General features: G+C 45.1%; 1 protein-coding gene across 1 annotated transcript; it reads right to left on the bottom strand.

Moving 5' to 3' along the window:
* Positions 1 to 47,583: 47,583 nt before the first annotated feature.
* LOC135572795 (voltage-gated potassium channel subunit beta-3-like) lies at positions 47,584 to 140,926 on the bottom strand. The gene is made up of 11 exons (XM_065021215.1): positions 140,847 to 140,926; positions 140,705 to 140,749; positions 139,824 to 139,868; positions 137,230 to 137,273; positions 135,644 to 135,730; positions 133,369 to 133,451; positions 88,089 to 88,209; positions 83,439 to 83,533; positions 82,224 to 82,344; positions 54,915 to 55,003; positions 47,584 to 47,832 (listed from the first exon to the last, which is right to left on the bottom strand). Exons 1-11 carry the CDS (start codon positions 140,924 to 140,926, stop codon positions 47,743 to 47,745), a joined length of 900 nt encoding a protein of 299 aa, XP_064877287.1. The 3' UTR covers positions 47,584 to 47,742.
* Positions 140,927 to 144,179: the final 3,253 nt, after the last annotated feature.

Raw genomic sequence — 144,179 nt, 5'->3', positions numbered from 1 at the left:
CCCTCATCTATAATCCCACTACACTGACCAGTTAACCTGTGTCCCCTCATCTATAATCCCACTAGACTGACCAGTTAACCTGTGTCCCCTCATCTATAATCCCACTACACTGACCAATCTATCTGCCACCCTTGTTGGTAATACTTTGACTAATTATTGGAATGATGTGGCTAATGCAGGTATACTTTATACTGACCACTTTCCAATTGTCCACTTCTCTTTGGCAGCTGGAAATGAATATATGGGAATGATTAGCGGCATTAAAAAGTCATTGTGAGCGCTGTAAGATGTCAATTGATATTTAACGGGAAACTGTTTATAATCAGGCCGATGTGGAGTCTGCTTACCAGACTTTTCTCACATCTTTCAATGCTGTATTTCTGCTCTGCATTAGTTAAACCATGTAAGAGCAGCAGATGGTTCTGGAAACCTCACTTAATAAAAAGTTTCTCACAAATCCCTCTCGCTTGAACTCTGCAAATTACCAAAAGCATAAGAACAATCCACAAAAAAAATATATTTTACAAACAAATTCCAAGAATCCTTAAATAATATAAAGTCAACTTTGAAAATCAACAATCAACTGTTGACTAAGAAAAAGACAACTACAACTATTCCATCTCAATGTCCTGTGGGAACTAAGACCTATAGTGATCCTGATGTTATTCCATCTCAATGTCCTGTGGGAAGACCTATAGTGATCCTGATGTTATTCCATCTCAATGTCCTGTGGGAACTAAGACCTATAGTGATCCTGATGCTATTCCATCTCAATGTCCTGTGGGAAGACCTATAGTGATCCTGATGCTATTCCATCTCAATGTCCTGTGGGAAGACCTACTACCATGTGTTACTACCATGTGTTACTACTGTGTTACTACCATGTGTTACTACCATGTGTTACTACTGTGTTACTACCATGTGTTACTACCATGTGTTACTACTGTGTTACTACCATGTGTTACTACCATGTGTTACTACCATGTGTTACTACTGTGTTACTACCATGTGTTACTACCATGTGTTACTACTGTGTTACTACCATGTGTTACTACTGTGTTTCCATGTTTACTACCATGTGTTACTACCATGTGTTACTACTGTGTTACTACCATGTGTTACTACCATGTGTTACTACCATGTGTTACTGTGTTACTACCATGTGTTACTACCATGTGTTACTACCATGTGTTACTACCATGTGTTACTACTGTGTTACTACCATGTGTTACTACCATGTGTTACTACCATGTGTTACTACCATGTGTTACTACCATGTGTTACTTCTGTGTTACTACCATGTGTTACTACTGTGTTACTACCATGTGTTACTACCATGTGTTACTACCATGTGTTACTACTGTGTTACTACCATATGTTACTACCATGTGTTACTACCATGTGTTACTACTGTGTTACTACCATGTGTTACTACTGTGTTACTACCATGTGTTACTACCATGTGTTACTACCATGTGTTACTACCATGTGTTACTACCATGTGTTACTACCAAGTGTTACTACCAAGTGTTACGACCATGTGTTACTACCATGTGTTACTACCATGTGTTACTACTGTGTTACTACCATGTGTTACTACCATGTGTTACTACTGTGTTACTACTGTGTTACTACCATGTGTTACTACCATGTGTTACTACTGTGTTACTACCATGTGTTACTACCATGTGTTACTACTGTGTTACTACCATGTGTTACTACCAAGTTGGTGTATAAGAGATGTTAAAACCTTTTAATCTATATGAGTACTACCATGTGTTACTACCATGTGTTACTACCATGTGTTACTACTGTGTTACTACTGTGTTACTACCATGTGTTACTACCATGTGTTACTACTGTGTTACTACCATGTGTTACTACCATGTGTTACTGTGTTACTACCATGTGTTACTACCATGTGTTACTACTGTGTTACTACCATGTGTTACTACCATGTGTTACTACCATGTGTTACTACCATGTGTTACTACTGTGTTACTACCATGTGTTACTACCATGTGTTACTACTGTGTTACTACCATGTGTTACTACTGTGTTCCTACCATGTGTTACTACCATGTGTTACTACCATGTGTTACTACTGTGTTACTACCATGTGTTACTACTGTGTTACTACCATGTGTTACTACTGTTTTCCTACCATGTGTTACTACCATGTGTTACTACTGTGTTACTACCATGTGTTACTACCATGTGTTACTACCATGTGTTACTACTGTGTTACTACCATGTGTTACTACCATGTGTTACTACCATGTGTTACTACCATGTGTTACTACTGTGTTACTACCATGTGTTACTACTGTGTTACTACCATGTGTTACTACCATGTGTTACTACCATGTGTTACTACTGTGTTACTACCATATGTTACTACCATGTGTTACTACCATGTGTTACTACTGTGTTACTACCATGTGTTACTACTGTGTTACTACCATGTGTTACTACTGTGTTACTACCATGTGTTACTACCATGTGTTACTACCATGTGTTACTACCAAGTGTTACGACCATGTGTTACTACCATGTGTTACTACCATGTGTTACTACTGTGTTACTACTGTGTTACTACCATGTGTTACTACCATGTGTTACTACTGTGTTACTACCATGTGTTACTACCATGTGTTACTACTGTGTTACTACCATGTGTTACTACCATGTGTTACTACTGTGTTACTACCATGTGTTACTACCATGTGTTACTACTGTGTTACTACCATGTGTTACTACCAAGTTGGTGTATAAGAGATGTTAAAACCTTTTAATCTATATGAGTACTACCATGTGTTACTACCATGTGTTACTACTGTGTTACTACTGTGTTACTACTGTGTTACTACCATGTGTTACTACCATGTGTTACTACTGTGTTACTACCATGTGTTACTACTGTGTTACTACCATGTGTTACTACTGTGTTACTACTGTGTTACTACCATGTGTTACTACTGTGTTACTACTGTGTTACTACCATGTGTTACTACCATGTGTTACTACCAAGTGTTACGACCATGTGTTACTACCATGTGTTACTACCATGTGTTACTACCATGTGTTACTACTGTGTTACTACCATGTGTTACTACCATGTGTTACTACCATGTGTTACTACTATGTGTTACTACCATGTGTTACTACCATGTGTTACTACCATGTGTTACTACTGTGTTACTACCATGTGTTACTACTGTGTTACTACCATGTGTTACTACCATGTGTTACTACCATGTGTTACTACTGTGTTACTACCATGTGTTACTACCATGTGTTACTACTGTGTTACTACTGTGTTACTACCATGTGTTACTACCACGTGTTACTACCATGTGTTACTACTGTGTTACTACTGTGTTACTACCATGTGTTACTACTGTGTTACTACCATGTGTTACTACTGTGTTACTACTGTGTTACGACCATGTGTTACTACTGTGTTACTACCATGTGTTACTACCATGTGTTACTACTGTGTTACTACTGTGTTACTACCATGTGTTACTACTGTGTTACTACTGTGTTACTACTGTATGTTACTACCATATGTTACTACCATGTGTTACTACCATGTGTTACTACCATGTGTTACTACTGTGTTACTACCATGTGTTACTACTGTGTTACTACCATGTGTTACTACCATGTGTTACTACCAAGTGTTACTACCATATGTTACTACTGTGTTCCTACCATATGTTACTACCATGTGTTACTACCATGTGTTACTACCATGTGTTACTACTGTGTTACTACCAAGTGTTACTACCATATGTTACTACCATGTGTTACTACCATGTGTTACTACTGTGTTACTACTGTGTTACTACCATGTGTTACTACCATGTGTTACTACCATGTGTTACTACTGTGTTACTACCATGTGTTACTACCATGTGTTACTACCATATGTTACTACCATGTGTTACTACCATATGTTACTACCATGTGTTACTACCATGTGTTACTACCATGTGTTACTACTGTGTTACTACCATGTGTTACTAATGTGTTACTACCATGTGTTACTACTGTGTTCCTACCATGTGTTACTACTGTGTTACTACCATGTGTTACTACTGTGTTACTACTGTGTTACTACTGTGTTACTACCATGTGTTACTACCATGTGTTACCATGTGTTAGTACCATATGTTACTACCATGTGTTACTACCATGTGTTACTACTGTGTTACTACCATGTGTTACTACCATGTGTTACTACCATGTGTTACTACCACGTGTTACTACTGTGTTACTACCATGTGTTACTACCATGTGTTACTACCATGTGTTACTACCATGTGTTACTACTGTGTTACTACCATGTGTTACTACCATGTGTTACTACCATGTGTTACTACTGTGTTACTACCATATGTTACTACCATGTGTTACTACCATGTGTTACTACTGTGTTACTACCATGTGTTACTACCATGTGTTACTACCATGTGTTACTACCATGTGTTACTACCATGTGTTACTACTGTGTTACTACCATGTGTTACTACTGTGTTACTACCATGTGTTACTACCATGTGTTACTACTGTGTTACTACCATATGTTACTACCATGTGTTACTACCATGTGTTACTACCATGTGTTACTACCATGTGTTACTACTGTGTTACTACCATGTGTTACTACTGTGTTACTACCATGTGTTACTACCATGTGTTACTACCATGTCTTACTACCATGTGTTACTACTGTGTTACTACCATGTGTTACTACCATGTGTTACTACCATGTGTTACTACTGTGTTACTACCATGTGTTACTACCATGTGTTACTACACTGTGTTACTACCATGTGTTACTACCATGTGTTACTACCATGTGTTACTACTGTGTTACTACCATGTGTTACTACCATGTGTTACTACCATGTGTTACTACTGTGTTACTACCATGTGTTACTACCATGTGTTACTACTGTGTTACTACCATGTGTTACTACCATGTGTTACTACCATGTGTTACTACTGTGTTACTACCATGTGTTACTACCATGTGTTACTACTGTGTTACTACCATGTGTTACTACCATGTGTTACTACTGTGTTACTACCATGTGTTACTACCATGTGTTACTACTGTGTTACTACTGTGTTACTACCATGTGTTACTACTGTGTTACTACCATGTGTTACTACTGTGTTACTACTGTGTTACTACCATGTGTTACTACTGTGTTACTACCATGTGTTACTACCATGTGTTACTACTGTGTTACTACCATGTGTTACTACCATGTGTTACTACCATGTGTTACTACTGTGTTACTACCATGTGTTACTACCATGTGTTACTACTGTGTTACTACCATGTGTTACTACTGTGTTACTACCATGTGTTACTACTGTGTTACTACCGTGTGTTACTACCGTGTGTTACTACCATGTGTTACTACCATGTGTTACTACTGTGTTACTACTGTGTGTTACTACCATGTGTTACTACCATGTGTTACTACTGTGTTACTACCATGTGTTACTACCATGTGTTACTACTGTGTTACTACCATGTGTTACTACCATGTGTTACTACTGTGTTACTACCATGTGTTACTACCATGTGTTACTACCATGTGTTACTACTGTGTTACTACCATGTGTTACTACCATGTGTTACTACTGTGTTACTACCATGTGTTACTACCATGTGTTACTACCATGTGTTACTACCATGTGTTACTACTGTGTTACTACCATGTGTTACTACCATGTGTTACTACCATGTGTTACTACTGTGTTACTACCATGTGTTACTACTGTGTTACTACCATGTGTTACTACCATGTGTTACTACCATGTGTTACTACTGTGTTACTACTGTGTTACTACCATGTGTTACTACTGTGTTACTACCATGTGTTACTACCATGTGTTACTACTGTGTTACTACCATGTGTTACTACCAAGTTGGTGTATAAGAGATGTTAAAACCTTTTAATCTATATGAGTACTACCATGTGTTACTACCATGTGTTACTACCAAGTTGGTGTATAAGAGATGTTAAAACCTTTTAATCAACACTGTATTCTACATGAGCACCAATATGGTTTTCACAAAAACTACTCCACAGATATGTCTCTTTTGCAACTTGTAGATCAAATCTTTACAGCCCTTAACAACAATGAATACGCTCTTGGCCTTCTTTTTAGATTTATCCAAAGCTTTTGACACGGTTGGTCATGAAATATTACCTTCTAAATTGCATTATTTACATTTACATTTACATTTAAGTCTATTTAAGTCAACTAACATCAAGGCGGTGGCCCGTTCCTGTAGGTTCATGCTCTACAACATCCGCAGAGTACGACCCTGCCTCACACAGGAAGCGGCGCAGGTCCTAATCCAGGCACTCGTCATCTCCCGTCTGGATTACTGCAACTCGCTGTTGGCTGGGCTCCCTGCCTGTGCCATTAAACCCCTACAACTCATCCAGAACGCCGCAGCCCGTCTGGTGTTCAACCTTCCTGTTCTCTCACGTCACCCCGCTCCTCCGCTCTCTCCACTGGCTTCCAGTTGAAGCTCGCATCCGCTACAAGACCATGGTGCTTGCTTCACGGAGCTGTGAGGGGAACGGCACCTCAGTACCTCCAGGCTCTGATCAGGCCCTACACCCAAACAAGGGCACTGCGTTCATCCACCTCTGGCCTGCTCGCCTCCCTACCACTGAGGAAGTACAGTTCCCGCTCAGCCCAGTCAAAACTGTTGCTGCTCTGGCCCCCAATGGTGGAACAAACTCCCTTGACGACGCCAGGACAGCGGAGTCAATCACCACCTTCCGGAGACACCTGAAACCCCACCTCTTTAAGGAATACCTAGGATAGGATAAAGTAATCCCTCTCACCCCCTTAAAAGATTTAGATGCACTACTGTTCCACTGGATGTCATAAGGTGAATGCACCAATTTGTAAGTCGCTTGATAAGAGCCGTCTGCTAAATGACTTAAATGTAAATGTAAAGTCATTTAGCAGACGCTCTTATTATGTTTTTCATGATTAAACACAATTGGTTATAGTTATGTTTATGATAGAGAACTTTGTTTATACAAATGGCTTGGCATCTACTAGGGCCAAGACAACTGGACCGTTGTTATTCCTAATCTATATCAATAACCTGACTGCTGGGTCTACTACCATACTAATCTATATCAATAACCTTACTGCTGGGTCTTCTACCATACTAATCTATATCAATAACCTGACTGCTGGGTCTTCTACCATACTAATCTATATCAATAACCTGACTGCTGGGTCTTCTACCATACTAATCTATATCAATAACCTGCTGGGTCTTCTACCATACTAATCTATATCAATAACCTGACTGCTGGGTCTTCTACCCTACTAATCTATATCAATAACTTTACTACTGGGTCTTCTATGGATTCTTCCAGGTCCCAGTTTACCTAAACCCTTCAATGGATTCTACCAGGTCCCAGTTTACCTAAACCCATAAATGGATTCTCCCAGGTCCCAGTTTAACTAAACCCTTCAATGGATTCTTCCAGGTCCCAGACAGTTTACCTAAACCCTTTTATGGATTCTACCAGGTCCCAGTTTACCTAAACCCATAAATGGATTCTCCCAGGTCCCAGTTTAACTAAACCCTTCAATGGATTCTTCCAGGTCCCAGACAGTTTACCTAAACCCTTTTATGGATTCTTCCAGGTCCCAGTTTACCTAAACCCTTCAATGGATTCTACCAGGTCCCAGTTTACCTAAACCCATAAATGGATTCTACCAGGTCCCAGACAGTTTACCTAAACCCTTCAATGGATTCTACCAGGTCCCAGACAGTTTACCTAAACCCTTCAATGGATTCTACCAAGTCCCAGACAGTTTACCTAAACCCTCCAATGGATTCTACCAGGTCCCAGTTTACCTAAACCCTTCAATGGATTCTTCCAGGTCCCAGTTTACCTAAACCCTTCAATGGATTCTACCAGGTCCCAGACAGTTTACCTAAACCCTTCAATGGATTCTACCAGGTCCCAGACAGTTTACCTAAACCCTTTAATGGATTCTTCAGGTCCCAGACAGTTTACCTAAACCCCTCAATGGATTCTACCAGGTCCCAGTTTACCTAAACCCTTCAATGGATTCTACCAGGTCCCAGTTTCTAAACCTTCAATGGATTCTACCAGGTCCCAGTTTACCTAAACCCATCAATGGATTCTACCAGGTCCCAGTTTACCTAAACCCTCCAATGGATTCTACCAGGTCCCAGACAGTTTACCTAAACCCTTCAATGGATTCTACCAGGTCCCAGTTTACCTAAACCCCTCAATGGATTCTACCAGGTCCCAGTTTACCTAAACCCTTCAATGGATTCTACCAGGTCCCAGTTCACCTAAACCCTCCAATGGATTCTACCAGGTCCCAGTTTACCTAAACCCTTCAATGGATTCTACCAGGTCCCAGACAGTTTACCTAAACCCTTCAATGGATTCTTCAGGTCCCAGACAGTTTACCTAAACCCTTCAATGGATTCTACCAGGTCCCAGTTTACCTAAACCCTTCAATGGATTCTTCAGGTCCCAGACAGTTTACCTAAACCCTTCAATGGATTCTACCAGGTCCCAGACAGTTTACCTAAACCCCTCAATGGATTCTACCAGGTCCCAGTTTACCTAAACCCTTCAATGGATTCTAACAGGTCCCAGTTTACCTAAACCCTTCAATGGATTCTACCAGGTCCCAGTTTACCTAAACCCTTCAATGGATTCTACCAGGTCCCAGACAGTTTACCTAAACCCTCCAATGGATTCTACCAGGTCCCAGTTTACCTAAACCCTTCAATGGATTCTACCAGGTCCCAGACAGTCCTAAACCCTTCAATGGATTCTACCAGGTCCCAGTTCACCTAAACCCATCAATGGATTCTACCAGGTCCCAGACAGTTTACCTAAACCCTTTAATGGATTCTTCAGGTCCCAGACAGTTTACCTAAACCCATCAATGGATTCTACCAGGTCCCAGTTTACCTAAACCCTTCAATGGATTCTACCAGGTCCCAGTTTACCTAAACCCCTCAATGGATTCTACCAGGTCCCAGTTTACCTAAACCCCTCAATGGATTCTACCAGGTCCCAGTTTACCTAAACCCCTCAATGGATTCTTCCAGGTCCCAGTTTACCTAAACCCTTCAATGGATTCTACCAGGTCCCAGTTTACCTAAACCCATCAATGGATTCTACCAGGTCCCAGTTTACCTAAACCCTTCAATGGATTCTACCAGGTCCCAGTTTACCTAAACCCTTCAATGGATTCTACCAGGTCCCAGTTTACCTAAACCCTTCAATGGATTCTACCAGGTCCCAGTTTACCTAAACCCTTCAATGGATTCTACCAGGTCCCAGTTTACCTAAACCCTTCAATGGATTCTACCAGGTCCCAGTTTACCTAAACCCTTCAATGGATTCTACCAGGTCCCAGTTTACCTAAACCCTTCAATGGATTCTACCAGGTCCCAGTTTACCTAAACCCTTCAATGTATTCTACCAGGTCCCAGTTTACCTAAACCCTCCAATGGATTCTACCAGGTCCCAGTTTACCTAAACCCTTCAATGGATTCTACCAGGTCCCAGTTTACCTAAACCCATCAATGGATTCTACCAGGTCCCAGTTTACCTAAACCCTTCAATGGATTCTACCAGGTCCCAGACAGTTTACCTAAACCCTCCAGTGGATTCTACCAGGTCCCAGTTTACCTAAACCCTTCAATGGATTCTACCAGGTCCCAGACAGTTTACCTAAACCCTCCAGTGGATTCTACCAGGTCCCAGTTTACCTAAACCCTTCAATGGATTCTACCAGGTCCCAGTTTACCTAAACCCTTCAATGGATTCTACCAGGTCCCAGTTTACCTAAACCCTTCAATGGATTCTACCAGGTCCCAGTTTACCTAAACCCTTCAATGGATTCTACCAGGTCCCAGTTTACCTAAACCCTTCAATGGATTCTACCAGGTCCCAGTTTACCTAAACCCATCAATGGATTCTACCAGGTCCCAGTTTACCTAAACCCTTCAATGGATTCTACCAGGTCCCAGTTTACCTAAACCCTTCAATGGATTCTACCAGGTCCCAGTTTACCTAAACCCTTCAATGGATTCTACCAGGTCCCAGTTTACCTAAACCCTTCAATGGATTCTACCAGGTCCCAGTTTACCTAAACCCTTCAATGGATTCTACCAGGTCCCAGTTTACCTAAACCCTTCAATGGATTCTACCAGGTCCCAGTTTACCTAAACCCTTCAATGTATTCTACCAGGTCCCAGTTTACCTAAACCCTCCAATGGATTCTACCAGGTCCCAGTTTACCTAAACCCTTCAATGGATTCTACCAGGTCCCAGTTTACCTAAACCCTTCAATGGATTCTACCAGGTCCCAGACAGTTTACCTAAACCCATCAATGGATTCTACCAGGTCCCAGTTTACCTAAACCCTTCAATGGATTCTACCAGGTCCCAGTTTACCTAAACCCTTCAATGGATTCTACCAGGTCCCAGACAGTTTACCTAAACCCTCCAGTGGATTCTACCAGGTCCCAGTTTACCTAAACCCATAAATGGATTCTCCCAGGTCCCAGTTTAACTAAACCCTTCAATGGATTCTTCCAGGTCCCAGACAGTTTACCTAAACCCTTTTATGGATTCTACCAGGTCCCAGTTTACCTAAACCCATAAATGGATTCTCCCAGGTCCCAGTTTAACTAAACCCTTCAATGGATTCTTCCAGGTCCCAGACAGTTTACCTAAACCCTTTTATGGATTCTTCCAGGTCCCAGTTTACCTAAACCCTTCAATGGATTCTACCAGGTCCCAGTTTACCTAAACCCATAAATGGATTCTACCAGGTCCCAGACAGTTTACCTAAACCCTTCAATGGATTCTACCAGGTCCCAGACAGTTTACCTAAACCCTTCAATGGATTCTACCAAGTCCCAGACAGTTTACCTAAACCTCCAATGGATTCTACCAGGTCCCAGTTTACCTAAACCCTTCAATGGATTCTTCCAGGTCCCAGTTTACCTAAACCCTTCAATGGATTCTACCAGGTCCCAGACAGTTTACCTAAACCCTTCAATGGATTCTACCAGGTCCCAGACAGTTTACCTAAACCCTTTAATGGATTCTTCAGGTCCCAGACAGTTTACCTAAACCCCTCAATGGATTCTACCAGGTCCCAGTTTACCTAAACCCTTCAATGGATTCTACCAGGTCCCAGTTTCCCTAAACCCTTCAATGGATTCTACCAGGTCCCAGTTTACCTAAACCCATCAATGGATTCTACCAGGTCCCAGTTTACCTAAACCCTCCAATGGATTCTACCAGGTCCCAGACAGTTTACCTAAACCCTTCAATGGATTCTACCAGGTCCCAGTTTACCTAAACCCCTCAATGGATTCTACCAGGTCCCAGTTTACCTAAACCCTTCAATGGATTCTACCAGGTCCCAGTTCACCTAAACCCTCCAATGGATTCTACATTTACATTTACATTTAAGTCATTTAGCAGACGCTCTTATCCAGAGCGACTTACAAATTGGTGCATTCACCTTATGACCTCCAGTGGAACAGTAGTGCATCTAAATCTTTTCAGGGGGAGGGGGGGTGAGAGGGATTACTTTATCCTATCCTAGGTATTCCTTAAAGAGGTGGGGTTTCAGGTGTCTCCGGAAGGTGGTGATTGACTCCGCTGTCCTGGGTCCCAGGGAGTTTGTTCCACCATTGGGGGCCAGAGCAGCGAACAGTTTTGACTGGGCTGAGCGGGAACTGTACTTCCTCAGTGGTAGGAGGCGAGCAGGCCAGAGGTGGATGAACGCAGTGCCCTTGTTTGGGTGTAGGGCCTGATCAGAGCCTGGAGGTACTGAGGTGCCGTTCCCCTCACAGCCCGTAGGCAAGCACCATGGTCTTGTAGCGGATGCGAGCTTCAACTGGAAGCCAGTGGAGGGAGCGGAGGAGCGGGGTGACGTGGAGAGAACTTGGGAAGGTTGAACACCAGACGGGCTGCGGCGTTCTGGATGAGTTGTAGGGGTTTAATGGCACAGGCAGGGAGCCCAGCCAACAGCGAGTTGCAGTAATCCAGACGGGAGATGACAAGTGCCTGGATTAGGACCTGCGCCGCTTCCTGTGTGAGGCAGGGTCGTACTCTGCGGATGTTGTAGAGCATGAACCTACAGGAACGGGCCACCGCCTTGATGTTAGTTGAGAACGACAGGGTGTTGTCCAGGATCACGCCAAGGTTCTTAGCGCTCTGGGAGGAGGACACAATGGAGTTGTCAACCGTGATGGCGAGATCATGGAACGGGCAGTCCTTCCCGGGAGGAAGAGCAGTTCTGTCTTGCCGAGGTTCAGCTTGAGGTGGTGATCCGTCATCCACACGGATATGTCTGCCAGACATGCAGAGATTCGATTCGCCACCTGGTCATCAGAAGGGGGAAAGGAGAAGATTAATTGTGTGTCGTCTGCATAGCAATGATAGGAGAGACCATGTGAGGTTATGACAGAGCCAAGTGACTTGGTGTATAGCGAGAATAGGTCCCAGTTTACCTAAACCCTTCAATGGATTCTACCAGGTCCCAGACAGTTTACCTAAACCCTTCAATGGATTCTTCAGGTCCCAGACAGTTTACCTAAACCCTTCAATGGATTCTACCAGGTCCCAGTTTACCTAAACCCTTCAATGGATTCTTCAGGTCCCAGACAGTTTACCTAAACCCTTCAATGGATTCTACCAGGTCCCAGACAGTTTACCTAAACCCCTCAATGGATTCTACCAGGTCCCAGTTTACCTAAACCCTTCAATGGATTCTAACAGGTCCCAGTTTACCTAAACCCTTCAATGGATTCTACCAGGTCCCAGTTTACCTAAACCCTTCAATGGATTCTACCAGGTCCCAGACAGTTTACCTAAACCCTCCAATGGATTCTACCAGGTCCCAGTTTACCTAAACCCTTCAATGGATTCTACCAGGTCCCAGACAGTCCTAAACCCTTCAATGGATTCTACCAGGTCCCAGTTCACCTAAACCCATCAATGGATTCTACCAGGTCCCAGACAGTTTACCTAAACCCTTTAATGGATTCTTCAGGTCCCAGACAGTTTACCTAAACCCATCAATGGATTCTACCAGGTCCCAGTTTACCTAAACCCTTCAATGGATTCTACCAGGTCCCAGTTTACCTAAACCCCTCAATGGATTCTACCAGGTCCCAGTTTACCTAAACCCCTCAATGGATTCTACCAGGTCCCAGTTTACCTAAACCCCTCAATGGATTCTTCCAGGTCCCAGTTTACCTAAACCCTTCAATGGATTCTACCAGGTCCCAGTTTACCTAAACCCATCAATGGATTCTACCAGGTCCCAGTTTACCTAAACCCTTCAATGGATTCTACCAGGTCCCAGTTTACCTAAACCCTTCAATGGATTCTACCAGGTCCCAGTTTACCTAAACCCTTCAATGGATTCTACCAGGTCCCAGTTTACCTAAACCCTTCAATGGATTCTACCAGGTCCCAGTTTACCTAAACCCTTCAATGGATTCTACCAGGTCCCAGTTTACCTAAACCCTTCAATGGATTCTACCAGGTCCCAGTTTACCTAAACCCTTCAATGTATTCTACCAGGTCCCAGTTTACCTAAACCCTCCAATGGATTCTACCAGGTCCCAGTTTACCTAAACCCTTCAATGGATTCTACCAGGTCCCAGTTTACCTAAACCCATCAATGGATTCTACCAGGTCCCAGTTTACCTAAACCCTTCAATGGATTCTACCAGGTCCCAGACAGTTTACCTAAACCCTCCAGTGGATTCTACCAGGTCCCAGTTTACCTAAACCCTTCAATGGATTCTACCAGGTCCCAGACAGTTTACCTAAACCCTCCAGTGGATTCTACCAGGTCCCAGTTTACCTAAACCCTTCAATGGATTCTACCAGGTCCCAGTTTACCTAAACCCTTCAATGGATTCTACCAGGTCCCAGTTTACCTAAACCCTTCAATGGATTCTACCAGGTCCCAGTTTACCTAAACCCTTCAATGGATTCTACCAGGTCCCAGTTTACCTAAACCCTTCAATGGATTCTACCAGGTCCCAGTTTACCTAAACCCATCAATGGATTCTACCAGGTCCCAGTTTACCTAAACCCTTCAATGGATTCTACCAGGTCCCAGTTTACCTAAACCCTTCAATGGATTCTACCAGGTCCCAGTTTACCTAAACCCTTCAATGGATTCTACCAGGTCCCAGTTTACCTAAACCCTTCAATGGATTCTACCAGGTCCCAGTTTACCTAAACCCTTCAATGGATTCTACCAGGTCCCAGTTTACCTAAACCCTTCAATGGATTCTACCAGGTCCCAGTTTACCTAAACCCTTCAATGTATTCTACCAGGTCCCAGTTTACCTAAACCCTCCAATGGATTCTACCAGGTCCCAGTTTACCTAAACCCTTCAATGGATTCTACCAGGTCCCAGTTTACCTAAACCCTTCAATGGATTCTACCAGGTCCCAGACAGTTTACCTAAACCCATCAATGGATTCTACCAGGTCCCAGTTTACCTAAACCCTTCAATGGATTCTACCAGGTCCCAGTTTACCTAAACCCTTCAATGGATTCTACCAGGTCCCAGACAGTTTACCTAAACCCTCCAGTGGATTCTACCAGGTCCCAGTTTACCTAAACCCTTCAATGGATTCTACCAGGTCCCAGTTTACCTAAACCCTTCAATGGATTCTACCAGGTCCCAGTTTACCTAAACCCTTCAATGGATTCTACCAGGTCCCAGACAGTTTACCTAAACCCATCAATGGATTCTACCAGGTCCCAGTTTCCCTAAACCCATCAATGGATTCTACCAGGTCCCAGTTTCCCTAAACCCTTCAATGGATTCTGCCAGGTCCCAGTTTACCTAAACCCTTCAATGGATTCTGCCAGGTCCCAGACAGTTTACCTAAACCCATCAATGGATTCTACCAGGTCCCAGTTTACCTAAACCCTTCAATGGATTCTACCAGGTCCCAGTTTACCTAAACCCTTCAATGGATTCTACCAGGTCCCAGTTTACCTAAACCCTTCAATGGATTCTACCAGGTCCCAGTTTACCTAAACCCTTCAATGGATTCTACCAGGTCCCAGTTTACCTAAACCCTTTAATGGATTCTACCAGGTCCCAGTTTACCTAAACCCTTCAATGGATTCTACCAGGTCCCAGACAGTTTACCTAAACCCTTCAATGGATTCTACCAGGTCCCAGTTTACCTAAACCCTTCAATGGATTCTACCAGGTCCCAGTTTAACTAAACCCTTCAATGGATTCTTCCAGGTCCCAGACAGTTTACCTAAACCCTTTTATGGATTCTTCCAGGTCCCAGTTTACCTAAACCCTTCAATGGATTCTACCAGGTCCCAGTTTACCTAAACCCATAAATGGATTCTACCAGGTCCCAGACAGTTTACCTAAACCCTTCAATGGATTCTACCAGGTCCCAGACAGTTTACCTAAACCCTTCAATGGATTCTACCAAGTCCCAGACAGTTTACCTAAACCCTCCAATGGATTCTACCAGGTCCCAGTTTACCTAAACCCTTCAATGGATTCTTCCAGGTCCCAGTTTACCTAAACCCTTCAATGGATTCTACCAGGTCCCAGACAGTTTACCTAAACCCTTCAATGGATTCTACCAGGTCCCAGACAGTTTACCTAAACCCTTTAATGGATTCTTCAGGTCCCAGACAGTTTACCTAAACCCTTCAATGGATTCTACCAGGTCCCAGTTTACCTAAACCCTTCAATGGATTCTACCAGGTCCCAGTTTCCCTAAACCCTTCAATGGATTCTACCAGGTCCCAGTTTACCTAAACCCATCAATGGATTCTACCAGGTCCCAGTTTACCTAAACCCTCCAATGGATACTACCAGGTCCCAGACAGTTTACCTAAACCCTTCAATGGATTCTACCAGGTCCCAGTTTACCTAAACCCCTCAATGGATTCTACCAGGTCCCAGTTTACCTAAACCCTTCAATGGATTCTACCAGGTCCCAGTTCACCTAAACCCTCCAATGGATTCTACCAGGTCCCAGTTTACCTAAACCCTTCAATGGATTCTACCAGGTCCCAGACAGTTTACCTAAACCCTTCAATGGATTCTTCAGGTCCCAGACAGTTTACCTAAACCCTTCAATGGATTCTACCAGGTCCCAGTTTACCTAAACCCTTCAATGGATTCTACCAGGTCCCAGACAGTTTACCTAAACCCTTTAATGGATTCTTCAGGTCCCAGACAGTTTACCTAAACCCTTCAATGGATTCTACCAGGTCCCAGACAGTTTACCTAAACCCCTCAATGGATTCTACCAGGTCCCAGTTTACCTAAACCCTTCAATGGATTCTAACAGGTCCCAGTTTACCTAAACCCTTCAATGGATTCTACCAGGTCCCAGTTTACCTAAACCCTTCAATGGATTCTACCAGGTCCCAGACAGTTTACCTAAACCCTCCAATGGATTCTACCAGGTCCCAGTTTACCTAAACCCTTCAATGGATTCTACCAGGTCCCAGACAGTCCTAAACCCTTCAATGGATTCTACCAGGTCCCAGTTCACCTAAACCCATCAATGGATTCTACCAGGTCCCAGACAGTTTACCTAAACCCTTCAATGGATTCTACCAGGTCCCAGACAGTTTACCTAAACCCTTTAATGGATTCTTCAGGTCCCAGACAGTTTACCTAAACCCATCAATGGATTCTACCAGGTCCCAGTTTACCTAAACCCTTCAATGGATTCTACCAGGTCCCAGTTTACCTAAACCCTCAATGGATTCTACCAGGTCCCAGTTTACCTAAACCCCCTCAATGGATTCTACCAGGTCCCAGTTTACCTAAACCCCTCAATGGATTCTTCCAGGTCCCAGTTTACCTAAACCCTTCAATGGATTCTACCAGGTCCCAGTTTACCTAAACCCTTCAATGGATTCTACCAGGTCCCAGTTTACCTAAACCCATCAATGGATTCTACCAGGTCCCAGTTTACCTAAACCCTTCAATGGATTCTACCAGGTCCCAGTTTACCTAAACCCTTCAATGGATTCTACCAGGTCCCAGTTTACCTAAACCCTCCAATGGATTCTACCAGGTCCCAGTTTACCTAAACCCTTCAATGGATTCTACCAGGTCCCAGTTTACCTAAACCCTTCAATGGATTCTACCAGGTCCCAGTTTACCTAAACCCTTCAATGGATTCTACCAGGTCCCAGTTTACCTAAACCCTTCAATGGATTCTACCAGGTCCCAGTTTACCTAAACCCTTCAATGTATTCTACCAGGTCCCAGTTTACCTAAACCCTCCAATGGATTCTACCAGGTCCCAGTTTACCTAAACCCTTCAATGGATTCTACCAGGTCCCAGTTTACCTAAACCCTTCAATGGATTCTACCAGGTCCCAGACAGTTTACCTAAACCCATCAATGGATTCTACCAGGTCCCAGTTTACCTAAACCCTTCAATGGATTCTACCAGGTCCCAGTTTACCTAAACCCTTCAATGGATTCTACCAGGTCCCAGTTTACCTAAACCCTTCAATGGATTCTACCAGGTCCCAGACAGTTTACCTAAACCCTCCAGTGGATTCTACCAGGTCCCAGTTTACCTAAACCCTTCAATGGATTCTACCAGGTCCCAGTTTACCTAAACCCTTCAATGGATTCTACCAGGTCCCAGTTTACCTAAACCCTTCAATGGATTCTACCAGGTCCCAGTTTACCTAAACCCTTCAATGGATTCTACCAGGTCCCAGTTTACCTAAACCCATCAATGGATTCTACCAGGTCCCAGTTTACCTAAACCCTTCAATGGATTCTACCAGGTCCCAGTTTACCTAAACCCTTCAATGGATTCTACCAGGTCCCAGTTTACCTAAACCCTTCAATGGATTCTACCAGGTCCCAGTTTACCTAAACCCTTCAATGGATTCTACCAGGTCCCAGTTTACCTAAACCCTTCAATGGATTCTACCAGGTCCCAGTTTACCTAAACCCTTCAATGGATTCTACCAGGTCCCAGTTTACCTAAACCCTTCAATGTATTCTACCAGGTCCCAGTTTACCTAAACCTCCAATGGATTCTACCAGGTCCCAGTTTACCTAAACCCTTCAATGGATTCTACCAGGTCCCAGTTTACCTAAACCCTTCAATGGATTCTACCAGGTCCCAGACAGTTTACCTAAACCCATCAATGGATTCTACCAGGTCCCAGTTTACCTAAACCCTTCAATGGATTCTACCAGGTCCCAGTTTACCTAAACCCTTCAATGGATTCTACCAGGTCCCAGACAGTTTACCTAAACCCTCCAGTGGATTCTACCAGGTCCCAGTTTACCTAAACCCTTTAATGGATTCTACCAGGTCCCAGTTTACCTAAACCCTTCAATGGATTCTACCAGGTCCCAGTTTACCTAAACCCTTCAATGGATTCTACCAGGTCCCAGACAGTTTACCTAAACCCATCAATGGATTCTACCAGGTCCCAGTTTCCTAAACCCTTCAATGGATTCTGCCAGGTCCCAGACAGTTTACCTAAACCCATCAATGGATTCTACCAGGTCCCAGTTTACCTAAACCCTTCAATGGATTCTACCAGGTCCCAGTTTACCTAAACCCTTCAATGGATTCTACCAGGTCCCAGACAGTTTACCTAAACCCTTCAATGGATTCTACCAGGTCCCAGTTTACCTAAACCCTTTAATGGATTCTACCAGGTCCCAGTTTACCTAAACCCTTCAATGGATTCTACCAGGTCCCAGACAGTTTACCTAAACCCTTCAATGGATTCTACCAGGTCCCAGTTCACCTAAACCCATCAATGGATTCTACCAGGTCCCAGACAGTTTACCTAAACCCTTCAATGGATTCTACCAGGTCCCAGACAGTTTACCTAAACCCTTTAATGGATTCTTCAGGTCCCAGACAGTTTACCTAAACCCATCAATGGATTCTACCAGGTCCCAGTTTACCTAAACCCTTCAATGGATTCTACCAGGTCCCAGTTTACCTAAACCCCTCAATGGATTCTACCAGGTCCCAGTTTACCTAAACCCTCAATGGATTCTACCAGGTCCCAGTTTACCTAAACCCTCAATGGATTCTTCCAGGTCCCAGTTTACCTAAACCCTTCAATGGATTCTACCAGGTCCCAGTTTACCTAAACCCTTCAATGGATTCTACCAGGTCCCAGTTTACCTAAACCCATCAATGGATTCTACCAGGTCCCAGTTTACCTAAACCCTTCAATGGATTCTACCAGGTCCCAGTTTACCTAAACCCTTCAATGGATTCTACCAGGTCCCAGTTTACCTAAACCCTTCAATGGATTCTACCAGGTCCCAGTTTACCTAAACCCTTCAATGGATTCTACCAGGTCCCAGTTTACCTAAACCCTTCAATGGATTCTACCAGGTCCCAGTTTACCTAAACCCTTCAATGGATTCTACCAGGTCCCAGTTTACCTAAACCCTTCAATGGATTCTACCAGGTCCCAGTTTACCTAAACCCTTCAATGTATTCTACCAGGTCCCAGTTTACCTAAACCCTCCAATGGATTCTACCAGGTCCCAGTTTACCTAAACCCTTCAATGGATTCTACCAGGTCCCAGTTTACCTAAACCCTTCAATGGATTCTACCAGGTCCCAGACAGTTTACCTAATCCCATCAATGGATTCTACCAGGTCCCAGTTTACCTAAACCCTTCAATGGATTCTACCAGGTCCCAGTTTACCTAAACCCTTCAATGGATTCTACCAGGTCCCAGACAGTTTACCTAAACCCTCCAGTGGATTCTACCAGGTCCCAGTTTACCTAAACCCTTCAATGGATTCTACCAGGTCCCAGTTTACCTAAACCCTTCAATGGATTCTACCAGGTCCCAGTTTACCTAAACCCTTCAATGGATTCTACCAGGTCCCAGTTTACCTAAACCCTTCAATGGATTCTACCAGGTCCCAGTTTACCTAAACCCTTCAATGGATTCTACCAGGTCCCAGTTTACCTAAACCCATCAATGGATTCTACCAGGTCCCAGTTTACCTAAACCCTTCAATGGATTCTACCAGGTCCCAGTTTACCTAAACCCTTCAATGGATTCTACCAGGTCCCAGTTTACCTAAACCCTTCAATGGATTCTACCAGGTCCCAGTTTACCTAAACCCTTCAATGGATTCTACCAGGTCCCAGTTTACCTAAACCCTTCAATGGATTCTACCAGGTCCCAGTTTACCTAAACCCTTCAATGGATTCTACCAGGTCCCAGACAGTTTACCTAAACCCATCAATGGATTCTACCAGGTCCCAGTTTACCTAAACCCTTCAATGGATTCTACCAGGTCCCAGTTTACCTAAACCCTTCAATGGATTCTACCAGGTCCCAGACAGTTTACCTAAACCCTCCAGTGGATTCTACCAGGTCCCAGTTTACCTAAACCCTTCAATGGATTCTACCAGGTCCCAGTTTACCTAAACCCTTCAATGGATTCTACCAGGTCCCAGTTTACCTAAACCCTTCAATGGATTCTACCAGGTCCCAGACAGTTTACCTAAACCCATCAATGGATTCTACCAGGTCCCAGTTTCCCTAAACCCTTCAATGGATTCTGCCAGGTCCCAGACAGTTTACCTAAACCCATCAATGGATTCTACCAGGTCCCAGTTTACCTAAACCCTTCAATGGATTCTACCAGGTCCCAGTTTACCTAAACCCTTCAATGGATTCTACCAGGTCCCAGACAGTTTACCTAAACCCTTCAATGGATTCTACCAGGTCCCAGTTTACCTAAACCCTTTAATGGATTCTACCAGGTCCCAGTTTACCTAAACCCTTCAATGGATTCTACCAGGTCCCAGACAGTTTACCTAAACCCTTCAATGGATTCTACCAGGTCCCAGTTCACCTAAACCCATCAATGGATTCTACCAGGTCCCAGACAGTTTACCTAAACCCTTCAATGGATTCTACCAGGTCCCAGACAGTTTACCTAAACCCTTTAATGGATTCTTCAGGTCCCAGACAGTTTACCTAAACCCATCAATGGATTCTACCAGGTCCCAGTTTACCTAAACCCTTCAATGGATTCTACCAGGTCCCAGTTTACCTAAACCCTCAATGGATTCTACCAGGTCCCAGTTTACCTAAACCCTCAATGGATTCTACCAGGTCCCAGTTTACCTAAACCCTCAATGGATTCTTCCAGGTCCCAGTTTACCTAAACCCTTCAATGGATTCTACCAGGTCCCAGTTTACCTAAACCCTTCAATGGATTCTACCAGGTCCCAGTTTACCTAAACCCATCAATGGATTCTACCAGGTCCCAGTTTACCTAAACCCTTCAATGGATTCTACCAGGTCCCAGTTTACCTAAACCCTTCAATGGATTCTACCAGGTCCCAGTTTACCTAAACCCTTCAATGGATTCTACCAGGTCCCAGTTTACCTAAACCCTTCAATGGATTCTACCAGGTCCCAGTTTACCTAAACCCTTCAATGGATTCTACCAGGTCCCAGTTTACCTAAACCCTTCAATGGATTCTACCAGGTCCCAGTTTACCTAAACCCTTCAATGGATTCTACCAGGTCCCAGTTTACCTAAACCCTTCAATGTATTCTACCAGGTCCCAGTTTACCTAAACCCTCCAATGGATTCTACCAGGTCCCAGTTTACCTAAACCCTTCAATGGATTCTACCAGGTCCCAGTTTACCTAAACCCTTCAATGGATTCTACCAGGTCCCAGACAGTTTACCTAATCCCATCAATGGATTCTACCAGGTCCCAGTTTACCTAAACCCTTCAATGGATTCTACCAGGTCCCAGACAGTTTACCTAAACCCATCAATGGATTCTACCAGGTCCCAGTTTCCCTAAACCCTTCAATGGATTCTGCCAGGTCCCAGACAGTTTACCTAAACCCATCAATGGATTCTACCAGGTCCCAGTTTACCTAAACCCTTCAATGGATTCTACCAGGTCCCAGTTTACCTAAACCCTTCAATGGATTCTACCAGGTCCCAGACAGTTTACCTAAACCCTTCAATGGATTCTACCAGGTCCCAGTTTACCTAAACCCTTTAATGGATTCTACCAGGTCCCAGTTTACCTAAACCCTTCAATGGATTCTACCAGGTCCCAGACAGTTTACCTAAACCCTTCAATGGATTCTACCAGGTCCCAGTTCACCTAAACCCATCAATGGATTCTACCAGGTCCCAGACAGTTTACCTAAACCCTTCAATGGATTCTACCAGGTCCCAGACAGTTTACCTAAACCCTTTAATGGATTCTTCAGGTCCCAGACAGTTTACCTAAACCCATCAATGGATTCTACCAGGTCCCAGTTTACCTAAACCCTTCAATGGATTCTACCAGGTCCCAGTTTACCTAAACCCTCAATGGATTCTACCAGGTCCCAGTTTACCTAAACCCTCAATGGATTCTACCAGGTCCCAGTTTACCTAAACCCTCAATGGATTCTTCCAGGTCCCAGTTTACCTAAACCCTTCAATGGATTCTACCAGGTCCCAGTTTACCTAAACCCTTCAATGGATTCTACCAGGTCCCAGTTTACCTAAACCCATCAATGGATTCTACCAGGTCCCAGTTTACCTAAACCCTTCAATGGATTCTACCAGGTCCCAGTTTACCTAAACCCTTCAATGGATTCTACCAGGTCCCAGTTTACCTAAACCCTTCAATGGATTCTACCAGGTCCCAGTTTACCTAAACCCTTCAATGGATTCTACCAGGTCCCAGTTTACCTAAACCCTCAATGGATTCTTCCAGGTCCCAGTTTACCTAAACCCTTCAATGGATTCTACCAGGTCCCAGTTTACCTAAACCCTTCAATGGATTCTACCAGGTCCCAGTTTACCTAAACCCATCAATGGATTCTACCAGGTCCCAGTTTACCTAAACCCTTCAATGGATTCTACCAGGTCCCAGTTTACCTAAACCCTTCAATGGATTCTACCAGGTCCCAGTTTACCTAAACCCTTCAATGGATTCTACCAGGTCCCAGTTTACCTAAACCCTTCAATGGATTCTACCAGGTCCCAGTTTACCTAAACCCTTCAATGGATTCTACCAGGTCCCAGTTTACCTAAACCCTTCAATGGATTCTACCAGGTCCCAGTTTACCTAAACCCTTCAATGGATTCTACCAGGTCCCAGTTTACCTAAACCCTTCAATGTATTCTACCAGGTCCCAGTTTACCTAAACCCTCCAATGGATTCTACCAGGTCCCAGTTTACCTAAACCCTTCAATGGATTCTACCAGGTCCCAGTTTACCTAAACCCTTCAATGGATTCTACCAGGTCCCAGACAGTTTACCTAATCCCATCAATGGATTCTACCAGGTCCCAGTTTACCTAAACCCTTCAATGGATTCTACCAGGTCCCAGTTTACCTAAACCCTTCAATGGATTCTACCAGGTCCCAGACAGTTTACCTAAACCCTCCAGTGGATTCTACCAGGTCCCAGTTTACCTAAACCCTTCAATGGATTCTACCAGGTCCCAGTTTACCTAAACCCTTCAATGGATTCTACCAGGTCCCAGTTTACCTAAACCCTTCAATGGATTCTACCAGGTCCCAGTTTACCTAAACCCTTCAATGGATTCTACCAGGTCCCAGTTTACCTAAACCCTTCAATGGATTCTACCAGGTCCCAGTTTACCTAAACCCTTCAATGGATTCTACCAGGTCCCAGTTTACCTAAACCCTTCAATGGATTCTACCAGGTCCCAGTTTACCTAAACCCTTCAATGGATTCTACCAGGTCCCAGTTTACCTAAACCCTTCAATGGATTCTACCAGGTCCCAGTTTACCTAAACCCTTCAATGGATTCTACCAGGTCCCAGTTTACCTAAACCCTTCAATGGATTCTACCAGGTCCCAGTTTACCTAAACCCTTCAATGGATTCTACCAGGTCCCAGACAGTTTACCTAAACCCATCAATGGATTCTACCAGGTCCCAGTTTACCTAAACCCTTCAATGGATTCTACCAGGTCCCAGTTTACCTAAACCCTTCAATGGATTCTACCAGGTCCCAGACAGTTTACCTAAACCCTCCAGTGGATTCTACCAGGTCCCAGTTTACCTAAACCCTTCAATGGATTCTACCAGGTCCCAGTTTACCTAAACCCTTCAATGGATTCTACCAGGTCCCAGTTTACCTAAACCCTTCAATGGATTCTACCAGGTCCCAGACAGTTTACCTAAACCCATCAATGGATTCTACCAGGTCCCAGTTTCCCTAAACCCTTCAATGGATTCTGCCAGGTCCCAGACAGTTTACCTAAACCCATCAATGGATTCTACCAGGTCCCAGTTTACCTAAACCCTTCAATGGATTCTACCAGGTCCCAGTTTACCTAAACCCTTCAATGGATTCTACCAGGTCCCAGACAGTTTACCTAAACCCTTCAATGGATTCTACCAGGTCCCAGTTTACCTAAACCCTTTAATGGATTCTACCAGGTCCCAGTTTACCTAAACCCTTCAATGGATTCTACCAGGTCCCAGACAGTTTACCTAAACCCTTCAATGGATTCTACCAGGTCCCAGTTCACCTAAACCCATCAATGGATTCTACCAGGTCCCAGACAGTTTACCTAAACCCTTCAATGGATTCTACCAGGTCCCAGACAGTTTACCTAAACCCTTTAATGGATTCTTCAGGTCCCAGACAGTTTACCTAAACCCATCAATGGATTCTACCAGGTCCCAGTTTACCTAAACCCTTCAATGGATTCTACCAGGTCCCAGTTTACCTAAACCCCTCAATGGATTCTACCAGGTCCCAGTTTACCTAAACCCTCAATGGATTCTACCAGGTCCCAGTTTACCTAAACCCTCAATGGATTCTTCCAGGTCCCAGTTTACCTAAACCCTTCAATGGATTCTACCAGGTCCCAGTTTACCTAAACCCTTCAATGGATTCTACCAGGTCCCAGTTTACCTAAACCCATCAATGGATTCTACCAGGTCCCAGTTTACCTAAACCCTTCAATGGATTCTACCAGGTCCCAGTTTACCTAAACCCTTCAATGGATTCTACCAGGTCCCAGTTTACCTAAACCCTTCAATGGATTCTACCAGGTCCCAGTTTACCTAAACCCTTCAATGGATTCTACCAGGTCCCAGTTTACCTAAACCCTTCAATGGATTCTACCAGGTCCCAGTTTACCTAAACCCTTCAATGGATTCTACCAGGTCCCAGTTTACCTAAACCCTTCAATGGATTCTACCAGGTCCCAGTTTACCTAAACCCTTCAATGTATTCTACCAGGTCCCAGTTTACCTAAACCCTCCAATGGATTCTACCAGGTCCCAGTTTACCTAAACCCTTCAATGGATTCTACCAGGTCCCAGTTTACCTAAACCCTTCAATGGATTCTACCAGGTCCCAGACAGTTTACCTAATCCCATCAATGGATTCTACCAGGTCCCAGTTTACCTAAACCCTTCAATGGATTCTACCAGGTCCCAGACAGTTTACCTAAACCCATCAATGGATTCTACCAGGTCCCAGTTTCCCTAAACCCTTCAATGGATTCTGCCAGGTCCCAGACAGTTTACCTAAACCCATCAATGGATTCTACCAGGTCCCAGTTTACCTAAACCCTTCAATGGATTCTACCAGGTCCCAGTTTACCTAAACCCTTCAATGGATTCTACCAGGTCCCAGACAGTTTACCTAAACCCTTCAATGGATTCTACCAGGTCCCAGTTTACCTAAACCCTTTAATGGATTCTACCAGGTCCCAGTTTACCTAAACCCTTCAATGGATTCTACCAGGTCCCAGACAGTTTACCTAAACCCTTCAATGGATTCTACCAGGTCCCAGTTCACCTAAACCCATCAATGGATTCTACCAGGTCCCAGACAGTTTACCTAAACCCTTCAATGGATTCTACCAGGTCCCAGACAGTTTACCTAAACCCTTTAATGGATTCTTCAGGTCCCAGACAGTTTACCTAAACCCATCAATGGATTCTACCAGGTCCCAGTTTACCTAAACCCTTCAATGGATTCTACCAGGTCCCAGTTTACCTAAACCCCTCAATGGATTCTACCAGGTCCCAGTTTACCTAAACCCCTCAATGGATTCTACCAGGTCCCAGTTTACCTAAACCCCTCAATGGATTCTTCCAGGTCCCAGTTTACCTAAACCCTTCAATGGATTCTACCAGGTCCCAGTTTACCTAAACCCTTCAATGGATTCTACCAGGTCCCAGTTTACCTAAACCCATCAATGGATTCTACCAGGTCCCAGTTTACCTAAACCCTTCAATGGATTCTACCAGGTCCCAGTTTACCTAAACCCTTCAATGGATTCTACCAGGTCCCAGTTTACCTAAACCCTTCAATGGATTCTACCAGGTCCCAGTTTACCTAAACCCTTCAATGGATTCTACCAGGTCCCAGTTTACCTAAACCCTTCAATGGATTCTACCAGGTCCCAGTTTACCTAAACCCTTCAATGTATTCTACCAGGTCCCAGTTTACCTAAACCCTCCAATGGATTCTACCAGGTCCCAGTTTACCTAAACCCTTCAATGGATTCTACCAGGTCCCAGTTTACCTAAACCCTTCAATGGATTCTACCAGGTCCAGACAGTTTACCTAAACCCATCAATGGATTCTACCAGGTCCCAGTTTACCTAAACCCTTCAATGGATTCTACCAGGTCCCAGTTTACCTAAACCCTTCAATGGATTCTACCAGGTCCCAGACAGTTTACCTAAACCCTCCAGTGGATTCTACCAGGTCCCAGTTTACCTAAACCCTTCAATGGATTCTACCAGGTCCCAGTTTACCTAAACCCTTCAATGGATTCTACCAGGTCCCAGTTTACCTAAACCCTTCAATGGATTCTACCAGGTCCCAGACAGTTTACCTAAACCCATCAATGGATTCTACCAGGTCCCAGTTTCCCTAAACCCTTCAATGGATTCTACCAGGTCCCAGTTTACCTAAACCCTTCAATGGATTCTGCCAGGTCCCAGACAGTTTACCTAAACCCATCAATGGATTCTACCAGGTCCCAGTTTACCTAAACCCTTCAATGGATTCTACCAGGTCCCAGTTTACCTAAACCCTTCAATGGATTCTACCAGGTCCCAGTTTACCTAAACCCTTCAATGGATTCTACCAGGTCCCAGTTTACCTAAACCCTTCAATGGATTCTACCAGGTCCCAGTTTACCTAAACCCTTCAATGGATTCTACCAGGTCCCAGTTTACCTAAACCCTTCAATGGATTCTACCAGGTCCCAGACAGTTTACCTAAACCCTTCAATGGATTCTACCAGGTCCCAGTTTACCTAAACCCTTTAATGGATTCTACCAGGTCCCAGTTTACATAAATCCTTCAATGGATTCTACCAGGTCCCAGACAGTTTACCTAAACCCTTCAATGGATTCTACCAGGTCCCAGTTTACCTAAACCCTTCAATGGAACCCTTCAATGGATTCTACCAGGTCCCAGTTTACCTAAACCCTTCAATGGATTCTACCAGGTCCCAGTTTACCTAAACCCTTCAATGGATTCTACCAGGTCCCAGACAGTTTACCTAAACCCTCCAGTGGATTCTACCAGGTCCCAGTTTACCTAAACCCTTCAATGGATTCTACCAGGTCCCAGTTTACCTAAACCCTTCAATGGATTCTACCAGGTCCCAGTTTACCTAAACCCTTCAATGGATTCTACCAGGTCCCAGACAGTTTACCTAAACCCATCAATGGATTCTACCAGGTCCCAGTTTCCCTAAACCCTTCAATGGATTCTACCAGGTCCCAGTTTACCTAAACCCTTCAATGGATTCTGCCAGGTCCCAGACAGTTTACCTAAACCCATCAATGGATTCTACCAGGTCCCAGTTTACCTAAACCCTTCAATGGATTCTACCAGGTCCCAGTTTACCTAAACCCTTCAATGGATTCTACCAGGTCCCAGTTTACCTAAACCCTTCAATGGATTCTACCAGGTCCCAGTTTACCTAAACCCTTCAATGGATTCTACCAGGTCCCAGTTTACCTAAACCCTTCAATGGATTCTACCAGGTCCCAGTTTACCTAAACCCTTCAATGGATTCTACCAGGTCCCAGACAGTTTACCTAAACCCTTCAATGGATTCTACCAGGTCCCAGTTTACCTAAACCCTTTAATGGATTCTACCAGGTCCCAGTTTACCTAAACCCTTCAATGGATTCTACCAGGTCCCAGACAGTTTACCTAAACCCTTCAATGGATTCTACCAGGTCCCAGTTTACCTAAACCCTTCAATGGATTCTACCAGGTCCCAGTTTACCTAAACCCTTCAATGGATTCTACCAGGTCCCAGTTTACCTAAACCCTTCAATGGATTCTACCAGGTCCCAGACAGTTTACCTAAACCCTTCAATGGATTCTACCAGGTCCCAGTTTACCTAAACCCTTCAATGGATTCTACCAGGTCCCAGTTTACCTAAACCCTTCAATGGATTCTACCAGGTCCCAGTTTACCTAAACCCTTCAATGGATTCTTCCAGGTCCCAGACAGTTTACCTAAACCCTTTAATGGATTCTTCAGGTCCCAGACAGTTTACCTAAACCCTTTAATGGATTCTGCCAGGTCCCAGACAGTTTACCTAAACCCTTTAATGGATTCTACCAGGTCCCAGACAGTTTACCTAAACCCTTCAATGGATTCTACCAGGTCCCAGTTTACCTAAACCCTTCAATGGATTCTACCAGGTCCCAGTTTACCTAAACCCTTCAATGGATTCTACCAGGTCCCAGTTTACCTAAACCCTTCAATGGATTCTACCAGGTCCCAGTTTACCTAAACCCTTCAATGGATTTACCAGGTCCCAGTTTACCTAAACCCTTCAATGGATTCTACCAGGTCCCAGTTTACCTTCAAACCCTTTACAAACCCTTCAATGGATTCTACCAGGTCCCAGTTTACCTAAACCCTTCAATGGATTCTACCAGTTCCCAGTTTACCTAAACCCTTCAATGTATTCTACCAGGTCCCAGTTTACCTAAACCCTCCAATGGATTCTACCAGGTCCCAGTTTACCTAAACCCTTCAATGGATTCTACCAGGTCCCAGTTTACCTAAACCCTTCAATGGATTCTACCAGGTCCCAGACAGTTTACCTAAACCCATCAATGGATTCTACCAGGTCCCAGTTTACCTAAACCCTTCAATGGATTCTACCAGGTCCCAGTTTACCTAAACCCTTCAATGGATTCTACCAGGTCCCAGACAGTTTACCTAAACCCTCCAGTGGATTCTAAGGTCCCAGTTTACCTAAACCCTTCAATGGATTCTACCAGGTCCCAGTTTACCTAAACCCTTCAATGGATTCTACCAGGTCCCAGTTTACCTAAACCCTTCAATGGATTCTACCAGGTCCCAGACAGTTTACCTAAACCCATCAATGGATTCTACCAGGTCCCAGTTTCCCTAAACCCTTCAATGGATTCTACCAGGTCCCAGTTTACCTAAACCCTTCAATGGATTCTGCCAGGTCCCAGACAGTTTACCTAAACCCATCAATGGATTCTACCAGGTCCCAGTTTACCTAAACCCTTCAATGGATTCTACCAGGTCCCAGTTTACCTAAACCCTTCAATGGATTCTACCAGGTCCCAGTTTACCTAAACCCTTCAATGGATTCTACCAGGTCCCAGTTTACCTAAACCCTTCAATGGATTCTACCAGGTCCCAGTTTACCTAAACCCTTCAATGGATTCTACCAGGTCCCAGTTTACCTAAACCCTTCAATGGATTCTACCAGGTCCCAGACAGTTTACCTAAACCCTTCAATGGATTCTACCAGGTCCCAGTTTACCTAAACCCTTTAATGGATTCTACCAGGTCCCAGTTTACCTAAACCCTTCAATGGATTCTACCAGGTCCCAGACAGTTTACCTAAACCCTTCAATGGATTCTACCAGGTCCCAGTTTACCTAAACCCTTCAATGGATTCTACCAGGTCCCAGTTTACCTAAACCCTTCAATGGATTCTACCAGGTCCCAGTTTACCTAAACCCTTCAATGGATTCTACCAGGTCCCAGACAGTTTACCTAAACCCTTCAATGGATTCTACCAGGTCCCAGTTTACCTAAACCCTTCAATGGATTCTACCAGGTCCCAGTTTACCTAAACCCTTCAATGGATTCTACCAGGTCCCAGTTTACCTAAACCCTTCAATGGATTCTTCCAGGTCCCAGACAGTTTACCTAAACCCTTTAATGGATTCTTCAGGTCCCAGACAGTTTACCTAAACCCTTTAATGGATTCTGCCAGGTCCCAGACAGTTTACCTAAACCCTTTAATGGATTCTACCAGGTCCCAGACAGTTTACCTAAACCCTTCAATGGATTCTACCAGGTCCCAGTTTACCTAAACCCTTCAATGGATTCTACCAGGTCCCAGTTTACCTAAACCCTTCAATGGATTCTACCAGGTCCCAGTTTACCTAAACCCTTCAATGGATTCTACCAGGTCCCAGACAGTTTACCTAAACCCTTCAATGGATTCTACCAGGTCCCAGTTTACCTAAACCCTTTAATGGATTCTACCAGGTCCCAGTTTACCTAAACCCTTCAATGGATTCTACCAGGTCCCAGACAGTTTACCTAAACCCTTCAATGGATTCTACCAGGTCCCAGTTTACCTAAACCCTTCAATGGATTCTACCAGGTCCCAGTTTACCTAAACCCTTCAATGGATTCTACCAGGTCCCAGTTTACCTAAACCCTTCAATGGATTCTACCAGGTCCCAGACAGTTTACCTAAACCCTTCAATGGATTCTACCAGGTCCCAGTTTACCTAAACCCTTCAATGGATTCTACCAGGTCCCAGTTTACCTAAACCCTTCAATGGATTCTACCAGGTCCCAGTTTACCTAAACCCTTCAATGGATTCTTCCAGGTCCCAGACAGTTTACCTAAACCCTTTAATGGATTCTTCAGGTCCCAGACAGTTTACCTAAACCCTTTAATGGATTCTGCCAGGTCCCAGACAGTTTACCTAAACCCTTTAATGGATTCTACCAGGTCCCAGACAGTTTACCTAAACCCTTCAATGGATTCTACCAGGTCCCAGTTTACCTAAACCCTTCAATGGATTCTACCAGGTCCCAGTTTACCTAAACCCTCCAATGGATTCTACCAGGTCCCAGACAGTTTACCTAAACCCTTTAATGGATTCTTCAGGTCCCAGACAGTTTACCTAAACCCTTTAATGGATTCTGCCAGGTCCCAGACAGTTTACCTAAACCCTTTAATGGATTCTACCAGGTCCCAGACAGTTTACCTAAACCCTTCAATGGATTCTACCAGGTCCCAGTTTACCTAAACCCTTCAATGGATTCTACCAGGTCCCAGTTTACCTAAACCCTCCAATGGATTCTACCAGGTCCCAGACAGTTTACCTAAACCCTTTAATGGATTCTTCCAGGTTAATTCTGATATCCATCTATATAAACACAACACACTGTGATAACCTTCACCCTCCCCACTACCGCACCTCACATAGTCAATTCTCTCCACCATACTTTGGAATTCTTGTCTTCACATTGCAAAAAACCTTATCATCCCTCAATAATTTCAAGCAAAGACGAGGTCAGCCTGATGAACCAAACTACCCGATAATCCCCCCCATGAAGACTGGGGGTCAGCCTGATGAACCAAACTACTCAGTAATCCCCCCCATGAAAACTGGGGGTCAGCCTGATGAACCAAACTACCCGATAATCCCCCCATGAAGACTGGGGGTCAGCCTGATGAACCAAACTACCTGATAATCCCCCCCATGAAGACTGGGGGTCAGCCTGATGAACCAAACTACCCGATAATCCCCTCATGTATCCGAGCACACACGCACACGCACTCATACATGCACGCACGCACACGCAGACATACACGCACACAGACAGACACAAAAACAAATCATTCATGGTTTTTCTGGTTTACTGAGTATGTCATGTACAATTATAATGAAAATACTTTGTTCAGGGTTTCCAACCTCACCTACACACCATGTTCAACAGTTTTCTTCTGTACTTTTATGTCTTTCACTTCTTTGGAATAAATAAAACCTAATATATATATATATATATATATATGGTTAGAGTTATAGATATGTTGGGAGAGTTATAGAGAGTATAGTTGTAGATATGTAGGGTTAGAGTTATAGATATGTAGGGTTAGAGGTATAGATATGTAGACATAGATTTATAGATATGTAGACATAGATTTATAAATATGTAGGATTAGAGTTATAGATATGTAGGGTTAGAGTTATAGATATGTAGGGTTAGAGTTATAGATATGTAGGGTTAGAGTTATAGATATGTAGGGTTAGAGTTATAGATATGTAGGATTAGAGTTATAGATATGTAGGGTTAGAGTTATAGATATGTAGGGTTAGAGTTATGGAGAGGACAGAGTTATAGATATGTAGGGTTAAAGTTATAGATATGTAGGGTTAGAGTTATAGATATGTAGGTTTAGAGTTATAGAGAGGACAGAGTTATAGATATGTAGGGTTAAAGTTATAGATATGTAGGTTTAGAGTTATAGAAAGGACAGAGTTATAGATATGTAGGGATAGAGTTATAGAAAGGACAGAGTTATAGATATGTAGGGTTAGATTTATAGAGAGGACAGAGTTATAGATATGTAGGGTTAGAATTATAGAGAGGATAGAGTTATAGATATGTAGGGTTAGAGTTATAGATATGTAGGGTTAGAGTTATGGAGAGGACAGAGTTATAGATATGTAGGGTTAGAGTTATAGATATGTAGGGTTAGAGTTATAGATATGTCACGAACCGGCTCAAAGCCCGTAACAAAGGGAGACAACGTGGAGATAAGGAGTAGAAAGATATATATTTATTAACTAAAGAAAATAAATATAATATACAATGGTGTGTGTAATCAGTAATCAGTAGTGTAAGTGAGTGTTTTGCATGCGTGAATGTGATAATGCAGGGTGATGAAAGGTGCCAAAGCAAACAAACAAACAAACGGCCATCAAGAACCACAACACAATCTACAGAGGGTGTCTGCATGGAGAGAGTCTTCTCCATGAATGGGGAAGTGGTGTATTTATCCTGGGAGACACCGGGCCCAGGTGTTTCCCATGTAGCTGACGACCCTCCCAACTCCGCCCACCAGCATCCTAATAAGGAAATAACAGAGAGAATACAGCAGACAGAGTGGGAGGGTCGTCACATCCCCCCCCATAAAACCGGGGACCAACAAGGACCCCGGAACAACATACTGGCCTCTGCGTCCCAAATTTACGAGGGGTTATGTGTTCACACCTCCACCTGCACCAACCAACCTCCTCCTCCCCAGACCTCAGCAACCTTTGTGCATAGGAAGCAATATTTTAAGAGGAAAGAAGAACACAAGACCAGGAGAGAACAGACAGGAAAGATAGAACATGACAACCCGAAACAATGGTCAGTCATGTAAACATTCAGGAACATGGCACAAAAGACCAACAGCTACAAGCTCCAACGAAAAGAACATCAGGGTCCTTCTTAATTTTTACAACTCACAACGATTCATAGTCACTTCCAGCGATTCATAGTCACTTCCAGCGATTCATAGATTTCACGTGCCCTACTCGTCAGTGACACCTGCCAATAGCCTTTTAACAGGTCAAATTTGCTTACAAACTTAGCTGCACCGACTTGATCAACACAGTCCTCCATCCGAGGAAGAGGAAATGAATCTGGCTTTGTGACACTGTTTATCTTACGGTAGTCCGTACAAAAACGGTTTGTTCCATCCGGTTTCCTGATCAAGATACAGGGAGAAGCCCAACTGGAGAAAGAAGGCTCTGCTATCTTACTCTCCAGCATGTACTTGACCTCAGCATCCAGACAACGTAGTTTCTCTGAAGAAACTCTATAGAACCGCTGACGAATGGGGTCAGCACCTCCAATGTCAATATCATGTTCTATTAAGTTTGTACGTGTAGGTGTATCAGAAAACAAACTTGGAAATCTCTGAATCAGACCAACCATCTCTTTCCGCCCATCAACAGGTAGGTGAGTGAGAAGACTGTCTAAAATATCCAGTGTTTCTGAATTTTTCAATCTACCCTGCAATATACAATCGTCAGGACCAGGAACATCTTCCTCCTCATGCACAGATCTAGCACGACAAGAACCCAAGGAAACAACGGTATCAGCCAAAAGAACAGGTTTACCGTCCTCTGTAGAATCCCACTGTTCAGTCTCAGAGGAACGTGCATAATAGGGTTTTAACAGATTTACATGGCACAGCTGGTGTGCTTTCCTCCGTTCTGGAGTGGCAACTAGATAAATTTGCTCAGTGTACTGGCGCACCACTGTATATGGACCTTGAAACTTGGCTTGAAAAGGAGAACCAACAATTGGCAGCAGAGCAAGAACCTGGTCACCTGGACTAAAGTGACGAGGCTCAGTTCGGCGATCAAATATGCCCTTCATCCTCTCCTGTGAAGATGATAACTTCTCTTTAGCCATTTCACCAGCGGTGTACAGCCGTCGCCGGAAATCACACACATACGATAACAGGGACTGAGGAGGCTCGGGAGACTTCCAGTCATCCTGGAGAACAGATAAAAGTCCACGCACCCTATGTCCAAACACAAGGTCATTTGGACTGAAACCTGTGCTCTCCTGTGAAACTTCCCCTAGCGGCTAACAGTAAACAAGGCAACCCCTCCTCCCAATCCTTATCCATCTCAGTACAATAAGTTCTCAACAAAGACTTAAGTGTTTGATGGAAACGTTCCAGTGCTCCTTGACTTTGCGCGTGATAGGCGCTAGACAAATTGTGTTTAATATGGAGCTGTTGAAGAACCTGGGTGGTCTGACACATCACAGTGAACAGGTAACTGCTACCCTTTTTAAAACGAGGCAGAGGACCCACACAGTCAATAATCAGATACTCAAAAGGTTGGCTGAGTACAGGAATAGGAAATAATGGTACTGGTTTAATTGCTTGATTAGGCTTACCAGTTAATTGACAGGTGTGACAAGTTTTGATAAAATCAGAAACATCCCTCTTTAATCTAGGCCAAAAGAAATGTCTTAATATGCGATTGTAGGTTTTCCTCACCCCCATATGTCCAGCCACGTCGCTGTGAGAAGTTTCCAACACCAACTCACGAAGCTTAACTGGTACAACAACCTGACTAATTGCCTCCCCAGAAAAACACTATCATGAGACACCCACTTTCTCATCAGGACATCCTCTTGGAGAAAATAGCCATGGGCGACATCTCCCAACTGTTCTATAGGCACAATTTGATCACGCAACTCTTCCAACGTGGGGTCATCCCGTTGCGCATTGATTAGATCTGAGCGGGTTATAGATAACGGGATAGCAGGGAAAACAGTGACATACTTTGTATTATTATCATTAGTCGGTGCAGTGACCAGTTCGCCACGGCTCATAGAACGTGTCACTGCACACGCAGAGAACACCTCTGGGAAACTCTGTACACTCATCAGGAATCCCAACAAATGACGGCTTAGTGGAAACCACTGGAGATGGAAACACGACAGGCCATACACGCGCACCAGCCAAGTTATTCCCAAGGATAACATCGATACCCTCAATAGGCAACGAAGGACGCACACCCACAACAACTTCACCCTTCACCAGCCCACAATCCAACATCAGTTTATGCAATGGAACTGACAGAGTGTTCAAACCTATTCCCCTAATTAGAACACTATTCCCCGAATCAGTCTCAGCAGAAAATGGTAACACAGACTCCAACACAAATGATTCAGAGGCACCTGTGTCTCTCAGGATCTTCACTGGCACAAGGTCTTTACTTCCTAACATAGACACAAAACCTTCTGTAATGAAAGGTAAATAGTCTGGATCAATATGGACTTTCACATTCTCCTGGGCCTGAGGAAATGAGTCATGAATGAATTGATGTGGAACAGGTGCAGCTAACGCAGTAGGCTTAGATTTAGCGTAAGCACCCCTTGACCTGAGAAGTGGACATTCGTTTTTCCAATGACCTGAACCTTGACAGTAGTGACACTCCTGCCCAAAGTCAGCTTTACCATGGGAGTCAGGTTCAACCCTAGTTGAATAGAACGCCCCCACTCTTTCCGAATACGGGGTTCTGCAAAGACACTTTTGTGAGTCAACACATACTCGTCTGCCAAAACTGCAGCTTCAGCAACATTCTTTACTTTCTGTTCATTAATATACGTGGCAATACGATCAGGAATTGTGTCCTTAAATTGCTCTAACATAATCAGATCACACAGCCCTTGGAAAGTCACAACTGCAGAGGCGGAACACCAGCGATTAAACTGTAAAGACAACTGTCGCGCAAACTCAACATGAGTTTGGTTATCATCCCTTTTTAAAGTTCTAAATCGTTGGCGGTAAGCCTCAGGGACCAATTCATAAATCTGTAACACAGCTGTTTTAACTTTATCATAACTGGCACTATCGTGTACACTAAGAGCTGAATATGCTTCCTGCGCTTTACCAGTCAGCACACACTGCAACATTAAAGTGCGGTCAGAATCAGGCCAACTCCTAGCGTCAGCAACCCGCTCAAACAACGAAAAGAATGTCTCGGGGTCCCTTTCATTAAACCGAGGCAATAACCGTAAGTTCCCAACAATATCAAATGTCTCTGGGGCACGACCAAAAGCGGAACTACCCCTAGGTAAATCTGGGTCACCTTCCCAAAACAAACTCTCCCCTGAGATCTTTCCTTCCCTAACCAACTCTATACGTTCTTGTTGCAATTTGATTTTAGCACGCTCCATCTCTTGTTTAAATGCCAATTCCTTTTCATATTTTACACGATCATGCTCTCTCTTCTCACGATCATGCTCCAGCTGTAACAAAAGCAGTTCTTTCTGCTGTTCAAAAAGAAGGCTACTAGGACTAACCGATGGAATGTTCATTGTAACGTTATGGTGAGACGACAAATCCTCAGCAGAGGCTGGCCCAGTGGTAACTTCTAGAATACCACTCTCCATCAGATTGGCCTTCAATATCAACCTAATAGAATTCTTTAGACGTTTATCACTAATCTCAACCTTGTAGTGTTCCGTGACCTTCAACAGCTGTTCTTTAGTACCTAAATCTAACAATTCCTCTGATGGAGAGCGAATGAACTTATCTACATAAGACGCCATAATCACACAAAAAAAAAAAAAAAAAATCTGGCTCTTCCCTTCTGCTGAGCACACCAGACCACAACCCGAGAATTGACAATCACCCTGAGTACCACAGAAGAGAGATGAGATACGGAGCTTCCCCAAAACCTACAATAACTCAACCCTAGTCTTCGTGCAGATTTGCGGTGGGAATTTACGCACTGTAGCCAGCTGGCAAGGAAATAGAACTCCCCAGCATGCTGGCAAATTCCACCAAGCCACGGATGTGCCCCCGAGACAACTGCTCAGTCCACAGACACCACACAAAAATAACAAACATTAACCATGCCCAACATATTCCAAAAAATGAAACACGTCGCTAAACCTATCAGGGGAAAAAGGCTATAGCTCCGGGTAGCAAGTTCCACTACCCTACCCAAATCTCCCACCGAGGTACACAGCCGATTTACTCACCTCAGACTGACTTCCCAACAGAAAGTAGAACAAGAGTTTACAGGCTAGGCAGGGCCTGGAAACTAACCATTATCTCTCTCCAACGCAGCACACAAACCAACCACAAAGGCAACCAATACTGGGCCTATCAAACTCAACCACAATATGCAAACACGTACCTCCACGGTCTCCCAAACCAGTAGTTCAAAGATCCCGGATGAGCCCCCACTTGTCACGAACCGGCTCAAAGCCCGTAACAAAGGGAGACAACGTGGAGATAAGGAGTAGAAAGATATATATTTATTAACTAAAGAAAAATAAATATAATATACAATGGTGTGTGTAATCAGTAATCAGTAGTGTAAGTGAGTGTTTTGCATGCGTGAATGTGATAATGCAGGGTGATGAAAGGTGCCAAAGCAAACAAACAAACAAACAAACGGCCATCAAGAACCACAACACAATCTACAGAGGGTGTCTGCATGGAGAGAGTCTTCTCCATGAATGGGGAAGTGGTGTATTTATCCTGGGAGACACCGGGCCCAGGTGTTTCCCATGTAGCTGACGACCCTCCCAACTCCGCCCACCAGCATCCTAATAAGGAAATAACAGAGAGAATACAGCAGACAGAGTGGGAGGGTCGTCACAGATATGTAGGGCTAGAGTTATAGATATGTAGGTTTAGAGTTATAGAAAGGACAGAGTTATAGATATGTAGGGATAGAGTTATAGAAAGGACAGAGTTATAGATATGTAGGGTTAGAGTTATAGAGAGGACAGAGTTATAGATATGTAGGGTTAGAGTTATGGAGAGGACAGAGTTATAGATATGTAGGGTTAAAGTTATAGATATGTAGGTTAGAGTTATAGATATGTAGGGTTAGAGTTATAGATATGTAGGGTTAGAGTTATAGATATGTAGGGTTAGAGTTATAGATATGTAGGTTTAGAGTTATAGATATGTAGGGTTAGAGTTATAGATATGTAGGGTTAGAGTTATAGATATGTAGGGTTAGAGTTATAGATATGTAGGTTTAGAGTTATAGATATGTAGGGTTAGAGTTATAGATATGTAGGTTTAGAGTTATAGAGAGGACAGAGTTATAGATATGTAGGGTTAGAGTTATAGATATGTAGGGTTAGAGTTATAGATATGTAGGGTTAGAGTTATAGATATGTAGGGTTAGAGTTATAGAGAGGATAGAGTTATAGATATGTAGGGTTAGAGTTATAGATATGTAGGGTTAGAGTTATAGATATGTAGGCTTAGAGTTATAGATATGTAGGGTTAGAGTTATAGAGAGGACAGAGTTATAGATATGTAGGGTTAAAGTTATAGATATGTAGGTTTAGAGTTATAGATATGTAGGGTTAGAGTTATAGATATGTAGGGTTAGAGTTATAGATATGTAGGTTTAGAGTTATAGAAAGGACAGAGTTATAGATATCTAGGGATAGAGTTATAGAAAGGACAGAGTTATAGATATGTAGGGTTAGAGTTATAGAGAGGACAGAGTTATAGATATGTAGGGTTAGAGTTATAGAGAGGATAGAGTTATAGATATGTAGGGTTAGAGTTATAGATATGTAGGGTTAGAGTTATAGATATGTAGGGTTAGAGTTATAGATATGTAGGGTTAGAGTTATAGAGAGGACAGAGTTATAGATATGTAGGGTTGGAGTTATAGAGAGGATAGCGTTATAGATATGTAGGGTTAGAGTTATAGATATGTAGGGTTAGAGTTATAGATATGTAGGGTTAGAGTTATAGATATGTAGGTTTAGAGTTATAGATATGTAGGGTTAGAGTTATAGATATGTAGGGTTAGAGTTATAGATATGTAGGGTTAGAGTTATAGATATGTAGGTTTAGAGTTATAGATATGTAGGGTTAGAGTTATAGATATGTAGGTTTAGAGTTATAGAGAGGACAGAGTTATAGATATGTAGGGTTTAGAGTTATAGATATGTAGGTTTAGAGTTATAGATATGTAGGGTTAGAGTTATAGATATGTAGGTTTAGAGTTATAGAGAGGACAGAGTTATAGATATGTAGGGTTAGAGTTATAGATATGTAGGGTTAGAGTTATAGATATGTAGGGTTAGAGTTATAGATATGTAGGTTTAGAGTTATAGATATGTAGGGTTAGAGTTATAGATATGTAGGGTTAGAGTTATAGATATGTAGGGTTAGAGTTATAGATATGTAGGTTTAGAGTTATAGATATGTAGGTTTAGAGTTATAGATATGTAGGGTTAGAGTTATAGATATGTAGGTTTAGAGTTATAGATATGTAGGGTTAGAGTTATAGATATGTAGGTTTAGAGTTATAGAGAGGACAGAGTTATAGATATGTAGGGTTAGAGTTATAGATATGTAGGGTTAGAGTTATAGAGAGGATAGAGTTATAGATATGTAGGGTTAGAGTTATAGATATGTAGGGTTAGAGTTATAGATATGTAGGCTTAGAGTTATAGATATGTAGGGTTAGAGTTATAGAGAGGACAGAGTTATAGATATGTAGGGTTAAAGTTATAGATATGTAGGTTTAGAGTTATAGATATGTAGGTTTAGAGTTATAGAAAGGACAGAGTTATAGATATCTAGGGATAGAGTTATAGAAAGGACAGAGTTATAGATATGTAGGGTTAGAGTTATAGAGAGGATAGAGTTATAGATATGTAGGGTTAGAGTTATAGATATGTAGGGTTAGAGTTATAGATATGTAGGGTTAGAGTTATAGATATGTAGGTTTAGAGTTATAGAAAGGACAGAGTTATAGATATCTAGGGATAGAGTTATAGAAAGGACAGAGTTATAGATATGTAGGGTTAGAGTTATAGAGAGGACAGAGTTATAGATATGTAGGGTTAGAGTTATAGAGAGGACAGAGTTATAGATATGTAGGGTTAGAGTTATGGAGAGGATAGAGTTATAGATATGTAGGGTTAGAGTTATAGAGAGGATAGAGTTATAGATATGTAGGGTTAGAGTTATAGATATGTAGGGTTAGAGTTATAGATATGTAGGTTTAGAGTTATAGATATGTAGGGTTAGAGTTATAGATATGTAGGTTTAGAGTTATAGATATGTAGGGTTAGAGTTATAGAGAGGATAGAGTTATAGATATGTAGGGTTAGAGTTATAGATGTGTAGGTTTAGAGTTATAGAGAGGACAGAGTTATAGATATGTAGGTTTAGAGTTATAGATATGTAGGGTTAGAGTTATAGATATGTAGGTTTAGAGTTATAGAAAGGACAGAGTTATAGATATGTAGGGATAGAGTTATAGAAAGGACAGAGTTATAGATATGTAGGGTTAGAGTTATAGAGAGGATAGAGTTATAGATATGTAGGGTTAAAGTTATAGATATGTAGGCTTAGAGTTATAGATATGTAGGGTTAGAGTTATAGAGAGGATAGAGTTATAGATATGTAGGGTTAGAGTTATAGATATGTAGGGTTAGAGTTATAGATATGTAGGGTTAGAGTTATAGATATGTAGGGTTAGAGTTATAGAGAGGACAGAGTTATAGATATGTAGGGTTGGAGTTATAGAGAGGATAGAGTTATAGATATGTAGGGTTAGAGTTATAGATATGTAGGGTTAGAGTTATATATATGTAGGGTTAGAGTTATAGATATGTAGGGTTAGAGTTATAGATATGTAGGTTTAGAGTTATAGATATGTAGGGTTAGAGTTATAGATATGTAGGGTTAGAGTTATAGATATGTAGGTTTAGAGTTATAGATATGTAGGGTTAGAGTTATAGATATGTAGGTTTAGAGTTATAGAGAGGACAGAGTTATAGATATGTAGGGTTTAGAGTTATAGATATGTAGGTTTAGAGTTATAGATATGTAGGGTTAGAGTTATAGATATGTAGGTTTAGAGTTATAGAGAGGACAGAGTTATAGATATGTAGGGTTAGAGTTATAGATATGTAGGGTTAGAGTTATAGATATGTAGGGTTAGAGTTATAGATATGTAGGGTTAGAGTTATAGAGAGGACAGAGTTATAGATATGTAATGTCAGGGTTGGAGGTACAGATTTATCGGGTCAGGACTACAGTTCTGCAGACATGCGCCATCCCATCTGGTTTGAGCTTATTTTTTTCAACAGTACAATGACCCAACACACCTCCAGGCTGTGTAAGGGCTATTTGACCAAGAAGGAGAGTGATGGAGTGCTGCATCAGATGACCTGGCCTCCACAACCACCTGACCTCAACCCGATTGTGATGGTTTGGGATGAGTTGTACTGCAGAGTGAAGGAAAAGCAGCCAACCAGGGTGTAACAGATACAGCGTGTGCGTTTACGAGGACAGGGAACTTCTCTGGTCTTTATGACAATATTATTTGTATAGCTCCCTCCAAAGATGGACTCTATCTACACACACAGAGGTAGTCTGGTCCTCTTCTCTCCTCTTCTGTCCTTTCTTCTTCTCTCCCCCGGAACAGGCCATAAGTACTTAAACAGAGCCTTGGCCACAGTCTGTGTGCCTTTGGGGGGGGTGGAGGGTCTTGGAGGTGAGGTCTGGGGATATTATTTTTGGAAGACGGCTGCTTCCTCTTCTGTCTGCTCCTTTTGTCGCACTGTTCACCCTACAGCCTCCAGTGTTTCTTAAAGGGATGAGCACAGTGTGTATTAAAGGGATGAGCACAGTGTGTTTTAAAGGGATGAGCACAGTGGGTATTAAAGGGATGACCACAGTGTGTATTAAAGGGATGACCACAGTGAGTATTAAAGGGATGAGCACAGTGAGTATTAAAGGGATGAGCACAGTGTGTATTAAAGGGATGAGCACAGTGTGTATTAAAGGGATGAGCACAGTGAGTATTAAAGGGATGAGCACAGTGAGTATTAAAGGGATGAGCACAGTGAGTATTAAAGGGATGAGCACAGTGTGTATTAAAGGGATGACCACAGTGTGTATTAAAGGGATGAGCAGTGTGTGTTAAAGGGATGAGCACAGTGTGTGTATTAAAGGGATGAGCACAGTGTGTATTAAAGGGATGAGCACAGTGTGTATTAAAGGGATGAGCACAGTGAGTATTAAAGGGATGACCACAGTGTGTATTAAAGGGATGAGCAGTGTGTGTTAAAGGGATGAGCACAGTGTGTATTAAAGGGATGACCACAGTGTGAATTAAAGGGATGACCACAGTGAGTATTAAAGGGATGAGCACAGTGAGTATTAAAGGGATGAGCACAGTGTGTATTAAAGGGATGACCACAGTGTGTATTAAAGGGATGAGCACAGTGTGTATTAAAGGGATGACCACAGTGTGTATTAAAGGGATGAGCACAGTGAGTATTAAAGGGATGACCACAGTATGTATTAAAGGGATGAGCACAGTGTGTATTAAAGGGATGAGCACAGTGTGTGTTAAAGGGATGAGCACAGTGTGTATTAAAGGGATGAGCACAGTGCGTGTTAAAGGGATGAGCACAGTGCGTATTAAAGGGATGACCACAGTGTGTATTAAAGGGATGAGCACAGTGTGTATTAAAGGGATGAGCACAGTGTGTGTTAAAGGGATGAGCACAGTGTGTATTAAAGGGATGAGCACAGTGTGTGTTAAAGGGATGAGCACAGTGCGTATTAAAGGGATGACCACAGTGGGTATTAAAGGGATGAGCACAGTGCGTATTAAAGGGATGACCACAGTGGGTATTAAAGGGATGAGCACAGTGTCTTAAAGGTGGTGTGCAGTGTGTATTAAAGGGATGACCACAGTGTGTATTAAAGGGATGACCACAATGTGTATTAAAGGGATGAGCACAGTGTGTATTAAAGGGATGAGCAGTGTGTATTAAAGGGATGAGCACAGTGTGTATTAAAGGGATGAGCACAGTGTGTGTTAAAGGGATGAGCACAGTGCGTATTAAAGGGATGACCACAGTGGGTATTAAAGGGATGAGCACAGTGCGTATTAAAGGGATGACCACAGTGGGTATTAAAGGGATGAGCACAGTGTCTTAAAGGTGGTGTGCAGTGTGTATTAAAGGGATGACCACAGTGGGTATTAAAGGGATGAGCACAGTGCGTATTAAAGGGATGACCACAGTGGGTATTAAAGGGATGAGCACAGTGTCTTAAAGGTGGTGTGCAGTGTGTATTAAAGGGATGACCACAGTGTGTATTAAAGGGATGACCACAATGTGTATTAAAGGGATGAGCACAGTGTGTATTAAAGGGATGAGCAGTGTGTATTAAAGGGATGAGCACAGTGTGTATTAAAGGGATGAGCAGTGTGTATTAAAGGGATGAGCACAGTGTGTATTAAAGGGATGAGCACAGTGTCTTAAAGGGATGAGCACAGTGTCTTAAAGGGATGAGCACAGTGTGTATTAAAGGGATGAGCACAGTGTGTATTAAAGGGATGAGCACAGTGTGTATTAAAGGGATGAGCACAGTGTGTATTAAAGGGATGAGCACAGTGTGTATTAAAGGGATGAGCACAGTGTGTATTAAAGGGATGACCACAGTGTGTATTAAAGGGATGACCACAATGTGTCTTAAAGGGATGAGCACAGTGTGTATTAAAGGGATGAGCACAGTGTCTTAAAGGTGGTGTGCAGTGTGTATTAAAGGGATGAGCACAGTGTGTATTAAAGGGATGAGCACAGTGTCTTAAAGGTGGTGTGCAGTGTGTATTAAAGGGATGACCACAGTGTGTATTAAAGGGATGAGCACAGTGTCTTAAGGTGGTGTGCAGTGTGTAAAAGGGATGAGCAGTGTGTATTAAAGGGATGAGCACAGTGTGTATTAAAGGGATGAGCACAGTGTCTTAAAGGTGGTGTGCAGTGTGTATTAAAGGGATGAGCAGTGTGTATTAAAGGGAGGAGCACAGTGTGTATTAAAGGGATGAGCACAGTGTGTATTAAAGGGATGAGCAGTGTGTATTAAAGGGATGAGCAGTGTGTATTAAAGGGATGAGCACAGTGCATATTAAAGGGATGACCACAGTGGGTATTAAAGGGATGAGCACAGTGTCTTAAAGGTGGTGTGCAGTGTGTATTAAAGGGATGAGCACAGTGTGTATTAAAGGGATGAGCAGTGTGTATTAAAGGGATGAGCACAGTGTGTATTAAAGGGATGAGCACAGTGTGTATTAAAGGGATGAGCACAGTGTGTATTAAAGGGATGAGCAGTGTGTATTAAAGGGATGAGCACAGTGTGGGATGAGCACAGTGTCTTAAAGGGATGAGCACAGTGTGTATTAAAGGGATGAGCACAGTGTGTATTAAAGGGATGAGCACAGTGTGTATTAAAGGGACAGTGTGTATTAAAGGGATGAGCACAGTGTCTTAAAGGTGGTGTGCAGTGTGTATTAAAGGGATGAGCACAGTGTGTATTAAAGGGATGAGCACAGTGTCTTAAAGGTGGTGTGCAGTGTGTATTAAAGGGATGAGCACAGTGCGTATTAAAGGGATGACCACAGTGGGTATTAAAGGGATGAGCACAGTGTCTTAAAGGTGGTGTGCAGTGTGTATTAAAGGGATGACCACAGTGTGTATTAAAGGGATGACCACAATGTGTATTAAAGGGATGAGCACAGTGTGTATTAAAGGGATGAGCAGTGTGTATTAAAGGGATGAGCACAGTGTGTATTAAAGGGATGAGCACAGTGTGTGTTAAAGGGATGAGCACAGTGCGTATTAAAGGGATGACCACAGTGGGTATTAAAGGGATGAGCACAGTGCGTATTAAAGGGATGACCACAGTGGGTATTAAAGGGATGAGCACAGTGTCTTAAAGGTGGTGTGCAGTGTGTATTAAAGGGATGACCACAGTGGGTATTAAAGGGATGAGCACAGTGCGTATTAAAGGGATGAGCACAGTGTCTTAAAGGTGGTGTGCAGTGTGTATTAAAGGGATGACCACAGTGTGTATTAAAGGGATGACCACAATGTGTATTAAAGGGATGAGCACAGTGTGTATTAAAGGGATGAGCAGTGTGTATTAAAGGGATGAGCACAGTGTGTATTAAAGGGATGAGCAGTGTGTATTAAAGGGATGAGCACAGTGTGTATTAAAGGGATGAGCACAGTGTCTTAAAGGGATGAGCACAGTGTCTTAAAGGGATGAGCACAGTGTGTATTAAAGGGATGAGCACAGTGTGTATTAAAGGGATGAGCACAGTGTGTATTAAAGGGATGAGCACAGTGTGTATTAAAGGGATGAGCACAGTGTGTATTAAAGGGATGAGCACAGTGTGTATTAAAGGGATGACCACAGTGTGTATTAAAGGGATGACCACAATGTGTCTTAAAGGGATGAGCACAGTGTGTATTAAAGGGATGAGCACAGTGTCTTAAAGGTGGTGTGCAGTGTGTATTAAAGGGATGAGCACAGTGTGTATTAAAGGGATGAGCACAGTGTCTTAAAGGTGGTGTGCAGTGTGTATTAAAGGGATGACCACAGTGTGTATTAAAGGGATGAGCACAGTGTCTTAAAGGTGGTGTGCAGTGTGTATTAAAGGGATGAGCAGTGTGTATTAAAGGGATGAGCACAGTGTGTATTAAAGGGATGAGCACAGTGTCTTAAAGGTGGTGTGCAGTGTGTATTAAAGGGATGAGCAGTGTGTATTAAAGGGATGAGCACAGTGTGTATTAAAGGGATGACCACAGTGGGTATTAAAGGGATGAGCACAGTGTGTATTAAAGGGATGAGCAGTGTGTATTAAAGGGATGAGCAGTGTGTATTAAAGGGATGAGCACAGTGCATATTAAAGGGATGACCACAGTGGGTATTAAAGGGATGAGCACAGTGTCTTAAAGGTGGTGTGCAGTGTGTATTAAAGGGATGAGCACAGTGTGTATTAAAGGGATGAGCAGTGTGTATTAAAGGGATGAGCACAGTGTGTATTAAAGGGATGAGCACAGTGTGTATTAAAGGGATGAGCACAGTGTGTATTAAAGGGATGAGCAGTGTGTATTAAAGGGATGAGCACAGTGTGTATTAAAGGGATGAGCACAGTGTCTTAAAGGGATGAGCACAGTGTGTATTAAAGGGATGAGCACAGTGTGTATTAAAGGGATGAGCACAGTGTGTATTAAAGGGATGAGCACAGTGTGTATTAAAGGGATGAGCACAGTGTCTTAAAGGTGGTGTGCAGTGTGTATTAAAGGGATGAGCACAGTGTGTATTAAAGGGATGAGCACAGTGTCTTAAAGGTGGTGTGCAGTGTGTATTAAAGGGATGAGCACAGTGTGTATTAAAGGGATGAGCACAGTGTGTATTAAAGGGATGAGCACAGTGTCTTAAAGGTGGTGTGCAGTAGAACAATACACTCTTAGAAATAAGGGTACTTATTGTCCCCTGGGGTAAAAAAAAAAATCAGAATAGAGGTACACATATTGGTCTCACATTTTGCTACCTTTTAGGGTACATGTGCAGATAAAGAGTATAATGGCATGTTTTAAGGGTACATGTGCAGATAAAAAGTATAATTGCACCTTAAGGGTACAAGTGCAGAAAAAATACTAAAATCCTGTTTTCACTTTGTCATTATGGGGTATTGTGTGTAGATTGATTAGGAAAACTTGAACTTCATCCATTTTAGAATAATGCTGCAATGTAACAAAATGTGGAACGAGTCAAGAGGTCTGAATACTTTCCCAATGCACTGTGCATTTCTGTTACCCAGGGTACGAACATATTTTGGGTACCCTCAATACCCACTATAAGGTACAATGACACCCTAAAAGGAAAAAAGCATGCATTTGTACCTGTGGAGAAAGGTACTCTCTGAGGTATGAACTGGGATACAATTATGTACCTATAACCAAAAGTACAAAGGAGGACCTCAGTAACAACCAGTTGTACCCCTTTAGGAACACATCTAAACCTTTATTTCTGACGTCACTTCAGATTCTCCTTCTACATAGTATTATCTTTGTTTGTCCTTCCTGTCCTCCTTTTCACTCCTCTGCTTTTCGTCTCATTTTTCCCATTCTATATCTCTCCATCTCTTGGTTCCTTTTTATTTCTCTCCATCTCTCTCATTCCCTCGCTTTCGCTCCGTCTCTCTTTATGCGAGAGCCTCCTTCTTGGGTCGGGGTTTGTTTCCCAGGAGAGCGTCCATCTCTGCTACGGTCTGAGGGGAAAGCTGGGAGAGGACCTGAAGGAGACCAGGGTGGATGGGGGAAACGGGGAAGAGAGAGCAGAGGGAAGGAGAGAGTGTGGATGGGGGAAACGGGGAAGAGAGAGCAGAGGGAAGGAGAGAGTGTGGATGAGGTGATCTTCATAAATAATAACATCAGATTACTCTACTGGACTATACATCACATCTATACATCACATCTATACATCACATCTATACATCACATCTATACATCACATCTATACATCACATCTATACATCTATACATCACATCTATACATCTATACATCACATCTATACATCTATACATCACATCTATACATCACATCTATACATCTATACATCACATCTATACATCTATACATCACATCTATACATCACATCTATACATCACATCTATACATCTATACATCACATCTATACATCACATCTATACATCTATACATCACATCTATACATCACATCTATACGTCACATCTATACATCACATCTACACATCACATCTATACATCTATACATCACATCTATACATCACATCTATACATCACATCTACACATCTATACATCACATCTATACATCACATCTATACATCACATCTATACACCACATCTATACATCACATCTATACATCTATACATCACATCTATACCTGCCTCACCCAATGTGATACGGAATCGCTGTTACTTTTACTCTTATTTTTATTTTTATGACACACTCAAGAACCTCCAGACGCTAACCAGCTAACTAGCTACAAGCTAGTTAGTCATTGTTAGTTTAAAAAAAAAAAAAAAAAAACCTGGATAACACTCGCCAGCCCCCCTGCCCATCCACCGCTGCCCCCTGGACACTGATCTCTTGGCTACATAGCTGACGCACGCTGGACTGTCCATTAATCACGGTACTCCTTTCTGCTTGTTTGTCTTACCTGTCGGCCCCGTTGCCTAGTCAACGCCATTTTACCTGCTGTTTGTTGTGCTAGCGGATTAGCCTCGCCTACTGTTTTTAGCTAGCTTTCCAAATTCAACACCTGTGATTACTGTATGCCTCGCTGTATGTCTCTCTCAGATGTCAATATGCCTTGTATACTGTTGTTCAGGTTAGTTATAATTGTTTTAGTTCACAATGGAGCCCCTAGACCCACTCTGCATACCCCTGTTACCTCCTTTGTCCCACCTCCCACACATGCGGTGACCTCACCCATTACAACCAGCATGTCCAGAGATTCAACCTGTCTCATCATCACCCAGTGCCTGGGCTTACCTCCGCTGTACCCGCACCCCACCATACCCCTGTCTGTGCATTATGCCCTGAATATATTCTACCATGCCCAGAAACCTGCTCCTCTTATCCTCTGCCCCCAACGCTCTAGGCGACCAGTTTTGATAGCCTTTAGCCGCACCCTCATACTACTCCTTCTCTGTTCCGCGGGTGATGTGGAGGTAAACCCAGGCCCTGCATGTCCCCAGGTACCCTCATTTGTTGACTTCTGTGATCGAAAAAGCCTTGGTTTTATGCATGTCAACATCAGAAGCCTCCTCCCTAAGTTTGTTTTACTCACTGCTTTAGCACACTCTGCTAACCCTGATGTCCTTGCCGTGTCTGAATCCTGGCTCAGGAAGGCCACCAAAAATTCAGAGATTTCCATACCCAACTATAACATCTTCCGTCAAGATAGAACTACCAAAGGGGCGGAGTTGCAGTCTACTGCAGAGATAGCCTGCAAAGTAATGTCATACTTTCAGGTCCATACCCAAACAGTTCGAACTACTAATTTTGAAAATTACCCTCTCCAGAAATAAGTCTCTCACTGTTGCCGCCTGCTACCGGCCACCCTCAGCTCCCAGCTGTGCCCTGGACACCATTTGTGAATTGATCGCCCCCATCTAGCTTCAGAGTTTGTTCTGTTAGGTGACCTAAACTGGGATATGCTTAACACCCCGGCAGTCCTACAATGTAAGCTAGATGCCCTCAATCTCACTCAAATCATCAAGGAACCCACCAGGTACAACCCTAACTCTGTAAACAAGGGCACCCTCATAGACGTCATCCTGACCAACTGGCCCTCCAAATACACCTCCGCTGTCTTCAACCAGGATCTCAGCGATCACTGCCTCATTGCCTGTATCCGCCACGGAGCCGCAGTCAAACGACCACCCCTCATCACTGTCAAACGCTCCCTAAAACACTTCTGTGAGCAGGCCTTTCTAATCGACCTGGCCCGGGTATCCTGGAAGGACATTGACCTCATCCCGTCAGTTGAGGATGCCTGGTCATTCTTTAAAAGTAACTTCCTCACCATTTTAGATAAGCATGCTCCGTTCAAAAAATGCAGAACCAAGAACAGATACAGCCCTTGGTTCACTCCAGACCTGACTGCCCTCGACCAGCACAAAAACATCCTGTGGCGGACTGCAATAGCATCGAATAGCCCCGTGATATGCAACTGTTCAGGGAAGTCAGGAACCAATACACGCAGTCAGTCAGGAAAGCTAAGGCCAGCTTCTTCAGGCAGAAGTTTGCATCCTGTAGCTCCAACTCCAAAAGTTCTGGGACACTGTGAAGTCCATGGAGAACAAGAGTACCTCCTCCCAGCTGCCCACTGCACTGAGGCTAGGTAACACGGTCTCCACCGATAAATCCACGATTATCGAAAGCTTCAATAAGCACTTCTCAACGGCTGGCCATGCCTTCCGCCTGGCTACTCCAACCTCGGCCAACAGCTCCGCCCCCCGCAGCTCCTCGCCCAAGCCTCTCCAGGTTCTCCTTTACCCAAATCCAGATAGCAGATGTTCTGAAAGAGCTGCAAAACCTAGACCCGTACAAATCAGCTGGGCTTGACAATCTGGACCCTCTATTTCTGAAACTATCTGCCGCCATTGTCGCAACCCCTATTACCAGCCTGTTCAACCTCTCTTTCATATCGTCTGAGATCCCCAAGGATTGGAAAGCTGCCGCAGTCATCCCCCTCTTCAAAGGGGAGACACCCTGGACCCAAACTGCTATAGACCTATATCCATCCTGCCCTGCCTATCTAAGGTCTTGAAAGCCAAGTCAACAAACAGGTCACTGACCATCTCGAATCCCACCGTACCTTCTCCGCTGTGCAATCTGGTTTCGAGCCGGTCACGGGTGCACCTCAGCCACGCTCAAGGTACTAAACGATATCATAACCGCTATCGATAAAGACAGTACTGTGCAGCCGTCTTCATCGACCTCGCCAAGGCTTTCGACTCTGTCAATCACCATATTCTTATCGGCAGACTCAGTAGCCTCGGTTTCTCGGATGACTGCCTTGCCTGGTTCACCAATTACTTTGCAGACAGAGTTCAGTGTGTCAAATCGGAGGGCATGCTGTCCGGTCCTCTGGCAGTCTCTATGGGGTGCCACAGGGTTCAATTCTCGGGCCGACTCTTTTCTCTGTATATATCAATGATGTTGCTCTTGCTGCGGGCGATTCCCTGATCCACCTCTACGCAGACGACACCATTCTATATACTTTCGGCCCGTCATTGGACACTGTGCTATCTAACCTCCAAACGAGCTTCAATGCCATACAGCACTCCTTCCGTGGCCTCCAACTGCTCTTAAACGCGAGTAAAACCAAATGCATGCTTTTCAACCGATCGCTGCCTGCACCCGCATGCCCGACTAGCATCACCACCCTGGATGGTTCCGACCTTGAATATGTGGACATCTATAAGTACCTAGGTGTCTGGCTAGACTGCAAACTCTCCTTCCAGACTCACATCAAACATCTCCAATCGAAAATCAAATCAAGAGTCGGCTTTCTATTCCGCAACAAAGCCTCCTTCACTCACGCCGCCAAGCTTACCTAGTAAAACTGACTATCCTACCGATCCTCGATTTCGCGATGTCATCTACAAAATGGCTTCCAACACTCTACTCAGCAAACTGGATGCAGTCTATCATAGTGCCATCCGTTTTGTCACCAAAGCACCTTATACCACCCACCACTGCGACTTGTATGCTCTAGTCGGCTGGCCCTCGCTACATATTCGTCGCCAGACCCACTGGCTCCAGGTCATCTACAAGTCCATGCTAGGTAAAGCTCCGCCTTATCTCAGTTCACTGGTCACGATGGCAACACCCATCCGTAGCACACGCTCCAGCAGGTGTATCTCACTGATCATCCCTAAAGCCAACACCTCATTTGGCCGCCTTCGTTCCAGTACTCTGCTGCCTGTGACTGGAATGAACTGCAAAAAATCGCTGAAGTTGGAGACTTTTATCTCCCTCACCAACTTCAAACATCAGCTATCCGAGCAGCTAACCGATCGCTGCAGCTGTACATAGTCTATTGGTAAATAGCCCACCCATTTTCACCTACCTCATCCCCATACTGTTTTTATACTGTTTTTTTATTTTATTTATTTATTTATTTACTTTTCTGCTCTTTTGCACACCAATATCTCTACCTGTACATGACCATCTGATCTTTTATCACCCCAGTGTTAATCTGCAAAATTGTATTATTCGCCTACCTCCTCATGCCTTTTGCACACATTGTATATAGACTGCCCATTTTATTTCTACTGTGTTATTGACTTGTTAATTGCTTACTCCATGTGTAACTCTGTGTTGTCTGTTCACACTGCTATGCTTTATCTTGGCCAGGTCGCAGTTGCAAATGAGAACTTGTTCTCAACTAGCCTACCTGGTTAAATAAAGGTGAAATAAAAAATAAAATAAAATCACATCTATACATCACATCTATACATCACATCTATACATCACATCTATACATCTATACATCACATCTATCTATACATAACATCTATCTATACATCACATATATACATCACATCTATACATCTATACATCACATCTATACATCACATCTATACATCTATACATCACATCTATACATCTATACATCACATCTATACATCACATCTATACATCTATACATCACATCTATACATCTATACATCACATCTATACATCACATCTATACATCTATACATCTATACATCACATCTATACATCACATCTATACATCACATCTATACATCTATACATCACATCTATACATCACATCTATACATCACATCTATACATCTATACATCACATCTATACATCTATACATCTATACATCTATACATCTATACATCACATCTATACATCACATCTATACATCACATCTATACATCACAGCTATACATCACATCTATACATCACAGCTATACATCACATCTATACATCACATCTATACATCTATACATCACATCTATACATCACATCTATACATCACATCTATACATCACATCTATACATCACATCTACACATCTATACATCACATCTATACATCATCACATCTATACATCACATCTATACATCACATCTATACATCACATCTATACATCACATCTATACATCTATTCATCACATCTATACATCACATCTATACATCACATCTATACATCTATACATCACATCTATACATCACATCTATACATCACATCTATACATCTATACATCACATCTATACATCACATCTACACATCACATCTATACATCTATACATCACATCTATACATCTATACATCACATCTATACATCACATCTATACATCATCACATCTATACATCACATCTATACATCTATACATCACATCTATACATCACATCTATACATCTATACATCACATCTATACGTCACATCTATACGTCACATCTATACATCACATCTACATCTATACATCACATCTATACATCACATCTACACATCTATACATCACATCTATACATCACATCTATACATCACATATACACATCACATCTATACATCTATACATCACATCTATACATCACATCTACACATCTATACATCACATCTATACGTCACATCTATACATCACATCTACACATCACATCTATACATCTATACATCACATCTATACATCACATCTATACATCTATACATCACATCTATACATCTGTACATCACATCTATACATCTATACATCACATCTATACATCACATCTATACATCACATCTATACATCTATACATCACATCTATATATCATCATCTATACATCTATACATCACATCTATACATCTATACATCACATCTATACATCACAGCTATACATCACAGCTGTACATCACATCTATACATCACATCTATACATCTATACATCACATCTATACATCACATCTATACATCACATCTATACATCTATACATCACATCTATACATCACATCTATACATCACATCTATACATCTATACATCACATCTATACATCACATCTATACATCACATCTATACATCACATCTATACATCTATACACCACATCTATACATCACATCTATACATCTATACATCACATCTATACATCACATCTATACATCACATCTATACATCTATACATCACATCTATACATCACATCTATACATCACATCTATACATCACATCTATACATCACATCTACACATCACAGCTATACATCTATACATCACATCTATACATCACATCTATACATCTCATCTATACATCACATCTATACATCACATCTATACATCACATCTATACATCACATCTACACATCTATACATCACATCTATACATCTATACATCACATCTATACATCACATGTGTCCATCACATTATATCAGTGATACTGGGTTATACATCACATTATATCAGTGATACTGGGTTATACATACCGGATCGTCAAGTCTTGGACCAAAAGGCTCCTTAACAGCTTCTATCCCCAAGCCATAAGACTGATGAACAATTAATCAAATGGCCTCTGGACTATTTACATTGATCCTCCCCCCCTTTTTTTGACACTGCTGCTACTCGCTGTTTATTACCTATGCATGGTCACTTTTTCCTACCTACATGTACAAAATAACTTGACTAACCTGTACCCCCGCACATTGACAGGTACCGGTACCCCGTGTATATAGCCTGGCTATTTTTGTTTTATTGTGTTGCTTGTTAATTGTTTAGTCAGTAAATATTTTCTAACTCTATTTCTTGAACTGCAGTGTTGTTTAAGGGCTTGTGAATAAGCATTTCACGGTAAGGTCTACACCTGTTGTTTTGATTTGAGTGGTGTGTGTTACCCTGATACAGCCGAGGTTCTCTTGCAGCTGGTCTGTGTTGGTGATCCCCAGGAGAACACAGCTGACCCTCTCACTACGCAGACACCAGGCTGGGGAGTGAGACACAGACAGACAGACAGACAGACAGACAGACAGACAGACAGACAGACAGACAGACAGACAGACAGACAGACAGACAGACAGGCATATTGACAGACAGACAGGCATATTGACAGACAGACAGACAGACAGACAGACAGACAGACAGACAGACAGACAGACAGACAGACAGACAGACAGACAGACAGACAGACAAACAGACAGAAGGGAGGAAGATATCAATTGACTAACAGTTGTGAAAATATTAACTAATAATAATTCCAGAATGACGAATGAACAAACTGAATACAGTTTACACACACAGTTCACCCAGACACACAGTTCACCCAGACACACAGTTCACCCAGACACACAGTTCACCCAGACACACAGTTCACCCAGACACACAGTTCACCCAGACACACAGTTCACCCAGACACACAGTTCACCCAGACACACAGTTCACCCAGACACACAGTTCACCCAACACAGTTCACCCAGACACACAGTTCACCCAGACACACAGTTCACCCAGACACACAGTTCACCCAGACGCACAGTTCACCCAGACACACAGTTCACCCAGACACACAGTTCACCCAACACAGTTCACCCAGACACACAGTTCACCCAGACACACAGTTCACCCAGACACACAGTTCACCCAGACACACAGTTCACCCAGACACACAGTTCACCCAGACACACAGTTCACCCAGACACAGTTCACCCAGACACACAGTTCACCCAGACACACAGTTCACCCAGACACACAGTTCACCCAACACAGTTCACCCAGACACACAGTTCACCCAGACACACAGTTCACCCAGACACACAGTTCACCCAGACACACAGTTCACCCAGACACACAGTTCACCCAGACACACAGTTCACCCAGACACACAGTTCACCCAGACACACATGCACAAGTGCTGAGCAATTTGTACGATTGTAAAAAAATATGTTAAGATCAATAATGTTCTGTTGTATTTTTTAAAATTAAATGCACTATGCGGGTTGAATGCTGTAACACAGAATACAACAATTAACCCCCTAGAGTCTATTGAAGCACTGCTGCATCAATCTAACTAACATAATAAAATATTCCCAGTCTAAATCCGTCAGTTTAAACTAGAGATATCTGTTGTTTAGCGTGGGCTGTGTCTCAGTCCACAGCGTCCGCCTGTCGCACCACCGGATCTTCTGTGGAAAGTGGCAGAGCTACAGAACGGTTTGTCAGACCAGGAGACATCCCGGAAATACCAACGGTTTGGGCCACAAAGCGAACGGTTTGTGCTACGACCCCCACAAGAGTCTAAAGGTTAATTAATGGAAGTATGGAGGCAGTTTTGTGCCAATAAAAATAAGCGGTTAAAATCTGTTAAAAAGATATATATATATATATATATTATATTTCCTGCACTTTCTTAGATTTCCTAGATACAGGACAGACACTTCAAAAACCTTATTCCTTTATTTTCTGTCTATTTTACATTTATGAATTGTTATTCAATGTGTTCTATGGGCCATAGTAGTAAAGGCCAAATTCAATATTTTATCAAATAAAAAAATGTGATACCTGAGGCTACACTAACACACACACACATACACTACACACACACATACACTAACACACACACACACGTAGGCGTCCTAAAATTAAAAAACAAACTGTTAATAAATTACACCACCCTCATAGACTTCATCCTAAACAGCCCTCCACCCTCATAGACTTCATCCTAAACAGCCCTCCACCCTCATAGACTTCATCCTAAACAGCCCTCCACCCTCATAGACTTCATCCTAAACAGCCCTCCACCCTCATAGACTTCATCCTAAACAGCCCTCCACCCTCATAGACTTCATCCTAAACAGCCCTCCACCCTCATAGACTTCATCCTAAACAGCCCTCCACCCTCATAGACTTCATCCTAAACAGCCCTCCACCCTCATAGACTTCATCCTAAACAGCCCTCCACCCTCATAGACTTCATCCTAAACAGCCCTCCACCCTCATAGACTTCATCCTAAACAGCCCTCCACTCCACCCTCATAGACTTCATCCTAAACAGCCCTCCACCCTCATAGACTTCATCCTAAACAGCCCTCCACCCTCATAGACTTCATCCTAAACAGCCCTCCACCCTCATCCTAAACACTTCCACCCTCATAGACATCCTAAACAGCCCTCCACCTCATAGACTCCCTAAACAGCCCTCCACCCTCATAGACTTCATCCTAAACAGCCCTAAACAGACCCTAAACAGCACCTCCACCCTCATAGACTTCATCCTAAACAGCCCTCCACCCTCAGACTTCATCCTAAACAGCCCTCCACCCTCATAGACTTCATCCTAAACAGCCCTCCACCCTCATAGACTTCATCCTAAACAGCCCTCCACCCTCATAGACTTCATCCTAAACAGCCCTCCACCCTCATAGACTTCTTCCTAAACAGCCCTCCACCCTCATAGACTTCATCCTAAACAGCCCTCCACCCTCATAGACTTCATCCTAAACAGCCCTCCACCCTCATAGACTTCATCCTAAACAGCCCACCACCCTCATAGACTTCATCCTAAACAGCCCTCCACCCTCATAGACTTCATCCACCAAATACACCTCCACCCTCATAGACTTCATCCTAAACAGCCCTCCACCCTCATAGACTTCATCCTAAACAGCCCTCCACCCTCATAGACTTCGACTTCCCTAACAGCCCTCCACCCTCATAGACTTCATCCTAAACAGCCCTCCACCCTCATAGACTTCATCCTAAACAGCCCTCCACCCTCATAGACTTCATCCTAAACAGCCCTCCACCCTCATAGACTTCCCTAAACAGCCCTCCACCCTCATAGACTTCATCCTAAACAGCCCTCCACCCTCATAGACTTCATCCTAAACAGCCCTCCACCCTCATAGACTTCATCCTAAACAGCCCTCCACCCTCATAGACTTCGTCCTAAACAGCCCTCCACCCTCATAGACTTCATCCTAAACAGCCCTCCACCCTCATAGACTTCATCCTAAACAGCCCTCCACCCTCAAACAGACTTCATCCTAAACAGCCCTCCACCCTCATAGACTTCATCCTAAACAGCCCTCCACCCTCATAGACTTCATCCTAAACAGCCCTCCACCCTCCACCCTCATAGACTTCATCCTAAACAGCCCTCCACCCTCATAGACTTCGTCCTAAACAGCCCTCCACCCTCATAGACTTCGTCCTAAACAGCCCTCCACCCTCATAGACTTCATCCTAAACAGCCCTCCACCCTCATAGACTTCATCCTAAACAGCCCTCTACCCTCATAGACTTCATCCTAAACAGCCCTCCACCCTCATAGACTTCGTCCTAAACAGCCCTCCACCCTCATAGACTTCATCCTAAACAGCCCTCCAAATACACCTCCACCCTCATAGACTTCATCCTAAACAGCCCTCCAAATACACCTCCACCCTCATAGACTTCATCCTAAACAGCCCTCCACCCTCATAGACTTCATCCTAAATAGCCCTCCACCCTCATAGACTTCATCCTAAACAGCCCTCCAAATACACCTCCACCCTCATAGACTTCATCCTAAACAGCCACCAAATACACCTCCACCCTCATAGACTTCATCCTGAACAGCCACCAAATACACCTCCACCCTCATAGACTTCATCCTGAACAGCCCTCCAAACCTCACACCTCCACCCTCATAGACTTCATCCTAAACAGCCCTCCAAATACACCTCCACCCTCATAGACTTCATCCTAAACAGCCACCAAATCCTAAACACCTCCACCCTCATAGACTTCATCCTGAACAGCCACCAAATACACCTCCACCCTCATAGACTTCATCCTAAACAGCCCTCCAAATACACCTCCACCCTCATAGACTTCATCCTAAACAGCCCTCCAAATACACCTCCACCCTCATAGACTTCATCCTAAACAGCCCTCCAAATACACCTCCACCCTCATAGACTTCATCCTAAACAGCCCTCCAAATACACCTCCACCCTCATAGACTTCATCCTAAACAGCCCTCCAAATACACCTCCACCCTCATAGACTTCATCCTAAACAGCCCTCCAAATACACCTCCACCCTCATAGACTTCATCCTAAACAGCCACCAAATACACCTCCACCCTCATAGACTTCATCCTGAACAGCCACCAAATACACCTCCACCCTCATAGACTTCATCCTGAACAGCCCTCCAAATACACCTCCACCCTCATAGACTTCATCCTAAACAGCCCTCCAAATACACCTCACCCTCAAGACTTCATCCTAAACAGCCCTCCAAATACACCTCCACCCTCATAGACTTCATCCTAAACAGCCCTCCAAACTTCATCCTAAACAGCCCTCCACAAATACTCCACCCTCATAGACTTCATCCTAAACAGCCACTCAAATACACCTCCACCCTCATAGACTTCATCCTAAACAGCCCTCCAAATACACCTCCACCCTCATAGACTTCATCCTAAACAGCCCTCCAAATACACCTCCACCCTCATAGACTTCATCCTAAACAGCCCTCCAAATACACCTCCACCCTCATAGACTTCATCCTAAACAGCCCTCCAAATACACCTCCACCCTCATAGACTTCATCCTAAACAGCCCTCCAAATACACCTCCACCCTCATAGACTTCATCCTAAACAGCCCTCCAAATACACCTCCACCCTCATAGACTTCATCCTAAACAGCCCTCCAAATACACCTCCACCCTCATAGAATTCATCCTAAACAGCCATCCAAATACACCTCCACCCTCATAGACTTCATCCTAAACAGCCCTCCACCCTCATAGACTTCTTCCTAAACAGCCCTCCAAATACACCTCCACCCTCATAGACTTCATCCTAAACAGCCCCAAATACTCCACCCTCATAGACTTCATCCTAAAGCAAATACCCTCCACCCTCATAGACTTCTTCCTAAACAGCCCTCCAAATACACCTCCACCCTCATAGACTTCATCCTAAACAGCCCTCCAAATACACCTCCACCCTCATAGACTTCATCCTAAACAGCCCTCCACCCTCACCCTCATAGACTTCATCCTAAACAGCCCTCCACCCTCATAGACTTCATCCTAAACAGCCCTCCAAATACACCTCCACCCTCATAGACTTCATCCTAAACAGCCCTCCAAATACACCTCCACCCTCATAGACTTCATCCTAAACAGCCATCCAAATCCAAATACACCTCCACCCTCATAGACTTCATCCTAAACAGCCCTCCAAATACACCTCCACCCTCATAGACTTCATCCTAAACAGCCACCAAATACACCTCCACCCTCATAGACTTCATCCTAAACAGCCCTCCAAATACACCTCCACCCTCATAGACTTCATCCTAAACAGCCCTCCAAATACACCTCCACCCTCATAGACTTCATCCTAAACAGCCCTCCAAATACACCTCCACCCTCATAGACTTCATCCTAAACAGCCCTCCAAATACACCTCCACCCTCATAGACTTCATCCTAAACAGCCCTCCAAATACACCTCCACCCTCATAGACTTCATCCTAAACAGCCCTCCAAATACACCTCCACCCTCATAGACTTCATCCTAAACATCCCTCCAAATACACCTCCACCCTCATAGACTTCATCCTAAACAGCCCTCCAAATACACCTCCACCCTCATAGACTTCATCCTAAACATCCCTCCAAATACACCTCCCCTCATAGACTTCATCCTGAACAGCCACCAAATACACCTCCACCCTCATAGACTTCATCCTGAACAGCCCTCCAAATACACCTCCACCCTCATAGACTTCATCCTAAACAGCCCTCCAAATACACCTCCACCCTCATAGACTTCATCCTGAACAGCCCTCCAAATACACCTCCACCCTCATAGACTTCATCCTGAACAGCCCTCCAAATACACCTCCACCCTCATAGACTTCATCCTAAACAGCCCTCCAAATACACCTCCACCCTCCATAGACTTCATCCTAAACAGCCCTCCAAATACACCTCCACCCTCATAGACTTCATCCTAAACAGCTTCCTCCTAAACAGCACCCCAAATCATACCCTCATAGACTTCATCCTAAACAGCAAATACCTCCACCCTCATAGACTTCTTCCTAAACAGCCCTCCAAATACACCTCCACCCTCATAGACTTCATCCTAAACAGCCCTTCAAATACACCTCCACCCTCATAGACTTCATCCTGAACAGCCCTCCAAATACACCTACCTCCACCCTCATAGACTTCATCCTAAACAGCCCTCCAAACTTCATCCTAAACACACCTCCACCCTCATAGACTTCATCCTAAACAGCCCTCCAAATACACCTCCACCCTCATAGACTTCATCCTAAACAGCCCTCCATCCAAGACTTCATCCTAAACAGCCCTCCACCCTCATAGACTTCATCCTAAACAGCCCTCCAAATACACCTCCACCCTCATAGACTTCATCCCTAAACAGCCCTCCAAATACACCTCCACCCTCATAGACTTCATCCTAAACAGCCCTCCAAATACACCTCCACCCTCATAGACTTCATCCTAAACAGCCCTCCAAATACACCTCCACCCTCATAGACTTCATCCTAAACAGCCACCAAATACACCTCCACCCTCATAGACTTCATCCTAAACAGCCCTCCAAATACACCTCCACCCTCATAGACTTCATCCTAATCAGCCCTCCAAATACACCTCCACCCTCATAGACTTCATCCTAAACAGCCCTCCAAATACACCTCCACCCTCATAGACTTCATCCTAAACAGCCTCTCCTCCTCAAGACTTCATAAACAGCCACCTCCACCCTCATAGACTTCATCCTAAACAGCCACCAAATACACCTCCACCCTCATAGACTTCATCCTAAACAGCCCTCCAAATACACCTCCACCCTCATAGACTTCATCCTAAACAGCCCTCCAAATACACCTCCACCCTCATAGACTTCATCCTAAACAGCCCTCCAAATACACCTCCACCCTCATAGACTTCATCCTAAACAGCCCTCCAAATACACCTCCACCCTCATAGACTTCATCCTAAACAGCCACCAAATACACCTCCACCCTCATCGACTTCATCCTAAACAGCCCTCCAAATACACCTCCACCCTCATAGACTTCATCCTAAACAGCCCTCCAAATACACCTCCAACCTCATAGACTTCATCCTAAACAGCCCTCCAAATACACCAACACCCTAATAGACTTCATCCTAAACAGCCCTCCAAATACACCTCCACCCTCATAGACTTCATCCTAAACAGCCCTCCAAATACACCTCCACCCTCATAGACTTCATCCTAAACAGCCACCAAATACACCTCCACCCTCATAGACTTCATCCTAAACAGCCACCAAATACACCTCCACCCTAATAGACTTCATCCTAAACAGCCCTCCAAATACACCTCCACCCTCAGACTTCATCCTAAACAGCCCTCCAAATACACCTCCACCCTCATAGACTTCATCCTAAACAGCCCTCCAAATACACCTCCACCCTCATAGACTTCATCCTAAAGAGCCCTCCAAATACACCTCCACCCTCATAGACTTCATCCTAAACAGCCCTCCAAATACACCTCCACCCTCATAGACTTCATCCTAAACAGCCCTCCAAATACACCTCCACCCTCATAGACTTCATCCTGAACAGCCCTCCAAATACACCTCCACCCTCATAGACTTCATCCTAAACAGCCACCAAATACAAACACCCTCACCCTCAGACTTCATCCTAAACAGCCCTCCAAATACACCTCCACCCTCATAGAATTCATCCTAAACAGCCATCCAAATACACCTCCACCCTCATAGACTTCATCCTAAACAGCCCTCCACCCTCATAGACTTCTTCCTAAACAGCCCTCCAAATACACCTCCACCCTCATAGAATTCATCCTAAACAGCCCTCCACCCTCATAGACTTCATCCTAAACAGCCCTCCACCCTCATAGACTTCATCCTAAACAGCCCTCCAAATACACCTCCACCCTCATAGACTTCATCCTAAACAGCCCTCCAAATACACCTCCACCCTCATAGACTTCATCCTAAACAGCCCTCCAAATACACCTCCACCCTCATAGACTTCATCCTAAACAGCCCTCCAAATACACCTCCACCCTCATAGACTTCATCCTAAACAGCCCTCCAAATACACCTCCACCCTCATAGACTTCATCCTAAACAGCCAACAAATACACCTCCACCCTAATAGACTTCATCCTAAACAGCCCTCCAAATACACCTCCACCCTCATAGACTTCATCCTAAAGAGCCCTCCAAATACACCTCCACCCTCATAGACTTCATCCTAAACAGCCCTCCAAATACATCTCCACCCTCATAGACTTCATCCTAAACAGCCCTCCAAATACACCTTCACCCTCATAGACTTCATCCTAAACAGCCCTCCAAATACACCTCCACCCTCATAGACTTCATCCTAAACAGCCCTCCAAATACACCTCCACCCTCATAGACTTCATCCTAAACATCCCTCCAAATACACCTCCACCCTCATAGACTTCATCCTAAACAGCCCTCCAAATACACCTCCACCCTCATAGACTTCATCCTAAACATCCCTCCAAATACACCTCCACCCTCATAGACTTCATCCTGAACAGCCACCAAATACACCTCCACCCTCATAGACTTCATCCTGAACAGCCCTCCAAATACACCTCCACCCTCATAGACTTCATCCTAAACAGCCCTCCAAATACACCTCCACCCTCATAGACTTCATCCTGAACAGCCCTCCAAATACACCTCCACCCTCATAGACTTCATCCTGAACAGCCCTCCAAATACACCTCCACCCTCATAGACTTCATCCTAAACAGCCCTCCAAATACACCTCCACCCTTATAGACTTCATCCTAAACAGCCCTCCAAATACACCTCCACCCTCATAGACTTCATCCTAAACAGCCCTCCACCCTCCTAGACTTCATCCTAAACAGCCCTCCACCCTCATAGACTTCTTCCTAAACAGCCCTCCAAATACACCTCCACCCTCATAGACTTCATCCTAAACAGCCCTTCAAATACACCTCCACCCTCATAGACTTCATCCTGAACAGCCCTCCAAATACACCTCCACCCTCATAGACTTCATCCTAAACAGCCCTCCAAATACACCTCCACCCTCATAGAATTCATCCTAAACAGCCCTCCAAATACACCTCCACCCTCATAGACTTCATCCTAAACAGCCCTCCATCCTCATAGACTTCATCCTAAACAGCCCTCCACCCTCATAGACTTCATCCTAAACAGCCCTCCAAATACACCTCCACCCTCATAGACTTCATCCTAAACAGCCCTCCAAATACACCTCCACCCTCATAGACTTCATCCTAAACCGCCCTCCAAATACACCTCCACCCTCATAGACTTCATCCTAAACAGCCCTCCAAATACACCTCCACCCTCATAGACTTCATCCTAAACAGCCACCAAATACACCTCCACCCTCATAGACTTCATCCTAAACAGCCCTTCAAATACACCTCCACCCTCATAGACTTCATCCTGAACAGCCCTCCAAATACACCTCCACCCTCATAGACTTCATCCTAAACAGCCCTCCAAATACACCTCCACCCTCATAGAATTCATCCTAAACAGCCCTCCAAATACACCTCCACCCTCATAGACTTCATCCTAAACAGCCCTCCATCCTCATAGACTTCATCCTAAACAGCCCTCCATAGACTTCATCCTAAACAGCCCTCCAAATACACCTCCACCCTCATACACCTCCACCCTCATAGACTTCATCCTAAACAGCCCTCCAAATACACCTCCACCCTCATAGACTTCATCCTAAACAGCCCTCCAAATACACCTCCACCCTCATAGACTTCATCCTAAACAGCCCTCCAAATACACCTCCACCCTCATAGACTTCATCCTAAACAGCCACCAAATACACCTCCACCCTCATAGACTTCATCCTAAACAGCCCTCCAAATACACCTCCACCCTCATAGACTTCATCCTAATCAGCCCTCCAAATACACCTCCACCCTCATAGACTTCATCCTAAACAGCCATCCAAATACACCTCCACCCTCATAGACTTCATCCTAAACCGCCCTCCAAATACACCTCCACCCTCATAGACTTCATCCTAAACAGCCCTCCAAATACACCTCCACCCTCATAGACTTCATCCTAAACAGCCACCAAATACACCTCCACCCTCATAGACTTCATCCTAAACAGCCCTCCAAATACACCCCTCCAAATACACCTCCACCCTCATAGACTTCATCCTAAACAGCCCTCCAAATACACCTCCACTCTCAACTTCATCCTAAACAGCCCTCCAAATACACCTCCACCCTCATAGACTTCATCCTAAACAGCCCTCCAAATACACCTCCACCCTCATAGACTTCATCCTAAACAGCCCTCCAAATACACCTCCACCCTCATAGACTTCATCCTAAACAGCCCTCCAAATACACCTCCACCCTCATAGACTTCATCCTAAACAGCCCTCCAAATACACCTCCACCCTCATAGACTTCATCCTAAACAGCCCTCCAAATACACCTCCACCCTCATAGACTTCATCCTAAACAGCCCTCCAAATACACTTCATCCTAAACAGCCTCCATAGACTTCATCCTAAACAGCCCTCCAAATACACCTCCACCCTCATAGACTTCATCCTGAACAGCACTCCATAGACTTCATCCTAAACAGCCCTCCACCCTCATAGACTTCATCCTGAACAGCCCTCCAAATACACCTCCACCCTCATAGACTTCATCCTGAAACAGCCCTCCAAATACACCTCCACCCTCATAGACTTCATCCTAAACAGCCCTCCAAATACACCTCCACCCTCATAGACTTCATCCTAAACAGCCCTCCAAATACACCTCCACCCTCATAGACTTCATCCTAAACAGCCCTCCATAGACTTCATCCTAAACAGCCACCAAATACACCTCCACCCTCATAGACTTCATCCTAAACAGCCCTCCAAATACACCTCCACCCTCAGACTTCATCCTAAACAGCCCTCCAAATACACCTCCACCCTCATAGACTTCATCCTAAACAGCCCTCCACCACCCTCATAGACTTCATCCTAAACAGCCTCCATAGACTTCATCCTAAACAGCCCTCCAAATACACCTCCACCCTCATAGACTTCATCCTGAACTGCACTCCATAGACTTCATCCTAAACAGCCCTCCATAGACTTCATCCTGAACAGCCCTCCAAATACACCTCCACCCTCATAGACTTCATCCTAAACAGCCCTCCAAATACACCTCCACCCTCATAGACTTCATCCTAAACAGCCCTCCAAATACACCTCCACCCTCATAGACTTCATCCTAAACAGCCCTCCAAATACACCTCCACCCTCATAGACTTCATCCTAAACAGCCACCAAATACACCTCCACCCTCATAGACTTCATCCTAAACAGCCACCAAATACACCTCCACCCTCATAGACTTCATCCTAAACAGCCCTCCAAATACACCTCCACCCTCATAGACTTCATCCTAAACAGCCACCAAATACACCTCCACCTTCATAGACTTCATCCTAAACAGCCCTCCAAATACACCTCCACCCTCATAGACTTCATCCTAAACAGCCCTCCAAATACACCTCCACCCTCATAGACTTCACCCTAAACAGCCCTCCAAATACACCTCCACCCTCATAGACTTCATCCTAAACAGCCCTCCAAATACACCTCCACCCTCATAGACTTCATCCTAAACAGCCACCAAATACACCTCCACCCTCATAGACTTCATCCTGAACAGCCACCAAATACACCTCCACCCTCATAGACTTCATCCTGAACAGCCCTCCAAATACACCTCCACCCTCATAGACTTCTTCCTAAACAGCCCTCCAAATACACCTCCACCTCATAGACTTCATCCTAAACAGCCCTCCAAATACACCTCCACCCTCATAGACTTCATCCTAAACAGCCCTCCAAATACACCTCCACCCTCATAGACTTAATCCTAAACAGCCCTCCAAATACACCTCCACCCTCATAGACTTCATCCTAAACAGCCACCAAATACACCTCCACCCTCATAGACTTCATCCTAAACAGCCTCCAAATACACCTCCACCCTCATAGACTTCATCCTAAACAGCCCTCCAAATACACCTCCACCCTCATAGACTTCATCCTAAACAGCCCTCCATAGACTTCATCCTAAACAGCCACCAAATACACCTCCACCCTCATAGACTTCATCCTAAACAGCCCTCCAAATACACCTCCACCCTCATAGACTTCATCCTAAACAGCCCTCCAAATACACCTCCACCCTCATAGACTTCATCCTAAACAGCCCTCCACCCTCATAGACTTCATCCTAAACAGCCCTCCATAGACTTCATCCTAAACAGCCCTCCAAATACACCTCCACCCTCATAGACTTCATCCTGAACAGCACTCCATAGACTTCATCCTAAACAGCCCTCCATAGACTTCATCCTGAACAGCCCTCCAAATACACCTCCACCCTCATAGACTTCATCCTAAACAGCCCTCCAAATACACCTCCACCCTCATAGACTTCATCCTAAACAGCCCTCCAAATACACCTCCACCCTCATAGACTTCATCCTAAACAGCCCTCCAAATACACCTCCACCCTCATAGACTTCATCCTAAACAGCCCTCCAAATACACCTCCACCCTCATAGACTTCATCCTAAACAGCCACCAAATACACTCCACCCTCATAGACTTCATCCTAAACAGCCATCCTAAACAGCCCTCCAAATAACCTCCACCCTCATAGACTTCATCCTAAACAGCCCAAATACACCTCCACCCTCATAGACTTCATCCTAAACAGCCCTCCAAATACACCTCCACCCTCATAGACTTCATCCTAAACAGCCACCAAATACACCTCCACCTTCATAGACTTCATCCTAAACAGCCCTCCAAATACACCTCCACCCTCATAGACTTCATCCTAAACAGCCCTCCAAATACACCTCCACCCTCATAGACTTCACCCTAAACAGCCCTCCAAATACACCTCCACCCTCATAGACTTCATCCTAAACAGCCCTCCAAATACACCTCCACCCTCATAGACTTCATCCTAAACAGCCACCAAATACACCTCCACCCTCATAGACTTCATCCTGAACAGCCACCAAATACACCTCCACCCTCATAGACTTCATCCTGAACAGCCCTCCAAATACACCTCCACCCTCATAGACTTCTTCCTAAACAGCCCTCCAAATACACCTCCACCTCATAGACTTCATCCTAAACAGCCCTCCAAATACACCTCCACCCTCATAGACTTCATCCTAAACAGCCCTCCAAATACACCTCCACCTCATAGACTTCATCCTAAACAGCCCTCCAAATACACCTCCACCCTCATAGACTTCATCCTAAACAGCCTCCAAATACACCTCCACCCTCATAGACTTCATCCTAAACAGCCCTCCAAATACACCACCCTCATAGACTTCATCCTAAACAGCCCTCCAAATACACCTCCACCCTCATAGAATTCATCCTAAACAGCCCTCCAAATACACCTCCACCCTCATAGACTTCATCCTAAACAGCCCTCCAAATACCTCACCCTCATAGACTTCATCCTAAACAGCCCTCCAAATACACCTCCACCCTCATAGACTTCATCCTAAACAGCCCTCCAAATACACCTCCACCCTCATAGACTTCATCCTAAACAGCCCTCCAAATACACCTCCACCCTCATAGACTTCATCCTAAACAGCCCTCCAAATACACCTCCACCCTCATAGACTTCATCCTGAACAGCCACCAAATACACCTCCACCCTCATAGACTTCATCCTAAACAGCCCTCCAAATACACCTCCACCCTCATAGACTTCATCCTAAACAGCCCTCCAAATACACCTCCACCCTCATAGACTTCATCCTAAACAGCCCTCCAAATACACCTCCACCCTCATAGAATTCATCCTAAACAGCCCTCCAAATACACCTCCACCCTCATAGACTTCATCCTAAACAGCCCTCCACCCTCATAGACTTCATCCTAAACAGCCCTCCAAATACACCTCCACCCTCTTAGACTTCATCCTAAACAGCCCTCCAAATACACCTCCACCCTCATAGACTTCATCCTAAAGAGCCCTCCAAATACACCTCCACCCTCATAGACTTCATCCTAAACAGCCCTCCAAATACACCTCCACCCTCATAGACTTCATCCTAAACAGCCCTCCAAATACACCTCCACCCTCATAGACTTCATCCTGAACAGCCCTCCAAATACACCTCCACCCTCATAGACTTCATCCTAAACAGCCCTCCAAATACACCTCCACCCTCATAGACTTCATCCTAAACAGCCCTCCAAATACACCTCCACCCTCATAGACTTCATCCTAAACAGCCCTCCAAATACCCACCCTCATAGACTTCATCCTAAACAGCCCTCCACCCTCATAGACTTCATCCTAAACAGCCCTCCAAATACACCTCCACCCTCATAGACTTCATCCTAAACAGCCCTCCAAATACACCTCCACCCTCATAGACTTCATCCTAAACAGCCCTCCAAATACACCTCCACCCTCATAGACTTCATCCTAAACAGCCCTCCAAATACACCTCCACCCTCATAGACTTCATCCTAAACAGCCACCAAATACACCTCCACCCTCATAGACTTCATCCTAAACAGCCACCAAATACACCTCCACCCTCATAGACTTCATCCTAAACAGCCACCAAATACACCTCCACCCTCATAGACTTCATCCTGAACAGCCACCAAATACACCTCCACCCTCATAGACTTCATCCTGAACAGCCCTCCAAATACACCTCCACCCTCATAGACTTCATCCTAAACAGCCCTCCAAATACACCTTCACCCTCATAGACTTCATCCTAAACAGCCCTCCAAATACACCTCCACCCTCATAGACTTCATCCTAAACAGCCCTCCAAATACACCTCCACCCTCATAGACTTCATCCTAAACAGCCCTCCAAATACACCTCCACCCTCATAGACTTCATCCTAAACAGCCCTCCAAATACACCTCCACCCTCATAGACTTCATCCTAAACAGCCCTCCAAATACACCTCCACCCTCATAGACTTCATCCTAAACAGCCCTCCAAATACACCTCCACCCTCATAGACTTCATCCTAAACAGCCCTCCACCCTCATAGACTTCATCCTAAACAGCCCTCCAAATACACCTCCACCCTCATAGACTTCATCCTAAACAGCCCTCCAAATACACCTCCACCCTCATAGACTTCATCCTAAAGAGCCCTCCAAATACACCTCCACCCTCATAGACTTCATCCTAAACAGCCCTCCAAATACACCACCCTCATAGACTTCATCCTAAACAGCCCTCCAAATACACCTCCACCCTCATAGACTTCATCCTGAACAGCCCTCCAAATACACCTCCACCCTCATAGACTTCATCCTGAACAGCCCTCCAAATACACCTCCACCCTCATAGACTTCATCCTAAACAGCCCTCCAAATACACCTCCACCCTCATAGACTTCATCCTAAACAGCCCTCCAAATACACCTCCACCCTCATAGACTTCATCCTAAACAGCCCTCCAAATACACCTCCACCCTCATAGACTTCATCCTAAACAGCCCTCCAAATACCCTCCACCCTCAGACTTCTTCCTAAACAGCCCTCCAAATACACCTCCACCCTCATAGACTTCATCCTAAACAGCCCTTCAAATACAACTCCACCCTCATAGACTTCATCCTGAACAGCCCTCCAAATACACCTCCACCCTCATAGACTTCATCCTAAACAGCCCTCCAAATACACCTCCACCCTCATAGACTTCATCCTAAACAGCCCTCCAAATACACCTCCACCCTCATAGACTTCATCCTAAACAGCCCTCCACCCTCATAGACTTCATCCTAAACAGCCCTCCACCCTCATAGACTTCATCCTAAACAGCCCTCCAAATACACCTCCACCCTCATAGACTTCATCCTAAACAGCCCTCCAAATACACCTCCACCCTCATAGACTTCATCCTAAACAGCCCTCCAAATACACCTCCACCCTCATAGACTTCATCCTAAACAGCCCTCCAAATACACCTCCACCCTCATAGACTTCATCCTGAACAGCCACCAAATACACCTCCACCCTCATAGACTTCATCCTAAACAGCCACCAAATACACCTCCACCCTCATAGACTTCATCCTAAACAGCCACCAAATACACCTCCACCCTCATAGACTTCATCCTGAACAGCCACCAAATACACCTCCACCCTCATAGACTTCATCCTGAACAGCCCTCCAAATACACCTCCACCCTCATAGACTTCATCCTGAACAGCCCTCCAAATACACCTTCACCCTCATAGACTTCATCCTAAACAGCCCTCCAAATACACCTCCACCCTCATAGACTTCATCCTAATCAGCCCTCCAAATACACCTCCACCCTCATAGACTTCATCCTAAACAGCCCTCCAAATACACCTCCACCCTCATAGACTTCATCCTAAACAGCCCTCCAAATACACCTCCACCCTCATAGACTTCATCCTAAACAGCCACCAAATACACCTCCACCCTCATCGACTTCATCCTAAACAGCCCTCCAAATACACCTCCACCCTCATAGACTTCATCATAAACAGCCCTCCAAATACACCTCCACCCTCATAGACTTCATCCTAAACAGCCCTCCAAATACACCTCCACCCTCATAGACTTCATCCTAAACAGCCCTCCAAATACACCTCCACCCTCATAGACTTCATCCTAAACAGCCCTCCACCCTCATAGACTTCATCCTAAACAGCCCTCCAAATACACCTCCACACTCATAGACTTCATCCTAAACAGCCCTCCAAATACACCTCCACCCTCATAGACTTCATCCTAAACAGCCCTCCAAATACACCTCCACCCTCATAGACTTCATCCTAAACAGCCCTCCAAATACACCTCCACCCTCATAGACTTCATCCTAAACAGCCCTCCACCCTCATAGACTTCATCCTAAACAGCCCTCCAAATACACCTCCACCCTCATAGACTTCATCCTAAACAGCCCTCCAAATACACCTCCACCCTCATAGACTTCATCCTAAAGAGCCCTCCAAATACACCTCCACCCTCATAGACTTCATCCTAAACAGCCCTCCAAATACACCTCCACCCTCATAGACTTCATCCTAAACAGCCCTCCAAATACACCTCCACCCTCATAGACTTCATCCTGAACAGCCCTCCAAATACACCTCCACCCTCATAGACTTCATCCTGAACAGCCCTCCAAATACACCTCCACCCTCATAGACTTCATCCTAAACAGCCCTCCAAATACACCTCCACCCTCATAGACTTCATCCTAAACAGCCCTCCAAATACACCTCCACCCTCATAGACTTCATCCTAAACAGCCCTCCACCCTCATAGACTTCATCCTAAACAGCCCTCCACCCTCATAGACTTCTTCCTAAACAGCCCTCCAAATACACCTCCACCCTCATAGACTTCATCCTAAACAGCCCTTCAAATACAACTCCACCCTCATAGACTTCATCCTGAACAGCCCTCCAAATACACCTCCACCCTCACCCTCAGACTTCATCCTAAACAGCCCTCCAAATACACCTCCACCCTCATAGAATTCATCCTAAACAGCCCTCCAAATACACCTCCACCCTCATAGACTTCATCCTAAACAGCCCTCCACCCTCATAGACTTCATCCTAAACAGCCCTCCACCCTCATAGACTTTATCCTAAACAGCCCTCCAAATACACCTCCACCCTCATAGACTTCATCCTAAACAGCCCTCCAAATACACCTCCACCCTCATAGACTTCATCCTAAACAGCCCTCCACCCTCATAGACTTCATCCTAAACAGCCCTCCAAATACACCTCCACCCTCATAGACTTCATCCTAAAGCCCTCCACAGCCCCTCCACCCTCAAACTTCATCCTAAACAGCCACCAAATACCACCCTCATAGACTTCATCCTAAACAGCCACCAAATACACCTCCACCCTCATAGACTTCATCCTAAACAGCCACCAAATACACCTCCACCCTCATAGACTTCATCCTAAACAGCCACCAAATACACCTCCACCCTCATAGACTTCATCCTAAACAGACTTCATCCAAACAGCCACCAAATACACCTCCACCCTCATAGACTTCATCCTGAACAGCCCTCCAAATACACCTCCACCCTCATAGACTTCATCCTGAACAGCCCTCCAAATACACCTTCCACCCTCATAGACTTCATCCTAAACAGCCCTCCAAATACACCTCCACCCTCATAGACTTCATCCTAATCAGCCCTCCAAATACACCTCCACCCTCATAGACTTCATCCTAAACAGCCCTCCAAATACACCTCCACCCTCATAGACTTCATCCTAAACAGCCCTCCAAATACACCTCCACCCTCATAGACTTCATCCTAAACAGCCACCAAATACACCTCCACCCTCATCGACTTCATCCTAAACAGCCCTCCAAATACACCTCCACCCTCATAGACTTCATCATAAACAGCCCTCCAAATACACCTCCACCCTCATAGACTTCATCCTAAACAGCCCTCCAAATACACCTCCACCCTCATAGACTTCATCCTAAACAGCCCTCCAAATACACCTCCACCCTCATAGACTTCATCCTAAACAGCCCTCCACCCTCATAGACTTCATCCTAAACAGCCCTCCAAATACACCTCCACCCTCATAGACTTCATCCTAAACAGCCCTCCAAATACACCTCCACCCTCATAGACTTCATCCTAAAGAGCCCTCCAAATACACCTCCACCCTCATAGACTTCATCCTAAACAGCCCTCCAAATACACCTCCACCCTCATAGACTTCATCCTAAACAGCCCTCCAAATACACCTCCACCCTCATAGACTTCATCCTAAACAGCCCTCCACCCTCATAGACTTCATCCTAAACAGCCCTCCACCCTCATAGACTTCTTCCTAAACAGCCCTCCAAATACACATCCACCCTCATAGACTTCATCCTAAACAGCCCTTCAAATACAACTCCACCCTCATAGACTTCATCCTGAACAGCCCTCCAAATACACCTCCACCCTCATAGACTTCATCCTAAACAGCCCTCCAAATACACCTCCACCCTCATAGACTTCATCCTGAACAGCCACCAAATACACCTCCACCCTCATAGACTTCATCCTAAACAGCCACCAAATACACCTCCACCCTCATAGACTTCATCCTGAACAGCCACCAAATAAACCTCCACCCTCATAGACTTCATCCTGAACAGCCCTCCAAATACACCTCCACCCTCATAGACTTCATCCTGAACAGCCCTCCAAATACACCTTCACCCTCATAGACTTCATCCTAAACAGCCCTCCAAATACACCTCCACCCTCATAGACTTCATCCTAATCAGCCCTCCAAATACACCTCCACCCTCATAGACTTCATCCTGAACAGCCCTCCAAATACACCTCCACCCTCATAGACTTCATCCTAAACAGCCCTCCAAATACACCTCCACCCTCATAGACTTCATCCTAAACAGCCACCAAATACACCTCCACCCTCATCGACTTCATCCTAAACAGCCCTCCAAATACACCTCCACCCTCATAGACTTCATCCTAAACAGCCCTCCATAGACTTCATCCTAAACAGCCCTCCATAGACTTCATCCTAAACAGCCCTCCAAATACACCTCCACCCTCATAGACTTCATCCTGAACAGCACTCCATAGACTTCATCCTAAACAGCCCTCCATAGACTTCATCCTGAACAGCCCTCCAAATACACCTCCACCCTCATAGACTTCATCCTGAACAGCCCTCCAAATACACCTCCACCCTCATAGACTTCATCCTAAACAGCCCTCCAAATACACCTCCACCCTCATAGACTGCATCCTGAACAGCCCTCCATAGACTTCATCCTAAACAGCCCTCCATAGACTTCATCCTGAACAGCCCTCCAAATACACCTCCACCCTCATAGACTTCATCCTGAACAGCCCTCCAAACACACCTCCACCCTCATAGACTTCATCCTAAACAGCCCTCCAAATACACCTCCACCCTCATAGACTTCATCCTAAACAGCCCTCCATAGACTTCATCCTAAACAGCCACCAAATACACCTCCACCCTCATAGACTTCATCCTAAACAGCCCTCCAAATACACCTCCACCCTCATAGACTTCATCCTAAACAGCCCCCCAAATACACCTCCACCCTCATAGACTTCATCCTAAACAGCCCTCCATAGACTTCATCCTAAACAGCCCTCCAAATACACCTCCACCCTCATAGACTTCATCCTGAACAGCACTCCATAGACTTCATCCTAAACAGCCCTCCATAGACTTCATCCTGAACAGCCCTCCAAATACACCTCCACCCTCATAGACTTCATCCTAAACAGCCCTCCAAATACACCTCCACCCTCATAGACTTCATCCTAAACAGCCCTCCAAATACACCTCCACCCTCATAGACTTCATCCTAAACAGCCCTCCATAGACTTCATCCTAAACAGCCCTCCATAGACTTCATCCTGAACAGCCCTCCAAATACACCTCCACCCTCATAGACTTCATCCTGAACAGCCCTCCAAATACACCTCCACCCTCATAGACTTCATCCTAACCAACTTGCCCTCTAAATACACCTCTGCTCTTTTCATTCAAGATCTCAGAGATCACTGCCTCATTGCCTGCATCTGTAATGGGTCAGCGGTCAAATGACCTCCACTCATCACTGTCAAACGCTCCCTGAAACACTTCAGCGAGCAGGCCTTTCTAATCGACCTGGCCCGGCTATCCTGGAAGGATATTGACCTCATTCCGTCAGTAGAGGATGCCTGGTTATTCTATAAAAGTGCTTTCCTCACCATCTTAAATAAGCATGCCCCGTTCAAAAAAAATGTAGAACAGATATAGCCCTTGGTTCTCTCCAGACCTGACTGCCCTTGACCAGCACAAAAACATCCTGTTGCGGACTGCACTAGCATTGAATAACCCCCCTGATATGACAACTTTTCAGGAACGTTAGGAACCAATATACACAGGAAGTTAGGATAGCTAAGGCTATCTTTTTCAAGCAGAAACATTACGTAGCACAAACTTCAAAAAGTTCTGGAGAATAAGAGCACTTCCTCCCAGCTGCCCACTGCTCTGAGGCTAGGAAACACTGTCACCAATGATAAATCCACTATAATTGAGAATTTCAATAAGCATTTTTCTACGGCTGGCCATGCTTTCCACCTGGCTACCCCTACCCCGATCAACAGCCCTGCACCCCCTGCAGCAACTCGCCCAAGTCTCCCACATTTCTCCTTCACCCAAATCCAGACAGCTGATGTTCTGAAAGAGCTGCAAAATCTGGACTGCTACAAATCAGCCGGATTAGATCATCTGGACCCTCTCTTTCTAAAATGATCTGGCGAAATTGTTGCAACCCCTGAGATTCCCAAAGATTGGAAAGATGTCCCTCTTCAAAGGGGGAGACACTCTAGACCCAAACTGCTACAGACCTATATCCATCCTGCCCTGCCTTTCTAAAATCTTCGAAAACCAAGATAATTAACAGATCACCATTTACGGATTTGGGGTTGTACCTGGTGGGTTCATTGATAATTTGTGTGAGATTGAGGGCATCAAGTTTAGAATGTAGGATGGCCGGGGTGTTAAGCATGTCCCAGTTTAGGTCACCTAACAGAACGAACTCTGAAGATAGATGGGGGGGCAATCAATTCACATATGGTGTCCAGGGCACAGCTGGGGGCAGAGGGTGGTCTATAGCAAGAGGCAACAGTGAGGGACTTGTTTCTGGAAAGGTGGATTTTTAAAAGTAGAAGCTCGAATTGTTTGGGCACAGACCTGGATAGTAAGACAGAACTCTCCAGGCTATCTCTGCAGTAGATTGCAACACCGCCCCCTTTGGCAGTTCTATCTTGTCCCTAGCCGCGTCCTCAGAGTATGCACAGTCCAGCTGGCTGGTGTGTCTATGGACATATTCAAACTCTCATTAACCCAGCCTGGTTTCCCTAAATGCTTCCAGATGGCCACCATTGTTCCTGTACACAAGAAAGCGAAGCTATCTGAACTAAATGACTGTCGCCCCATAGCACTCACTTCTGTCATCATGAAGTTCTTTGAGAGACTAGTCAAGGATCATATCACCTCTACCTTACCTGTCACCCTAGACCCACTTCAATTTGCTTACTGCCCCAATAGGTCCACTGCACACTGCCCTATCCCATCTGGACAAGAGGAATACCTATGTAAGAATGCCTTTCATTGACTACAGCTCAGCATTCAACAGCCTAGTACCCTCCAAGCGCATCATTAAGATTGAGGCCCTGGGACTGAACCCAGCCCTGTGCAACTGGGTCTTGGACTTCCTGACGGACCGCCCCCAGGTGGTGAAGGTAGGAAACAACACCTCCACTTCACTGATCCTCAACAAGGGTGCTACAGCGCCTCTTCAACCTCAGGAGGCTGAAGAAATTGGACTTGTCACCTAAAACAGTCACAAACTTTTACAGATGCACAATCAAAAGCATCCTGTCGGCCTGTATCGCCGCTTGGTACGGCAACTGCACCGCCCACAACCGCAGGGCTCTCCAGAGGGTGGGGCAAACTACCTGCCCTCCAGGACACCTACACCACTCGATGTCACAGGAAGGCCAAAAAGATCATCAAGGACAACAACCACCCGAGCCACTGCCTGTTCACCCCTCTATCATCCAGAAGGCGAGGTGAGTACAAAGCTTTTATTCAGACAATGAAATTCGAATGTTTATATATTTTGAGTAATCTCATCTCCTATGCACACTGCACACTGCCCTAACCCACCTGGACAAGAGGAATACCTATGTGAGAATGCTGTTCATTGACTACAGCTCGGCATTCAATACCATAGTACCCTCCAAGCTCGTCATCAAGCTCGAGACCCTGGGTCTCGACCCCGCCCTGTGCAACTGGGTACTGGACTTCCTGACGGGCCGCCCACAGGTGGTGAGGGTAGGCAACAACATCTCCTCCCCGCTGATCCTCAACACGGGGGCCCCACAAGGGTGCGTTCTGAGCCCTCTCCTGTACTCCCTGTTCACCCACGACTGCGTGGCCATGCACGCCTCCAACTCAATCATCAAGTTTGCGGACGACACAACAGTGGTAGGCTTGATTACCAACAACGACGAGACGGCCTACAGGGAGGAGGTGAGGGCCCTCGGAGTGTGGTGTCAGGAAAATAACCTCACACTCAACGTCAACAAAACTAAGGAGATGATTGTGGACTTCAGGAAACAGCAGAGGGAACACCCCCTATCCACATCGATGGATCAGTAGTGGAGAGGGTAGCAAGTTTTAAGTTCCTCGGCATACACATCACAGACAAACTGAATTGGTCCACTCACACTGACAGCGTCGTGAAGAAGGCGCAGCAGCGCCTCTTCAACCTCAGGAGGCTGAAGAAATTCGGCTTGTCACCAAAAGCACTCACAAACTTCTACAGATGCACAATCGAGAGCATCCTGGCGGGCTGTATCACCGCCTGGTACGGCAACTGCTCCGCCCTCAACCGTAAGGCTCTCCAGAGGGTAGTGAGGTCTGCACAACGCATCACCGGGGGCAAACTACCTGCCCTCCAGGACACCTACACCACCCGATGTTACAGGAAGGCCATAAAGATCATCAAGGACATCAACCACCCGAACCACTGCCTGTTCACCCCGCTATCATCCAGAAGGCGAGGTCAGTACAGGTGCATCAAAGCTGGGACCGAGAGACTGAAAAACAGCTTCCATCTCAAGGCCATCAGACTGTTAAACAGCAATCACTAACATTGAGTGGCTGCTGCCAACACACTGTCATTGACACTGACCCAACTCCAGCCACTTTAATAATGGGAATTGATGGGAAATGATGTAAATATATCACTAGCCACTTTAAACAATGCTACCTTATATAATGTTACTTACCCTACATTATTCATCTCATATGCATATGTATATACTGTACTCTAGATCATCGACTGCATTCTTATGTCACTAGCCACTTTAACTATGCCACTTTGTTTACTTTGTCTACATACTCATCTCATATGTATATACTGTACTCGATACCATCTACTGTATGCTGCTCTGTACCATCACTCATTCATATATCCTTATGTACATATTCCTTATCCCCTTACACTGTGTATAAGACAGTAGTTTTGGGAATTGTTAGTTAGATTACTTGTTGGTTATCACTGCATTGTCGGAACTAGAAGCACAAGCATTTCGCTACACTCGCATTAACATCTGCTAACCATGTGTATGTGACAAATAAAATTTGATTTGATTTGATATACTGTATTCTATACTACTGTATCTTAGTCTATGTCGCACTGACATTACTCCTCCCATATGTATATACTGTATTCTATACTACTGTATCTTAGTCTATGTCACTCTGACATTGCTCATCCATATATTCATATATTCTTAATTCCATTCCTTTACTAGATTTGTGTGTATTGGGTATATGTTGTATATATGTATATGTTGTATATATGTATATGTGTGTATTGGGTATATGTTGTATATATGTATATGTTGTATATATGTATATGTGTGTATTGGGTATATGTATATGTGTGTATTGGGTATATGTATATGTGTGTATTGGGTATATGTATATGTGTGTATATGTATATGTTGTATATATGTATATGTGTGTATTGGGTATATGTATATGTGTGTATTGGGTATATGTGTGTATATGTATATGTGTGTATTGGGTATATGTATATGTGTGTATTGGGTATATGTATATGTGTGTATTGGGTATATGTGTGTATATGTATATGTGTGTATTGGGTATATGTTGTATATATGTATATGTTGTATATATGTATATGTGTGTATTGGGTATATGTGTGTATATGTATATGTGTGTATTGGGTATATGTATATGTTGTGTATATGTATATGTGTGTATTGGGCATATGTGGTGTATATGCATATGTGTGTATTGGGTATATGTTGTTGTATATGTATATGTGTGTATTGGGTATATGTGTGTATATGTATATGTGTGTATTGGGTATATGTTGTGTATATGTATATGTGTGTATTGGGTATATTTTGTGTGTATGTATATGTGTGCATTGGGTATATGGTGTGTATTGGGTATATGTGGTGTATATGTATATGTGTGTATTGGGTATATGTACATGTGTGTATTGGGTATATGTTGTGTATATGTATATGTGTGTATTGGGTATATGTTGTGTATATGTATATGTGTGTATTGGGCATATGTGGTGTATATGTACATGTGTGTATTGGGTATATGTTGTGTATATGTATATGTGTGTATTGGGTATATGTTGTGTATATGTATATGTGTGTATTGGGTATATGTTGTGTATATGTATATGTGTGTATTGGGTATATGTTGTGTATATGTATATGTAGTGTATTGGGTATATGTTGTGTATATGTATATGTGTGTATTGGGTATATGTGTGTATTGTGTATATGTGTGTATTGGGTATATGTTGTGTATTGGGTATATGTTGTGTATTGGGTATATGTTGTGTATATGTATATGTGTGTATTGGGTATATGTGTGTATATACTGTGTATTGGGTATATGTTGTGTATATGCATATGTTGTGTATTGGGTATATGTTGTGTATCGTGTATATGTGTGTATCGGGTATATGTGTGTATATACTGTGTATTGGGTATATGTTGTGTATTGGGTATATGTTGTGTATATGTATATGTGTGTATTGGGTATATGTGTGTATATACTGTGTATTGGGTATATGTGGTGTATTGGGTATATGTTGTGTATCGTGTATGTGTGTGTATCGGGTATATGTTGTGTATTGTGTATATGTGTGTATTGGGTATATGTTGTGTATTGGGTATATGTGTGTATTGGGTATATGTTGTGTATTGGGTATATGTTGTGTATCGTGTATGTGTGTGTATTGGGTATATGTTGTATATTGGGTATATGTTGTTTATTGGGTATATGTTGTGTATTGGGTATATGTTGTGTATTGGGTATATGTTGTGTATCGTGTATGTGTGTGTATCGGGTATATGTGTGTATATGTATATGTGTGTATTGGGTATATGTTGTGTGTATGTGTTTGTATATATTGGTTATATGTATATGTATATATTGGCTACATGTAGTGTATATGTATATGTTGTGTATTGTGTATATGTGTGTATTGGGTATATGTTGTGTATATGTATATGTGTGTATTGGGTATATGTTGTGTATATGTATATGTGTGTATTGGGTATATGTGGTGTATATGCATATGTTGTGTATATGTATATGTGTGTATTGTGTATATGTGTGTATTGTGTATATGTAGTGTATTGGGTATATGTTGTATATTGGGTATATGTTGTGTATATGTGTATATTGTGAATTGGGTATATGTGGTGTATATGTGTATGTGTGTATTGGGTATATGTTGTATATTGGGTATATGTTGTATATTGGGTATATGTTGTGTATATGTGTATGTGTGTATTGGGTATATGTTGTGTATTGGGTATATGTGTGTATTGGGTATATGTTGTGTATTGGGTATATGTTGTGTATTGGGTATATGTTGTGTATTGGGTATATGTTGTGTATTGGGTATATGTTGTGTATTGGGTATATGTTGTGTATTGGGTATATGTGTGTATTGGGTATATGTTGTGTATTGGGTATATGTTGTGTATTGGGTATATGTTGTATATTGGGTATATGTTGTGTGTATGTATGTGTGTGTATTGATGTTGTATATATTGGGTATATGTTGTGTGTATGTATGTGTGTGTATTGAGTATATGTATATATTGGGTATATGTATGTGTATATATTTGGTATATATATATGTATATATTGGGTAAATGTTGTGTATTATTGCACTGTCAGAGCTAAAACATTACGCAGTTAGATCTGATCTCTAGAGAAACTGTGCAATGTGTTAAAAGAAAGAAAGAAAAACACTATGGAATTCAAATAATTCAAGGACATTAGTCAATTAGTTGTTTAAAACCCCCCAGTTATGACTTTTTCTGTGAATTGCTCAGCACTAACACACCCAAACATAGAGACACACACCACAATACCTTACCTATAGCGAGTTGAGATAGGGTGCAGTTCATCCGATCAGCCAAAGGGTGGAGCTCTTTGATCTTGGCCAGCTGTTTCTGTCCCTCCTCACTGAATATTCGATCCTTCATCCACACATAGCCCTGCAAACACACACACACACACACACACACACACACACACACACACACACACACACACACACACACACACACACACACACACACACACACACACACACACACACACACACACACACACACACACATAGTTTGTATAACTGGGCTTATTGATGTCTGGTATTGGATAGCCATATTGGTGTTGTCTCAGAGAATGGATGAATTCTACTGCAGGTTAGTTTATATGAAATGTCTAGTTTATATGAAATGTCCAGCGGTATTAATAAAGCCTCCAGCTACAGTTCCAGCTCCCTTTATTCTCTCTCTCTCTCTCAGAGAATGTGAGCCCTAGGACCATGCCTCAGGACTACCTGGCCTGATGACTCCTTGCTGTCCCCAGTCCACCTGGTCGTGCTGCTGCTCCCGTTTCAACTGTTCTGCCTGCGGCTATGGAACCCTAACCTGTTCACCGGATGTGCTCCCTGTCCCAGACCTGCTGTTTTCAACTCTCTAGAGACAGCAGGAGTGGTAGAGATACTCTCAATGATCAGCTATGAAAAGCCAACTGACATTCCCTCCTGAGGTGCTGACTTGTTGCACCCTCGACAACTACTGTGATTATTATCATTTGACCCTGCTGGTCATCTATGAACATTTGAACATCTTGGCCATGTTCTGTTATAATCTCCACCCGGCACAGTCAGAAGAGGACTGGCCACCCCACATAGCCTGGTTCCTCTCTAGTTTTCTTCCTAGGTTTCGGCCTTTCTAGGGAGTGTTTGGAGTTTTAGGCTGGGTTTCTGTACAGCATTTTGAGACATCAGCTGATGTAAGAAGGACTATATAAATACATTTGACTGATTTGTTCCAATTTGACTGATCTGGTCCAGAAATCTTAAAATACCATAAAAACATATTTGTAAAAAATAAGAAAGTGTGTGTAATCCTTCTCACCCCCCCTTAATAGATTTAGATGCTCTATTGTAAAGTGGCTGTTCCACTGGATGTCATAAGGTGAACGCACCAATTTGTAAGTCGCTCTGGATAAGAGCGTCTGCTAAATGACTTAAATGTAAATGTGTGTGTGTGTTGGTACGTGCGGGTTGTTGTGTCTGTACCTTCATGGCAGCTCTTGAGTCTTCAGGAACTCCGTCGTTGTATTTCCCTGATATCAGACCTCCAGCTAGAGGGGACCACGTCATCACTCCTACACCTGAGAACAGATAGTTACTAGAGGCTCTATTCAATCTGTAACCCTGATATCAGACCCCCAGCTAGAGGGGGCCACATCCTCTATCCTACACCTGGGATTAAGGCTGCAATGTGTAACTTTTTGGGTGACCGGCCAAATTCACATAGAAATGTGAGTAATAGATCTGTCGTTCTCATTGAAAGGAAGTCTAAGAAGCGGTTGATATGTTCTATTTTTGCCATTTCTATGCTGAAATGTCATTTTTGCCTCTTTTAATTTCGGTTTTGCACATCAGCTTCAAACTGTTGAAAATACAATATTTTTGGATATTGAAAATATATTTCTCAACGGTTTAGAAGGTACAATGATTCTCTTCACCAAACGTTTTATAGTCCTGTACCCATTTCAACCTCCAGCTGCGTACCCCCTCTAGCACCAGGGTCAGCTGTACCCCCCTCTAGCACCAGGGTCAGCTGTACCCCCCTCTAGCACCAGGGTCAGCTGTACCCCCTCTAGCACCAGGGTCAGCTGTACCCCCCTCTAGCACCAGGGTCAGCTGTACCCCCTCTAGCACCAGGGTCAGCTGTACCCCCTCTAGCACCAGGGTCAGCTGTACCCCCTCTAGCACCAGGGTCAGCTGTACCCCCTCTAGCACCAGGGTCAGCTGTACCCCCTCTAGCACCAGGGTCAGCACACTCTCAAGTTTTGTTTTTTGCCATCATTGTAAGCCTGCCACACACACACACACACACACACACACACACACACACACACACACACACACACACACACACACACACACACACACACACACACACACACACACACACACACTATACGATGCATTTCTTAAACAGAAGAATGAGTGTGAGTTGTCACCACAACCCGGCTCGTGGGAAGTGACAGAGAGCTCTTATAGGACCAGGGCACAAATAATAATATTATAATCATCAATCATTCTGCTCTTTATTTAACCATCTACATATAAAACCTTATTTGATGAAAATTGTGAATCACCATGATTAGGTTAATGAGAAGGGAATGCTTGAAACTCTGCAGTGTTGGGTTGTATTGAAGAGTCTCAGTCTTAAAATCATTTTCCACACACAGTCTGTGCCTGTATTAAGTTAGTGAGTACCGAGAATCCACTCTCACATAGGTACGTGGTTGCAAAGGACATCAGTGTCTTAGCAGCGCAATTTGCCAAGTCAGGATACTCTGAGCGCAGCCCAATCCAGACATCTGGCAGCGGCTTAAATTACATTTTCACAGATCTGCTTGCTGCAATTTGGATGAGGCTCTCTTGTTCGGTAAGTGGTCTGGAGGCATGAAAGGGATAACGAATCCAGTTGTATGTGTCGTCCGTTTCTGGAAAGTACCTGCGTAACTGAGCACCCAACTCACTCAGGTGCTTCGCTATATCACATTTGACATTGTCCACAAGCTTGAGTTAATTTGCACACAAAAAAATCATACAATGATGGAAAGACCTGTGTGTTGTCCTTGTTAATGCAGACAGAGAAGAGCTCCTCCAACCTGTGTGTTGTCCTTGTTAATGCAGACAGAGAAGAGCTCCTCCAACCTGTGTGTTGTCCTTGTTAATGCAGACAGAGAAGAGCTCCAACCTGTGTGTTGTCCTTTGCTAATGCAGACAGAGAAGAGCTCCAACCTGTGTGTTGTCCTTGTTAATGCAGACAGAGAAGAGCTCCAACCTGTGTGTTGTCCTTGTTAATGCAGACAGAGAAGAGCTCCAACCTGTGTGTTGTCCTTGTTAATGCAGACAGAGAAGAGCTCCTCCAACCTGTGTGTTGTCCTTGTTAATGCAGACAGAGAAGAGCTCCAACCTGTGTGTTGTCCTTGTTAATGCAGACAGAGAAGAGCTCCAACCTGTGTGTTGTCCTTGTTAATGCAGACAGAGAAGAGCTCCAACCTGTGTGTTGTCCTTGTTAATGCAGACAGAGAAGAGCTCCAACCTGTGTGTTGTCCATGTTAATGCAGACAGAGAAGAGCTCCAACCTGTGTGTTGTCCTTGTTAATGCAGACAGAGAAGAGCTCCAACCTGTGTGTTGTCCGTGTTAATGCAGACAGAGAAGAGCTCCAACCTGTGTGTTGTCCTTGTTAATGCAGACAGAGAAGAGCTCCAACCTGTGTGTTGTCCGTGTTAATGCAGACAGAGAAGAGCTCCAACCTGTGTGTGTCCGTGTTAATGCAGACAGAGAAGAGCTCCAACCTGTGTGTTGTCCTTGTTAATGCAGACAGAGAAGAGCTCCAACCTGTGTGTTGTCCGTGTTAATGCAGACAGAGAAGAGCTCCAACCTGTGTGTTGTCCGTGTTAATGCAGACAGAGAAGAGCTCCAACCTGTGTGTTGTCCTTGTTAATGCAGACAGAGAAGAGCTCCAACCTGTGTGTTGTCCTTGTTAATGCAGACAGAGAGTAGCTCCAACCTGTGTGTTGTCCTTGTTAATGCAGACAGAGAAGAGCTCCAACCTGTGTGTTGTCCTTGTTAATGCAGACAGAGAAGAACTCCAACCTGTGTGTTGTCCTTGTTAATGCAGACAGAGAAGAGCTCCAACCTGTGTGTTGTCCTTGTTAATGCAGACAGAGAAGAGCTCCAACCTGTGTGTTGTCCGTGTTAATGCAGACAGAGAAGAGCTCCAACCTGTGTGTTGTCCTTGTTAATGCAGACAGAGAAGAGCTCCAACCTGTGTGTTGTCCTTGTTAATGCAGACAGAGAAGAGCTCCAACGTCTTAATCAGAGCCTCAATATGGTCCCGCACGTTCAATATAGTTGAAGAGTCCCTGTAATCCTAGATTCAGATCATTCAGGGGAGAACAAACATCACCCAGATAGGCCAGTCGTGTGAGAAACTCGTCATCATGCAAGCGGTCATGACAAAGTGAAAATGATGGTCAAGATAATTTTAAGCTCTTCAATTAAAAATAAAAAGTGTAAATACTTTGTCCCTTGATAACCAGCCCACTTCAGTATGTTGTAAAAGTGTTACATGGTCGCTGCCCATATCATTGCATAGTGCAGAAAACACACAGGAGTTCAGGGGCCTTGCTTTAACGAAGTTAACCATTTTCACTGTAGTGTCCAAAATGTCTTTCAAGCTGTCATCGTGATTAGTCTAGTTATAGTTACATAATCATGATTAGTCTAGTTATAGAGTTATATAGAGTACAGTATATACATATACATATGAGATGAGTAATGTAGGGTATGTAAACATTATATTAAGTAGCATTGTTTAAAGTGGCTAGTGATATACAGTATTTTACATCAATTTCCATCAATTCCCATTATTAAAGTGGCTGGATGTTAGTGGTGGCTGTTTAACAGTCTGATGGCCTTGAGATAGAAGCTGTTTTTCAGTCTCTCGGTCCCAGCTTTGATGCACCTGTACTGACCTCGCCTTCTGGATGATAGCGGGGTGAACAGGCAGTGGCTCGGGTGGTTGTTGTCCTTGATGATCTTTATGGCCTTCCTGTGACATCGGGTGGTGTAGGTGTCCTGGAGGGCAGGTAGTTTGCCCCCGGTGATGCGTTGTGCAGACCTCACTACCCTCTGGAGAGCCTTACGGTTGTGGGCGGAGCAGTTGCTGTACCAGGCGGTGATACAGCCTGACAGAATGCTCTCGATTGTGCATCTGTAGAAGTTTGTGAGTGCTTTTGGTGACAAGCCAAATTTCTTCAGCCTCCTGAGGTTGAAGAGGCGCTGCTGCGCCTTCTTCACAACGCTGTCTGTATGGGTGGACCAATTCAGTTTGTCCGTGATGTGTACGCCGAGGAACTTAAAACTTACTACCCTCTCCACTACTGTCCCATCGATGTGGATAGGGGGGTGCTCCCTCTGCTGTTTCCTGAAGTCCACAATCATCTCCTTAGTTTTGTTGACGTTGAGTGTGAGGTTATTTTCCTGATACCACACTCCGAGGGCCCTCTGTAGGCCGTCTCGTCGTTGTTGGTAATCAAGCCTACCACTGTTGTGTCGTCCGCAAACTTGATGATTGAGTTGGAGGCGTGCATGGCCACGCAGTCGTGGGTGAACAGGGAGTACAGGAGAGGGCTCAGAACGCACCCTTGTGGGGCCCCAGTATGATCTGATTCAGGGCTCTTGGAGAGTTACCATCTTTTAGGTTTTCTCCAACCCTAATCTTGTTCACCTGTGTCTAATAATTAGCTCCTTGATAAGCTACAGGAGGGTACCTCTCCAGGAGATCTGAACCTCCAGCTAGTCCCCTACCCTTTTCTCTGTGACCTCTCTCTCTACTATAACAGTCTGTGGTGATTGGACTGAGAGCCTCTCTCTCTACTATAACAGTCTATGGTGATTGGACTGAGAGCCTCTCTCTCTACTATAACAGTCTATGGTGATTGGACTGAGAGCCTCTCTCTCTACTATAACAGTCTATGGTGATTGGACTGAGAGGATGTAAACACAGACAGCTTGCAGCTACGTCATTTAACATGTGATTCGTTCACCATTGTTAAAAGTAAAGTGAATTATCTGTCTTTCATATTTGTATTTGTTTGTGCTAAAGAGATCCACTGTTGTGTGTGTGTGTACAGTACCTATCTTGTGGTATAGTTCAGGTAGCTGGACCTCCACCTTGTCTCTGTGGTAGTAGTGGTATTCTGCCTGCTCACACACTGGAGGGATGAGGTTGAACTGCCGCGCTACTGAGTATGCCTCCTACACACACACACACACACACACACACACACACACACACACACACACACACACACACACACACACACACACACACACACACACACACACACACACACACACACACACACACACACACAGTGAGAAAGTGACACAGAAAAGTTAGAAAGGAATGCAACATAGATTTCTAAACTGAAAGTGAGAAGTACCACACGTCAAATCATGATGTCTGGTTTAGGGTTGGGGTTAGGGTTAGGTTCAGGGTTAGGGTTAGGGTTAAGGGTTAGGGTTAGGGTTAAGGTTAGGGTTAAGGTTAGGGTTAATGGTTAGGGTTAATGGTTAGGGTTAAGGTTAAGGTTAAGGTTAGGGTTAAGGTTAAGGTTAAGGTTAGGGTTAAGGTTAGGATTAAGGTTAAGGTTAGGGTTAAGGTTTGGGTTAATGGTTAGTGTTAAGGTTAAGGTTAGGGTTAAGGTTAGGATTAAGGTTAGGGTTAGGGTTAAAGTTAGGGTTAGGGTTAATGGTTAGGGTTAAGGTTAGGGTTAAGGTTAGGATTAAGGTTAGGGTTAGGGTTAAGGTTAGGGTTAGGGTTAATGGTTAGGGTTAATGGTTAGGGTTAAGGTTAGGGTTAAGGTTAGGATTAAGGTTAGGGTTAGGATTAAGGTTAGGGTTAGGGTTAAGGTTAGGGTTAGGATTAAGGTTAGGGTTAGGGTTAAGGTTAGGGTTAGGGTTAGGATTAAGGTTAGGGTTAGGGTTAAGGTTAGGGTTAGGGTTAATGGTTAGGGTTAGGGTTAAGGTTAAGGTTAGGGTTAAGGTGAAAATAAGCTGTTACCCACAAGGAGTACAGCGGGCACATAGACAATTACCCTTCTCATTCTATGAATCTCCAGTTAAAACCAAGGTATCATTTTAATACATTGTCAAAATAGATTGATTGGTACCAGAAACCTCCAAACTGGTCACCAGACAGGCTACATTCCCATCATAAAACAGTTTAGGGTTAAAGAAACTTCCAAACTGGTCACCAGACAGGCTACATTCCCATCATAAAACAGTTTAGAGTTAAAGAAACCTCTAAACTGGTCACCAGATGGCTACATTCCCATCATAAAACAGTTTAGGGTTAAAGAAACCTCCAAACTGGTCACCAGACAGGCTACATTCCCATCATAAAACAGTTTAGGGTTAAAGAAACCTCCAAACTGGTCACCAGACGGCTACATTCCCATCATAAAACAGTTGGCGCTAAGTGTCAGGGACTTTAGTCAATCTCCTTGAGACCGATGGGGGTGTGCCCAATTTGGAAATCCACCTTTTCTCTGCTGCCAATCTTTGGGCCTTGGACCACCCCACCCCTACGCTCCAGGTCCCTCTTTACTCATTGGACTGCTAGGAGATTCCCTACGCTCCAGGTCCCTCTTTAACACTTTTCTCATTGGACTGCTAGGAGGTTCCCTACGCTCCACGTCCCTCTTTACTCATTGGACTGCTAGGAGATTCCCCATGATCCAGGCCCCTCTTTACTCATTGGACTGCTAGGAGATTCCCCATGATCCAGGACCCTCTTTACTCATTGGACTGCTAGGAGGTTCCCCATGATCCAGGACCCTCTTTACTCATTGGACTGCTAGGAGGTTCCCCATGATCCAGGACCCTCTTTACTCATTGGACTGCTAGGAGATTCCCCATGATCCAGGTCCCTCTTTACTCATTGGACTGCTAGGAGGTTCCCCATGATCCAGGTCCCTCTTTACTCATTGGACTGCTAGGAGGTTCCCCATGATCCAGGACCCTCTTTACTCATTGGACTGCTAGTAGGTTCCCCATGATCCAGGACCCTCTTTACTCATTGGACTGCTATGAGGTTCCCCATGATCCAGGTCCCTCTTTACTCATTGGACTGCTAGGAGGTTCCCCATGATCCAGGTTCCTATTTATCGATTTACTCATTGTACTGGCCAGGTGGTTACCCACTTTCCAAGTGCTGCATTCCCTCTTTACTCATTGGACTGGCTAGGAGATTCCCCAAGCTCCAGGTCACTCTTTACACATTGGACTGGCCAGGTACCAGGTCACTCTTTACTCATTGGACTGACTAGGAGGTACCCCATGCTCCAGGTCCCTCTTTAAATTGTTACTCATGGGAATGGCTAGGAGGTTCCCCATGCTCCAGGTCCCTCTTTACCACTTTTCTCATTGGACTGCTAGGAGATTCCCTACGCTCCAGGTCCCTCTTTACTCATTGGACTGCTAGGAGATTCCCTACGCTCCAGGTCCCTCTTTACCACTTTTCTCATTGGACTGCTAGGAGATTCCCTACGCTCCAGGTCCCTCTTTACTCATTGGACTGCTAGGAGATTCCCTACGCTCCAGGTCCCTCTTTACTCATTGGACTGCTAGGAGATTCCCTACGCTCCAGGTCCCTCTTTACTCATTGGACTGCAAGGAGATTCCCTACGCTCCAGGTCCCTCTTTACTCATTGGACTGCTAGGAGATTCCCTACGCTCCAGGTCCCTCTTTTCTCATTGGACTGCTAGGAGATTCCCTACGCTCCAGGTCCCTCTTTGCTCATTGGACTGCTAGGAGATTCCCTAAGCTCCAGGTCCCTCTTTACCACTTTTCTCATTGGATTGCTAGGATATTCCCTACACTCCAGGTCCTCTTTACCACTTTTCTCATTGGACTGCTAGGAGATTCCCCTACGCTCCAGGTCCCTCTTTACTCATTGGACTGCTAGGAGATTCCCTACGCTCCAGGTCCTCTTTACCACTTTTCTCATTGGACTGCTAGGAGATTCCCTACGCTCCAGGTCCCTCTTTACTCATTGGACTGCTAGGAGATTCCCCATGATCCAGGTCCCTCTTTACTCATTGGACTGCTAGGAGGTTCCCCATGATCCAGGATCCTCTTTACTCATTGGACTGCTAGGAGGTTCCCCATGATCCAGGTCCCTCTTTACTCATTGGACTGCTAGGAGATTCCCTACGCTCCAGGTTCCTCTTTACTCATTGGACTGCTAGGAGATTCCCTACGCTCCAGGTCCCTCTTTGCTCATTGGACTGCTAGGAGATTCCCTACGCTCCAGGTCCCTCTTTACCACTTTTCTCATTGGATTGCTAGGATATTCCCTACACTCCAGGTCCCTCTTTACCACTTTTCTCATTGGACTGCTAGGAGATTCCCTACGCTCCAGGTCCCTCTTTACTCATTGGACTGCTAGGAGATTCCCTACGCTCCAGGTCCCTCTTTACCACTTTTCTCATTGGACTGCTAGGAGATTCCCTACGCTCCAGGTCCCTCTTTACTCATTGGACTGCTAGGAGATTCCCCATGATCCAGGTCCCTCTTTACTCATTGGACTGCTAGGAGGTTCCCCATGATCCAGGATCCTCTTTACTCATTGGACTGCTAGGAGGTTCCCCATGATCCAGGTCCCTCTTTACTCATTGGACTGCTAGGAGATTCCCTACGCTCCAGGTTCCTCTTTACTCATTGGACTGCTAGGAGATTCCCTACGCTCCAGGTCCCTCTTTACTCATTGGACTGCTAGGAGATTCCCCATGATCCAGAACCCTCTTTACTCATTGGACTGCTAGGAGGTTCCCCATGCTCCAGGTCCCTCTTTAAATTGTTACTCATGGGACTGGCAAGGAGGTTACCCCCTTTACCTCTTGACTCATTGGATTGACTAGGAGGTTCCCCAAGCTCCAGGGCCCTCGTTACTCATTAGACTGACTTGGAGGTTTCCTACACTCCAGGTCCCTCTTTACTCATTGGACAGTCTAGGAGGTTCCCCATGCTCCAGGTGCATCATTACCTCATTACTCATTGGACTGGCTAGGAGGTTACCCCCTTTACCTCTTTACTCATTGGACTGGCTAGGAGGTTACCCCCTTTACCTCTTTACTCATTGGACTGGCTAGGAGGTAACCCCCTTTACCTCTTTACTCATTGGACAGTCTAGGAGGTTCCCTACGCTCCAGGTCCCTCTTTACTCATTGGACTGCTAGGAGATTCCCTACGCTCCAGGTCCCTCTTTACCACTTTTCTCATTGGACTGCTAGGAGATTCCCTACGCTCCAGGTCCCTCTTTACTCATTGGACTGCTAGGAGATTCCCTACGCTCCAGGTCCCTCTTTACTCATTGGACTGCTAGGAGATTCCCTACGCTCCAGGTCCCTCTTTACTCATTGGACTGCTAGGAGATTCCCTACGCTCCAGGTCCCTCTTTACTCATTGGACTGCAAGGAGATTCCCTACGCTCCAGGTCCCTCTTTACTCATTGGACTGCTAGGAGATTCCCTACGCTCCAGGTCCCTCTTTTCTCATTGGACTGCTAGGAGATTCCCTACGCTCCAGGTCCCTCTTTGCTCATTGGACTGCTAGGAGATTCCCTACGCTCCAGGTCCCTCTTTACCACTTTTCTCATTGGATTGCTAGGATATTCCCTACACTCCAGGTCCCTCTTTACCACTTTTCTCATTGGACTGCTAGGAGATTCCCTACGCTCCAGGTCCCTCTTTACTCATTGGACTGCTAGGAGATTCCCTACGCTCCAGGTCCCTCTTTACCACTTTTCTCATTGGACTGCTAGGAGATTCCCTACGCTCCAGGTCCCTCTTTACTCATTGGACTGCTACGAGATTCCCCATGATCCAGGTCCCTCTTTACTCATTGGACTGCTAGGAGGTTCCCCATGATCATGGACCCTCTTTACTCATTGGACTGCTAGGAGGTTCCCCATGATCCAGGTCCCTCTTTACTCATTGGACTGCTAGGAGATTCCCTACGCTCCAGGTTCCTCTTTACTCATTGGACTGCTAGGAGATTCCCTACGCTCCAGGTCCCTCTTTACTCATTGGACTGCTAGGAGATTCCCTACGCTCCAGGTCCCTCTTTACTCATTGGACTGCTAGGAGATTCCCTTCCAGGTCCCTCTTTACTCATTGGACTGCAAGGAGATTCCCTACGCTCCAGGTCCCTCTTTACTCATTGGACTGCTAGGAGATTCCCTACGCTCCAGGTCCCTCTTTTCTCATTGGACTGCTAGGAGATTCCCTACGCTCCAGGTCCCTCTTTGCTCATTGGACTGCAAGGAGATTCCCTACGCTCCAGGTCCCTCTTTACCACTTTTCTCATTGGACTGCTAGGAGATTCCCTACGCTCCAGGTCCCTCTTTACTCATTGGACTGCTAGGAGATTCCCTACGCTCCAGGTCCCTCTTTACTCATTGGACTGCTAGGAGATTCCCTACGCTCCAGGTCCCTCTTTACTCATTGGACTGCTAGGAGATTCCCTACGCTCCAGGTCCCTCTTTACTCATTGGACTGCAAGGAGATTCCCTACGCTCCAGGTCCCTCTTTACTCATTGGACTGCTAGGAGATTCCCTACGCTCCAGGTCCCTCTTTTCTCATTGGACTGCTAGGAGATTCCCTACGCTCCAGGTCCCTCTTTGCTCATTGGACTGCTAGGAGATTCCCTACACTCCAGGTCCCTCTTTACCACTTTTCTCATTGGACTGCTAGGAGATTCCCTACGCTCCAGGTCCCTCTTTACTCATTGGACTGCTAGGAGATTCCCTACGCTCCAGGTCCCTCTTTACCACTTTTCTCATTGGACTGCTAGGAGATTCCCTACGCTCCAGGTCCCTCTTTACTCATTGGACTGCTAGGAGATTCCCCATGATCCAGGTCCCTCTTTACTCATTGGACTGCTAGGAGGTTCCCCATGATCATGGACCCTCTTTACTCATTGGACTGCTAGGAGGTTCCCCATGATCCAGGTCCCTCTTTACTCATTGGACTGCTAGGAGATTCCCTACGCTCCAGGTTCCTCTTTACTCATTGGACTGCTAGGAGATTCCCTACGCTCCAGGTCCCTCTTTACTCATTGGACTGCTAGGATATTCCCTACGCTCCAGGTCCCTCTTTACTCATTGGACTGCTAGGAGATTCCCTACGCTCCAGGTCCTCTTTACTCATTGGACTGCAAGGAGATTCCCCTACGCTCCAGGTCCCTCTTTACTCATTGGACTGCTAGGAGATTCCCTACGCTCCAGGTCCCTCTTTTCTCATTGGACTGCTAGGAGATTCCCTACGCTCCAGGTCCCTCTTTGCTCATTGGACTGCAAGGAGATTCCCTACGCTCCAGGTCCCTCTTTACCACTTTTCTCATTGGATTGCTAGGATATTCCCTACACTCCAGGTCCCTCTTTACCACTTTTCTCATTGGACTGCTAGGAGATTCCCTACGCTCCAGGTCCCTCTTTACTCATTGGACTGCTAGGAGATTCCCTACGCTCCAGGTCCTCTTTACCACTTTTCTCATTGGACTGCTAGGAGATTCCCTACGCTCCAGGTCCCTCTTTACTCATTGGACTGCTAGGAGATTCCCCATGATCCAGGTCCCTCTTTACTCATTGGACTGCTAGGAGGTTCCCCATGATCCAGGATCCTCTTTACTCATTGGACTGCTAGGAGGTTCCCCATGATCCAGGTCCCTCTTTACTCATTGGACTGCTAGGAGATTCCCTACGCTCCAGGTTCCTCTTTACTCATTGGACTGCTAGGAGATTCCCTACGCTCCAGGTCCCTCTTTACTCATTGGACTGCTAGGAGATTCCCCATGATCCAGAACCCTCTTTACTCATTGGACTGCTAGGAGGTTCCCCATGCTCCAGGTCCCTCTTTAAATTGTTACTCATGGGACTGGCAAGGAGGTTACCCCCTTTACCTCTTGACTCATTGGATTGACTAGGAGGTTCCCCAAGCTCCAGGGCCCTCGTTACTCATTAGACTGACTTGGAGGTTTCCTACACTCCAGGTCCCTCTTTACTCATTGGACAGTCTAGGAGGTTCCCCATGCTCCAGGTGCATCATTACCTCATTACTCATTGGACTGGCTAGGAGGTTACCCCCTTTACCTCTTTACTCATTGGACTGGCTAGGAGGTTACCCCCTTTACCTCTTTACTCATTGGACTGGCTAGGAGGTAACCCCCTTTACCTCTTTACTCATTGGACAGTCTAGGAGGTTCCCTACGCTCCAGGTCCCTCTTTACTCATTGGACTGCTAGGAGATTCCCTACGCTCCAGGTCCCTCTTTACCACTTTTCTCATTGGACTGCTAGGAGATTCCCTACGCTCCAGGTCCCTCTTTACTCATTGGACTGCTAGGAGATTCCCTACGCTCCAGGTCCCTCTTTACTCATTGGACTGCTAGGAGATTCCCTACGCTCCAGGTCCCTCTTTACTCATTGGACTGCTAGGAGATTCCCTACGCTCCAGGTCCCTCTTTACTCATTGGACTGCAAGGAGATTCCCCGCTCCAGGTCCCTCTTTACTCATTGGACTGCTAGGAGATTCCCTACGCTCCAGGTCCCTCTTTTCTCATTGGACTGCTAGGAGATTCCCTACGCTCCAGGTCCCTCTTTGCTCATTGGACTGCTAGGAGATTCCCTACGCTCCAGGTCCCTCTTTACCACTTTTCTCATTGGATTGCTAGGATATTCCCTACACTCCAGGTCCCTCTTTACCACTTTTCTCATTGGACTGCTAGGAGATTCCCTACGCTCCAGGTCCCTCTTTACTCATTGGACTGCTAGGAGATTCCCTACGCTCCAGGTCCCTCTTTACCACTTTTCTCATTGGACTGCTAGGAGATTCCCTACGCTCCAGGTCCCTCTTTACTCATTGGACTGCTAGGAGATTCCCCATGATCCAGGTCCCTCTTTACTCATTGGACTGCTATGATGTTCTCCATGATCCAGGACCCTCTTTACTCATTGGACTGCTAGGAGGTTCCCCATGATCCAGGTCCCTCTTTACTCATTGGACTGCTAGGAGATTCCCTACGCTCCAGGTTCCTCTTTACTCATTGGACTGCTAGGAGATTCCCTACGCTCCAGGTCCCTCTTTACTCATTGGACTGCTAGGAGATTCCCCATGATCCAGAACCCTCTTTACTCATTGGACTGCTAGGAGGTTCCCCATGCTCCAGGTCCCTCTTTAAATTGTTACTCATGGGACTGGCAAGGAGGTTACCCCCTTTACCTCTTGACTCATTGGATTGACTAGGAGGTTCCCCAAGCTCCAGGGCCCTCGTTACTCATTAGACTGACTTGGAGGTTTCCTACACTCCAGGTCCCTCTTTACTCATTGGACAGTCTAGGAGGTTCCCCATGCTCCAGGTGCATCATTACCTCATTACTCATTGGACTGGCTAGGAGGTTACCCCCTTTACCTCTTTACTCATTGGACTGGCTAGGAGGTTACCCCCTTTACCTCTTTACTCATTGGACTGGCGAGGAGGTAACCCCCTTTACCTCTTTACTCATTGGACAGTCTAGGAGGTTCACCATGCTCCAGGTGCATCATTACCTCTTTACTCATTGGACTGGCCAGGAGGTTCTCCATGCTCCAGGCCACTCTTTACTCATTGGACTGGCTAGGAGGTTCCCCACGCTCCAGGTACCTCTTTACACATTGAACTGGCTAGGAGGTTCCCCATGCTCCAGGTCCATCATTACCTCTTTACTCAATGGACTGGCTAGGAGGTTACCCCCTTTACCTCTTTACTCATTGGACTGGCTAGGAGGTAACCCCCTTTACCTCTTTACTCATTGGACTGGCTAGGAGGTAACCCCCTTTACCTCTTTACTCATTGGACTGGCTAGGAGGTAACCCCCTTTACCTCTTTACTCATTGGACTGGCTAGGAGGTTCTCCACGCTCCAGGTCACTCTTTACCTCTTTACTCATTGGACTGGCTAGGAGGTTCCCCACACTCCAGGTACCTCTTTACACATTGAACTGGCTAGGAGGTAACCCCCTTTACCTCTTTACTCATTGGACTGGCTAGGAGGTAACCCCCTTTACCTCTTTACTCATTGGACTGGCTAGGAGGTTCTCCACGCTCCAGGTCACTCTTTACCTCTTTACTCATTGGACTGACTAGGAGGTTTCCCACGCTCTAGGTCCCTCTTTACTCATTGGACTGGCTAGGAGGATTCCCACGCTCCAGATTCCTCATTACTCACTGGACTGGCTAGGAGGTTCCCCACGCTCCAGGTCCCTCTTTACCACTTTTCTCATTGGACTGCTAGGAGATTCCCTACGCTCCAGGTCCCTCTTTACTCATTGGACTGCTAGGAGATTCCCTACGCTCCAGGTCCCTCTTTACCACTTTTCTCATTGGACTGCTAGGAGATTCCCTACGCTCCAGGTCCCTCTTTACTCATTGGACTGCTAGGAGATTCCCCATGATCCAGGTCCCTCTTTACTCATTGGACTGCTAGGAGGTTCCCCATGATCCAGGACCCTCTTTACTCATTGGACTGCTAGGAGGTTCCCCATGATCCAGGTCCCTCTTTACTCATTGGACTGCTAGGAGATTCCCTACGCTCCAGGTTCCTCTTTACTCATTGGACTGCTAGGAGATTCCCTACGCTCCAGGTCCCTCTTTACTCATTGGACTGCTAGGAGATTCCCCATGATCCAGAACCCTCTTTACTCATTGGACTGCTAGGAGGTTCCCCATGCTCCAGGTCCCTCTTTAAATTGTTACTCATGGGACTGGCAAGGAGGTTACCCCTTTACCTCTTGACTCATTGGATTGACTAGGAGGTTCCCCAAGCTCCAGGGCCCTCGTTACTCATTAGACTGACTTGGAGGTTTCCTACACTCCAGGTCCCTCTTTACTCATTGGACAGTCTAGGAGGTTCCCCATGCTCCAGGTGCATCATTACCTCATTACTCATTGGACTGGCTAGGAGGTTACCCCCTTTACCTCTTTACTCATTGGACTGGCTAGGAGGTTACCCCTTTACCTCTTTACTCATTGGACTGGCTAGGAGGTAACCCCTTTACCTCTTTACTCATTGGACAGTCTAGGAGGTTCACCATGCTCCAGGTGCATCATTACCTCTTTACTCATTGGACTGGCCAGGAGGTTCTCCATGCTCCAGGCCACTCTTTACTCATTGGACTGGCTAGGAGGTTCCCCACGCTCCAGGTACCTCTTTACACATTGAACTGGCTAGGAGGTTCCCCATGCTCCAGGTCCATCATTACCTCTTTACTCAATGGACTGGCTAGGAGGTTACCCCCTTTACCTCTTTACTCATTGGACTGGCTAGGAGGTAACCCCCTTTACCTCTTTACTCATTGGACTGGCTAGGAGGTAACCCCCTTTACCTCTTTACTCATTGGACTGGCTAGGAGGTAACCCCCTTTACCTCTTTACTCATTGGACTGGCTAGGAGGTTCTCCACGCTCCAGGTCACTCTTTACCTCTTTACTCATTGGACTGGCTAGGAGGTTCCCCACACTCCAGGTACCTCTTTACACATTGAACTGGCTAGGAGGTAACCCCCTTTACCTCTTTACTCATTGGACTGGCTAGGAGGTAACCCCCTTTACCTCTTTACTCATTGGACTGGCTAGGAGGTTCTCCACGCTCCAGGTCACTCTTTACCTCTTTACTCATTGGACTGACTAGGAGGTTTCCCACGCTCTAGGTCCCTCTTTACTCATTGGACTGGCTAGGAGGATTCCCACGCTCCAGCTTCCTCATTACTCACTGGACTGGCTAGGAGGTTCCCCACGCTCCAGGTCACACGTTACCTCTTTACTCATTGGACTGGCTAGGAGTTTCTCCACACTCCAGGTTACTCTTTACCTCTTTACTCATTGGACCGGCTAGGAGGTACCCCATGCTCTAGGTCCCTCTTGACCTTTTCACTCATTGGATTGGCTAGGAGGTTCCCCACGCTCCAGGTACCTCTTTACACATTGGACTGGCTAGGAGGTTCTCCACACTCCAGGTCTTTACTCATTGGACTGGCTAGGAGGTTCGCCACACACATTGGATTGGCCAGGCTCCAGGTTACTCTTTACCTCTTTACTCATTGGACTGGCTGGGAGGTTCCCCATGCTCCAGATCCCTCATTACTCATTGGACTGGCTAGGAAGTTCCCCATGCTCCAGGTGCATCATTACCTCTTTACTCATTGGACTGGCTAGGAGGTTCCCCATGCTCCAGGTGCATCATCACCTCTTTACTCATTGGACTGGCTAGGAGGTTTCCCACGCTCCAGGTGCATCATTACCTCTTTACTCATTGGACTGGCTAGGAGGTTCCCCCCTTTACCTCTTTACTCATTGGACTGGCTAGGAGGTTTCTCACTCTCTAGGTTACTCTTTACACATTGGATTGGCCAGGCTCCAGGTTACGCTTTACCTCATTACTCATTGGACTGGCTAGGAGGTTCCCCACGCTCCAGGTGCATCATTACCTCATTACTCACTGGACTGGCTAGGAGTTTCCCCATGCTCCAGGTGCATCATTTCTTCATTACTCACTGGACTGGCTAGGAGGTTCCCCACTCTCTAGGTCCATCGTTACCTCTGCTTTGACTGTGAGTGGAGATCTATTGGTGTAGCCCCTATGTCTGAGTGCTTTAAAGAGTATTTGTTTACCTTCATATTCGTACAAATTCTGTTAAAACCTGTTTTGGTGCATGAACTGCTCGTGGGACACCTACGTCCGGTGAAATTACAGAGCACGAAATTCAAAATACAAAAATCTTAATATTAAACATTCATGAAAATACAATTGTCATACATCATCCTCTTGCTCCTACCCGACACGCAGGCGTCCCATCTAGACATCTGGAAATGCAAATGCGCTACGCTAAATGCTAATAGCACTCGTTAAAACTCAAACGTTCATTAAAATACACATGCAGGGTACTGAATTAAAGCTACACTCGTTGTGAATCCAGGCAACAAGTCAGAATTTTAAAATGCTTTTCTGCGAAAGCATGAGAAGCTATTATCTGATAGCATGTAACACCCCAAAAGACCCGCAGGGGACGTAAACAAAATAATTAGCATAGTCGGCGCTACACAAAACGCACAAATAAAATATAAAACATTCATTACCTTTGACCATCTTCTTTGTTGGCACTCCTAGATGTCCCATAAACATCACTATTGGGTCTTTTTTTCGATTAAATCGGTCCATATATAGCCTAGATATCGATCTATGAAGACTGTGTGATCAAGGAAAAAAATAGCGTTTTATAACGTAACGTCATTTTTTAAAATTAAAAAAGTCGACAATAAACTTTCACAAAACACTTCTAAATACTTTTGTAATGCAACTTTAGGCATTAGTAAACGTTAATAAGCGATCAAATTGATCACGAGGCGATGTATATTCTATAGCTGTATGTCTGGAAATAATGTCCGGGTAAATCTCAACCAAAATATCCGGTCGGAGACCGGAAGAAAGGCACTGCCTTGTGTCCGTTTGACCAAGAAACAAATCGTAGGCAAATGACAAGACTGTTGACACCGTGTGGAAGCTGTAGGTATTGCAACCTCGGCCCCATTTAATGTGGTTCACGTTTATCAATGGCTTCAAGTGGCGCATGGATATATTTTTCCATTTTCAGTGATCAGATTTTCCTGCACTTTTCGATGAAACGCACGTTCTGTTATAGTCAGAGCCGTGAGTTAACTAGTTTTATAAACGTCTGAGTGTTTTCTATCCACACATACTAATCATATGCATATACTATATTCCTGTCATGAGTAGCAGGGCGCTGAAATGTTGCGCGATTTTTAACAGAATGTTCGAAAAAGTAGGGGGTAGGAGTAACAGGTTAAAAGCTTCTTGATAATCCAACCGTGTTGTCAGATTTCAAAAAGGCCTGTGACCTAAAAAAAATATTTTAAAAAATCAGAATGAATTTTCCTCTGGTTTTTGCCTGCCATATCAGTTCTGTTATACTCACAGACATTATTTTAACAGTTTGAGAAACTTCAGAGTGTTTTCTATCCAATGCTACCAAGTATATGCATAACCTAGCCTCTGGGCCTGAGTAACAGGCACGTCAGTCATCCGGAATACCAAGCAATAACAAGTAAGCTAATGAAGTTAAATCTTATAAGTTGGGACTTAAGACACCTATAAGTGTGTTTATGATGATAACTATGCACGTTTGTCTGTCGGTTAGAAATGTACTTGTTATGTTCTGTTAATTACTGATGTCCCCTTTAAGGATGGAGCACCCTTGGTCATGCGCAGTATTGTTCTATGTTATTCTGGTACTAACTAGTTTGAGTAAATGTGAAGCTCCAGTTCAATTGCTTGTATTCCGAGTCTTTCTTATTACATAAATAAGTACTAAGTGTTAAGACACTACAATGGCGACGAGGATGATTACCTGCAGTGTGCATCACGAATACAGATGGAGTTCGTAGGAAGAGAGGAAGATTTTGACCCTGTAGCACAACAGCTAGCAAGCAGTGAAAACGAGGGGAGAGCTGACGAGAACGAGGCGGCAGATCAAAGACCTGTGGAGCCGGAGGTAAAGAGAATGGCTAGCATCGGGAAAATAGATGTGTTTGATGACACGCAAGAAAACTGGGCAACTTACATTGAACGACTGGAACAGTACTTCATTGCAAACGACATTGCTGATAACAAAAGAGTACCAGCGTTGTTGAGTTTAATTGGCCCAAAACCATACAGTTTGCTAAGAGATCTGACTGCCCCTCTGAAGCCCTCAAATAAAACATTCACAGAGATTGTGGAGATATTGCAAAATCACCTATCACCTAAACCACTCCTCATCGCGGAACGTTTTCGTTTCCACAAGAGAGATCAGAATGAGGGGGAGGGGGTTAGTACATATGTAGCAGTGTTGAAGAAACTGTCGGAACATTGCCAGTTGGGAGAGAACCTAAATGACACATTAAGGGATAGATTTGTTTGTGGACTGAAACATGAACACATTCAAAAACGTTTGCTCACAGAATCAGAGCTCACGTTTGCAAAGGCTGTTGAAATTGCTGTGGCTATGGAAATCGCGACTAAAGATGCATTTGAGTTGCAAAGTAAAAGAAGTACTGACCTGTCACAAATTTCCCTGCACAAGTTTTCACGCAGTCGACAGCGCCCCCGTGTGGCCGAAAAATGCAACAGGTGTGACAGAGATGGTCACAGAGCAGAGGATTGCCGTTTCAAAGACGAAATTTGTCACAAATGCAGTAGAAGGGGGCACATTCAAAGAGCATGCAAAGCAAAATTCAGTCACAACAGGAAAACTGAGAAAATTAAAGGGTCTGTGAATGCACTAGCAGAGAACAGTGGCAGTGATTCAGATGAACGATTAATTGGTACAATGGAGTTAAACACAGTGACTTCTCCCAGCAGTAGCATAATATGGGTGACACCAGATATCGAAGGCAAACCCTCAAAATGGAGCTGGACACAGGATCTGCAGTGTCTATAATTTCCACTACTGTCTACAATGAGCATTTTAAGGCTATCAAGCTGAAGAACACAAATGTGTTGCTGAAGACATACTCAGGAGAGAGATTGAGTCCAATGGGGCGTTGCAAGTCAGAGTGCATTATGGGGGGCAAACACAGCAGTTACAGCTGTATGTTGTGCCTGGAACTGGCCCCCATTATTTGGCAGGGAATGGCTTTCAAAAATAAAGCTGAATTGGTGTGACTTGAAAATGCTCCACACGTTCCAGTCCAAAGAGAAAGGCACAGACCAAACACTGGAACACTTGCGAAGAAATACAACACAGTTTTCAGTGATCAGATGGGAACAGTAAAAGGCTTCACAGCAAAACTTGTACTAAGAGATGATGCAACCCCAAAATTCTGCAAAGCCAGATCTGTTCCATACTCCCTGAGACCAAAGGTGGAAGCGGAAATCGATCGCTTGCAGGATACAGGGATCCTGACGAAAGTGGACAGAAGCGAATGGGCCACACCCATAGTTCCTATTGTGAAGAAAGACGGGTCTGTTAGAATGTGTGGGGACTTCAAGGTAACTGTGAATCCAATGTTGCATGTGGACCAATACCCCCTACCACGTCTTGATGACATCTTTGCTGCACTAGCTGGTGGGAAACACTTCAGTAAAATCGATCTGAAACAGGCTTACTTGCAGCTACCGGTTGAAGAGAGTTCCAAACAGTACCTGACAATAAACACACACAAAGGTCTATACAGGTATAACCGCCTGGTTTTTGGCATTGCATCAGCCCCAGCCATTTGGCAACGAACTATTGACCAGATTTTGCAAGGAATCCCAGGAACCCAGTGTATCCTGGATGACATGATCATAACAGGACGCACCGACAAAGAGCACCTGGCTAACCTGGAAGAGGTCCTGAAAAGACTGAAAGAGTATGGTCTACAGGCAAACTTAAAGAAGTGTGAGTTCTTCAAAGACAAGATTGTCTTCTGTGGATATGAGATTGACTGCAATGGATTGCACAAAACACAGGACAAAATCGAGGCAGTGGTACAGGCACCACGACCACAAATATCACAGAAGTGAGATCTTTCACGGGACTGATCAATTACTACAGAAGATTCCTCCCAAACCTTTCAGCAGTACTCCAGCCTCTAAATCAGCTCCTGGAAAAGAATAGGACATGGCGGTGGACAGAGCAGTGTGAAAATGCATTTCTGGAGGCAAAACGGCTCATAACATCTGAACAGGTCCTGATGCATTACGACCCTGAAATGCCAGTGAAGTTGGCTTGTGATGCGTCCCCTTATGGATTAGGGGCAGTCCTTTCACACACTGAAAGATGGGTCAGAGAGGCCAGTTGCATTCGCGTCACGAACATTGAATGATGCAGAGAAAACTACTCACAAATCGACAAAGAAGCACTGGCACTAGTGTGGGCGTCAAGAAATTCCACGCATACCTATATGGCAAGCGTTTCACACTGGTTACAGATCACCAGCCGTTGCTTTCCATTTTCAGTCCAAAGAAATGCATTCCGGCAATGACAGCAGCCAGGTTACAGCGATATGCCCTGTTCCTTGCCAGTCATATGTATGACATTGAGTTTAAGCCGTCATCCCTCCACACAAATGCAGATGGATTATCCAGACTGCCGTGTACAAGAGAAAGACAAAGGAGGGTGGATGCAGTGGACATGTTCCATACCGCTCAGCTTGAGGCACTACCAGTCACAAGCACAGTTATCAAACAGGAGACAAGGAAAGATGTGACCTTGTCAAAAGTGTACACCTACACCATGTCAGGATGGCCAGCTACTGGCAGAAAGGAGCTGACTCCGTATTTCCAGCGGAGAAACGAAATTACAACGTACCAAGGATGTTTGATGTGGGGAATGAGAGTCATGATACCCCAGAAATGCCAACATCTAGTCTTGCAGCAACTACATGAAGGTCATGTTGGAATTGTCAAAATGAAGCTGCTCGGCTAGGAGCCACTTCTGGTGGCCAGGTCTGGACCAACAGATAGAAAATATGGCAAAGAACTGTAGTGGATGTTTGGAAACCCTTCACATGCCTGCTCCTGTCCCAGTCCACCCATGGGAATGGCCCGCAGAGCCATGGCAGAGAATTCATGTGGACTACGCTGGTCCCTTTGAAAAGCACATGTTTCTGGTTATAGTTGATGCCCATTCCAAATGGCCAGAGGTGTTTTGCACTGACTCCTCCACCTCAGCTCAGACGATAGAGTGTCTCAGAACAACGTTTGCACGCTTCGGTTTGCCACTGCAGCTGGTAAGTGACAACGCGCAAGCTTTTGTAAGTGACGAGTTTACAAGATTCATGTCAGTAAATGGAATCAAACACTCAACCTCAGCTCCGTGCCACCCTGCCACCAATGGGCTGGCAGAACGCTTTGTGCAAACCTAAAGCAAGGACTCCGTGCAGCAAAACGAGACGAAGGGACTTTGCAAACAAAACTGGCCAAGTTCCTGGCCTCCTACCGAAACACCACACATGCCACGACAAATGAAAGCCCAGCCGCACTGATGTTCGGGAGGCCTCTCCGCACACAGCTGGACATCATGAAGCCAAACAGGCGTAATGAAGTGCTGAACAAACAAGCCAAGATGCTCTCCGGTGGCCGGGAGCGCCATCTCCAAACAGGACAGGAAGTGATGGTGCGAGACTACAGAAGAGGAGGGAAATGGACAAGAGGGACCGTACACACACAAACGGGACCCAGAACTTACCAGGTTCAAGTGAGCCCAGACATAATGTGGCGGCGTCACATTAACCAAATGCATTCCACGGAAAACAGCACAACAATCGAGAGAGACAGGCACAGAGAGCTCCTGAGAGTGACACACAGGGAACTGTAGAGGACGGTGGGGCAGTAGAGAGACCCCAGGCTGAAAGAAGGGAACGTGTTGATGAAGGTGCTGCTATAGCAGACGCTATAATGGAACAAGCACACACTGAGGATGTTCAGGAGCCTCCAGACAATCCGAGGCGCTACCCAGAACGAAGGCACCGTCCACCAGACAGACTAGACTTATAAACAAACAAACAAAAACGAACTGTTCAAGTTCAAATTAAAAGATGCAAAATAACTACAAGAAGTTCTGGGAAATGTTTCAGTTGTGGTTTGGTAAAAGTAACTCTGATTGTATAAGAGAAGGAATGTTATGTTCTGTTAATTACTGATGTCCCCTTTAAGGATGGAGCACCCTTGGTCATGCGCAGTATTGTTCTATGTTATTCTGGTACTAACTAGTTTGAGTAAATGTGAAGCTCCAGTTCAATTGCTTGTATTCCGAGTCTTTCTTATTACATAAATAAGTACTAAGTGTTAAGACACTACAGTACTCTAGTTCCCAAGAGGTTTCTATCATTATGGCCTTGCATCCTAAAAACTTTGGTATCAAGAAATTCAATCTAATGAGGTTGTAAATTGTACTCAGGTAACAGTCAGGGTTGGGTAGGTTACTTTCTAAATGTAATCCATGACAGTTACTGGTTACCTGTCCAAATAACGTAACTTTTGGATTCCCCAAACTCAGTAACCTCATCTGATTATATTTCGTTACTTTTAGATTACTTTCCTCTTAACGTGTTTGCCTTGTTCAGGGGCAGAACAACACATTTTTACCTTGTCAGCTTGGGCATTTGATTCAGCAACCTTTTGGCTACTTGCTCAATGCTCTAACCACTAGGCTACCTGCCCCCCCCTACACTCTAACCACTAGGCTACCTGCCACCTCTACACTCTAACCACTAGGCTACCTGCCTCCCCTACACTCTAACCACTAGGCTACCTGCCGCCCCTACACTCTAACCACTAGGCTACCTGCCTCCCCTACAATCTAACCACTAGGCTACCTGCCACCCCTACACTCTAACCACTAGGTTACCTGCCTCCTCTACACTCTAACCACTAGGCTACCTGCCACCCCTACACTCTAACCACTAGACTACCTGCCACCTCTACACTCTAACCACTAGGCTACCTGCCACCCCTACACTCTAACCACTAGACTACCTGCCACCTCTACACTCTAACCACTAGGCTACCTGCCTCCTCTACACTCTAACCACTAGGTTACCTGCCACCTCTACACTCTAACCACTAGGCTACCTGCCTCCTCTACACTCTAACCACTAGGCTACCTGCCGCCCCTACACTCTAACCACTAGGCTACCTGCCACCTCTACACTCTAACCACTAGGCTACCTGCCGCCCCTACACTCTAACCACTAGGCTACCTGCCACCTCTACACTCTAACCACTAGGCTACCTGCCACCCCTACACTCTAACCACTATGCTACCTGCCACCCCTACACTCTAACCACTAGGCTACCTGCCACCTCTACACTCTAACCACTAGGCTACCTGCCGCCCCTACACTCTAACCACTAGGCTACCTGCCCCCTCTACACTCTAACCACTATGCTACCTGCCACCCCTACACTCTAACCACTAGGCTACCTGCCGCCCCTACACTCTAACCACTAGGCTACCTGCCGCCCCTACACTCTAACCACTAGGCTACCTGCCGCCCCTACACTCTAACCACTAGGCTACCTGCCGCCCCTACACTCTAACCACTAGGCTACCTGCCGCCCCTACACTCTAACCACTAGGCTACCTGCCACCCCTACACTCTAACCACTAGGCAACCTGCCGCCTCTACACTCTAACCACTAGGCTACCTGCCACTCCTACACTCTAACCACTAGGCTACCTGCCACCTCTACACTCTAACCACTAGGCTACCTGCCACTCCTACACTCTAACCACTAGGCTACCTGCTGCCCCATTCCATGAATTTATTTTTCAACTCGAATCAATGAGCCCAATCAGTCTTCCATGACAACAAAACCATAAACAACAGAGTAGGTCTGGCTAATAAGTCCTTAGCTTTAGGTAAAATAATTTGGCTGATCTATACTTCTATCTATAAACTATAATCTATACTTCCAAGTCCTATTCTTGAAGATCAAGGTGACTGTAATTCTGATAGACTTTGGTTTTAAATGTAAATATATCATTTAATAGTATTATAATACGCAGTAGAAAGCGATGGGTTTGAAGAAGCCTACATAACTAACCCATAGTCAAATGAAACATCCATACATGGCCAGCTATGTAAATCTGCAATAGATGTCATTCAATTGTTAACATACATTTTTGTCTTCTTCTAATGACTTTTAAAATGAATAAATCCTCTGTGGGATAGGCGTCCCGCTAGCGGGACATCTTCCGCAATTCAAAAAAAAGAATCTTAAAAATGATGGATATTTGATGATTTGATGATTGTGTCATTTGTACTAAAACTCATATTTCTTATTCGTTATACCAGTTAAAAGCCTGAAACCTTGAACAAAGACTGCTGACACCTAGTAGAAGCCATAGGAATTGCAATCTGGGAGCTGGAATTGGGCATATGCCCCTTTCCACTGTAAGAGCATGGGCTCTCAAAAAAAAAGAGTCTGGATGTTTTTTTCCATATCTATCGTGTTATAGTCGCAACTATTATTTGAACATTTCTAAAGTTTTTCTATCCAATGGTACCAATTATCTGCATATCCTGGCTTCTGGGCCTGATTTAACAGGCAGTTTACTTTGGGCACGTCAGTCAGGCGGAAATTCTGAAAAAAAGGACCCTAGCCCTAACACATTTTAAGTTTTTAACCCACTGTTCTTCGGTAGGGTTAAATAAGAATTAGTTCCTAACCGACTTGTTAAATAAAGATTACATTTAAAAAATGAAAATGCTTTGAGCACTGCTGAAAAGTGCTATTTACATGTGAAAAATGAAATGCCATATTTTGTATTTGCTTTTGGCCTTTTGTTTACCATTATTGTTGATGATAATCTTTGATAGCTGTTTAATAATGTATATATTATAAATTATTTAAAGGGCAAATCCACAGATGAAACAATAACAAAACGGCATCCCCGCCTCTGTTTTGGTAAAAAGCAGAGGGATGGGCCTGGAGAAATGTAACCATCCTCTCAAATGAATAGACAGAGCTATGATATCCTAATGATTGTTTTAACGATGAGGCTATACTGTGTTTGTTTACTATTACAATGTTTACAAACATTGGAGAAAAACAAGCTTATAGTTTAGGTTGTCATAGAGTGTGACAGTTTAACATTTGTAAGTTATATACTTCAAGGATCAATGGATATATATATATATATATATATCCATCCAAAAATGGATGTAGCAACTACAGATTAGGTTTCTGTACAGCACTTTGAGATCATCAGCTGATGTACGAAGGGCTTTATAAATACATTAGATTTGATTTGATGACTGCCCCTTTAAGTCTATTAAAAGTGTACGAGTTTGAGCATGTGTCCATTAGGCCTATGGATTAAAAAAAATAATCAGAATGAATTAGATTGAGCAATAAAAGCCCCAATTTTATTCCACCGTCTGGGATCCAGACTAATTAGCTGTTGCAAGAGCACATTTTTTACTGGCTGTCCACTGGTTTCAAAAACAATGATTGACAGGCAGGTTAAACTTCTTCATTTCAACCATCAAATACACATTTTGATTTGTGAACAGCCATCCACAATCCGTAAGGCGCAAATAGCTGAATGAGCAGCAGTGTGATTCACATCAATGCTCTATGTAGATATCAATAATAAGTGATATCCATATCGCTGTAGACGACACCACTACTGTCATCCTTACCTCCAAGTGTTTATTCAAGTTGGATACTCTTTGGATGCCAACAGCAGTCGCATCATTGGAAGACATCGCTTGGACTGTAGCCTACAAAAGCCTATTCCTGCTCCTATCCCCACGATCCATCAAACACATTTGGTGTGTCAACATAGTGGTCTCTGACTTATGGTCAGACAAATTTAAACTTGCGCCTTTTTTCAATGCTGATTTGAATGTCGTTGAGAAAAGTAATCCAAGAAGTAATCATCAAAGTAATCCAAGAAGTAATCATCTAGTTTTTCTAAAGTATCTGTAATCTGATTACAATATGTTTGCTGGTAACGTAACGGATAACAGTTACAGGTGTAATCCCTGTAATCGGTTACTCCCTGTAATCGAGGGGTGATGTCCATTCCAAAAAATAAAGGGAACACTAAAATAACACATCCTAGATCTGAATTAATGAAATATTCTTATTAAATACTTTTTTCTTTACATAGTTGAATGTGCTGACAACAAAATCACACAAAAATTATCAATGGAAATCAAATTTCTCAATCCTGTCCACGCTATGACTATTGCTGGGGGGCAATAGGTCTCCTTTACATAGCTGGGGTGCAATAGGTCTTTACATAGCTGGGGGGCAATAGGTCTCCTTTACATAGCTGGGGGGCAATAGGTCTTTACATAGCTGGGGTGCAATAGGCCTCCTTTACATAGCTGGGGTGCAATAGGTCTTTACATAGCTGGGGTGCAATAGGTCTCCTTTACATAGCTGGGGGGCAATAGGCCTTTACATAGCTGGGGTGCAATAGGCATTTACATAGCTGGGGTGCAATAGGTCTCCTTTACATAGCTGGGGTGCAATAGGTCTTTACATAGCTGGGGTGCAATAGGCATTTACATAGCTGGGGTGCAATAGGTCTCCTTTACATAGCTGGGGTGCAATAGGTCTTTACATAGCTGGGGTGCAATAGGTCTCCTTTACATAGCTGGGGTGCAATAGGACTCCTTTACATAGCTGGGGGGCAATAGGTCTCCTTTACATAGCTGGGGGCAATAGGTCTTTACATAGCTGGGGGCAATAGGTCTCCTTTACATAGCTGGGGGGCAATATGTCTTTACATAGCTGGGGTGCAATAGGTCTTTACATAGCTGGGGGGCAATAGGTCTTTACATAGCTGGGGTGCAATAGGCCTCCTTTACATAGCTGGGGTGCAATAGGTCTTTACATAGCTGGGGTGCAATAGGTCTTTACATAGCTGGGGGCAATAGGTCTCCTTTACATAGCTGGGGGGCAATAGGTCTTTACATAGCTGGGGGCAATAGGTCTCCTTTACATAGCTGGGGTGCAATAGGTCTTTACATAGCTGGGGGCAATAGGTCTTTACATAGCTGGGGGCAATAGGTCTTTACATAGCTGGGGGCAATAGGTCTCCTTTACATAGCTGGGGTGCAATAGGTCTTTACATAGCTGGGGGCAATAGGTCGTTACATAGCTGGGGGGCAATAGGTCTTTACATAGCTGGGGGTCAATAGGTCTTTACATAGCTGGGGTGCAATAGGTCTTTACATAGCTGGGGTGCAATAGGCCTTTACATAGCTGGGGGGCAATAGGCCTTTACATAGCTGGGGGCAATAGGCCTTTACATAGCTGGGGGCAATAGGCCTTTACATAGCTGGGGTGCAATAGGCTTTACATAGCTGGGGGGCAATAGGCCTTTACATAGCTGGGGTGCAATAGGTCTCCTTTACATAGCTGGGGTGCAATAGGCCTTTACATAGCTGGGGGCAATAGGTCTTTACATAGCTGGGGTGCAATAGGTCTTTACATAGCTGGGGGCAATAGGTCTTTACATAGCTGGGGGCAATAGGTCTTTACATAGCTGGGGGCAATAGGTCTTTACATAGCTGGGGGCAATAGTCTTGGGGGCAATAGGTCTTTACATAGCTGGGGGCAATAGGTCTTTACATAGCTGGGGGCAATAGGTCTTTACATAGCTGGGGTGCAATAGGTCTTTACATAGCTGGGGTGCAATAGGCCTTTACATAGCTGGGGGGCAATAGGCCTTTACATAGCTGGGGGGCAATAGGCCTTTACATAGCTGGGGGGCAATAGGCCTTTACATAGCTGGGGTGCAATAGGCCTTTACATAGCTGGGGGGCAATAGGCCTTTACATAGCTGGGGTGCAATAGGTCTCCTTTACATAGCTGGGGTGCAATAGGCCTTTACATAGCTGGGGTGCAATAGGTCTCCTTTACATAGCTGGGGTGCAATAGGCCTTTACATAGCTGGGGGCAATAGGTCTCCTTTACATAGCTGGGGTGCAATAGGCCTTTACATAGCTGGGGGCAATAGGTCTCCTTTACATAGCTGGGGGCAATAGGTCTTTACATAGCTGGGGTGCAATAGGTCTTTACATAGCTGGGGTGCAATAGGTCTTTACATAGCTGGGGGCAATAGGTCTCCTTTACATAGCTGGGGGCAATAGGTCTTTACATAGCTGGGGGGCAATAGGTCTTTACATAGCTGGGGTGCAATAGGTCTTTACATAGCTGGGGGCAATAGGCCTTTACATAGCTGGGGGGCAATAGGTCTTTACATAGCTGGGGGGCAATAGGTCTCCTTTACATAGCTGGGGTGCAATAGGTCTTTACATAGCTGGGGGCAATAGGTCTTTACATAGCTGGGGGCAATAGGTCTTTACATAGCTGGGGGCAATAGGTCTCCTTTACATAGCTGGGGTGCAATAGGTCTTTACATAGCTGGGGGCAATAGGTCTTTACATAGCTGGGGGCAATAGGTCTTTACATAGCTGGGGGTCAATAGGTCTTTACATAGCTGGGGTGCAATAGGTCTTTACATAGCTGGGGTGCAATAGGCCTTTACATAGCTGGGGGCAATAGGCCTTTACATAGCTGGGGGCAATAGGCCTTTACATAGCTGGGGGCAATAGGCCTTTACATAGCTGGGGTGCAATAGGCATTTACATAGCTGGGGGCAATAGGCCTTTACATAGCTGGGGTGCAATAGGTCTCCTTTACATAGCTGGGGTGCAATAGGCCTTTACATAGCTGGGGGCAATAGGTCTTTACATAGCTGGGGTGCAATAGGTCTTTACATAGCTGGGGGCAATAGGTCTTTACATAGCTGGGGGCAATAGGTCTTTACATAGCTGGGGGCAATAGGTCTTTACATAGCTGGGGGCAATAGTTCTTTATATAGCTGGGGGCAATAGGTCTTTACATAGCTGGGGGCAATAGGTCTTTACATAGCTGGGGGCAATAGGTCTTTACATAGCTGGGGTGCAATAGGTCTTTACATAGCTGGGGTGCAATAGGCCTTTACATAGCTGGGGGGCAATAGGCCTTTACATAGCTGGGGGCAATAGGCCTTTACATAGCTGGGGGCAATAGGCCTTTACATAGCTGGGGTGCAATAGGCCTTTACATAGCTGGGGGCAATAGGCCTTTACATAGCTGGGGTGCAATAGGTCTCCTTTACATAGCTGGGGTGCAATAGGCCTTTACATAGCTGGGGTGCAATAGGTCTCCTTTACATAGCTGGGGTGCAATAGGCCTTTACATAGCTGGGGGCAATAGGTCTCCTTTACATAGCTGGGGGCAATAGGCCTTTACATAGCTGGGGGCAATAGGTCTCCTTTACATAGCTGGGGGCAATAGGTCTTTACATAGCTGGGGTGCAATAGGTCTTTACATAGCTGGGGTGCAATAGGTCTTTACATAGCTGGGGGCAATAGGTCTCCTTTACATAGCTGGGGGGCAATAGGTCTTTACATAGCTGGGGGCAATAGGTCTTTACATAGCTGGGGTGCAATAGGTCTTTACATAGCTGGGGGCAATAGGCCTTTACATAGCTGGGGGCAATAGGTCTCCTTTACATAGCTGGGGGCAAAATGCCTTTACATAGCTGGGGGCAATAGGTCTCCTTTACATAGCTGGGGGCAATAGGTCTTTACATAGCTGGGGGCAATAGGTCTCCTTTACATAGCTGGGGCAATAGGTCTTTACATAGCTGGGGGCAATAGGTCTCCTTTACATAGCTGGGGGGCAATAGGTCTCCTTTACATAGCTGGGGGGCAATAGGCCTTTACATAGCTGGGGGCAATAGGTCTCCTTTACATAGCTGGGGGCAATAGGCCTTTACATAGCTGGGGGCAATAGGTCTCCTTTACATAGCTGGGGGCAATAGGTCTTTACATAGCTGGGGGCAATAGGTCTCCTTTACATAGCTGGGGGCAATAGGTCTCCTTTACATAGCTGGGGGCAATAGGCCTTTACATAGCTGGGGGCAATAGGTCTCCCTTTACATAGCTGGGGGCAATAGGCCTTTACATAGCTGGGGGCAATAGGTCTCCTTTACATAGCTGGGGGCAATAGGTCTTTACATAGCTGGGGGCAATAGGTCTCCTTTACATAGCTGGGGGCAATAGGTCTCCTTTACATAGCTGGGGTGCAATAGGTCTTTACATAGCTGGGGGCAATAGGTCTCCTTTACATAGCTGGGGGCAATAGGTCTTTACATAGCTGGGGGCAATAGGTCTTTACATAGCTGGGGTGCAATAGGTCTTTACATAGCTGGGGTGCAATAGGTCTTTACATAGCTGGGGTGCAATAGGTCTTTACATAGCTGGGGTGCAATAGGTCTCCTTTACATAGCTGGGGTGCAATAGGTCTTTACATAGCTGGGGGCAATAGGTCTTTACATAGCTGGGGTGCAATAGGTCTTTACATAGCTGGGGGCAATAGGTCTTTACATAGCTGGGGGCAATAGGTCTTTACATAGCTGGGGGGCAATAGGTCTCCTTTACATAGCTGGGGTGCAATAGGTCTCCTTTACATAGCTGGGGGGCAATAGGCCTCCTTTACATAGCTGGGGTGCAATAGGCCTTTACATAGCTGGGGGGCAATAGGTCTCCTTTACATAGCTGGGGGGCAATAGGCCTCCTTTACATAGCTGGGGTGCAATAGGCCTTTACATAGCTGGGGGGCAATAGGCCTTTACATAGCTGGGGTGCAATAGGTCTTTACATAGCTGGGGGGCAATAGGTCTTTACATAGCTGGGGGGCAATAGGTCTCCTTTACATAGCTGGGGTGCAATAGGCCTTTACATAGCTGGGGGGCAATAGGTCTTTACATAGCTGGGGTGCAATATGTCTCCTTTACATAGCTGGGGTGCAATAGGCCTTTACATAGCTGGGGTGCAATAGGTCTCCTTTACATAGCTGGGGTGCAATAGGTCTTTACATAGCTTGGGTGCAATAGGTCTTTACATAGCTGGGGGGCAATAGGCCTCCTTTACATAGCTGGGGTGCAATAGGTCTTTACATAGCTGGGGGGCAATAGGCCTCCTTTACATAGCTGGGGGGCAATAGGTCTCCTTTACATAGCTGGGGTGCAATAGGCCTCCTTTACATAGCTGGGGGGCAATAGGTCTTTACATAGCTGGGGTGCAATAGGTCTTTACATAGCTGGGGTGCAATAGGTCTTTACATAGCTGGGGGCAATAGGTCTTTACATAGCTGGGGGGCAATAGGTCTTTACATAGCTGGGGTGCAATAGGTCTTTACATAGCTGGGGGCAATAGGTCTTTACATAGCTGGGGGCAATAGGTCTTTACATAGCTGGGGTGCAATAGGTCTTTACATAGTTGGGGTGCAATAGGTCTTTACATAGCTGGGGTGCAATAGGTCTTTACATAGCTGGGGTGCAATAGGTCTTTACATAGCTGGGGTGCAATAGGTCTTTACATAGCTGGGGGCAATAGGTCTTTACATAGCTGGGGGCAATAGGTCTTTACATAGCTGGGGGCAATAGGTCTTTACATAGCTGGGGGCAATAGGTCTTTACATAGCTGGGGGCAATAGGTCTTTACATAGCTGGGGGCAATAGGTCTTTACATAGCTGGGGTGCAATAGGTCTTTACATAGCTGGGGTGCAATAGGTCTCCTTTACATAGCTGGGGGCAATAGGTCTTTACATAGCTGGGGTGCAATAGGTCTTTACATAGCTGGGGTGCAATAGGTCTTTACATAGCTGGGGGCAATAGGTCTTTACATAGCTGGGGGCAATAGGTCTTTACATAGCTGGGGTGCAATAGGTCTTTACATAGCTGGGGTGCAATAGGTCTTTACATAGCTGGGGTGCAATAGGTCTCCTTTACATAGCTGGGGCAATAGGTCTCCTTTACATAGCTGGGGTTTTACATAGCTGGGGTGCAATAGGTCTTTACATAGCTGGGGTGCAATAGGTCTCCTTTACATAGCTGGGGTGCAATAGGTCTCCTTTACATAGCTGGGGTGCAATAGGTCTTTACATAGCTGGGGTGCAATAGGTCTTTACATAGCTGGGGTGCAATAGGTCTTTACATAGCTGGGGTGCAATAGGTCTTTACATAGCTGGGGTGCAATAGGTCTTTACATAGCTGGGGGCAATAGGTCTTTACATAGCTGGGGTGCAATAGGTCTTTACATAGCTGGGGTGCAATAGGTCTTTACATAGCTGGGGTGCAATAGGTCTTTACATAGCTGGGGTGCAATAGGTCTCCTTTACATAGCTGGGGTGCAATAGGTCTTTTACATAGCTGGGGGCAATAGGTCTTTACATAGCTGGGGTGCAATAGGTCTTTTACATAGCTGGGGTGCAATAGGTCTTTACATAGCTGGGGGCAATAGGTCTTTACATAGCTGGGGTGCAATAGGTCTTTACATAGCTGGGGTGCAATAGGTCTTTACATAGCTGGGGGCAATAGGTGTTTACATAGCTGGGGTGCAATAGGTCTCCTTTACATAGCTGGGGGCAATAGGTCTCCTTTACATAGCTGGGGGCAATAGGTCTTTACATAGCTGGGGGCAATAGGTCTTTACATAGCTGGGGGCAATAGGTTTACATAGCTTTACATAGCTGGGGGCAATAGGTCTCCTTTACATAGCTGGGGGCAATAGGTCTCCTTTACATAGCTGGGGGCAATAGGTCCTTTACATAGCTGGGGTGCAATAGGTCTTTACATAGCTGGGGTGCAATAGGTCTCCTTTACATAGCTGGGGGCAATAGGTCTCCTTTACATAGCTGGGGGCAATAGGTCTTTACATAGCTGGGGGCAATAGGTCTTTACATAGCTGGGGGCAATAGGTCTTTACATAGCTGGGGTGCAATCTCCTTTACATAGCTGGGGTGCAATAGGTCTTTACATAGCTGGGGTGCAATAGGTCTCCTTTACATAGCTGGGGGCAATAGGTCTCCTTTACATAGCTGGGGGCAATAGGTCTTTACATAGCTGGGGTGCAATAGGTCTTTACATAGCTGGGGTGCAATAGGTCTTTACATAGCTGGGGTGCAATAGGTCTTTACATAGCTGGGGGCTAGGTCTTTACATAGCTGGGGGCAATAGGTCTTTACATAGCTGGGGCAATAGGTCTTTACATAGCTGGGGTGCAATAGGTCTTTACATAGCTGGGGTGCAATAGGTCTCCCTTTACATAGCTGGGGTGCAATAGGTCTCCTTTACATAGCTGGGGGCAATAGGTCTCCCTTTACATAGCTGGGGTGCAATAGGTCTTTACATAGCTGGGGGCAATATGTCTCCTTTACATAGCTGGGGTGCAATAGGTCTCCTTTACATAGCTGGGGTGCAATAGGTCTCTTTACATAGCTGGGGGCAATAGGTCTTTACATAGCTGGGGGGTCAATAGGTCTTTACATAGCTGGGGTGCAATAGGTCTCCTTTACATAGCTGGGGTGCAATAGGTCTTTACATAGCTGGGGGCAATAGGTCTTTACATAGCTGGGGTGCAATAGGTCTTTACATAGCTGGGGTGCAATAGGTCTTTACATAGCTGGGGTGCAATAGGTCTTTACATAGCTGGGGTGCAATAGGTCTTTACATAGCTGGGGGGCAATAGGTCTCCTTTACATAGCTGGGGTGCAATAGGTCTTTACATAGCTGGGGTGCAATAGGTCTTTACATAGCTGGGGTGCAATAGGTCTCCTTTACATAGCTGGGGGCAATAGGTCCTTTACATAGCTGGGGTGCAATAGGTCTTTTACATAGCTGGGGTGCAATAGGTCTTTACATAGCTGGGGGCAATAGGTCTTTACATAGCTGGGGGCAATAGGTGTTTACATAGCTGGGGTGCAATAGGTCTCCTTTACATAGCTGGGGGCAATAGGTCTCCTTTACATAGCTGGGGTGCAATAGGTCTTTACATAGCTGGGGGCAATAGGTCTTTACATAGCTGGGGGGCAATAGGTCTTTACATAGCTGGGGTGCAATAGGTCTCCTTTACATAGCTGGGGTGCAATAGGTCTCCTTACATAGCTGGGGGCAATAGGTCTCCTTTACATAGCTGGGGGCAATAGGCACATAGCTGGGGTGCAATAGGTCTTTACATAGCTGGGGTGCAATAGGTCTTTACATAGCTGGGGGCAATAGGTCTCCTTTACATAGCTGGGGGGCAATAGGTCTTTACATAGCTGGGGCAATAGGTCTTTACATAGCTGGGGCAATAGGTCTTTACATAGCTGGGGTGCAATAGGTCTCCTTTACATAGCTGGGGTGCAATAGGTCTTTACATAGCTGGGGTGCAATAGGTCTCCTTTACATAGCTGGGGTGCAATAGGTCTCCTTTACATAGCTGGGGGCAATAGGTCTTTACATAGCTGGGGGCAATAGGTCTTTACATAGCTGGGGGCAATAGGTCTTTACATAGCTGGGGGCAATAGGTCTCCTTTACATAGCTGGGGTGCAATAGGTCTTTACATAGCTGGGGTGCAATAGGTCTCCTTTACATAGCTGGGGTGCAATAGGTCTTTACATAGCTGGGGGCAATAGGTCTTTACATAGCTGGGGTGCAATAGGTCTCCTTTACATAGCTGGGGGCAATAGGTCTTTACATAGCTGGGGTGCAATAGGTCTTTACATAGCTGGGGGCAATAGGGGGGGTGCAATAGGTCTCCTTTACATAGCTGGGGTGCAATAGGTCTTTACATAGCTGGGGTGCAATAGGTCTTTACATAGCTGGGGTGCAATAGGTCTTTTACATAGCTGGGGTGCAATAGGTCTTTACATAGCTGGGGGCAATAGGTCTCCTTTACATAGCTGGGGTGCAATAGGTCTTTACATAGCTGGGGGGCAATAGGTTTTACATAGCTGGGGGCAATAGGTCTCCTTTACATAGCTGGGGCAATAGGTCTCCTTTACATAGCTGGGGGCAATAGGTCTTTACATAGCTGGGGGCAATAGGTCTCCTTTACATAGCTGGGGGCAATAGGTCTTTACATAGCTGGGGGCAATAGGTCTCCTTTACATAGCTGGGGTGCAATAGGTCTCCTTTACATAGCTGGGGGGCAATAGGTCTTTACATAGCTGGGGGCAATAGGTCTCCTTTACATAGCTGGGGTGCAATAGGTCTTTACATAGCTGGGGGCAATAGGTCTTTACATAGCTGGGGGCAATAGGTCTCCTTTACATAGCTGGGGGTGCAATAGGTCTTTACATAGCTGGGGGGCAATAGGTCTCCTTTACATAGCTGGGGTGCAATAGGTCTTTACATAGCTGGGGGGCAATAGGTCTTTACATAGCTGGGGGGCAATAGGTCTCCTTTACATAGCTGGGGTGCAATAGGTCTCCTTTACATAGCTGGGGGCAATAGGTCTTTACATACCTGGGGGCAATAGGTCTCCTTTACATAGCTGGGGTGCAATAGGTCTTTACATAGCTGGGGTGCAATAGGTCTTTACATAGCTGGGGTGCAATAGGTCTTTACATAGCTGGGGGCAATAGGTCTCCTTACATAGCTGGGGTGCAATAGGTCTTTTACATAGCTGGGGTGCAATAGGTCTTTACATAGCTGGGGTGCAATAGGTCTTTACATAGCTGGGGGGCAATAGGTCTCCTTTACATAGCTGGGGTGCAATAGGTCTCCTTTACATAGCTGGGGTGCAATAGGTCTTTACATAGCTGGGGTGCAATAGGTCTTTACATAGCTGGGGTGCAATAGGTCTTTACATAGCTGGGGGGCAATAGGTCTCCTTTACATAGCTGGGGTGCAATAGGCCTTTACATAGCTGGGGGGCAATAGGTCTCCTTTACATAGCTGGGGTGCAATAGGTCTCCTTTACATAGCTGGGGTGCAATAGGTCTCCTTTACATAGCTGGGGTGCAATAGGTCTTTACATAGCTGGGGTGCAATAGGTCTTTACATAGCTGGGGGGCAATAGGTCTCCTTTACATAGCTGGGGTGCAATAGGTCTTTACATAGCTGGGGGCAATAGGTCTTTACATAGCTGGGGGGCAATAGGTCTTTTACATAGCTGGGGGCAATAGGTCTCCTTTACATAGCTGGGGTGCAATAGGTCTCCTTTACATAGCTGGGGGCAATAGGTCTTTACATAGCTGGGGTGCAATAGGTCTTTACATAGCTGGGGGCAATAGGTCTTTACATAGCTGGGGGCAATAGGTCTCCTTTACATAGCTGGGGGCAATAGGTCTTTACATAGCTGGGGTGCAATAGGTCTCCTTTACATAGCTGGGGTGCAATAGGTCTTTACATAGCTGGGGGCAATAGGTCTCCTTTACATAGCTGGGGGCAATAGGTCTTTACATAGCTGGGGGCAATAGGTCTCCTTTACATAGCTGGGGGCAATAGGTCTTTACATAGCTGGGGTGCAATAGGTCCCTTTACATAGCTGGGGTGCAATAGGTCTTTACATAGCTGGGGTGCAATAGGTCTTTACATAGCTGGGGCTGGGGTGCAATAGGTCTTTACATAGCTGGGGTGCAATAGGTCTCCTTTACATAGCTGGGGGCAATAGGTCTTTACATAGCTGGGGGCAATAGGTCTCCTTTACATAGCTGGGGTGCAATAGGTCTTTACATAGCTGGGGGGCAATAGGTCTTTACATAGCTGGGGGGCAATAGGTCTTTACATAGCTGGGGTGCAATAGGTCTTTACATAGCTGGGGTGCAATAGGTCTTTACATAGCTGGGGGCAATAGGTCTCCTTTACATAGCTGGGGGCAATAGGTCTTTACATAGCTGGGGGCAATAGGCCCCTCATTTACATAGCTGGGGTGCAATAGGTCTCCTTTACATAGCTGGGGTGCAATAGGTCCCCTTTACATAGCTGGGGTGCAATAGGTCTTTACATAGCTGGGGGCAATAGGTCTTTACATAGCTGGGGTGCAATAGGTCTCCTTTACATAGCTGGGGTGCAATAGGTCTCCTTTACATAGCTGGGGGGCAATAGGTCTCCTTTACATAGCTGGGGTGCAATAGGTCTTTACATAGCTGGGGGCAATAGGTCTCTTTACATAGCTGGGGGCAATAGGTCTTTACATAGCTGGGGGTGCAATAGGTCTCCTTTACATAGCTGGGGTGCAATAGGTCTTTACATAGCTGGGGGCAATAGGTCTCCTTTACATAGCTGGGGTGCAATAGGTCCTCCTTTACATAGCTGGGGTGCAATAGGTCTTTACATAGCTGGGGTGCAATAGGTCTTTACATAGCTGGGGTGCAATAGGTCTGGCTGGGGTGCAATAGGTCTCCTTTACATAGCTGGGGTGCAATAGGTCTTTACATAGCTGGGGGCAATAGGTCTTTACATAGCTGGGGGCAATAGGTCTTTACATAGCTGGGGTGCACATAGGTCTTTACATAGCTGGGGGCAATAGGTCTCCTTTACATAGCTGGGGGCAATAGGTCTCCTTTACATAGCTGGGGTGCAATAGGTCTTTACATAGCTGGGGTGCAATAGGTCTCATAGCTTTCTCCTTTAAATAGCTGGGGGCAATAGGTCTTTACATAGCTGGGGTGCAATAGGTCTTTACATAGCTGGGGGCAATAGGTCTCCTTTACATAGCTGGGGGCAATAGGTCTCCTTTACATAGCTGGGGGCAATAGGTCTTTTACATAGCTGGGGTGCAATAGGTCTTTACATAGCTGGGGTGCAATAGGTCTCCTTTACATAGCTGGGGGCAATAGGTCTTTACATAGCTGGGGTGCAATAGGTCTTTACATAGCTGGGGTGCAATAGGTCTCCTTTACATAGCTGGGGTGCAATAGGTCTTTACATAGCTGGGGTGCAATAGGTCTCCTTTACATAGCTGGGGTGCAATAGGTCTTTACATAGCTGGGGTGCAATAGGTCTTTACATAGCTGGGGTGCAATAGGTCTTTACATAGCTGGGGTGCAACAGGTCTTTACATAGCTGGGGGGCAATAGGTCTCCTTTACATAGCTGGGGGCAATAGGTCTCCAATAGGTCTCCTTTACATAGCTGGCAATAGGTCTTTACATAGCTGGGGTGCAATAGGTCTCCTTTACATAGCTGGGGGCAATAGGTCTTTACATAGCTGGGGTGCAATAGGTCTCCTTTACATAGCTGGGGTGCAATAGGTCTTTACATAGCTGGGGTGCAATAGGTCTTTACATAGCTGGGGTGCAATAGGTCTTTACATAGCTGGGGTGCAATAGGTCTCCTTTACATAGCTGGGGGCAATAGGTCTCCTTTACATAGTCAATAGGTCTCCTTTACATAGCTGGGGTGCAATAGGTCTTTACATAGCTGGGGTGCAATAGGTCTCCTTTACATAGCTGGGGGGCAATAGGTCTTTACATAGCTGGGGTGCAATAGGTCTTTACATAGCTGGGGTGCAATAGGTCTCCTTTACATAGCTGGGGTGCAATAGGTCTTTACATAGCTGGGGGCAATAGGTCTTTACATAGCTGGGGTGCAATAGGTCTTTACATAGCTGGGGGCACATAGGTCTCCTTTACATAGCTGGGGTGCAATAGGTCTCCTTTACATAGCTGGGGGCAATAGGTCTTTACATAGCTGGGGGCAATAGGTCTTTACATAGCTGGGGCAATAGGTCTCCTTTACATAGCTGAGGTCTCCTTTACATAGCTGGGGTGCAATAGGTCTTTACATAGCTGGGGGGCAATAGGTCTTTACATAGCTGGGGTGCAATAGGTCTTTACATAGCTGGGGGCAATAGGTCTTTACATAGCTGGGGGGCAATAGGTCTTTACATAGCTGGGGTGCAATAGGTCTCCTTTACATAGCTGGGGTGCAATAGGTCTTTACATAGCTGGGGTGCAATAGGTCTCCTTTACATAGCTGGGGTGCAATAGGTCTTTACATAGCTGGGGGGCAATAGGTCTTTACATAGCTGGGGTGCAATAGGTCTTTACATAGCTGGGGTGCAATAGGTCTCCTTTACATAGCTGGGGTGCAATAGGTCTTTACATAGCTGGGGTGCAATAGGTCTCCTTTACATAGCTGGGGTGCAATAGGTCTTTACATAGCTGGGGTGCAATAGGTCTCCTTTACATAGCTGGGGGGCAATAGGTCTTTACATAGCTGGGGGGCAATAGGTCTCCTTTACATAGCTGGGGGGCAATAGGTCTTTACATAGCTGGGGTGCAATAGGTCTCCTTTAGGTCTTTACATAGCTGGGGTGCAATAGGTCTTTACATAGCTGGGGTGCAATAGGTCTTTACATAGCTGGGGTGCAATAGGTCTTTACATAGCTGGGGTGCAATAGGTCTTTACATAGCTGGGGGCAATAGGTCTTTACATAGCTGCAATAGGTCTTTTACATAGCTGGGGTGCAATAGGTCTCCTTTACATAGCTGGGGTGCAATAGGTCTCCTTTACATAGCTGGGGTGCAAGGTAGGTCTTTACATAGCTGGGGGGCAATAGGTCTCTTTACATAGCTGGGGGCAATAGGTCTTTACATAGCTGGGGTGCAATAGGTCTCCTTTACATAGCTGGGGTGCAATAGGTCTTTACATAGCTGGGGTGCAATAGGTCTCCTTTACATAGCTGGGGTGCAATAGGTCTTTACATAGCTGGGGTGCAATAGGTCTTTACATAGCTGGGGGCAATAGGTCTTTACATAGCTGGGGGCAATGCAATAGGGTCTTACACATAGCTGGGGTGCAATAGGTCTTTACATAGCTGGGGGGGGCATAGGTCTTTACATAGCTGGGGTGCAATAGGTCCTTTACATAGCTGGGGTGCAATAGGTCTTTACATAGCTGGGGTGCAATAGGTCTTTACATAGCTGGGGTGCAATAGGTCTTTACATAGCTGGGGGCAATAGGTCTTTACATAGCTGGGGGCAATAGGTCTTTACATAGCTGGGGCAATAGGTCTTTACATAGCTGGGGTGCAATAGGTCTTTACATAGCTGGGGCAATAGGTCTTTACATAGCTGGGGGCAATAGGTCTCCTTTACATAGCTGGGGTGCAATAGGTCTTTACATAGCTGGGGTGCAATAGGTCTCCTTTACATAGCTGGGGGGCAATAGGTCTTTACATAGCTGCTGGGTGCAATAGGTCTTTACATAGCTGGGGGCAATAGGTCTTTTACATAGCTGGGGGCAATAGGTCTTTTACATAGCTGGGGTGCAATAGGTCTCTTTACATAGCTGGGTGCAATAGGTCTTTACATAGCTGGGGGGCAATAGGTCTCCTTTACATAGCTGGGGGCAATAGGTCTTTACATAGCTGGGTGCAATAGGTCTTTACATAGCTGGGGTGCAATAGGTTTCCTTTACATAGCTGGGGTGCAATAGGTCTTTACATAGCTGGGGGGCAATAGGTCTCCTTTACATAGCTGGGGGCAATAGGTCTTTACATAGCTGGGGCAATAGGTCTTTACATAGCTGGGGTGCAATAGGTCTTTACATAGCTGGGGTGCAACAGGTCTCCTTTACATAGCTGGGGGCAATAGGTCTCCTTTACATAGCTGGGGGCAATATGTCTCCTTTACAATAGCTGGGGGGCAATAGGTCTCCTTTACATAGCTGGGGTGCAATAGGTCTCCTTTACATAGCTGGGTGCAATAGGTCTTTACATAGCTGGGGTGCAATAGGTCTCCTTTACATAGCTGGGGCAATAGGTCTTTACATAGCTGGGGTGCAATAGGTCTCCTTTACATAGCTGGGGGGTGCAATAGGTCTTTACATAGCTGGGGTGCAATAGGTCTCCTTTTACATAGCTGGGGGCAATGGTCTCCTTTACATAGCTGGGGTGCAATAGGTCTCCTTTACATAGCTGGGGTGCAATAGGTCTTTACATAGCTGGGGTGCAATAGGTCTTTTACATAGCTGGGGCAATAGGTCTTTACATAGCTGGGGGCAATAGGTCTTTACATAGCTGGGGTGCAATAGGTCTTTTACATAGCTGGGGTGCAATAGGTCTTTACATAGCTGGGGGCAATAGGTCTCTTTACATAGCTGGGGTGCAATAGGTCTTTACATAGCTGGGGTGCAATAGGTCTTTACATAGCTGGGGTGCAATAGGTCTTTACATAGCTGGGGTGCAATAGGTCTCCTTTACATAGCTGGGGGCAATAGGTCTCCTTTACATAGCTGGGGGCAATAGGTCTCCTTTACATAGCTGGGGTGCAATAGGTCTTTACATAGCAATGGGGTGCAATAGGTCTTTACATAGCTGGGGTGCAATAGGTCTTTACATAGCTGGGGTGCAATAGGTCTTTTACATAGCTGGGGGTGCAATAGGTCTTTACATAGCTGGGGGCAATAGGTCTCCTTTACATAGCTGGGGGCAATAGGTCTTTACATAGCTGGGGTGCAATAGGCCTTTACATAGCTGGGGTGCAATAGGTCTTTACATAGCTGGGGTGCAATAGGTCTTTAAATAGCTGGGGTGCAATAGGTCTTTACATAGCTGGGGTGCAATCTCAGGTCTCCTTTACATAGCTGGGGGCAATAGGTCTTTACAAAGCTGGGGGCAATAGGTCTCCTTTACATAGCTGGGGGCAATAGGTCTTTACATAGCTGGGGGCAATAGGTCTCCTTTACATAGCTGGGGGCAATAGGTCTTTACATAGCTGGGGTGCAATAGGTCTCTTTACATAGCTGGGGTGCAATAGGTCTTTACATAGCTGGGGGCAATAGGTCTCCTTTACATAGCTGGGGGCAATAGGTCTTTACATAGCTGGGGTGCAATAGGCCTTTACATAGCTGGGGGGCAATAGGCCTCATTTACATAGCTGGGGTGCAATAGGTCTCCTTTACATAGCTGGGGTGCAATAGGCCTCCTTTACATAGCTGGGGGGCAATAGGTCTTTACATAGCTGGGGGGCAATAGGTCTTTACATAGCTGGGGTGCAATAGGTCTCCTTTACATAGCTGGGGTGCAATAGGTCTCCTTTACATAGCTGGGGTGCAATAGGTCTCCTTTACATAGCTGGGGTGCAATAGGTCTCCTTTACATAGCTGGGGTGCAATAGGTCTCCTTTACATAGCTGGGGTGCAATAGGTCTTTACATAGCTGGGGGGCAATAGGTCTCCTTTACATAGCTGGGGGGCAATAGGTCTTTACATAGCTGGGGTGCAATAGGTCTCCTTTACATAGCTGGGGTGCAATAGGTCTTTACATAGCTGGGGGGCAATAGGTCTTTACATAGCTGGGGTGCAATAGGTCTTTACATAGCTGGGGTGCAATAGGTCTTTACATAGCTGGGGTGCAATAGGCCTCCTTTACATAGCTGGGGGGCAATAGGTCTTTACATAGCTGGGGTGCAATAGGTCTTTACATAGCTGGGGTGCAATAGGTATTTACATAGCTGGGGGGCAATAGGTCTTTACATAGCTGGGGGCAATAGGTCTTTACATAGCTGGGGGCAATAGGTCTTTACATAGCTGGGGTGCAATAGGTCTTTACATAGCTGGGGGCAATAGGTCTCCTTTACATAGCTGGGGGGCAATAGGTCTCCTTTACATAGCTGGGGTGCAATAGGTCTTTACATAGCTGGGGTGCAATAGGTCTCCTTTAAATAGCTGGGGGGCAATAGGTCTTTACATAGCTGGGGTGCAATAGGTCTTTACATAGCTGGGGGGCAATAGGTCTCCTTTACATAGCTGGGGGGCAATAGGTCTCCTTTACATAGCTGGGGGGCAATAGGTCTCCTTTACATAGCTGGGGTGCAATAGGTCTTTACATAGCTGGGGTGCAATAGGTCTCCTTTACATAGCTGGGGGGCAATAGGTCTTTACATAGCTGGGGTGCAATAGGTCTTTACATAGCTGGGGTGCAATAGGTCTCCTTTACATAGCTGGGGTGCAATAGGTCTTTACATAGCTGGGGGGCAATAGGTCTCCTTTACATAGCTGGGGTGCAATAGGTCTTTACATAGCTGGGGGGCAATAGGTCTTTACATAGCTGGGGTGCAATAGGTCTTTACATAGCTGGGGTGCAACAGGTCTCCTTTACATAGCTGGGGGGCAATAGGTCTCCTTTACATAGCTGGGGGCAATAGGTCTTTACATAGCTGGGGTGCAATAGGTCTTTACATAGCTGGGGGCAATAGGTCTTTACATAGCTGGGGTGCAATAGGTTTCCTTTACATAGCTGGGGGCAATAGGTCTTTACATAGCTGGGGTGCAATAGGTCTTTACATAGCTGGGGGGCAATAGGTCTTTACATAGCTGGGGGCAATAGGTCTTTACATAGCTGGGGGCAATAGGTCTCCTTTACATAGCTGGGGTGCAATAGGTCTTTACATAGCTGGGGTGCAATAGGTCTCCTTTACATAGCTGGGGTGCAATAGGTCTTTACATAGCTGGGGGCAATAGGTCTTTACATAGCTGGGGGCAATAGGTCTCCTTTACATAGCTGGGGGGCAATAGGTCTTTACATAGCTGGGGTGCAATAGGTCTTTACATAGCTGGGGTGCAATAGGTCTCCTTTACATAGCTGGGGGCAATAGGTCTCTTTACATAGCTGGGGGGCAATAGGTCTTTACATAGCTGGGTGCAATAGGTCTTTACATAGCTGGGGGCAATAGGTCTCCTTTACATAGCTGGGGTGCAATAGGTCTCCTTTACATAGCTGGGGGCAATAGGTCTTTACATAGCTGGGGCAATAGGTCTTTACATAGCTGGGGGCAATAGGTCTTTACATAGCTGGGGGCAATAGGTCTTTACATAGCTGGGGGCAATAGGTCTCTTTACATAGCTGGGGGCAATAGGTCTTTACATAGCTGGGGGCAATAGGTCTCCTTTACATAGCTGGGCAATAGGTCTTTACATAGCTGGGGGCAATAGGTCTTTACATAGCTGGGGTGCAATAGGTCTCCTTTACATAGCTGTGGGGCAATAGGTCTTTACATAGCTGGGGTGCAATAGGTCTTTACATAGCTGGGGTGCAATAGGTCTCCTTTACATAGCTGGGGGGCAATAGGTCTCCTTTACATAGCTGGCGGGCAATAGGTGTCCTTTACATAGCTGGGGGGCAATAGGTCTTTACATAGCTGGGGTGCAATAGGTCTTTACATAGCTGGGGTGCAATAGGTCTTTACATAGCTGGGGGGCAATAGGTCTTTACATAGCTGGGGGCAATAGGTCTTTACATAGCTGGGGGCAATAGGTCTCCTTTACATAGCTGGGGGCAATAGGTCTTTACATAGCTGGGGTGCAATAGGTCTTTACATAGCTGTGGTGCAATAGGTCTTTACATAGCTGGGGGCAATAGGCCTCCTTTACATAATAGGTCTCCTTTACATAGCTGGGGTGCAATAGGTCTCCTTTACATAGCTGGGGTGCAATAGGTCTTTACATAGCTGGGGGCAATAGGTCTTTACATGGGGTGCAGCTGGGGTGCAATAGGTCTTTTACATAGCTGGGGTGCAATAGATCTTTACATAGCTGGGGGGCAATAGGTCTTTACATAGCTGGGGGCAATAGGTCCTTTACATAGCTGGGGGCAATAGGTCTTTACATAGCTGGGGGCAATAGGTCTCCTTTACATAGCTGGGGGCAATAGGTCTCCTTTACATAGCTGGGGTGCAATAGGTCTTTACATAGCTGGGGGCAATAGGTCTCCTTTACATAGCTGGGGTGCAATAGGTCTTTACATAGCTGGGGGCAATAGGTATCTTTACATAGCTGGGGTGCAATAGGTCTTTACATAGCTGGGGGGCAATAGGTCTCCTTTACATAGCTGGGGTGCAATAGGTCTTTACATAGCTGGGGGGCAATAGGTCTTTACATAGCTGGGGTGCAATAGGTCTTTACATAGCTGGGGGGCAATAGGTCTCCTTTACATAGCTGGGGTGCAATAGGTGTTTACATAGCTGGGGGCAATAGGTCTCCTTTACATAGGTCAATAGGTCTTTACATAGCTGGGGTGCAATAGGTCTTTACATAGCTGGGGGCAATAGGTCTTTACATAGCTGGGGGCAATAGGTCTTTACATAGCTGGGGTGCAATAGGTCTTTACATAGCTGGGGGCAATAGGTCTCCTTTACATAGCTGGGGTGCAATAGGTCTCCTTTACATAGCTGGGGGCAATAGGTCTTTACATAGCTGGGGGCAATAGGTCTTTACATAGCTGGGGGCAATAGGTCTTTACATAGCTGGGGGCAATAGGTCTCCTTTACATAGCTGGGGGCAATAGGTCTTTACATAGCTGGGGTGCAATAGGTCTCCTTTACATAGCTGGGTGCAATAGGTCTTTACATAGCTGGGGTGCAATAGGTCTCCTTTACATAGCTGGGGGCAATAGGTCTTTACATAGCTGGGGGCAATAGGTCTCCTTACATAGCTGGGGTGCAATAGGTCTTTACATAGCTGGGGGCAATAGGTCTTACATAGCTGGGGTGCAATAGGTCTTTTACATAGCTGGGGTGCAATAGGTCTCCTTTACATAGCTGGGGGCAATAGGTCTCCTTTACATAGCTGGGGTGCAATAGGTCTTTTACATAGCTGGGGGCAACATAGGTCTTTACAGGTCTTTAGCTGGGGTGCAATAGGTCTTTACATAGCTGGGGGCAATAGGTCTTTACATAGCTGGGGGCAATAGGTCTCCCTTTACATAGCTGGGGTGCAATAGGTCTCCTTTACATAGCTGGGGTGCAATAGGTCTTTACATAGCTGGGGGCAATAGGTCTCCTTTACATAGCTGGGGTGCAATAGGTCTTTACATAGCTGGGGTGCAATAGGTCTTTTACATAGCTGGGGTGCAATAGGTCTTTACATAGCTGGGGGCAATAGGTCTTTACATAGCTGGGGTGCAATAGGTCTTTACATAGCTGGGGGCAATAGGTCTTTACATAGCTGGGGTGCAATAGCTTTACATAGCTGGGGTGCAATAGGTCTCCTTTACATAGCTGGGGTGCAATAGGTCTCCTTACATAGCTGGGGGCAATAGGTCTTTTACATAGCTGGGGTGCAATAGGTCTTTACATAGCTGGGGTGCAATAGGTCTCCTTTACATAGCTGGGGGCAATAGGTCTTTTTACATAGCTGGGGTGCAATGCAATAGGTCTTTTACATAGCTGGGGGGCAATAGGTCTTTACATAGCTGGGGGCAATAGGTCTTTACATAGCTGGGGGTGCAATAGGTCTCCTTTACATAGCTGGGGTGCAATTCTCCTTTACATAGCTGGGGTGCAATAGGTCTTTACATAGCTGGGGTGCAATAGGTCTCCTTTACATAGCTGGGGTGCAATAGGTCTTTACATAGCTGGGGGCAATAGGTCTTTTACATAGCTGGGGGCAATAGGTCTCCTTTACATAGCTGGGGTGCAATAGGCTTTACATAGCTGGGGTGCAATAGGTCTTTTACATAGCTGGGGTGCAATAGGTCTCCCTTTACATAGCTGGGGGCAATAGGTCTCCTTTACATAGCTGGGGTGCAATAGGTCTTTACATAGCTGGGGTGCAATAGGTCACATAGCTGGGGTGCAATAGGTCTTTACATAGCTGGGGTGCAATAGGTCTCCTTTACATAGCTGGGGGCAATAGGTCTCCTTTACATAGCTGGGGCAATAGGTCTTTACATAGCTGGGGTGCAATAGGTCCTTTACATAGCTGGGGGCAATAGGCCTTTACATAGCTGGGGTGCAATAGGTCTCCTTTACATAGCTGGGGGCAATAGGTCTCTTTACATAGCTGGGGTGCAATAGGTCTTTTACATAGCTGGGGGCAATAGGTCTTTACATAGCTGGGGGCAATAGGTCTTTACATAGCTGGGGTGCAATAGGTCTTTACATAGCTGGGGGCAATAGGTCTTTACATAGCTGGGGTGCAATAGGTCTCCTTTACATAGCTGGGGGCAATAGGTCTCCTTTACATAGCTGGGGGCAATAGGTCTCCTTTACATAGCTGGGGCAATAGGTCTTTACATAGCTGGGGTGCAATAGGTCCCTTTACATAGCTGGGGTGCAATAGGTCTTTACATAGCTGGGGTGCAATAGGTCTCTTTACATAGCTGGGGGCAATAGGTCTTTACATAGCTGGGGGGCAATAGGTCTCCTTTACATAGCTGGGGTGCAATAGGTCTTTACATAGCTGGGGTGCAATAGGCTTTACATAGCTGGGGTGCAATAGGTCTCCTTTACATAGCTGGGGGCAATAGGTCTCCTTTACATAGCTGGGGGCAATAGCTGGGTCTCCTTTACATAGCTGGGGTGCAATAGGTCTTTACATAGCTGGGGTGCAATAGGTCTCCTTTACATAGCTGGGGTGCAATAGGTCTTTTACATAGCTGGGGGCAATAGGTCTCCTTTACATAGCTGGGGGCAATAGGTCTCCTTTACATAGCTGGGGCAATAGGTCTTTACATAGCTGGGGTGCAATAGGTCTTTACATAGCTGGGGGCAATAGGTCTTTACATAGCTGGGGTGCAATAGGTCTCCTTTACATAGCTGGGGGCAATAGGTCTCCCTTTACATAGCTGGGGTGCAATAGGTCTCCTTTACATAGCTGGGGGCAATAGGTCTCTTTACATAGCTGGGGGCAATAGGTCTCCTTTACATAGCTGGGGTGCAATAGGTCTTTACATAGCTGGGGGCAATAGGTCTCTTTACATAGCTGGGGGCAATAGGTCTTTACATAGCTGGGGTGCAATAGGTCTTTACATAGCTGGGGTGCAATAGGTCTCCTTTACATAGCTGGGGGCAATAGGCCTCCTTTACATAGCTGGGGTGCAATAGGTCTCCTTTACATAGCTGGGGGCAATAGGTCTTTACATAGCTGGGGGCAATAGGTCTCCTTTACATAGCTGGGGTGCAATAGGTCTTTACATAGCTGGGGTGCAATAGGTCTCCTTTTACATAGCTGGGGGCAATAGGTCTCTTTTACATAGCTGGGGGCAAAGGTCCCTTTACATAGCTGGGGTGCAATAGGTCTTTACATAGCTGGGGTGCAATAGGTCTTTACATAGCTGGGGTGCAATAGGTCTTTACATAGCTGGGGTGCAATAGGTCTTTACATAGCTGGGGGCAATAGGTCTCCTTTACATAGCTGGGGTGCAATAGGTCTTTTTACATAGCTGGGGGCAATAGGTCTTTACATAGCTGGGGTGCAATAGTTCTTTACATAGCTGGGGTGCAATAGGTCTTTACATAGCTGGGGGCAATAGGTCTCCTTTACATAGCTGGGGTGCAATAGGTCTTTACATAGCTGGGGGCAATAGGTCTTTACATAGCTGGGGGCAATAGGTCTCCTTTACATAGCTGGGGGCAATAGGTCTCCTTTACATAGCTGGGGTGCAATAGGTCTTTTACATAGCTGGGTGCAATAGGTCTCCTTTACATAGCTGGGGGCAATAGGTCTCCTTTACATAGCTGGGGTGCAATAGGTCTTTACATAGCTGGGGTGCAATAGGTCTTTACATAGCTGGGGTGCAATAGGTCTTTACATAGCTGGGGTGCAATAGGTCTCCTTTACATAGCTGGGGGGCAATAGGTCTCCTTTACATAGCTGGGGTGCAATAGGTCTCCTTTACATAGCTGGGGTGCAATAGGTCTCCTTTACATAGCTGGGGTGCAATAGGTCTTTACATAGCTGGGGGGCAATAGGTATTTAAATAGCTGGGGTGCAATAGGTCTCCTTTACATAGCTGGGGGGCAATAGGTCTTTACATAGCTGGGGTGCAATAGGTCTCCTTTACATAGCTGGGGTGCAATAGGTCTTTACATAGCTGGGGTGCAATTGGTCTCCTTTACATAGCTGGGGTGCAATAGGTCTTTACATAGCTGGGGTGCAATAGGTCTTTACATAGCTGGGGTGCAATAGGTCTTTACATAGCTGGGGGCAATAGGTCTTCTACATAGCTGGGGGCAATAGGTCTTTACATAGCTGGGGGGCAATAGGTCTTTACATAGCTGGGGGTGCAATAGGTCTTTACATAGCTGGGGCAATGCACATAGGTCTTTTACATAGCTGGGGTGCAATGGGGGCAGGTCTTTTTACATGGCTGGGGGCAATAGGTCTTTTACATAGCTGGGGTGCAATAGGTCTTTACATAGCTGGGGTGCAATAGGTCTTTACATAGCTGGGGGGCAATAGGTCTTTACATAGCTGGGGTGCAATAGGTCTTTACATAGCTGGGGGGCAATAGGTCTTTACATAGCTGGGGTGCAATAGGTCTTTACATAGCTGGGGGCAATAGGTCTTTACATAGCTGGGGTGCAATAGGTCTCTGGGGTGCAATAGGTCTTTACATAGCTGGGGGCAATAGGTCTTTACATAGCTGGGGTGCAATAGGTCTTTATATAGCTGGGGTGCAATAGGTCTCCTTTACATAGCTGGGGTGCAATAGGTCTTTACATAGCTGGGGGGCAATAGGTCTTTACATAGCTGGGGTGCAATAGGTCTTTATATAGCTGGGGTGCAATAGGTCTCCTTTACATAGCTGGGGTGCAATAGGTCTTTACATAGCTGGGGTGCAATAGGTCTCCTTTACATAGCTGGGGGGCAATAGGTCTCCTTTACATAGCTGGGGTGCAATAGGTCTTTACATAGCTGGGGTGCAATAGGTCTCCTTTACATAGCTGGGGGGCAATAGGTCTCCTTTACATAGCTGGGGTGCAATAGGTCTTTACATAGCTGGGGTGCAATAGGTCTTTACATAGCTGGGGTGCAATAGGTCTTTACATAGCTGGGGTGCAATAGGTCTCCTTTACATAGCTGGGGGGCAATAGGCCTCCTTTACATAGCTGGGGGGCAATAGGTCTCCTTTACATAGCTGGGGTGCAATAGGTCTCCTTTACATAGCTGGGGTGCTTCTGAGATAAGGGGTTGAGAAAGGAGTCAATATACTCTGCCACATTACATGATTCACTCCCACAATCTGAAACAATGGGATGGGTTAGGGTTAGGACTAAAGTCAGGTTAGATGGTGAAGGGATTAGGGGTTAAAGGTTATCCTCACCATGATCTCCATTGCGCTCCATCGTGACGTCTTGAGCATGGCCATGCCATGGTTGATCACAAACGTCATCGCCCTCACCACCTCTACAACACACACACACACACACACACACAAACACACACACGCGCAGTTAGACCTCACATCCTCTACAACAAACACAGGGTTAGATCACCCAAACTAATCTCCACTGTTCTGTCAGTCTCTACTGCCCTTTCAGTCTCGTCTCCACTGTTCTGTCAGTCTCTACTGCCCTTTCAGTCTCGTCTCCACTGTTCTGTCAGTCTCTACTGCCCTTTCAGTCTCGTCTCCACTGTTCTGTCAGTCTCTACTGCCCTTTCAGTCTCGTCTCCACTGTTCTGTCAGTCTTATCTCTGCTGTCCTGTCAGTCCCGTTTCTACTGTCCTGTCAGTCTCGTCTCTACTGTCCTGTCAGTCTCGTCTCTACTGTCCTGTCAGTCTCGTCTCTACTGTCCTGTCAGTCTTATCTCTACTGTCCTGTCAGTCTCGTCTCTACTGTCCTGTCAGTCTCGTCTCTGCTGTCCTGTCAGTCCCGTCTCTACTGTCCTGTCAGTCTCGTCTCTACTGTCCTGTCAGTCTCGTCTCTACTGTCCTGTCAGTCTTATCTCTACTGTCCTGTCAGTCTCGTCTCTACTGTCCTGTCAGTCTTATCTCTACTGTCCTGTCAGTCTCGTCTCTACTGTCCTGTCAGTCTCGTCTCTACTGTCCTGTCAGTCTCGTCTCTACTGTCCTGTCAGTCTGTCTCGTCTCTACTGTTCTGTCAGTCTTATCTCTACTGTCCTGTCAGTCTCGTCTCTACTGTCCTGTCAGTCTGTCTCGTCTCTACTGTCCTGTCAGTCCCGTCTCTACTGTCCTGTCAGTCCCGTCTCTACTGTCCTGTCAGTCTCGTCTCTACTGTCCTGTCAGTCTCGTCTCTACTGTCCTGTCAGTCTCGTCTCTACTGTCCTGTCAGTCCCGTCTCTACTGTCCTGTCAGTCTCGTCTCTACTGTCCTGTCAGTCTGTCTCGTCTCTACTGTCCTGACAGTCTCGTCTCTACTGTCCTGTCAGTCTCGTCTCTGCTGTCCTGTCAGTCTCGTCTCTACTGTCCTGTCAGTCTCGTCTCTGCTGTCCTGTCAGTCTCGTCTCTACTGTCCTGTCAGTCTCGTCTCTACTGTCCTGTCAGTCCCGTCTCTACTGTCCTGTCAGTCTGTCTCGTCTCTACTGTCCTGTCAGTCTCGTCTCTGCTGTCCTGTCAGTCTCGTCTCTACTGTCCTGTCAGTCTCGTCTCTACTGTCCTGTCAGTCTCGTCTCTGCTGTCCTGTCAGTCTCGTCTCTACTGTCCTGTCAGTCTCGTCTCTGCTGTCCTGTCAGTCTCGTCTCTACTGTCCTGTCAGTCTCGTCTCTACTGTCCTGTCAGTCTCGTCTCTACTGTTCTGTCAGTCTTATCTCTACTGTTCTGTCAGTCTCGTCTCATCTCTGCTGTCCTGTCAGTCTCGTCTCTACTGTCCTGTCAGTCTCGTCTCTACTGTCCTGTCAGTCTCGTCTCTACTGTCCTGTCAGTCTCGTCTCTACTGTCCTGTCAGTCTTATTTCTACTGTCCTGTCAGTCTCGTCTCTACTGTCCTGTCAGTCTTATCTCTACTGTCCTGTCAGTCTCGTCTCTACTGTCCTGTCAGTCTCGTCTCTACTGTTCTGTCAGTCTCATCTCTACTGTCCTGTCAGTCTCGTCTCTACTGTCCTGTCAGTCTCGTCTCTACTGTCCTGTCAGTCTCGTCTCTGCTGTCCTGTCAGTCTCATCTCTACTGTCCTGTCAGTCTCGTCTCTACTGTCCTGTCAGTCTTATCTCTACTGTCCTGCCAGTCTTATCTCTACTGTCCTGTCAGTCTTATCTCTACTGTCCTGCCAGTCTTATCACTACTGTCCTGCCAGTCTTATCTCTACTGTCCTGCCAGTCTTATCTCTACTGTCCTGCCAGTCTTATCTCTACTGTCCTGCCAGTCTTATCTCTACTGTCCTGCCAGTCTTATCTCTACTGTCCTGCCAGTCTTATCTCTACTGTCCTGCCAGTCTTATCACTACTGTCCTGCCAGTCTTATCTCTACTGTCCTGTCAGTCTTATCTCTACTGTCCTGCCAGTCTTATCTCTACTGTCCTGCCAGTCTTATCTCTACTGTCCTGCCAATCTTATCACTACTGTCCTGCCAGTCTTATCTCTACTGTCCTGCCAGTCTTATCTCTACTGTCCAATCTGTTTAATAAAATATGGTTATGGTTATTACCCTCCATAGGTGAGTTGATGTCTGTGCGGTTTGCGAAGACGATGTCAACATACTCCAATTGCAGCCGAGACAGAGAATCCCTCAGACCTGGATCAAAGAGGTTACTTCATCATCACTTCAATACGTCATTATTAAATCATCACTATGAGACAGAGATCCCTCAGACCTGGAACACGGCTATGACATCATCACTACAACATCACTATGAGACAGAGATCCCTCAGACCTGGAACACGGCTATGACATCATCACTACAACATCATCACTGACATTATCACTACATCATCACTGTGACATTTTCACTACATCATCACTTTGACATTAACACTACATCATCACTATGACATCATCACTATTACATTAACACTACATCATCACTGTGACATCATCACTATGACATTAACACTACATCATCACTATGACATCATCACTATTACATTAACACTACATCATCACTATGACATCATCACTATGACATCATCACTATGACATCATCACTGTGACATTGACACTACATGATCACTATGACATTAACACTACATCATCACTATGACATCATCACTATGACATCATCACTATGACATCATCACTATGACATTAACACTACATCATCACTATGACATCATCACTATGACATCATCACTATGACATTAACACTACATCATCACTATGACATCATCACTATGACATTAACACTACATCATCACTATGACATCATCACTATGACATTATCACTACATCATCACTATGACATTATCACTACATCATCACTATGACATCATCACTATGCCATTAACACTACATCATCACTATGACATTAACACTACATCATCACTATGACATCATCACTATGACATCATCACTATGACATTAACACTACATCATCACTATGACATCATCACTATGACATCATCACTATGACATTAACACTACATCATCAATATGACATCATCACTATGACATCATCACTGTGACATTAACACTACATCATCACTATGACATCATCACTATGACATCATCACTATGACATTAACACTACATCATCACTATGACATCATCACTATGACATTAACACTACATCATCACTATGACATCATCACTATGATATCATCACTATGACATTAACATTACATCATCACTATGACATCATCACTACATCATCACTATGACATCATCACTATGACATTAACACTACATCATCACTATGACATTAACACTACATCATCACTATGACATCATCACTATGATATCATCACTATGACATTAACACTACATCATCACTGTGACATTAACACTACATCATCACTATGATATCATCACTATGACATTAACACTATGACATCATCACTGTGACATTAACACTACATCATCACTATGACATCATCACTATGACATCATCACTGTGACATTAACACTACATCATCACTATGACATCATCACTATGACATCATCACTGTGACATTAACACTACATCATCACTATGACATTAACACTACATCATCACTATGACATCATCACTGAGCTGTCAGCTGTAGATGTCACTGAGCTAGTGGACATAGCTCTGTGAGGAGGAAGTGATGTCATACCTTCAATGATGTGTTTCCGAGACAACCCTCTCTCCGTCTCCGCCCTTCACAGGAAATAAGAGGAAGTTATGGCTTAGTGTTCAAGGTAGACCTTATTGTCCAAACCTTATTGTCCAGACCTTACCCAAACAATTTGAGCATCTACTTTTAAAAATCCACCTTTCCAGAAACAAGCCTCTCACCGTTGCCGCTTGCTATAGACCACCCTCTGCCCCCAGCTGTGCACTGGACACCGTATGTAAACGGATTGCCCCCCATCTGTCTTCAGAGCTTGTGCTGCTAGGTGACCTAAACTGGGACACCCCGGCCATCCTATAACTCCAATCCAAAATGATATCTAGAATCGGCTTCCTATTTCGCAACAAAGCATCCTTCACTCCTGCTGTCAAACATACCCTCGTAAAACTGACCATCCTACCAATCCTCGACTTTGGTGATGTCATTACAAAATTGCCTCCAACATTCTACTCAACAAATTGGATCCAGTCTATCACAGTGCCATCCATTTTGTCACCAAAGCCCCATATACTACCCACCACTGCAATCTGTACGCTCCCGTTGGCTGGCCCTCGCTTCACTCTCATCGCCAAACCCACTGGCTCCAGGTCATCTATGAGTCTTTTCTAGGTAAAGCCCCGCCTTATCTCAGCTCACTGGTCACCATAGCAGCACACACTCGTAGCACGCGCTCCAGCAGGGATATCTCACTGGTCACCCTCAAAGCCAATTCATTCCTTTGGCCGCCTTTCCTTCCAGTTCTCTGCTGCCAATGACTGGAACAAACTGCAATAATCACTGAAGCTGGAGACTCATATTTCCCTCACTAGCTTTAAGCACCAGCTGTCAGAGCAGCTCACAGATCACTGCACCTGTACAAAGCCAATCTGTAAACAGCCCACCCAACTACCGCATCCCCATACTGTATTTATTTATTTATCTTGCTCCTTTGCACCCCAGTATCCCTACTTGCACATTCATCTTCTGCACATTGTGGAGGATGAATCAGAATTAGTTGGGTAACATAAGTAAGATGTTTTATTTACATAATATGCTTATGTGAGATACTTGTCATTAGAATGTCTCCCTTTGTACTATACTGTTGGCAGTTGCACTTTTCCCTTCTCAGCTAGGGCTCAGTCACTTGGGGCCCAGAGAGGGGAGAGGTCAGGCTTGTCTTTTACACGTCTCTGGTAATATGCAGAATATCAGAAAGGGAAGTGGACAGGATGGAACATTGTCTTCATATGTGAATTTATCTGTTAAACCACGTGAAGGGATGGTGTGATTAAGGGGGAACCAATTATCTCTTGGCTCCACAATGTCTGTGCACAAGTCACTCCCCTCAGTGAGCTTGTCCAGGAGTGGGGAGAAGAGGGGGTTTACTTGTGATGGGTGTACATAGAGTTGACAATTGAGTTATGCCTTGGATGAGGTAATGTTTTGGTACTATGAAGTACAAGGAACGAGATTAGAACCTCGTCTTAGAGACCAAACTGAACAATAATTTATAGCTAATGCTATCTGGCTATGGGATAATCCTCTCTCAAGTAAAAGGCCCTTTGTGAAGTTTTCCTAAGATCTGTAGTTCGTCATGTTAGTTGAGAGGGGTGTATCTTTACTATAAGAGATCTCAGTTGCCATTATGTTGACACTCTCAACTTTTCATTAGAGATAGTGAATTGTTGAGAGTCAAATGCTATTGCAAAAGCTTAATTATTATTAAAGGTGAAGTTTAAGTATAACTCTGACTGGTTGTGGTTTGTAACTCTTCCCATTTGGTAATACAGGAAATTGTAAGGGCAACATCTACCATTCCAGTGTTTAATTGTTATATTGTAATTACTTCGCCACCATGTCCTATTTATTGCCTTATCTTACCTCAAATGCACTCACTGTATATAGACTTTTTGTTTCCTTTTTTCTACTTTCTTATTGACTGTATGTTTTGTTTATTCCAAGTGTAACTGTGTGTTGTTGTATATGTTAAACTGCTTTGCTTTATCTTGGCCAGGTCTCAGTTGTAAATGAGAACTTGTTCTCAACTAGCCTACCTAGTTAAATAAAGGTGAAATAAATAAATAAACATTGTCCTCTTTTGGACATTCTGTCAGTTTAAGGGGATAGTTTTGGAATGAAGCCCTTTATCTTCTTCCCCAGAGTCAGATGAGCTCGTGGATACCTGGCTCTCGATGCTGCTTGCTGTTCCATTGCTTCATTGTTTCGGAAAACTACATTTAAAAAACACTCTTATCCAGAGCGACGTAATGTGCATACATTTTTGTTATGGTCCCCCGTGGGAATTGAACCCACAACCCTGGCACTGCAAGTGCTCTACCAACTGGAACAACCTCAAACTTCCTTCATACTGGACACAGAGACATACAAATGGTATCCACTGGTTCATCTGACTCTGGGGAAGTAGATAAAGGGCTTCATTGCCAAAATCCTGAAGTATCCCTTTAAGGTTAAAAGACATTTCCAACAGAAACAAAATAACTGATTTATTAAGAGACAGAGTCAAACTATTAAACATTTGCTTTTAGAGACACACAACAGAGTCAAACAATGAAACATCTGCTTTTAGAGACACTTACTGTCCTCCCCAGTAGATCTTAGTGGTCACCACATAACTAGACCTCCTGATGGATACAGAGAGAAAGAGAGGGGAGAGAGAGAGGAGGAGGAGGAGAGGGAGGAAAGAGAGGGAGGATAGAGAGAGAGGTGGGAGAGGGGAAGAGGGGGAGAGAGAGAGAAAGGCGTGAGGGAGAGAGGGAAGAGAAAGAGAAAGGAAGAGAGAGAGAGATTGTTAGAGAGAGGGTAGAGAGAGTGGAGAAAGAGGGGAGAGGGGGAGAAGAGGGATGGATGATTAATAGAGGAAGGGGATGAGATGGAGTTGGAGGAGAGGGGAGAAGTAAGGTATTAGATGGAGCGAGGACTCCTGAGGAGGAGAGGGGGAGAAGAAAGGTATTAGATGGAGTTGGAGGAGAGGGGAGAAGTAAGGTATTAGATGGAGCGAAGGAGGAGAGGGGGAGAAGTAAGGTATTAGATGGAGCGAAGGAGGAGAGGGGGAGAAGAAAGGTATTAGATGGAGTGAAGGAGGAGAGGGGGAGAAGTAAGGTATTAGATGGAGTGAAGGAGGAGAGGGGGAGAAGAAAGGTATTAGATGGAGTGAAGGAGGAGAGGGGGAGAAGTAAGGTATTAGATGGAGCAAGGAGGAGAGGGGAGAAGTAAGGTATTAGATGGAGCGAAGGAGGAGAGGGGGAGAAGTAAGGTATTAGATGGAGTGAAGGAGGAGAGGGGGAGAAGTAAGGTATTAGATGGAGTGAAGGAGGAGAGGGGGAGAAGTAAGGTATTAGATGGAGCGAAGGAGGAGAGGGGGATAGACATTATTTCAGTATTATTGCTGAGCTGTCACCATCAGTGACTGAGACGGATGGAGAGAATGAGTGAAAGAGTGTAAGAAGATGGGCCTCACCTCCATTCCTTCTTCTTTAGGATTTTACCCAAAGTCGTCTCAGCCCTGAGCGAGAGAGACACACACACAAATCACTACATTTAGCCATCTGTGAATTATTTGCTTGCCTACTGGGTAGAGAAGGGGAGAGAGAGTAGCGTACCTTCCTGAAGCGTAAACCTCTGCTGTGTCAAACAGGTTCACTCCGTTGTCATAGGCTATGGTCATCAGGCTCTCTGCCATCTACGCACACACACACACACACACACACACACACACACACACACACACACAGAATGAATTAATGAAAACACACACACACACACACACACACACACAATGAATGAAAACACACACATACAGTGGGTATAGAGAGTCGCCACCCCTTTTCAAAATGTTCACCTTTTGTTGCCTTACGGTAACCCACAATGTCCAAGTGAAAAAATGAATTAAAACAACAATTAAAAATAAAACAATTCAATACCCTATTTGTGTCACTCCCTCTCCGGCCTCGAGGTCCTCAGGCTGCTGATTACCTCGCGCACCTGTCACCATCCTCAGGCTGCTGATTACCCCGCGCACCTGTCACCATCGTCTCACGCACCTGTCGCCATCGTCTCGCACACCTGTCACCATCGTCTCGCACACCTGTCACCATCGTCTCGCGCACCTGTCACCATCGTCTCGCGCACCTGTCACCATCGTCTCGCGCACCTGTCACCATCGTCTCGCGCACCTGTCACCATCGTCTCGCGCACCTGTCGCCATCGTCTCGCGCACCTGTCACCATCGTCTCGCACACCTGTCACCATCGTCTCGCACACCTGTCACCATCGTCTCGCGCACCTGTCGCCATCGTCTCACGCACCTGTCACCATCGTCTCGCGCACCTGTCACCATCGTCTCGCGCACCTGTCGCCATTGTCTCGCGCACCTGTCACCATCGTCTCGCGCACCTGCGCCTCATGACATCCCTGGACTCTATTTACCTCCTTGATTATCTCCCCTATATCTGTCATTCCCCTTGTCCAGTCCTCACCTTAGTTCCTTTTTTATGTTTCTATTTTAGTTTGGTCAGGGCGTGAGTTGGGGTTCTATGTTTCTATGTTTGGTTCTGTGTGTTAGATTTCTATGTGTTTTCCAAATCAGAGGCAGCTGTCAATCGTTGTCTCTGATTGAGAACCATACTTAGGCAGCCTGTTTTCCCACTATGGGTTGTGGGTTGATGTTTTGTGTGTATTGCACCTTGCAGAGCTGTTCATTTGTCGTGTTGTTGTTTTTGTTCAAGTATTCGTATTTATCAAAAAGTATTATGAACACTTACCACGCTGCACCTTGGTCCTCTTCTCCTCCCGACGACAATCGTTACAGAACTATCTTCTTCCCAATCGTTACAGAACTATCTTCTTCCCAATCGTTACACCCCTTGGTTCTTTCCTCAGGTGTTACTGACTCTGTTTTCATGTCAGTGCGTTGTTTGTGTTTCGTGTTCATTGTTTCTTTTATTTATTAAAACACTCACTCCCTGAACTTGCTTCCCAACTCTCATTACAACTTGGATAAGTAAACATCCCCACTTTTAAAATTGCAATTGCAAACTTGCTGAGGTATAACCAACCACCGTCCAGATCCCAAATCAAGCTAATTGGCTTTCATCTGTGATCAATTGTAGTGGCTTTGATTAGTCCAGAATAAAAGCGGCTGTTCATAGAGGACTCAATTCAAAGCAAGGGATCCACTATGGGCGGATAGGTACTTTCAAAAGATCTAAACTCAGAAAAAAAGTCCCTTTTTCAGGATACTGTCTGTCAGAGATAATTACTAAAAATCCAAATAACTTCACAGATCTTCATTGTAAAGGGTTTAAACACTGTTTCCCATGCTTGTTCAATGAACTATAAACAATTAATGAACATGCACCTGTGGAATGGTTACTAAGACACTAACAGCTTACAGACGGTAGGCAATTAAGTTCACATTTGTGAAAACTTAGGACACTAAAGAGGCCTTTCTGACTCTGAAAAACACCAAAAGACTCACAGGGTCCCTGCTCATCTGTGTGAATGTGCCTGAGGCATGAGGACTTGCAGATGTGGCCAGGGCAATAAATTGCAATGTCCGTACTATGAGACACCTAAGACAGTTCTACAGGGAGACGGGACGGGCAGCTGATTGTCCTCGCAGTGGCAGACCACGTGTAACAACACCTGCACAGGATCGGTACATCCGAACATCACACCTGCGGGACAGGTACAGGATGGCAACAACAGCTGCCCGAATTACACCAGGAACACACAATCCCTCCATCAGTGCTTGTTGTCATTGCAAGCAATCACAACGCTGTGTGTTACAGGGAAGATATCCTCCTCCCTCATGTGGTACCCTTCCTGCAGGCTCATTCTGACATGACCCTCCAGCATGACAATGCCACCAGCCATACTGCTCGTTCTGTGCGTGATTTCCTGCAAGACAGGAATGTCAGTGTTCTGCCATGGCCAGCAAAGAGCCCGGATCTCAATCCCATTATGCACGTCTGGGACCTGTTGGATCGGAGGGTGAGAGCTAGGGCCATTCTCCCCATAAATGTCCTGGAACTTGCAGTTGCCTTGGTGGAAGAGTGGAGTAACATCTCACAGCAAGAACTGACAAATCTGGGGCAGTCCTTCAGGAGGAGATGCACTGCAGTAATTAATGCAGCTGGTGGCCACACCAGATATTGACTGTTACTTTTGATTTTGACCCCCCCCCCCCTTGGACACATTATTCCAATTCTGTTAGTCACATGTCTGTGGAACTTGTTCAGTTTTAATCAGTTGTTGAATCTTGTCATGTTCATACAAATATTTACAATTTTTTTTGCTGTGATTATAAGATAAAATTGTGGAAAGGGACAAGTCAGGGGGTGGATATGAAACTATTTCAAAGGCTTTGTCTATCCCTCGGATATTAAGGAGTGGAAGGCATATGGCACCACCCAGACCCTGCATAGATCAGGACGTCCCTCCAAACTGGATGAAAGGGCAAGGAGGAGACTGATCAGAGAGGCTGCCAAGCAGCCAATGGTGAACTTGAAGGAGCTTCAGGCCTTTATGGCAAAGACTGGTCAATGTGTGCATGTGACCCCAATATCACAAACACTCCACAAATCTGGCCTCTCTGCGAGGGTGGCAAGAAAAAAAACTCTCCTCAAAAATAGCCAAGTCTCGTTTGAGCGTTGCCAAAAAGCACATTGTAGATTCCGAAGTCAAGTGGCAAAAGGTGCTGTGGTCAGAAGAGTGTAAAGAACACCATGTCTACAGTAAAGAACACCATGTCTACAGTAAAGAACACCACATCTACAGTAAAGAACACCACGTCTACAGTAAAGAACACCACGTCTACAGTAAAGAACACCATGTCTACAGTAAAGAACACCACGTCTACAGTAAAGAACACCACGTCTACAGTAAAGAACACCACGTCTACAGTAAAGAACACCACGTCTACAGTAAAGACC

This window comes from Oncorhynchus nerka, linkage group LG8, assembly GCF_034236695.1.
Source record: "Oncorhynchus nerka isolate Pitt River linkage group LG8, Oner_Uvic_2.0, whole genome shotgun sequence".
Lineage (NCBI taxonomy): Eukaryota > Metazoa > Chordata > Actinopteri > Salmoniformes > Salmonidae > Oncorhynchus > Oncorhynchus nerka.
The sequence above is the reverse complement of the archived record's forward strand: the minus strand, read 5'-3'. Positions and strand labels throughout refer to the sequence as shown.

Coding starts and splice junctions, on each gene's coding strand:
- LOC135572795 (XM_065021215.1), bottom strand. CDS start 140,926: ATGGCAGAGAGCCTGATGACCATAGCCTATGACAACGGAGTGAACCTG. Junction 139,869..140,704: donor CTAAAGAAGAAGGAATGGAG/GTGAGGCCCATC, acceptor TGTATCCATCAG/GAGGTCTAGTTATGTGGTGA. Junction 55,004..82,223: donor CCTATCTCAACTCGCTATAG/GTAAGGTATTGT, acceptor CTCACTCCCCAG/CCTGGTGTCTGCGTAGTGAG.